The sequence below is a fragment of the Lagopus leucura genome, unplaced genomic scaffold (assembly GCF_019238085.1).
Source record: "Lagopus leucura isolate 7727_CA_CO unplaced genomic scaffold, USGS_WTPT01 Super-Scaffold_100002, whole genome shotgun sequence".
NCBI classification, from domain to species: Eukaryota; Metazoa; Chordata; class Aves; order Galliformes; family Phasianidae; genus Lagopus; species Lagopus leucura.
The window spans coordinates 1,193,204-1,337,382 of record NW_024962263.1 but is presented as its reverse complement, the minus strand read 5'-3'; the positions used below and the strand labels follow the sequence as shown (position 1 = coordinate 1,337,382).

At 40.3% G+C, this 144,179-nt stretch overlaps 3 protein-coding genes and 2 long non-coding RNA genes across 7 annotated transcripts; 3 read left to right on the top strand and 2 right to left on the bottom strand.

Annotated features, from left to right (window-relative positions):
• Positions 1 to 3,211: 3,211 nt before the first annotated feature.
• ADNP2 (ADNP homeobox 2) lies at positions 3,212 to 20,949 on the top strand. Its single transcript, XM_042869590.1, has 5 exons — positions 3,212 to 3,272; positions 7,633 to 7,789; positions 10,092 to 10,211; positions 13,834 to 13,923; positions 17,553 to 20,949. The coding sequence occupies exons 3-5, from the start codon at positions 10,104 to 10,106 to the stop codon at positions 20,520 to 20,522; spliced, it is 3,168 nt and encodes a 1,055-aa protein (XP_042725524.1). The 5' UTR covers positions 3,212 to 3,272; positions 7,633 to 7,789; positions 10,092 to 10,103; the 3' UTR covers positions 20,523 to 20,949.
• Positions 20,950 to 24,191: 3,242 nt separating this feature from the next.
• Positions 24,192 to 42,231, top strand: LOC122178995. Its single transcript, XR_006178506.1, has 2 exons — positions 24,192 to 24,724; positions 41,308 to 42,231. It is a non-coding gene; the product is annotated as an uncharacterized LOC122178995 (long non-coding RNA).
• RECK (reversion inducing cysteine rich protein with kazal motifs) lies at positions 31,957 to 96,343 on the bottom strand. The gene is made up of 22 exons (XM_042869592.1): positions 96,262 to 96,343; positions 90,993 to 91,051; positions 81,370 to 81,444; positions 77,838 to 77,874; positions 69,562 to 69,647; positions 65,988 to 66,035; positions 64,958 to 64,999; positions 56,983 to 57,016; positions 55,864 to 56,061; positions 53,096 to 53,363; positions 51,711 to 51,890; positions 50,579 to 50,791; positions 49,730 to 49,866; positions 48,875 to 49,015; positions 46,831 to 47,019; positions 45,100 to 45,222; positions 44,417 to 44,588; positions 42,258 to 42,450; positions 40,564 to 40,774; positions 39,238 to 39,311; positions 36,433 to 36,588; positions 31,957 to 33,110 (listed from the first exon to the last, which is right to left on the bottom strand). Exons 1-22 carry the CDS (start codon positions 96,341 to 96,343, stop codon positions 32,895 to 32,897), a joined length of 2,934 nt encoding a protein of 977 aa, XP_042725526.1. The 3' UTR covers positions 31,957 to 32,894.
• Positions 96,344 to 96,508: 165 nt separating this feature from the next.
• Positions 96,509 to 103,861, top strand: LOC122178573. Of its 2 annotated transcripts, XR_006178383.1 has the most exons (4): positions 96,509 to 96,749; positions 97,584 to 97,709; positions 102,235 to 102,333; positions 103,707 to 103,861. It is a non-coding gene; the product is annotated as an uncharacterized LOC122178573 (long non-coding RNA). The 2 variants fall into 2 exon arrangements; XR_006178382.1 differs by lacking the exon at positions 103,707 to 103,861 and having other exon boundaries at positions 102,235 to 102,668.
• A 293-nt stretch (positions 103,862 to 104,154) lies between these two features.
• TGFBR1 (transforming growth factor beta receptor 1) lies at positions 104,155 to 136,939 on the bottom strand. 2 transcript variants are annotated; one of them, XM_042868803.1, is made up of 9 exons: positions 136,848 to 136,939; positions 131,268 to 131,519; positions 130,450 to 130,692; positions 123,925 to 124,155; positions 117,329 to 117,496; positions 116,169 to 116,325; positions 111,061 to 111,185; positions 110,316 to 110,446; positions 104,155 to 107,849 (listed from the first exon to the last, which is right to left on the bottom strand). In XM_042868803.1, exons 1-9 carry the CDS (start codon positions 136,924 to 136,926, stop codon positions 107,724 to 107,726), a joined length of 1,512 nt encoding a protein of 503 aa, XP_042724737.1. In that variant the 5' UTR covers positions 136,927 to 136,939; the 3' UTR covers positions 104,155 to 107,723. The 2 variants fall into 2 exon arrangements, with proteins under 2 accessions (XP_042724737.1, XP_042724738.1); XM_042868804.1 differs by lacking the exon at positions 136,848 to 136,939 and adding an exon at positions 136,316 to 136,401.
• Between the last annotated feature and the right edge of the window lie 7,240 nt (positions 136,940 to 144,179).

Below are 144,179 nucleotides of genomic sequence, written 5' to 3'. Positions count from 1 at the left end.
GCTGCACAACTGCAGACATGTGCTCTGCTCCTGCTGTTCTGAGTAGAACTAATGAGAAAGAGCCAAAGTCGTGAATGTTCATTGCAAGGCACTCACTGCTGTTTTCACTTCCTCCAGACCTAACTGTCCCACAGTACAGCAAAAATGTTACTTAACATGTTAGTGTTAAATGTTAGTTAAAGTGCTTCTTCAAGATGAACTGAACAAATTTTTAACTCCGGTATGAGAGCAAAGATACTTGTAGACAAAATGAAATCTCCCAAACTCTAGATGTCCAAAGACAATGCATTGAAGAACTTCTTGTCTTAAAATGCTTTTCCAGTGTAAATGTCTAATCCCATTGAGTTGACTTGGTCAAAGCTATTATTTTATCCTAAACAACTAATCTTTTTTACTTTTTACTCTTGACTACATAGTGTATTTCTGAATTCTCTTTCTTCTCTTCACTCTGCTGTTGTCCTCAGAACCACTTAATGACGTTGTTACTTTACGGGAAAAATACAAACATTGCTCCTCCTTTTTATCCCTATCCATTTTGATTCTTCCATGTCCTTTTCCTAATTTAGTTTTGCATGTTGCTATCCTATTTATTTTCTTCAACTGGAGAAATCTGAACTCTGTTCACAGGTTTCACTTTAGAAAGCCTTTATCTCATAGCTGAAGGTAATGGGACTATTTTTGATGTGTATGGTTAAGTTCTGGACGTGCAATGTGAGAATGTAACCTCTTTTCTCAAGTAAATGAGCAATAACTTCAATTAACTCAAATAGGAGCTGAGTTTGTTGAACACTGCAGGATTTGACTGCTGAAGATAAGCAGATAACCGATTTACAGCTCAAGCTCCTACATAGGTAGATTAATTAACGCAGTTTGTGAAGTACTTCCCATTTTTACCACAGCTAGAAACTTGCAGAAATTGTCTGTACATCAACCTTGGCTATCTTCTCTGGGTGCCCCTGCTTGAGCGGGAAGATAGACCAGATGACCTTCAAAGGTCCCTTCCAAGACCAAACCTTCTTTGATTCTTTAATATGAAAGAGATATACTTCTTTTTTTTTCAATTTGAGTTAATCTTTTTAACACATGCATTGAAGGGTGAAGGGTGTAGAGACCAAGTCTTACGTGGAGTGGCTGAAAGAACTGGGGTTATCTAGCCTAGAGAAAAAGGGGCTTAGGGGAGACCTTATTGCTCTCTGCAATTACATCAAAGGAGGTTGCAGCAAGGTGGAGGTTGGTCTCTTCTCCCAAGCAACAATTGACAGCACAAGAGGGAACGGCCTGAAGTTGCATCAGGGGAGATTTAGTTGGGGTATAAGGAAAAAATTATTCTCTGAAACAGTTGTGCAGCTTTGGAGCAGACTGCCCAGGAAGCAGTTGAGTCACTATCCCTACAGGTATTGAGAAAACACATGGATGTGGTGATCTGGGACATGGCTTAGTCGTAGACTTGGTAGTGCCAGAGAAATGATTGGAGTTGGTAATTCAGAGGTTTTTTTGTTTTGTTTTGTTTTGTTTTCCCAAACTAAATGATTCTAAGATTGTTCAAAATGCTGTATAATTATTTGGTGATACTTTGTTGTAAAAGAAATTTAATGTTTTTGATTATGCCTGACACAACGGGCATTTTCATTCTTACAGTGCCATATTTCATTATTTATTAATTAATAGATAGCAGCTAATAACTTTGTTAAATATATATATATATATTTTAACTAGGACATATTGTAACTCCTGGCACTGAATAATAACTTTTTATAATATTGTGGTCATGTGTCTACAATACATAATTTATCTCTCAAAGATGGTTGCCATTTTTTTGCATTAAACTTGCCAAGTCTTCACTTACTTACACCATTATTGACTATATGTAAAAAAAAAAGAAATAGATCACATTGATTTTCAACACCAGAAGGGTATCATACAAAACATTTCACAAGTAACTATGTTTCAATACACTTATTAGTGTTGATTGCAAACAATTTTTGTGGTCGCTACTGTAAAAAAAACAAAACAAAACAACAGGGTAATTGTCTTAGATGTCAACTTTATTAGTGTCACTTTTTGAGATAATCTCAGTCTGTGTAACTTTCATAGGCTTTGATGAGTGTTGGCCAAAATGTTGACCTGCATAAGATCTACACATAGACATGCGGTGAAATTTATGGCTAACAAGGCCAAAAGCAAAATTTCCATTTGCTTCCACGAGGTGAGAATTTACTTCACACAGTGAACACTTAACAGAGCTTTGTTTGAAGTAGGTACTTGGTGAATCCTTCGGAGATGAGATTAAGAGGATAAGTGGAGCCAGAACAACCATGTAGGGAAGAGGAGGACCTGACAAGTCGCCTCAGGAAGGCAGCAGAGGTGGGGAAGTATGTCCTGGTGTGCCCACAACAGGGTCAGCACAGCGCCATGCTATCAGAGGGCTTCCCTGGGCTTCTCCACCTGAAACTCCAGCTCAGCTTCAGTGCTAGGATGGCCACCAGCTTGCAGAAGTGCTAGGGTTGTAGGTGGAACCACCATGGAGGTGCCAGGTGAGGCCTCCTCCAACAGGAAGGTTGGTTGCAGGGCTCCACTGGCTGCTGGAGGGGGGCGGGGCCTCCAGCCCCTACCAAAGGCCAATGAAGCACCTCTCATCATTGCATGCAAAGCAGGAGAAGGTTCTGGGTGAGCACGGGGTGCCTCATCCGGACTGCTGGATGACGTCACAACTCCAGGCTACGTCAGAGCCCCCAGCAGCGAACTGCACGAGGTCAGGTTACAAAGGCCCAGGTGAGCCCCTCGAGCCTGAGACCCGTCCCCCAGCCCCGCCCATTTCTTCTGGGCGGCCAATGGGAGCCTCGACCAAAGTCTCTTCTGATTGGCTGGCTGCATGGCATGCAAATAAGCCCTAACGTCACTTCCTGGGGTAAATCGGGCGCCATTTTCTCTTTCTGGCTGTGGATGAGGAGTGGGCGCAGGCTGGGCGGTGGGTGCCTGGCGCTGCATTTAGAGGCTGAGCTGCACGCGGCCCCAGCGATGCCGGTGTCGCCGCCGCCTTCGCGGTGCACGGAGTGAGCGCGGCAGCCAGTAGGAGGAGGGAGTGGTGGTGTCGGTGGCGGTCGTGCTGGTGGTGCTGGTACCGGTCGCGGAGGAGGAGGAGCCGCGAGGCGCCGGGTACGGCGCGGCTGCGGCGACTGTAGTGCGGTCCCGCCAACCGCAGCGTGGGGCTCCGGGCCGGCGGGAGCGGCGGCGAGGCGGCGGGGAGGCGGGCTCCCCCTGCAGGCCGGAGGGTAAGTGCAGCGGGGCTGAGGCGGCGGCGCGCGTACGGCACCGTGAGGCGCGGGGCGGCCGAGCGGACGCGGCGGTGCCCGGCTGCGAGGGGGAGGCGGTGCGGAACGAAGCGGCCTCGTTCTCTCGTCCGCTCGCGCTGCTGGAGCCCCGTTCCCTCCTCGTCGCGGGGTAACGGACAGCGGGGATGTAACGGGGCGAAGGTCTTGCGATCGTAGAACGGTTTGAGGGTTTGGGGAGCTCCGTCTCGGTGCGGCTGCTGGGACTGAGGGAAGGCTCCGGCGGCGGTTTGTGAAACTGAAGAGCGATGATGTCGAGCCGCTGCTCGTGTCACGAGCATCTCCCTGTGCCCTGCTTGCAGTGGGGATGACCGCAGGAGGGGCTTCCGGGTTTGTCTGCTATCTGCAGCTAGAAATCACTGCTTTCCACTGCGGTTCTAATGCCGTGTGTTTGGCGTTTCCTACACTGTTGTTTGGGACTTTGTTTTGTTCTAACTTCTGTCTGCCCAGGTGATCGTGTATGTAAGGAGCTGATTTGTTGTGCTGCAAGATCTCTGGGTGATAACTCTTACTAACAGGCAATATGGGTATCTGAAATAGTGTTATTGCCACGGAGCTGTGATGTCCATGTTAATAGCATGCGTGCAAAATGAGAAGCAGAGCACTATAAGCGTTTGACTCCTGCTGCAGCAGCTCAGTTTTGTACTAGAAAAGTTACATACAACTCTCCACCAGCTGTGATATGTAATGTTGTGTTGGAGGTTGATTTCTTTGAATGTCTTCTGTAATCAAAGATGCACTCAACTCCTTAAAGTTTTAAATAACTATAATAAAATATTTGTACAGGGTGACTCTTGGGATCTCCAATCTATATTCTGAAAATCTTAATACTCTTTTCAATAAATCTTCTGTTTGATTTTGAACAAGAAGAGCAGATTTCTAGTGGTGTTCAGACAAATTGTGTGTAGTAAATAACCAGTGTTCTTACTTATGACTTTGTTATCTGTAAGAAGAACCGTAACAATAGCAGGTGACTTAATGGAAGTTTTATTAAAGCAAAGCAAAACCACAGCACTCCTTTCTCCATAAGGTTAAAGCCATCTCAGATTTTGAGGAAACACAGAATGGCTTGGATTGGAGTGCACCTTGAAGATTGTCTATTTAGAAACCTCCTGCTATGGGCAGAGTTGCCACCCAGTAGATCAGGCTGTCCTGGATTGCATCCAGCCTGACCTTGTATGCCTTCAAATATGAGGCATCTGCATCCTGTTCCAGTGGTTCATGAGCACCTGAACAAAAAATTGCTTCCTAACATGGAACCTAATTTTCTTCTCTTTTAGTTTAAAACTGTTCCCGTGTCACTATCACACTATGTAAGAAGTCAGTCCCCCTTCCTGCTTGTAAGCTTTCTTGAAGTTCTGCAAGGCTACAGTAAAGAAGCCTTCTCTTCTCCAAGCTAAATAAGCCCAACTCCCTCAACCTTTCCTCATCGAGGAGGTGCTCCAGCCCTCTGATCATCTTAGTGGCTCTCCTCTGGGCCTGCTTTAACAGCTCCACATCCCTCCTGTACTGTGGGCCTCAAGCTTGGACATATACAGTAGGTGAAGCCACTTAAGGGCAGAGTAGAGGGGACAGTCACCTTCCTGCTGGTGACCCCTCTTTTGATGCAGCTTAGGATACTGTTGGCCTTCTAGGTTGTAAGAGTATGCTGCTGGCTCGTGTCAAACCTTTACCTATCAGGACACCTGAGTCCTTTGCTGGGTCGCTCTCGATGAATTCTTTGTCTCTGCTTGTATCTGGGATTGCCATAAATATCTTCTATTTCAGGAGGCAATGGATAAATGTCCAGGGAATGGAGCCATCTGCCCAACATGTGAGATGTTAGAGCAGATAAATGATTTCTCTGAGGGCTTGTATACCTCCTAGAGTGGTACGTGGCTGAAGCAAAATTGATGGAAGTAAAACCATGCCCAGGCTGCTCTCAAATTCCTCTAGGCAGTTTCTTGGTGTGCTTGTCTTCCTAGCTGCGTTTTTATGTTTGTTCTTCAGATTTTGAGCATTAGTTGTTATTGCTTATTGCCGTTTAATTTTTGGGAAGTTATTTTATTGTTTTCTTAATGAAATTGACTTACCAACTTTAAATGAATTTATTCAAATGAAAGTTAAGAATTCTGTATTACTATTTGTCAACTCTGAAAATCACTGAAATACAAGTTGGCAAATAAACCTTTTAAAATACTTGCAACCCAAATACCCTCAAACAGTCTTCATTTACAAAACAACAAAAAACCTTCAAAATTTTCTCCCAGAGTTGCTCATTAAGCAGCTTATTAGATGAGGAAGTACAAATACTAAAGTTGATTGAATTTCCAACGCAGATATTATAAAAAGTTCTGCAGGTGTGTCGAAATCCTGCTGTTGTAAGCAGTCCTTCAGACTACTGAGTGCCAGTGTCCTGACAACAGGTTTGTGTATCAGTTTCTGTGCAGATCCTGGTGTCTGAAAAGGGCCATACTGCAACCTTTTCCTCTCTGGATTTTCTAACAGGGTTTCTATCTGTCCTCATTAGTTTTCTAGTAACTTCTCATGTTTCAGATTGTCACAATGTTTCACATTGTGGTGGGGATGCATGCATATGGAAGGTTGTTGCTCCAGCTCTATTCCAACTCCGTATTTGATTGGATTGCAGTTGTCTTGCTTCCACATGAATACAAGCTAAAATGGTACTGAATGATAGAAGGGGAAAAACTTGCTGTGTTAATTGGCACAGGTTTCCCAGAGATGTTAAATCTGTCCATGCAGGTTTTGAAGACATGAATAGGCAAGGCGCTGGATACCCTGGCTCTGATTTGTCCAGAGGTCTCTGCCACTGAGAGTGAGAATTGTTCTAAGAAATAGGTGTAAAAGGAAGGCAAGTGGGAGCTTCCGTTTTTTGTGGTGACTTACCACTTCAAAGAGTTGAAATGCAGACATTTCCACTTCTTTTTAATGCGAAACAAGCAAAATTACTTCGTGAATGACCAGATAAGACTGCTGTCCGCACAGTTACTTTGTTAGTATTAAAATACTTGGTGCTGCTGGAAGGGGAAGAGCTGCAGTAGTGATCTCTGTTGGAAGGCTGAATGTAGTTCTATCTTATTTGTGAGTATAAGAAATACAGAACTGAAGGGAACCGTGAGTGTTGTGTAACACTTCCAATTGTGTGCATCGTAATGGAGTTGTACCTATTTGTACACTGGATGTCGGAATACACTGGTGGATGAAATGCCTGAGCAGTGTCTGAATGGCCTGTTTAGAACTGTTTGTATGAAATGAGTTGGGATCGGGACATCAGCTGCCGCAAGGATTCCTTTATCATGCTGTTAACTTCTTGGGGGTTTCCCTTGTGCAGTGTGCTCTGTGTAAACTTGGTGTGTTACCAAGCTTATAGAAACCTCAATTGAAAGTTATTAGAAATAAACTTACTTTCAGTAACATGGTTGATCAAAAGTAGCTCGGATTTAATTTTACTGCTTTCGTGTTGAATTTTGTCCACTAGGAACGGCATGCAAACCAATGAAAAGTTGACTGCGATGTGCATAGAAACTGTGTGCATGCTAAGGTTTGAAGAATGTTCAGATCACAAAAGAAATGAGTATAAAACGAGTATGGATAATAAACTATATAGTAATCTGGGTATTAAAAGGTTTGAGCTCAGGAAGTTGAAATTTCATGGCCATCATGCTAGTGTGTTGGTGTGTTTCGTGGATAACTTAAACTCTTATTGCTAAGCAGTGTGTATAAAGACCAGCTGAATAACCTTGTACGTGGTACAGAGGCTTCTGTCTCACTGGATTGAATATCAACTACTTGAAAACTGGAAAATAAGTCCTCTATACCCAAAATTCATTGTTGTTACTTTGTCTTTCTTCTAGATGATGACTTCTATTTCAGACAGTTTGCTGGTCTTCAAAAGAGAGAAAAAAAAAAAAAAAGAACAAAAAGCTGAGATAGATGTGTGTAATGTACTGTGTATTACTTTTCTGTACTAAGGCTTGTGTCAGAAAATGTCTGCTTCACCTTCAACAGTAGTAAGTTAAAGGACTGAGATGAAGGAGCTGTTTCCAGAAGCTTACAGTATGGAGCCACAGCTCCCTCTGACTGAGCTGAGCTGGCGTCCCGTCAGCTCTGTTGTCTGAAGTGGATCTTGAGGTTGGTGCTATGACCTGCCCTCAGGGAGAAACTGGCAATAAAGCGTTAACTGGAGATGGCAAATCCAAGTTGGCTTTGGTTTAAGAAGAGGACTTTAAGTCTTTATTTTACTTCCTGGATTTTGATGGTAGAATGCCTGACTAGATAATGTGGTTTATTTCTTTCTTTGTAGGTTCTGACCCACGCCACTGGTGGTATCACAATGTCTTCCAAACTTCTTGTCAATAAAAAAGATTAGAAAACAAGACTAGCATCTGTCCAATGGGGCTCCCTCTCCATTTTTCTTTACACACCTTTCCTTTGTGGGGAGAAGAAGAGGAGAATAGCATGTGAGTTCTTTGACTTTTGTTTATAATAATTTCAATTATTACTTTTAATTATATAAATATAAACTTTTAATTATATGAATTGTATATTTTGAACGTAAATTATCATTCAAGGAAAAAAAATATTGGCATAAATTGGGAAATTTGATTTTTTTTTTTTTTTTTTTTTTGCTGTTGCTAAGACTTCAGCCTTCTGTGGGAGGCTTTTATTTTTATAATCTATTTAAAGAGTAAAGATATCCTTTTAACAGTGAACATAATGAATATCTTTCTACTTGTTGAGAAGTAACTTTTCAGGATGCTCAGGACCACCGAGACTCAAGTACTGGTTTGGATATTTTTGCCTATGACCCTGTGTCCTGGGTGGTTGAATTGTTTGGAAATGGAACTCTGCTGTTTCTTAAACGTGTCTTCAGGGAACTGTTAAAGAAGAAATAGCTCTGAGGCTTTCATTAACCTTTTTCAGCGTGGGGTTGTTTCATAACACTTTGTGCCTATTGAAGTTTTGCAGATTTTAGACATTTGAGAATAAACTGCGTTTCCCTGTGACCCAAGGAGGTGATAAATACAGCTACTTCTAGAGCAGTCTGTAAAGGTGGCCTGTGTTTGTAGCAGGAGCTGGAGTTATACAACTGGTGGCCTCTTAACACAGCTGCCTGGGTAGAGACAGCAGCCCAGCTGCTGGGGATGCAGTGGACCCTTGGTGCTGGCATGTTCTAGAACATGGCTGTCCAAACTTTCAGCTTGCCTGGGCTGCACTGACGGAAGAGGAATTGTTTGGGCCATGCATCAAACAGCGTAGTTAACGCGACAAACTTTTTGTACTTGAATATTTTTATTACAGTATTTTTACAAAGAACAGCAGAAGCATAGAGCTAGTGGGATATTCGACCTTGTCTGTGTGAAACTAATGCATCAGTGGTTGATTTGGTGGAAGTGATTGCAATTGTTAGTGAGTTCTCAAGGTGTTTGTCAGATTTTTGATGAAATGCACTGTTGTTGTACTTCACACATGAGAATAGTTGCTCACAAATGCACACAGGGTCAAAAAGGAGTGACATGAATAGGGTGTGGCTGTGAAGCATGGGATATTTTTCTTTGGTAAGATAGGGCTCGTAAAAGTCTAGTCAAGAGACGGTCAGATTTCTTAGGGAGTTGAATGTCTGATCACAGCTCTGTACGTTCCGTTTGAAGTCTTGCAGGTACTTGTTGACTGAGAATGGAGTTGGAAATACACCAAAAATTATTTTTCCAGCAATCTCAAAACCTATTCTAAAATTCCTCTATCAAATTGGAAAGCTGTTCACGTGCTTAGCCAGTGTATCAAGATGCATACAATTATTCACCATAATTGAAGTTATACTCTGCACTGTGCCCTGTGGCAGAATTAATATCACACTGAAGTTTGGTTGTTGCTGAGTAATGGATGTGTGCCCAGGGCTGGGCTGGGCCACAAAGAGCTGCTGTCATGATCGTGCAGGGCAGGAGGTGGCTGCACTGCTGACTGTAGGTTGGCCGTGCCAGTTCTAGACAGACAGGCACATTGTGCATCGACCCTTAAATGGGTGACCACCAGCAGATATTCTGTCTTGTGATCTGATCTGAATGAGGTGTTTCATCTGTTCATCTCCAGCTAGCTTTTAGGAGGGAGTGGAATAGGGTGTAAATTCAAATTCTTGTCTAGTTCAGGGTGATAAAGAAACTTGGACTTCAGAAGAGGACACCAAAAAATATACATGTTTCAAATACTTGTCCCTTTCCAGCAAATTTAGCAATCGGTGTCATACAGCTGTGGTTGTTAATTACTCTAGAAGCCTACTTTGTGCTTTATGGAAGCAGCTGTCCATCCACGGGGGGAGGGGGAAGAGAAACCTGGGTTTAACTAGCAGTTGTATTTAAAGCATACACATGAGATGCCTCTCTTTATAATTTGGTTTATTGTTTCACCTTGGCACTGTGATGTTCAAGGCAAAAGGTGCTGATAATCCCCTTTCCTAAAAGAGTGAAATTCTTATATTCACTTTCACCTGCAAAACCACCAAGTTTTGTACACCATAGCTGCCATCTAAACATGCAGAGAGATGACAACAGAGACTTGTTTGTTTAGATAGAAGAAACCAAGGGGCTCCACCCAACTTTGTTCCTTAGGAGGAAGGAAGTGATCTACTGACTGATCATACAAGTAATTGGTTTAAGGCTTTTGCTGTTATTTATCCAGTGTATTTTTGACATTTTATTTTTTAATACTGTTAAACGTGAAGTGCCTGCATTCAATTATGACACCATTTTTTAACTTCCTTTTCAGGAAAAGTGCAAAATGTTTCAAATTCCTGTTCAAAATCTTGATAATATCAGGAAGGCTCGCAAAAGGGTGAAAGGCATTCTTGTGGAACTTGGGCTCGACAGCTGCAGGGAATTGTTGAAGGTAAAGTATTTCGAGTAACGTAAAGCGGGCTGGAAGAAAACCTTTAAAAAATACTTTGTTTATTGTATATGTGATGTTCTTCTGGCCTAGGTCTTTATGATGAGGTAAAGAGGAGAAAGTGGCTTCTTTAGTTGAAGGATCACTGAAGTCGGAGTGCCTAAATGCTAGAAGTGGAACCTAGATTTTTGGTACATGATGTTGAAAGAAGCTTTGTTTCCCAACAAAATATGTTACAGGTGGTGCTGTGTGTTCTCTGCTTGTAATAACTGCACCAATAAGAAATGGTACAACTTCAGTAAAATGCTCCTTTAGTCAGCTGCTCGTATATTATGTATGTGCTAATGTATTATACATAACATACATATGTACAACATACAGTATGTATATATGATGTGTGTTGTGTATTTGTATATGAAACGCTGTTTGTATGTTACATAGTAATTTTGTTCTTTTGAAATTACAAACAGTGGAAGACTTGATATAATGGAGCTCAATTGCTTTGAGTAGGTTCAAGAGGAAACCTCTGAAGGATATACAAATAAATGTAATTTCTAAAAATTATATCCAAATCTTTTGCAGGCTTTTAAAACTTGTCTCCAGGAAAAAATATCAAACTTGACTTGCTGAATTGTGGTTCAGTTCTGTATTTTTAAAAGCATATGCAAGTATGCTGAGGCAAAGTGAGCGTAGTACTGTTGTTACCACTTATTGGAGAAAGTACTGTACGGTGAGCCAGGGACACTCAAACATCATTTGGCAGATGGAAGTGAGGCTTTTTTTTTAAATACTTTTTCCCCCAGCAGTGGGAAAAAGGATAAAGGTAGCAACTTGGTTACAGAGCACAAGCTTTTCTGGCTCTGGCCTGTTCATGACTTGACACTGACTGTAGCCAAGGGCTGGGGTTAATTCTGTGTGATGGTACTGCAATCACTCATTCTAGGGGTGTTGTTGTCTCTTGGGGTGTTCTTGGAGCATGTGTAAGTAAATGGTTTGAAGAAGCACTTAAGGCCTGCGTGCATATCTAAATCTGGAACATTCTTGGTTGTTGCAGTTGAGCAGTGCTACGTGTAAGTGAACGTAAGAGCTCAGAAAGTATATTTGCCTGGTGTTTTTATTTCTTTTTATTGTGCTGTATTTTGTAAATAACCCTTCAAAAACTCATCTGTCTTGATGCTTTGACACAAAACAGTTGTGTGCAAGTTTACATTCTGGAAAACACTGAAATATGGGCCCAAAAATATCAAGTAGTTCTCCTTCAGCCATGTTCATAACTTAAAATCTATTTTTTCCAGACAATCTAGGGCTGTTTATTTGGTGTGACTCTTTTTTCTTACAGAAGGGATGTTTGTCTTAATAGAGAAGTAGCTTAAGGTGTTTTTTTCTCCTTTGAATATTAAGGTGGATTTCTGGACTTTGTGCTTTTGAGAAGAGAGAACAATTGAGGAAATGGTATGAAGTGACATGATACAGGCTTGGCTTCTTGTCTGTCTTAAAATTTGGTCTTAAACGCTCTGAGTAAGACATGATAATGGATGATAGCTTGAGGAAAATGAAGGAATGTTCATGTACAACATGGTAACTCTTGGTAGATTGACCAGAGAGAAGGATTATTTGTTGGCTAAAAGTTCTTAATTGTTCTTCACTAGGAAGCAAACATCTGCCTTCTGTGTTAAACTATGTTTGAATGTCAAAGTAACTTAAACTGCAGTGTCAGAGGATTTCCTTCGGGTAAATCTTTCTAGCTTTAGCATACTGTGTGGCCTCCTGTATAAGCCTTCATTTAAACTCTGGGCACTTTGATCTGTTCTGGAAAAGTTATGATAGGGGGAAGAAAGCAATTCTCAGGTTTGAAATGTTTTTCTCTTCAAAAATGTTTTTTTATTCACCTTGAGGTACTTGATTAATCACGCTTCTCAGTTTAGTTTTACTCCCTTGTTTATCCTTTTCCCCTCTTGAAATAAATCTGGAAAGAGTGTAACGTGTTGCTTCTGGGATGTCAAGCCTATTCCAGTGTAAGAATTTCTCTGTACGAGATGGACATTCCAGCAAAAAGGCCTAGGCCGACTTGCACGTGCATTGGGGTTGTATGAGTCTGGCATTCAATCCTAGGAGCCTTTCTTAATGGAGAACGCTCAAACCAAAAGTAAAACATGTTTCAGCTTTCCTGTCCACTCTATGAAATGCATTCCAGTGTTTTCAACTGAATGCTTTGTGAAGTTGTCTCTTTATTTTCTGTAGCAAGCACTTACAAGAAAAACACTGTGTCCTATAAGGCTGTGGAATTGCAAAGAGCAGTTACCCCCAGAGTAAGAGAAAAGTTGTGTGCTTCTCGGAGCGTTTGTGTAAGGATGAGTAGAGGGACTTGTGCAGCAGTAAGTGGCAGGGCTTTGTTCATTGCTGCCTTGAGAACTGCAGAATTTTCCCTGTGGAGACGTGCAGGCTGCAGAAGCTAGAAAGCTTACTGTACATTTGAATGCGCTTCCTAAACTTAATGTTGTTGATATATTACCACTAGCATGCTTCCTTCTCTGTTGCGTAGATAATGGTGCTCACGTGAGTGCAGTGCAGGCAGGAGCCTAGCACACACAGCCTGCATCAAGTAGCCTTGTTGACCTGCTTCTGAGTCTCCTTTCTTCTCTTCTTGTTGGCCATGTGTTCTGTTTTGCTTGTAAATGCTACATTTTTTTTTTTTAACTTCAGACTATGAAGATGTATAAATTCAGCATCTCTTGAAGGTGAGCTAACCATAAATAGCCTTTATTACCTGCTCCTGTTGCTCCAGTGGGTTTTGGTGTGTGTTTGAAAACATAATGCTCTTTCTAAGCATCTTAGTAAGTGTGAACTGGAAGGGAAGGTGAGGTGAGAAATACGTTAATTTTCTGTAGGTTAAGCCTGGATTTGTGGTCTGCGTTCTAAGACACTGGTGTACTGCTGAAGCTGACCTAGGGTCTTGGGAAAGGCATAGCAATCAGCAGTTTTCTTTATTTCCTTGCCATGAAAACGGAGGGGAACTCTTCACTGCACTCAGGTTGTTGTGATAGAGTTGATTAGAGGAATGCTCTAAGGAGAGCTTACTCTGATGTGGTTGTTGCAGGCGCAGTGGTGATGCTGTAATGCTGCTTTTAAACTTCAGAAAATACTGCTACTCTTTTGAAATAGGTCTCTCAAATGTCTTTGCAAGTTAAAAGCGTAATAATAGCATGAATTAACACTGAAATACCTGCTACAAAGTAAGCAATTATGGTAAGTAAATACATGGAAATAGATGCTGAAATACTACAGATTAAGGAGGAGGAAGGTAGAAGCAGAAAAGATCTGTGTTCGCTGTGAACTTGGCTAGAAGCAACGGAAATAAAGTGTAAACACTTCAATTTCCTTGTTTTGAGTAACAGTAGAGTGTTCAGAATGCCTGTGTTACATGAGGCAGTTATCAGCTAGTAAATGAGGTAAAATAAATCAAACAGGAGTCAGCAATAATTTCTTTGAAATGAGTTTTGAAACCTCTATATTAGTGCTGCATGAACTTCCATTCATCTTGTTTTCTTGTTCCTTGTTTTTGAATTGAGACCAAGTTGTACCTACCAAAGCAGGTTATTTCTTGTGTGCTTTATTTTGATTTTAGAATCTTAAAAGTTTCGACCCAGGTGAAAAATACTTCTGCAACACTTCGTGGAGTGATGTCTCTCCTTGGGAGTCTGTGGGCAAGAGGAAGGTATGTGCCTTTGAAATTGAGTGGATGTGCATGTGGAATTGCTGAACATTACTGATTGCAGAAGACCTGCTAAAACTAAAATATATCAGCTCTAGTATTTATTCTCTAAGTAGTGTTTAAGGAATCATCTTCCATTGCCTGTTTTTTCTGTAATGCTGCAGGTTGTAAGGACAATTCTATATGCTGTTTGGAGTGTTTAAGTCCTGAACATCAGTATTTCATGTGTCATGCCAGTTTTCTACAACGGTAGCCTCACATTATATGAAGTTGCGACATGCTTTTTTATATAATATACTTTTTTAAAAACAGAATAATGAAAATGTGACTGGACAGATAAATGTAGGTTTAGTTGAGATTTTCATTAGCTGTGTGTCTAATTTTCATTAGACAGTGTGTTTTACTTTATGTATAGGTGGACTTTGTGTGGATCGAGAATCTGCATAAAAGACAGGGCTGAGATGGTCAAAACAAAGTATCTCAGAAACTTGCTGGAATATGAAATATTAGAAAGCAGTAAGTAAAGCACAGGAGTATACCCACAAAAATAAAGGTAGTCTTTTCTGAGTCTTGCTGAAGTCTCAAGGTTCCTGGCTGTTTGTATGAGGAAGGCCCTCAGCAGCTTGTAAATAGCAGTAGACATCCTCTTTTCATCCTGGTAAATAGTGACTTAGAATAGTTTTGTGGTGGCTTGACTGAAGTTCATCTGCATCAACCGTTTTTAAAACTGGAATGGAGGCCACAGGTACAGAGTTGCAATTATTAACAAAGCCCTCAACATACAGGCTGACCAAATGCCATTCAGACTTACCCAGGCCCATTTGGTAGAAGGTGATCTCTCCAGCACTTAGGATTGTCTTCTAGTTTTTCTTTCCTAAACTTGGATCTGTAGGTTTAAGATTTGATGTTGATCCCATTTGCCAAGCTGTGTCTTCTGTTTACAGAACTTGTACCTGTCTTTTCTTCGTACAACTTTGTTTCTTTGGTCTGCATTATTCACTTCATGCTGCCTACACATGAGAGAAAAGAAGTTGATCCTTTAAGGTGTTTTATTCCAAAGTTGCTTCAATAAGGGAAAAAAAGTTGAGCTGCATCAAAAAATTCAGGAGTCTGGAGAAGCTACCCAGATAAATTAGTCTGTGGTGTCTACCAGTGGGATTATTCTTACAGAGATTTTAGTAATTCCAGAAGAACTTGGCTTTTAGAGGCTGTTGTGTCTCTAGGTTGTGGAGAATGTTGAGACTCTAAAACAAAGTGTTATATTTTATTCTGGAGTATGTTTGGAATGGAATCAGTCACATTTTCCTAGATGCTTTTGGTAAGATTTTTTAACTTCTGTTTGTACAGCTCAGTGTTGTGTTGGTCGAACTTCTGGATGTGCCAGGTTTCTGAAGTAGTCTAGAATTTCTATTCTCAAAAACTTGCTTACAACTGAGATGTTATTCTTTAAGAAGGAGAAGGCTTTAGAAGCACTTCCAAAAACTGAAGGCAGCTGAGACTTGTGTGTGTAGAGAACGTGCTGGCCCCGTCATCTCCTTAGGTGTCTGCGTGGAAGAACTCTGTTTTCACAGACACTTAAAAACAAAACAACAAGAAAAAAAAAAACAACCAAATATCAACAAAAAGCCCCACCAAACTTTCACATTTGTCCTGCTGCAGCAGTTTTTTATTTTGAGCTGAGTAATGGGACTTCAGGTTTCTTCCTTCTTCAACAGAACATGAAATATGAAGCTTATTTTTCTTCACCTCAAGTCTCGTAATTTTGACCTCCCTTTAAAAAAAAAAAAAAAAAAGGCTTGAGAAAGGCTTGAAACATAGTTTACCCCAGACCTTGTCTGCAGGTGCTGGGGCAGGTTCTTAGTGGTATACTGCAGTGCTTGTTTGTATAAAAAAGTAAAAACATCTTTACTGCAGAGTAGCAAATTCAGCACTTGGACCACTTAGTTGTGAAGTAGTATTCTCACTGGCCCTAACTAGAAGTGCATGTACTTCCATATTATCCATATTTGACAGCAAGGAAACTTTGTTTATAGAAAGTAATTCTATTTACAAGGAAATAAGTTGAGAGGGAGAGATACAGATGAAAAGTGGTGGTGATGGGGTGCATTGGTCCAATTTTTTTAAAGGCATATAAGCTTTTCTAAGTCATTAACAGCTAGTTAAAACAGGCAGTAACATCAGTTTGTCACCTGATGTCTTCAGAAGAGGAGGGGTGCTTTTAATAGTGCTCCATGCTTCATTAGCTCTCTAGTGTTGGTGGCTTTTTTCCTACCCAGCGTACTCCCAAAGACAAGTTTGATGCTTATTCTGACTTGATGCGGTGCAGTTTACCAGCAGCTGAGAACAGACGCCTGACGAATGTAAGAGCAGAAAATTACTTGCTGATACTTCTCCAGCATATGCTTCAACAGCCTTAGGCAAGCAGTGTCTTTATCTTTTGAGTTTGGAGGTTAGATTTTCTTGGTTGTGCTTTATCAACTGCATAGATTCTCAGTGTTGCTAGTAGGTGATACCTTCATGGCTATGTGAAATGGCAAAACAAATAACTGCATAGATTCTCGATTCTTAAGTGTACTGGGCATGTATGTGGGTAATAGAGCTAGACTGGATACTTCAGTAGTGGAACAGCTTGTTGCTTTTAGATGTGATTTTGTAAGTGACAGTGGTCAGTAAGGTGAAATGACACTTCATAAACGTGTTCCACAAGATCTTGGAGTGCAGGCTTGCTGCTTAGATGTTGCTGTGACTGGCTGTGTAATTACTAGAAGTCAGGGGTAACTTCCTAGGAAGTGTGGATAGCTAGAAATGGCTGACAGTATACACTTGTAGGAAGAGCAATTGATATTCATGAATATATGAAAACTAATGCTGTTGAGGGAGTATATCATTGTTAAGTGCTTATTACAGGCTTATTATGGCAGTAATTCTGGGAAGGGTCTGTAATAAGCATGCCAGATGAAATTTCTTACAGGCGTTAGTGTAATAGGATGTCCAGTGTGTTGAGATTATGAGGTGATTGCTATTTTACGATTAAAGGGATTCTTCCTGCTTTCTCTTTCTGTTAGTGATCTGACTCTCCAATAACATAATAGTTTAGTATTTTAGGACTTTGCTGGGGGAAGTACTTTTCAGCCAGTGGTAGGATGTTGAAATACATAGAAAAACAAAATTAAAAAGTTCCTTACTTCTCACTTCTCCTTTCTCGTCAAATAAATATGAGATGACCATGTTGACTAAGCAAAGCTTTAATAGTTTTGCATTAAGAGGACTGCTGTTCCTACCTGTTTCGACTTTATCTCCTGGGTATAGTGGAGTACAACTTCTTCTCATCCTGTTCTGCGATTCCCATCTTTAAATGGCTTCATAATTGGGATTTTGTGAATTGGAATAGAAATTAACCTGCGTAAGGCTTTTTGATAAAATACAGGGGAGCAAAACAGTCACAAATGTTTCTCCTTTATGTCATCTTCAAGTCCTCTACTCAGCGATAAGCAGGTCTCTGTGGAATGGTGAGGATACATGCTATACATCCCGTGAAGTTATTGCTGACAGATGATAGAGTAGACTTCAAACAGAAATCCAAGTTTCAGGAACTGGAAGTTTCTAAGTGGATTTTCTTGTTTTGTTTGCAGAGATACAGAACAAAGCCGTACTGCTGTAGTTTATGCAAGTTCTCATCAAAATTACTTACTTCATTGAGGAGTCATTTGCACCGTTACCATGAAGATGAAATGGATCAAGAGCTTGTAGTACCTTGCCCAAAATGTGTGTTTGCTTCTGAGCCAAAAGTAGTGGGGAAACATATCCGAATGTTTCATTCGTCTAACAAGAGAATACAGAACTATACAGTTAGCATCTTGGATGGCATGAAACAATTCAGGAGTGACATCATTAACTTTACATGTCTAAAATGTAACTTCACCGACACGTTATATTATAACATGAAGAAGCACGTGCTGATGAACCATTTTCAAAACTTAATAAGTACGTATTTTGGCCAGAGACCTGATGAAAGTAAAGAGAATTCTATTGAGAACTACTGTAAAAAATGCAATGTTTCTGCAAACAGCCAAGATTCTTTAATGTATCACATCTTGACAGCTGAAACACACAGAGACCTAGAGAACAAGCTTCGGTCGGTAATTTCAGAGCATATTAAGAAACCAGGACTTGTGAAACAAATGCAGATTGCTCCAAAGCTTCCCCAAAGTGTACCTGTAGCCGCTCCATCTTTAGGTCCTCCTGTGGCCCCAGCAGGTTCCATCTCAGCTCCAGCTTGTATCCAACTTGCGTTCCCACAGAATAATCAAAACCAGACAGTGGTGCAGCCAATAGGTCAGAATACAGTCGCATCACTGACTGTTCCAAGTGCCTCTTGTAGCGTTCCACATCCAAATTCTGCTCCAGTTGTTACCCCGTCACATGTTACCCTGGTATCCAGTCACCTTCCTGTAGGTCAGAATAACGTTGCTATTCAGCCGTCTCCTTCTCAGCCTCTCATTGTTTCTCACAGGCTTCCTCTTAATCAGCCTGTCACAGCTGGGGCTGTTCCTCTGAACCATTCTGCTGGGACCCTAAATAGAACTGTGGCCCCTGCAGTTCTTCCTGTTAATCAACCAGTCAGGCCTGGACTCTTTCCTGTTAATCAGTCTGTTGGTACTGTAAATAGTCCAGTTGCAGCTGCAGCATTACCTGTTCCTCAGCCTGTCAGCCCTGTCAATCAGCCAGTTGCACCAGGAGTTCTCTCCGTTAACCATTCGGCTGAGAGTGTGAGCAGACCCGTCGGTCCCACAGTCCTTCCCGTGGCTCAGACAGTTGCTTCAGGAGTTCTACAGCTTAATCAGTCTGCTGTGTCTGGAGTTGTTCCTGTCAGACCGCCTGTCAGGCCTGGCTTTCTTCAGCTTAATCAACCTGTTGCCCCAGCCGTTATCCCAGTAAATCAGTCGGTTAGATCTGCAGTTTCTCAAAACACGACTTTTTTGGCTGCAGGTTCTATACTTAGGCAGTTGATTCCAACTGGGAAGCAGTTCAATGGAATACCTACCTACACACTTGCTCCAGTTTCAGTTACTTTGCCTGTACCTCTTGGTGGTGGAGTGACCGTGGGAACTCCACCACAAGTGCCTATCCAGCTGATGCAGTCTGGGACAGTAACTCAGTTATCTCAGTCACCAGCTAGTGCCCCGTCTCCTCCAATGGTTTTAACAACTCAGAGTATATCATTACAAGCTTCCCCACCTGATTCTGAAACAAGTGAGACCCTTGGAAAGGCGAAGCAGTGGAAGATTTGCCCTGTTTGCAATGAGCTCTTTCCATCGAACGTCTATGAGGTGCATATGGAGGTGGCCCACAAACATGGTGAAGTAAAAGTAGAGGAAGCCCAGGAACCTGACAAACTTGCAGCTTGTGCACCCTTTCTGAGGTGGATGACAGAGAAGACGGTCCGATGTTTCCCTTGTAAATGCTTTCTCTGTGAGGAAGAGCTCATGAAACACCTCCTGATGCACGGTTTAGCTTGCTTGTTTTGCACAGTTACTTTCCACGACTTAAAAAGCCTTGCGGAACACAATAAATCTACACACAGTGGCAGGAAGCAGTTACATGCAGATTACAGCAACAGAGGATTTCAGCTAGGTAATGAGGCTCAGGGTGACCTGGTGTTTCCCCACTTTGATTTCAGTACAGTGTTACCAGAAGAAGACATTGGTGAAAGAGAAGTACACTTGGCAGTGCTCGCTGGAGTAAATTCAAGGACGCTCGTCCCCATTTACATCAAAGTGAAACCTCAGGCAGCAGAATTGAACAATGGATGCAACAAAGTGTTCACCTGTCCATTTTGTTTCAGTTTGTTTATTAGCCAGGAAACCTATGAAATGCATTTGAAAGAGAGGCATCACGTTATGCCAACTGTACATACAATTTTAAAGTCTCCAGCTTTCAAGTGCATCCACTGTTGTGGCGTGTACACTGGAAGTATGACTCTAACAGCTATTGCTGTGCATTTGCTCCGTTGTAGAAGTGCTCCCAAAAACAGCAACCCAAGCGTGAAGATGCAGCTTGAGCGTACTGAGAAGAAAGAGCTGCTGTTAGTGAATGGTGAAAAGCATGATTCTGTCGTTAAGAGAAAGCAGTCTGATACATGCTTTGTTACAGAAGACCAAAAGAATAAGGACCAGCAGCCACTAAGCTTGAGTACGGGACTAGCTCTGTATCCAGAAGATGACTTGTATTCAGGGCTGGTGCCTTTCAAACGACAGAAGGTTGGTATTAGGACTGAGATAAAGAAAATCTCGAGTGAGGATCTTCGTGTTCTAGCAGTAGATCCCAGACAGTATGATCACAGCTCGTATGAAACTCAAAAACAGTTTTTGACGGACTATTTTCATGTGAGGCCATATCCTTCAAAAAAAGAGATGCAGTTATTGTCCACACTGCTGTATGCTTGGAAAATTGATGTTGCATCATTCTTTGGAAAAAGGAGAAATGTATGCTTAAAGGCAATAAATAGTCACAAACCATCTGTGCTGCTGGGTTTCAGTATGTCAGAACTAAAAAACATTAAGCACAAATTGAATATAAAAGATGAACTGTTAGATGTTTAAAAAAAGCTTTTTAGAACATCTAAAAGCAGTCAGTAATTGCATACTTATGAATTTTGCAATTTATTATGATTGAGTTTATCTTGCAGACTGGCCTGTTGGAGGACTGGTAATATAAAAACTTTCAGTTGTGACTGTTATTGTGAAAGGTACACAGTTGTGTATTTGAAACAGCTAAAACTTTGTGATTTACACTTCTGGAATTTGTTTTAGCTTTTTACTTTTTCTAGAGTAGTAATTTTTTTGTTGGTTTTGTTCCCCTTTCCCCCTCCTCCAGGCTCCCAATAGACTTTTTATACCATTATGTAAAATGTTTGTGCTGTTAAATACAAATTTTATTTTATTTTTCTGCAATGTCATCATGTTTTCTAAACAATAAAATGTATAATGTTGTTTAAAATACTGAGGTAAACTAGACATATTTCATCTATTTGGTGGTGTTTTTCAATCCTTATAATTTAAAAAAAAATTTTTTTGGTTGTTTTTCTCTACACTGGAGTCTTTACATCCATTGCCCCTACAAATTCTGAATGCACTGGTAACATTAAAGTACCTGATAGGTATTTTTTTTTCCTCCCATCAGTCCTATTACCTGGGCCAGTTAATTCTGGTGACTGGTAATGTGTAACTGCTGCTAATGTGGTGGGGAACTGAAGGGCTGAGAAGGGGTCCTACTGAGGTGCTACTAAATTGAAATGGTTGTTTATCAGCTGTGAACTAGATCTTGCTAACTGGAAGCATTTACTCTCTTTGCTGGTGTTGAAAGCTGTTTAACTGTCTCTCGTTCAAAGCTTGGTAACAGCATTTGGTTTCTTTCCTTTCTCAAAAAGCCAAATCGATTTGGTGTGTCACGTTGCTCTGGTAATGTGGAATGTCCAACTTCTGTAAGCATAGCTGATCTATAGAAGCTCTGTTCAAGTATCACTGGAGTTTGGTGAAAAGCTTTTATTTTAAATTGGTCTTGTATTTGGTAATGGAGCAGTGCCTCCTTCTCAGCAAATTAGATGTGTCTTTAAGTCCTTGGAGTTAAAAACAGTATGAACAGATTGGGTGAGCTGGAGGCATCAAGATCCTAAACTTCGTTACTTGAACAGTGATCATTTCTCATTACAGGCAGCATCAGTGTGGTGTAAAATAGAGAGAGATGATTGTGCTCAGTATGAACTGGCTTCTCTGCTGCAGAAAAGCCTGTGAGAACAAACTGCATAGCGAGTTACTGGTGACTGTATGGAGGCCTTTGGTTCTGTTCCTTCTCTCTGCGTGTGCCTGGTTTCTCTTGACTCATGAAACTGTTTCCAAAATTAAATAATAGCTAGTTTTGTAACAATCCATATTATTTATTGTTCTTCTTTCCCCTTGTATTTCACTGAACAGCAAAGGGGAGGCTGCCTGCTGGTACCTTGTGCTGGTAAGGAGAAGGTAATGTCTCCAAGCAGTTTTTTAAAATTAGTCAGCATCTGGTCGTGCTGTGCAGTAGTTTTTAAAGCAGATACAAAATCATTTTGGTGATTTTTCTAAAAGCACCTGACATCTTAATAGAACCGGTGTCTGTCCACCTGAAGTTCTGTGAGGTAGGTAAAGTTCTGTTTTGGATACAGTCTTCATGTTTACATGTTGACACCTTCAGCAAATTTTAATGTGATGTGTGGTTACCTAAATGTAGAGGGTCTGCATTTGGAAAAACTTAGTAATTTGCTACTGAATGGACTTAGTTCAACAAACAGAATCACTATTTATGGGGTTGCCTGCACCTCCTCTCCTGACCTGTAGGACAATAAGTAGCAGTGCAGTTGTGTAGCTTCATAATAGCTCATGGAAAAGTCAGTGTGCAGTTGAGATTTGGGCACAGCATAGTTTGTAAACCAGTTTGAAGGGCTCTTAATGAGAAAGAGGGAAGCTCTGTAAAGTCCCGAAGTCTTAGGCAGTCATTTTCAGTCTTCAGAACTTGGTATTTTGAGCTGCATCATCTTTGAGGAAGTTCTGCTGCTGTCAGTAGCTCTCCAGCAGGAAGGCATTGTCAGTGTGCATCTGGGGAAGTGATAAATGGCTCAAGATTGCTCTGTCCAGAGATGAGCGTTGGTTGGAGTTGAGAGCTGGGGAGCTGTATCAGAGTTCACCCATGTGTGGTGCCACAAGGGAGCAGTCCAGTCTTACCAGGGTTAACCTACTTGGCATCCATTGGTGATATTAAGGATTTCATATATTGCACTTGGGTTTCAAGTCTTCAAAAAAAAAAAACACAACAAAACAACTTTCTGACTTTCTCATAGGTGTGTGTGCAAATAATTGGCATGCTCCTTTACTTTGTTTTTCAGTGTTCAGGGAACTTGATATAACATTCTTTTCATTGTTAAAAGACACAAAAGCACAGTGGACCTGCATCATCTAGATGCTTTAGGCAGACTTTAAAATCAAATAGCACAGTGTAGTAACATTGTTTATTAACCACTGACACCTGCTTATTTTCCAAGAAATTGAAGTTCTGGTACTAATTTGCTTTTGCTAAATGCTCCTATCCTTGTTCACCGAGGACCACAGAAACAAAGAACAAACAGATGAATTTTGAAATCTGGAGTGACAGAGAAACCAAAGCACCTCTATCAGTATGGTTATGATTCTCAGAAAAGCCAAGGAACCTGGAGAAAACCCTTCCAAATGCATCTCTTTAACCTAACTTTGCTATAGGTTTCTCAAGCGTGAAGTCCTTTGGTGAGAAGTTGCTACTTTGGGAGGATACTGCTGCCCCTGCCTGGAAGTGCACGTGGGTGGTGTGGTGTACGGTAAGTTCTTCTCTGGCGTTTTGTAGGGAGGAGCCTGATGCTACTGGTATGTGCTGCTGGGGAAGGCAGGTCAACCAAAGGGGCTGCTCTCCCTGCAGCAGACTTTCTGAATGCAAGTCCTTCAAGCACGTGAGTAAAACTGTGGTCCACTGTGAAAGGCATCCGTGTGGGAAGAACACCTGATTGAGTCACAGGAAGACTGGAACGTTCGTTCTTCATGGGAATAAACACAAGAACAGAATCACACAGAATCACACAATCACCCGGGTTGGAAGGGACCTCAAGGATCATGTAGTTCCAACCCCCCTGCCTAGCAGGGCCACCAAACATACACATTCAGATCAGGTTGCCCAGGACCCCGTCCAACCTGGCCTTGAACACGTCCAAGGACGGGGCATCCACAACCTCCCTGGGCAGCCCGTTCCAGGGCCTAACCACTCTCCTAGTAAAGAACTTCCCCATAACATCCAACCTAAATCTTCCCTCCTTCAACTTAAAACCATTTCCCCTAGTCCTGCTGTTATCAGCCCTTTTGAAGAGTTTACTCCCCTCCTGGGTGTAGGTTCCCTTCAGGTATTGATAGGCTGCAATGAGGTCACCCCGCAGCCTTCTCTTCTCCAGGCTGAACAAGCCCAACTCCCTCAGCCTGTCCTCATAGGGGAGGTGCTCCAGCCCCCTGATCATCTTAGTCGCCCTCCTCTGGACCCTTTCCAAAATCTCAGTGTCTTTCTTGTACTGAGGGCTCCACACCTGGACACAGGACTCCAGATGGGGCCTCACAAGAGCCGAGTAGAGAGGGACAATCACCTCCCTGTTCCTGCTGGCCACCCCTCTCCTGATGGAGCCCAGGATCCCATTTGCCTTTCGAGCTGCCAGAGCGCACTGCTGGCTCATATTCAGTCTCTCGTCCATCAGGACCCCCAGGTCCTTCTCTGCCGAGCTGCTCTCAAGGACCACTGCTCCCACAAACACCCTGCTCTCCCAAGAGCACCTGTATTTATTCTGCTTCCGAAATGTATTGGTTAAAAGAAGCGTTTGAGAAACAACTTGTGGGCTCTTGAGTTTTTGGGCAGAAAGTGGCATTTGTGAAAGATGGCTTATTATTTGAATGTGTAATATGAGGGATGATGATTATTATAATGGGATGTGGTCATGCTTGCCCTGTTCACGTTTGTCTGCTAGGAATTAAGGTATTGTTTGGTAAACTCTCTTTTTGGGAGAGGACAAAACTGAGGGAGCCTTGCAGTTCTGATTCAGTCTTGTAGTTCTTGTGTAGTGAGCCCGTTTTATCCTATGCTGTTTTTAAATTGTTCAGCTAAGCTTAGGGTTGTACTGAAGTAGGAGTAATAAATAACTTTGGATGCACAGTTCTCAACAGGTACATCTGTGAAACTTGAATTCTGCTGCAGTTGGCAGAAGAGGAAGGTACGTAGCTGGTTTTAAGTTCATACGAATTATTACTCTTTTCTTTGCAAAATATATATGAAAAGCACATATTAATGAATGAGGCAGGAATTGGTGGTGCTGCATGTGAAGTCTAGGCTATCACCTTGTTTTACTGCCTGCATGTCTCATTGTTCCTGCTTTGGACTCGAGGGGCAAGTTGCACCTGTAACCACGTGTGTCTCTTTTTACTTATTTAGTAGATCCCCAGATGTGTATGTTGTGTTTTGTTTGTTTCTTTGGATGTGTTCAGTGTTCTGAGTTACACTTTGCATATGCAGTGTGAGCTTAGTACTCTTCTGCATGTTTGAGAAGAATGTGGTTCTGCAAATACCAGGAATATGAATGCGCACTGGATGCCTGTCTTCTCATTTTCTGTGGACTGTATTTATTAATCCGGTATTCTACTTAGTGGTGTGCTAAAACAAGCAAAAAAACCCCAAACAAAAACAAAAACCCACCTCATTCCAAAATCAAGGGAAGCAGAGGCTTTGAAAGTCTACAGAAGTGCTGTTGTTTTATTTTGGCTGTCTGCCTGTTAAAGAAGCAGCAGTGCTTGCTGCTGTAGCATACGAAGTCTTAAAGGCTGAGATTGGTAGCTATTTTGTCTGGCAGCCTGCACCAAGAAAGCAAAGAACTCAACAAGTAGCAGTGCATGTATTTGTCATGGGATGTGGGTGGTTCTACAAAAAGCGCTGATTAGTTTGCAGTTTCAGAATCGCTGTGTTGTTTTGCCAGCAGTTCATATGGAAGTGAAAGATACTCAATTTTAAATAAAACGAGAAGTCTATGAAGCAGCATTGCTATGCATGGTATATGACAGGCTTGCTAAGTAGAAAATGTGTTGTTTCTTGTCTGGCATTATCTAGATTGGGAGATTGAGTGTCAGACAGAAAAAAATCAGGACAGCAACTCAAGAACAGTCGCAATAAATGATAGTAGAAGAGAGATGATAAAGCAAGGACTGCAGACATATTGTTTGCAGAAGGAACGGTGAAAAGGGTGAGAAGTCAATCTGGTAGATAGCAGACTCCAATGAGAAATGTGGAAGTCTGTCCCCTTGAGCAAAGTGTGTTGCTGTACTGTCAAGCACAGGGTTTGGCAGCAGGGTCTTTTTAGAAAAGGTGGTGCAGAAGACTGGTGCTGAACGTGTAACGATGCATGGGATCAAGTTTTGTCAGATTAATGTCACAGTGGCAGCACTTAATCCTCTGGTCATCACCAGAGCCAGAAGTAAGGTGATCTGCAATGATCCTACGGGTGGGAGGGTTGTGTGTGGGCAGAGATGGGAGCCAGAGCATAGAGCTGGTGGGCAGTGCAGCTGAATCTGCTGTGTTCTGGCTTCTTATTCTGGAATAGAATTCCTTGTAAGATGGCTTTTAGGACAGGTTTTAGTAATGTTACGATGTGGAAAATGCAAGTGGTGTAACTAGATTTATTAACTTGTTACACTTGGAAGTAAAGCCTTGAGCATCTTTAAATACATGAGTGCTGGAGTAATTACAACATCGTGTTTAGGGAATTGTCTCTAATGACTAGCTGAGTTATCCTGCAGTCATTATGACATAGCTGTGACAATGTTGTGTGCTCCCAGGCATTGGAAGGAGATTGTTGCTGGAAGCAGAGATGATGCTTCATCTGAAACATGACTTCTGGTCCAACAGTCATTCCACCTCTGGTCATCTGTGCTAGGAGAAGTTAGTTCAGTCTAATAGGGATGCAGTAAGGGCTACAAATGTTACCAAGCAAATAAATGTTTTCCCTTTCTTAAACTCAGTGATGTGATTTGCAATCGCATGTACATAGAGGTTGGGGTTCATGTTCTTTACTGCTGTTTTTCATGGCAAATAATAACAAAATGGCACAAACACAGGTTAAAACCTGACCCTGTTTGGTGTGGATTCATGTAGTAACAGCACTTAGGGCAGTGAGACTCAGAAGAATCTGAGTGCAGTTTAGGAAGAAAGCCTGTTTTTGAGAAGGATGTGTGACTTCTCAGTTTTGAAGAGAGACGTGTGGCATGGCTGTGTGCAGTAGGAAGGAGGAGCTCGTGCTGGTTTAGGGGCTTGCTGCTTATATTGCTGTGAGCGATTCCAGCAGCACAACTTGCAGGGACGTGAGCACTCTGTAGGGAAATGCAAGGGCCTCTCCCAGAGATTGATCTGCTCAAGAGACTTGCAGTGTGGCCACCCGAGTGGAGCAGCGGAACCTTTTGCCACCAGACCTTCAAAGGCATCTCTTAGTGTGCTGGTGTCCAACTTGGGGAACTTGCAGAGAACGCTTGAGCCCTGGTGTTGGAAATGAAGGACACGCGCTGGTAGCAGGCTGCTCAGCAGTCTCAGGAGAAACAGTTACCCACCATCTCCCACAAAATTAGCTGTTGTCACCTATTGTCACCTGACTGGTGATGACCTCTGCTAAGGAAGTTGTTTAGGCTGCGTGCAGCCACAGCATGCTGGGAACTGTGAGATGCAGCAGTGGCTCCACAGGGCTCCTGTGATTTACTGGTCTGAGCGTGGCCCACCATGGCCCTGAACAGCTCACCCTGCAACGCCCCTGTGCTGTGACACTGTGGCAGCCCTGCCCTGGGCATGCACCCATTGCTCAGAAACGACTAAACTGGTGTGCAGTCAATGATTTGGGCTGAGACGAGAACTTGAGTTAGCACTGCACTGCGCCCTCTCAAGTGATGGCAAACAGTTATATGTATTTTCATTCACTGGCTAAACGGTCTTGTGAATAGTAAAAAATAAGCAGCTTTGCTTTCAGTTTTGATAAAGGAATTTGGGACTAGATTTCAAGATTTCTGGAAAAAATCATCAATTTTTGCTGTATTTGTGGCTGTTTTCAGTCAGTTACATTACCTGCAGATTTTCAAGTGGAATGTGTAGACCTGCAGTCAGACATTCAACTCAATGAAAAATTTTACCATATTTTTTACTAGGTTTTTATAAGCCCTGTCCTAGAGGAGAAAGATACTCCTTGCTTCACAGTCGCACCTTACTCATGCTGTCACTTTTTGGCAGTGTGTGCAATTGTGAACAACTATTTTTGAGGGTTAGGCACAGGAAGATGAGATTTTCATCAAAAATCTACAACAGGCACCGTGAGAACTCACTGAGAATGGCAGCCACTTCCACTGAACCAGACTGATGCATTAGTTTCACAAAAACAAGGTCAAATATCCCACTAGTTTTATGGGTTTGTTGCTTTCTACTTCTGTATCTTTGAAATATTTTTAAATAAAACATCAAAGGTTTGTTAGTTATGTACAATAACTGCATTATATATTCCATGTGTGGCCCGAGACAATTATTCTTCAGTCAGTGCAACCCAGGCAAGCCAGGCTGATCAACTTTGCATTAATTTGTGCTGGTAGGTGGTGCTGTACAGAGAGAGCTTGGAGTGCTGGAGGCCTCCATCTCTATTAGGAACTACAGAGGTTCTTTTGTAAGCATGACCTCTGCCTGAGAATCGAGAGTCTGAAGATCTCCTCATGAATCTGTAGATTCTCCTGCTGTTGTTCCTCTTCTTTTTCAGGATGTTGGGAAACCTGGGCAAGAGACCTCCTAATTAAAAAAAAATTCCAAAGTTTTCTCCACACGAGAAAAATGTAAAATACAACATGTATAACAAAACACTGAAGTATTCTAACAAAAAGTTCTAAAAATTGCACTTACAATTCTTTGTGCTTTAGTTTGGGGATGACCCAGAACAACAACAAACTTTGTAATTTAAGGCTACTGGGTGAACTGAACTTATATTTTCTTCTCAAAGCAGATATTCTAGGTACTTGCTACTGTTTCTGTTGTCCTCAGCTATATGCACAGCTGACAAAATGAAACACCTGAATAGAAATACCTGCAAATGTTGGAAGTACAGATTTCAGTTTGGGGAGTTTTTCATTATAGTGAAGTTACTGTTTGAAGGTCCTTGCCCTGTTCCTTTTCAACAGGTGGAATGAGGTGGACCTTGAAGGAAATCAGAGGGGAAAAGATCGACATGAGAGGTTTTTGACAGAGAAATCGATAGAGTGTGTGTGGACTCAGCCAAGATAGGAAAGGTGAGCTGTGCTGGAAGTGTGCTAGTGACAAATTTTGGCAATAAACCCCGGAAGAATTATTGTTGTTGTTCATGTTACTAAATAAAAGCATACAATCTGTTCTTGTGTGAGGAGTCCGTTTCCCGTCACCAGCCCGTATCTGAGGAATCACAGCGGCAGGTGGTAACACTGGAGCTGTGCAGTCTGGGGCCTCCAGAAGTTGAGCCAGAGGTACCTGTGGCCAGCAGAGACCTCTGGAGAGCGGAGCTGAGAGGAGGTTGGAGCAACGCAGGCTGCTGCTTTAATTCAGCACACGTGCAGCTGTGGGGTTTTTGGAGCCACTGCAACAGACAGTGATATACAAGGGCTGCTCTGAAAGTAATGCCTCCTATTTCATTATGTTGGCCCACACCGTTGGGAGCGGATGGTGATATAGCAGTAGAGGTTGAACCTTCCTGCCAATATTCCACTATGTTTTGTTGCCGTACGACTGGTGGCAGTGGAGGGGCGTTCTGTCAGAACGGCATCTTACATGGAAGTGCATATGAAGCAGAGGTTTGTAATTGAATTCCTCCATGCAGAAAACTTTGCACCTCTTGACATTCATCAGCACTTTCTGAACATTCCTGAAGCCCAGAGAGTGGGTGTGAGCACAGTGAGTCAGTGGGTGCTGCGTTCAGCAGTGGTGGCAGTGGGTCACCTCTGCAGGTGCGGCTTTTTCTGAGTGAGGAATGCAGGCTGTTGCTCTTCACTGGTGAAAGTGCTCACTGAATGGTGACGACTATGTTGGGAAATAGTGTTTCGTAGCTGAGAGCCTGTTCTGTGAAATAATATTAATATGCTCTTTGTCTCTGCTGTAGTTTCCATGGAAATAAATTGGAGGCATTACTTTCCATAGTATTCAGTTTACTTTGAATTTAACAGTAGTTGCTAGGCATCACCTGTTGGTGAGATACAATGCAAGTTATTCCTTAAGCTGTGAAATGACAAATAAGGATTCAGTAGACTTTCTGTGTTAACCGCCCTTCAAAAAATTCCACGCATCCAAGGTCTTTGCTTTATTTAATTTCATCAAATGACCGGCGCTTTGTTTATCACACGCACTTAATTTTGTCAAGTGCTTATGAAAGCTATAATTCCAAATTCCTAGTAGAGGCTCCTCTCCTGGTAATTAATCTGATGGTGCTTTGGCAGCCTAGACCTGGACACAGTACTCCAGATGTGGCCTCACCAGGCAGAGTAGAGGGGGAGGATCGCTTCCTTCTACCTGCTGTCCACGCTCTTCTTGATGCACCCCTGGCCAGTTAACATGCGAAAAGAAAATATGACATGGGTGAGAGTTTCAAATTCTAGAGACAGCCAGAGTTTTAAAGTGCATAATAAGTGAGGAGACCAGCAAATTGTTAAGCATGTATAAAACTACCTTTCTGGCTATTCAGATCTTCATTGCAAAATCACAAATTGATGAGCTGGAAGGAGACTTCTCCGAATTATTTAATCAAGCCTGCTCACGCAAGGATGTCTGGAGCAGGTTGCAGAGAACTGTGTGTCCAATCATGTTTTGAATGTTTTGAAGGAGGGAGATTGCATAGTCTCTATGGGAAACCAGTACCTGTGTTTGATCACTCACAGTAAAACCATTCTTTTTCTATTCAGCTGGTATTTTTATTCTTTATTATGCCCATTATGTCTTGTCCTATCAGCAGACAATACAGAAGAGGGTCTGACTTACGCGCCCCTATTACTTTCCGTCACATATGTGTACAAATTGACAACATCCCCTAAGCCTTCTCATCTGTGGGCTGAACATTCCAAACTCTCAGTCTTTCCTTGAACAAGGGCTGCTCCTGGAGTGATGCCTCCTATTTTGTCTCCTATCTATTGGCCCGTGGCATCAGAGGTGGATGTTGGTGGTATGGCAGTAGAGGATGAATCTTCTCACCAATATTCCCTTACATTTCGTTGCTGTGCAAAAGAGGGCAGCAGAGGGGCAGTGTGACAAAATGGTGTCTGACTTGGAAGCGTGCATGAAGCAAAGGCATGTAACTGAATTCCTTTGTGCGGAAAGAATGGCACCCAGTGACATTCATCAACTTACAAATGGTTCTGGAGACCAAACAATGGATGTGAGCACAGTGAGGTGGGGGGTGGTGAGTTCCAGCAGTGACACGAAAGCCAGTCCATGTTCTGAATGGCCATGCAGATTGTTATGAGTGTGGCATACAAAGCTCTTGTTCACCACTGGCAGCAGTACACAGCTGATGGTGGTGACTGTGTTGAAAAACAGTGTTTTGTAGATACTCACTAACGATCTGACAAAAAAAAAATGCAGTTTCAGAGATCATTTAAAACTATTTCAGCTTTTAAAAAAAAGAGGAAAGAAAAGCTTTTCAGATGCATTCATTACACTCGTGTTGGAGTTTCTAAGGAATATGCAAAAAGAAACCATAGAGATGTTCAACTGTTTCCTTCTATCAAGGCTTTGATTATGCGCATCAGTCTTCCTGTAGATACTTTGTAGAACATTTTCCAAGGTGAGCTGCGTTTGTACTCATCTGCCCTCACTGCTCAGAAACAGTAAATTAGCACTTAAAATATAAAACTGCTCTTCATTCATTAATGGGCCACAATGGCAAGAGATTCACTTTGAATCCTTTTCTAAGAACATCACTGTGTGGGCTTGCAAGAATACACAGCTAAAGACTTGGATTGCCTTGGAAGACCCTGAGCCTTAAATTTTGGGTACAAATAAGGTATTGAATCTGTCCTTAATGTTTGTGCGGATTTACTACTGCGCAGAATGACCAAATCAAAACTATGGGTGACCATAACCTTATGATGATGGTCCCAAAAAATATCCTTCCTCTGTGGTTCATCAAGTCTGACACAGACTGAAAGTGTGCATAGGTATTACACAGAATTGTGGCAAAGAAAAAAGTAAAACCCAGGCACTTGAAATTCACTTTCTTTGGAAAATTTAAGCTAAAAGTCACTTATGTATGTAATAGTTGTAATTAGTTCTATGTATTGATTTGAGAAAGAAAGAAGAAATTACTGTTGTGCAGAATTCTGTAACGTGCTTTCCTGTATAAGGACAAATAACAGCTTTATTAAGATAAAAAAGCTTTAATACTTTTAAATTTAAAAGATTTAGCATAAAATATTTGCTACAGACATGCTACAATAACATACATGTTCAAAAAGTTTTCAGTGCTTTCAAAGTTCAGCATTTTGGCAAAACAAATCTGTAAATGCTTCAAAAGTTGGTTATCATAATACTGATACAAAATACTTCATGCAGAGTAAGGTCAGGTGCATAGAATACAATAAGAAATAAAACACTGTGTAAACATTTAAACATATTTAAAGTATAATTTTCATTAGATAACATGCAAATACTGCAATATTTTATATGGCACTTAAATAGAGATACTGAGATTCTTTATAAATTTGCATCTAATACGAGATTCTGAAATATACAAAACTATAAAAAGAAAACATTTCTTCATTTCTTCAGGTACTTCAGGTATAGAGCTTGATTGTCATTTCAGAAGCACTGAGCCCAACGTCCCATGAATCTTCACTGGTCCAAGTAAAGATGTCCATTGAAATAGGCTCAGGCCTGGTTAGTTTCCTTCATAATAAAATACGAAAGTGTATTTACATGAGAATAAACTCATATTTTTGGTAAGGTAATGAAGTAGCAGCACTTTGTTTCTTCAAAAAATGATGCTTAGAACAGGCACGTACATTTTGCAGTCACTGATATTTGTCTGAATAACACAAAGTTACCATTTTTCAATAAACTCACAACGCTTTGTTCACTGCTGAAATGAACACTGAGAACCTTCTCACAAATAGAAATCCATGAAGTCAGAACCTTCCAATGTACATCTGTGGAAAATGATCTAACTGTGCTGAAACAAACACTTTGGTAGTGAGGAATAAAAGAATCATCTTTCAGCTTATTCCAAATACTCCTCCTTCTTCGGTGAGAAATGTCAGTACGTCGAGCCTTCTACAGTTTGTGTTTTCCGCTTCGGTGATCAACAATTCCCAATGTTCTCCACAACGTAAAATACCTTTGATAGTTGTGTGTTTGCTTTGTAGCTATATGTAATGCATTAATTTTAGCAAGGTAAACGAGAAACTGATGAACAGGCAGTGCAGCACAGGCCCCACTTTAACAGAAGGAGAAGAAATGCTAAACGAAACTTGTACTTGAGATGCAATTAGGGCTGACAGAGGTACGTGTGACGCTAATGTTGGACTGTCTGAATTGATCAGCGACTCTATCTTTTCTGCTTCTTTATTGCAGGCTTCAATCTAGGAAGAAAAAAGTTATTGTTTCTCTTGTCACGTAACGTGCAATGCAATGCAAACAACTCACTGGTGGCAGAAAAACTCAGAAAGAAAAGTCTAATTATTGCAATCAGCATGTAAGAGTTGTAACAGTGATTCAGTGCAGCCGCTAAGAAAGATGTGGTGGAGCTCTCATCATGGGCTTTGCTACTGGGAAACTACTGCGGAAGCAGCAACAGAGGAAGAAGGAAGCTCTGTGCAAATTATCGAGGGTGACACGTTTTGAATGTTGGCACCAAAAAGCTCACAGTAAATTAGAACTAGAAGTGCCCGAGAAGTTCCACACTGAGCAGGACAGTGCCTTGAAATCTGCAACTGGGAAATCAGGATTTTATACTTAATGGGCTTTTTTTCCTCCAGTCAGCAAAAGCTGATTTCTTTTATGGGAAAGGAAGAAAAAAAGAAAAGAAAATAAAAGCAAAGCCTGAGGGAACTGAGATGTAAAGTCGTTTGCTTTTAATTCCCCCATTGACGAAATAACGAAGTCATTTTAGAATTGCTTTTTCCATCTTACCTTCTACCGCATCCCAGGAATAAATTCAGAATTAATGATCTGTAGCAGCCTCGAGAGCTGCTTCCTGTAAGTTTGTACTTTCACAAACTTCGTGCCTGGAGGCCCAAAGCTCTGAATGTTGAGGCACGGCCCTGACGTGCTGGTTTCACAAAGACAGGATCAAGCAGCCTGCTGGTTCTGCGGTCTCTTCCTCTCTTTTTTAACGTTTTAAGAAAATATTTTAAAATGAAATGCTTTCATTAATGATGCTGTATCCAAAAGTAATGCCTCCTGTTTTGTTATGTTGGCCCAAAGCATCGGAGGCATATGGTGGTGGTGTGGCAATAGAGGCTGAACCTTCCTGCCAGTGTCCCCTCACATTTTGTTGCCATTTCAGAGACAGCAGCAGTGGGGCAGTCTAACAAAATGGAGCCTGCCATGGCAATGCCTGTGAAGCAAAGGCGTGCCACTGAATTCCTCCATGCAGAAAATGTGCCCACTGATATTTACTGAAAGTTTCTAGAGACCAAGCAGTGGATGTGAGCACAGTGAGGTGGTGCGTTTCAGCAGTGGTGAAGTGGGTCATCTCCACTGGTGTAGACTTTTATGAGTGAAGCATGCAGATTCTTTTTCATCGCTGGTGAAAATGCACAGCTAATGGTGATGACTGCATTGGAAAATAGTGTTTTAGAGATGAGAATTTGCTCTGTCAAATAGTGTGATTGTGATCTTTGTTGTAGTTTCCACGGAAATAAATAGGAGGTATTAATTTCCGAGCAACTTCTGTATATGCAGCCCAAGGCAATTCCTCTTCACTCAGTGTGAAGAGATGGACAAAGGCCCAAGACCTCATGTTCTAAGTACTGGTAACATTCTGAGCTGTTTCTGTTACAGGAGATAACAGCTGTTTGCTCCAGTAGCAAAATACCTACAGTGTTTCTGTCTGAGAAACAAATGGCCTGTTTGATACTGCAGCTTGCAGAATTTATGACAGTCATTTTATACACTGATAACTTCAGACCAACCTGTAAGCAATTCTGACCATGCAGAATTAGATTGCAGAAATGAAAAGGAAACAGGAAGCACATATGAATATAAAATAGCAAAAAAAAAATCCCCAAATAGCAAAAACAACAAAAAACCACCACAACAAAAGCAACCTGCCTAAATTGTTTGAATAGTAAAAGATGAGAGACTATGGACAGATTTCCTTTTTTCCCCCTTCCTTTTGAAAGCTGAATTCTCACTTTTCAAGTAGTGCACGTTGATACGTAAGGTGACAGAAGGAACCACCAGAGCATCTGCCGTGGTTTCAACTGAGATAATTTTCTTCAGTCACCAGTGTTGTGCTGTTTTGTTGTCTTGAGAGAAAAAAAATGTTGGTAACACACAAAAGTTTTAGCTGTTGCAGAGCAATGCTGTACGCAGCCAAGGTCATTTCAGTTTCTTGGCTTCTTGTACTGCCCTGCCAGCAGGGAGGCTGGGGAGCACAAGGAGCTGGGAAGAAACAGAACCAGGACAGCAGAACTAAACTGGCCAAAGGGATGTTAGTCACCATATGGTGTCGTGTAGAACTATGAAACTAGGAGGGATTGGCTGCAGGGGGCAGCTGCGACATGGCGTCTGGCTGGGCATTGGTTAGTGGGTGTGAGCAACTGTGTTGTGCATCACTTATTTGGTAAACATACATGTTTCATGTATTATCATTATTACTATTTCCTTTTTTCATCTTAGAAAATAGTCTTTATCTCAACTTGTGAGTTACGCTTTGTTCCCCCAATTCTCTTCCCCCATCCCACTGGGGGCAAGGGAGTGAGCAAATGCTGTGTGGTGCTTTGCTGCCTGCTGGCTGAAACCACAAAAGCATCCCCACGGCACTTCATTGTAACATGCTGTCAGCAGGGCAAAACAAGACTATTAGGAACAACTATGAAATGGCAAGGAGTTTTGTTCCTTTGAATAGGAAGAAGATATCCTCATTGGTCTTGCACAGGTTAACAAATTAAAAGTGAAGCAACAGCTCCACGATAATAAAAGTGCAATTCACTGCCACAGTCTTGCTGCTGCTCTAAAGCATTCCTAAGAAAAGACTACAAGAATTTTGACCTGCATTTGCTGGTTTACACTTAGAGGTTAGTACTGTGAGCTTTTGGCTCTTATTTGCTAGCATGAATGACACAGCATGCTGGGCAGCTTATTTAATTGCATTATTTCATTTTTAAGGATACAACAGCGTTTTGGGATGTCCTTGCACATCTCAGAATATAGTGTCCATAAATCCTCTTTGGTAAGAGCTACTGCTTTACATCAAGATAGCACAACATATTACTGTGATACCAGTACACAGGTGTGCTTCAGTCTAATATTACTTGTACACCCACCTACTTTTAACCCTGACACCAGACACAGAGGAGTGCCATTTCATGCAAAAATCCACTTATTACACAATATTAATTGAAGATGTCCTTCACTAGTAAGTATATTTTCTGCTGTGTTAGCCATACAAAGTTGAAAGTTCTGCACTTATTCACTGTAAAAGAAAAACTGTGTTATTGGATCATTGGCCTTCCTTTGCCTCACCTGTTCAGTTATCCACACTCAAAAGCCTCTTACCAGGACAGCAGGATTCTCAAGGCATGTTTTACCATTTGCAGTCAAGTCACTAGAGAGATCCCCATGTATTCAGCACACAGGAAAACAATTTTAAAACTGCTATATTGAAAATAATGAAGTACATACATACTAAAATGATGTAAATCCAAGCTGGGTAAATGAAATAAGAATATAACCTACCTGCAATGGTTTGGGTTTCTGATCCACAGGAATGATGAGAATCACAATTTCAGATTCTATGCTTAAATATCCAAACACATCACACTGTGGCACGGAAACATGCAGGCGGAGTTTTTCAAGTATGTCAAGTACAGTTATAGGCTTTTTATTGGTTACCTGGAAAAAAGCAAAGCACTTCATGGGTGATTTAATGCAAAATAGTATTATCATTTCTCTCATACAGGTTCTATGGGCATTTGCTCCCTAGGCAAGTAGAGAACTTAATTTGGTTCTCATTAGTTTGGCTCCCTGCTGCCTCTCTCTTACTGGAGTAAGAGAGCTTTTCACTTCCCATGCTTAGCTTTTCATGCTTTGCACCATTCTCCTGCTCCATCTATTTTTCTTTCCTGTGTTCTTATAATAGCTAATTAGAGAAACAGAATCATAGGTGTTGGCAGGGACCTCTAGAGATCATTTAGCCCAGAACTGGACACAGTACTCCAGATGTGGCCTCACCACAGCAGAGGGGAATGATAACCTCCCTCAACCTGCTGGCCACACTCTTTTTAATGCAGCCTGGAATATCACTGGCATTCTGGGCCACAAGAACACCTTGGCTCATGGCCAGCCTGTTGTCCATAAGGAAACCCAGGACCTTGTCTGCAGAGCTCCTTTCCGGCAGGTCAGCCCATAACCTGTACTGATGCATGCTGTTTTTCCTCCCCAGAAATAGGAATTGGCCTTGAATCTTGTAAGGTTCCTCTCTGCCAAACTCAGCGTTGGGCACAGCAAACCTGCCTGCATGCTCAGGTCTACCTGGAAATTATTAATTATCTCTACTTCTGAGTGTCTAAATAGGTTAGTGGACTTGTGAAATGTTTTGAGCAAATTCTTTCTTTTTGATTTTTTAAATGAAGATCACATGCAGATACAAATATACTTCAATAAGCAGCACATTTTGTTGTGATGTGGTGCCAAAAATCAGTTAAAGCCTTTGACACTGCCCCCCACAGCATCCTCATGGAGAAGCTGGCTGCCCACGGTTTGGGTGGCCATGTGCTCTGCTGGGTGAAACACTGCCTAGATGGCTGGGCCCAAAGCGCTGTGGTCAATGGAATTAAATCCAGTTGGTGGCCGGTAACAAGCGGTGTCCCCCAAGGCTTGGTACTGGGGCTGCTTCTATTTAACATCTTCATTAATGATCTTGATGAGGGGATTGAGTGCACCCTCAGTAAGTTTGCAGACGACACCAAGTTGGGAGGGAGTGTTGATCTGCCTGAGGGCAGAAAAGCACTACAGAGGGACCTGGATAGACTGAATTGATGGGCCAATGTAAACTGTATGAGTGTCAACAGGGCCAAGTGTCAGGTCCTGCATTTTAGTCACAACACCCCCAGGCAACCCTACAGGCCTGGGGAGGAGTGGCTGGAAAGCTGCCTGATGGAAAGGGACCTTGGTGTGCTGATGGACAGTGGGCTGAATACGAGCCAGCAGCGTGCCCAGGTGGCCAAAAAGGCCAATGGCATCCTGGCTTGGATCAGGAATGGTGTGGTGAGCAGCACCAGGGAAGTCATCCTGCCCCTGGACTCGGCACTGGTGAGGCCTCAGCTCAAATACTGTGTTCAGTTTTGGGCACCTCAGTACAGAAAGGACACTGAGGTGCTGGAACAGGTCCAAAGAAGGGCAACAAGGCTGGTGAAGGGCTTGGAGAATAGGGCTTGGAGCCTGTGAGGAGAGACTGAGGAGGGCTGTTTAGTTTAGGGAAGAGGAGGCTGAGGGGAGACCTTACTGCTCTCTTCCAATATCTGAAAGGTGCTTACAGCGAGAGTGGGGCTGGTCTCTTCTCTCTTGACAGGTGACAGAACAAGAGGAAATGGCTTCAAGTTACACCTCACAAGGGTACTTACCTTACAAGGGTAAGTTTAGGTTGGATATCGTGACAAAGACCTTTACAGAAAGGGTTGTTAAGCACTGGAATGGGCTCCCAAGGGAGGTGATTGAGTCGCCATCCCTGGATGTGTTTAAAAACCATTTGGATGTGGTGCTCAGGGACGTGACTTAGCGGAGGGTTGTTAGAGTGAGGGTAGGATGGTTAGGCCGTGGTTGGACTTGATGATCTTTAAGGTCTTTTCCAACCTGAGCAATTCTGTGATTCTGTGACTCTAAGTGTTATACTGTGTTCCATATACTGAAGCATGAAAGCAGGGGCCAAAAGAGAAATGCAGTTCTTTTACACATCATATGGTGAGGCTGGACCTAGAATGTTGTGTTCAGTGATGGCCAGTCAGCATAAGATCCATTTTAAACTAGAGGTTTTCAAAGAACTGCAATGAAGAATGCAAGCATCTAACTTATAGATATGTTAAAAAAAGAACATTTACAAAGACATTTTAGCTGAAGAGCAAAACAAATCATCAATAACCATCTAGATAAACATGAAGAGTGTAAAACTATCCAAAGGCAACGTCAGAACTAAGTTACCCACATTAGAAAATAGTTAAGTCAGCAGAATAATCTTATTATAAGTGCCATAAATAACAAACACAAACTGTGTTGGTGCCATGAGATAGCTAAACAGAGTTTTCTTAGCATGCCTTTATGTTAAAAGTCATTTAAACTGCAACTTAATGTGCTTGTTGTTGTCTATGCCTATTCGGTTTTGTTTTGCACTGTCGTTCAATTTCTAGATCCAAATGTTAAGAAATAATGGGAAGTATTAAAAAACCTGAAAAATAACTGATTTTATAATATTTAACTTTTCAGAAGGGTATAAAATAGTTTGACTTTTCCATCTACCCTTTAACACAAGGAATGACTGAACTTTACCCTTGCAAAGTTGTCCAGCTTATCTTTGTCATATAATATTCTCAGCATTCCAGCGCACAGTGGGCAGCAAGCTCCTGTGGGATTAAGTGAAAAAAAAACAATAAAATCTCTGAAAGAAAAACAAACACTTTTCACTTTAGGTAAAGCCCAATATTCAGAATGAAAATTATCAAAATACCAAAGCAAAGTAAATCTTTCACTTTGATAGCAGAAGTGCACAACCTTTTTTTTTCAAATGTTGAAAATCCTCACAGTGCATAAGTAGTCACATATTTACAACTACAAAGTGAAGCAACAAGACAAAAAATTGTTTCAATATAACATTATTGAAGCTAAAAGGCATAGGTACTGCAAGACAAGATACTGTATGAAGTCATAGGCAACTACAGAAGTTATGAATTTCAGAAGCTGAAATAGTGATGATATAACAGATGCATAACTGCACATGGCAAACATTTCCTTATGAGTTGCACGTTAGAATCTTTATACAGCTAGAGCAGGAAAACCCATAGATCTGTTCTAACACAGAAGCATGTGCTTCCCCTGTACTTTCCCTCACTATCTTGGAAACAAAAGGGCTGATATTTCAACCTTCTGCCTACCCACTGTTGTATGTTCATATCAGTTCATGCCCCTGACTAAGTAATTCACATTCTAAGAATGACTGTTACTACATTAGATATAACAGTAAAGCACATAAGCCATTTTTAAAGTACTGAATGAGAAAAACCACATGAAGCTTTCTGAAAATTGACCTTTGTGAATAATTTATTACTGCTTCCTTGAGGAAGTACTTGTGAAAAGAATGAAAATACAAAATAGCAGGACTATTCCTACTTCCTTCTTCACAGTGTTGTAAATACAACAGATATCTTACTCTGTCTTCTAAATTAAATATAATCTTTGTTATTCTGGGAACTGTATTTTGAGAATAGTTTGGCATTCCCAAGGTGCATCTGTGCTGTCAGTTCTGAAAAATTACTCATCTGGTTCCTACTGGATTGTGCTGACATTGTACCCTATACACCACAGACCTCATTCATTTCTCCCTGACTGGTCCTGTGGGCACAGCTGCAAGTTTCTAAATAGTGAAGGAACGTGGTTCCTAAAAGCCAAAGGCCCTTCCACTTTGAAATCACTCAGCTGAGTCCCAGCACTGCCTTGTTCCAGCCTTAACTAAAGATCTCCACTTCATTCTTCCTCTTGGATGTCTCAAAGACGTAACAGAATTCAGTATTTTAAGCCATGAGTTTAATTCTGAGTACACATTTATTAATGCAGATGGCCTGGAGACGTGCAGTAAACTTCAACATTGAGTTAACTTACCTGGTGCAACGACTGGTTTGCAGCCAGCAGCAGAAAGCTGGGGACATTTAACAAAGGCACACTCTGTGTGAAAGCCATAGTCTGAGAGCACACCTACAGCCTGGCAGGGCCCATAATAGTCAATGGCCACGCGGTCAGAATAGGCAGCACACACACTGCTGTAGGTTTCCCCATTATGTCCACATACAGGTTCTACTGATTTGCAGAATGGCTGAAACACACAGAAATGCTTTGAAGATCAATTTATTCATGCTACCAGCAAAAAGCATTGTTAACATCAAAATACATGGGTAAATCAAAATACACGGGTATTTGTGGCCAATACATTCAGATAAAAACAAACAAATCTAGAGTGAGGAGTATCTGCCAGTTTAGGAACAGGTAATAAGCACAAAAAATAATTGAAGAAAAATACTGGAAGGTGAGAGAAGAATCTAAGTTAGAATCTGAGAAATGTGCAGTAAGACACTTCTGGGGAAGAAGAATTTTAGTTCTGTGCTAATAATGACTGTAATTTCATTTAATTTATTAAATGTATTTATTTCTATGACTTACTCATCTCCATGTGGTTTTTTTATGTTCTTAGAATGTAGTATTTCTAACAACATTATTTGAAAAGCTACATGTCTACATTTATTTCAAGGGAATAAAGTCTATTACTACACACCTCTGGGGAAAAATACATATGATTGAGACCTTTGTAAAAAAATAAATGTATTTATTGTCTCCATTTTTTCCTCACAGAAGCACATGCAGCATCACTTGATTCAAATACGCCTCAAAATAACAGAAAATTGTAACATTCCCTCCATCTCGCCTTCGCAGATACGTTTGTTCAGCATTTTCAGGAAGGCAAAAGCCAACAGACTTAACCTTCTGAATACAGGCAAAAGCAAATGGAATCAGTGACTCTTCACAGACTCATTTCAGATTCATCTCCATTGTTTGAGAAAAATCTAGAGATAACCAGCCTACAAATGGTAAAGCCAGCAACTCTGGAAAGAGGAGCTCCTAGCCTGTCTGCAGAGCAATAGAAACAGCCCATCTGCCAACACTGCAGGGAATGGTGGGGCTGAAGATCTCATTAATTCTGTTCCTTAAGAGGGATTAATGTGAAGAACGATCAAATACAGACTGTCTAAAGAAAATAGTACCAAATCAAACAAAAGGCTAATGACTTCCCACAGAAAGCCTTTTACTGCCAAGATGGGAGTGACCCTGAGTCTCAAACTCCCAATATCAGCATAGTGAAAATTAACACGCGAGTGAAATTGTTTCAAAATATTCTGAAAAAAATAGATCTACTACAAAGGAGACACGATGAAGCAATAATTTTCACTTAGAAAAAGTTCAACTTGGTGTTATTTGGGATTCCTACCAAGGAACTGCTTTAATTAAAGCTTGCGTTGGAGTGTGTTTGCAGCAGAAGACTTACTAAGAAGACTTAATACAAGCATCAGAGGATTTCCCCTAAGAAAGGAGAAGCAAAGCTTTTGGTTGGTTTTGAGATGTCTGTCTCAAACACCTCCACACTTAAAATCCCAGATATCATTTGGTGCATTCTTATACTAGTCAAAATTAGTTTTAAAGGATCACTATCGACGTGAACATTTTCTAAATGACAAAAGCAGGATCCTGTACGATCGAAATAAAAGAACAGAGGTTTAACATTCGTTTCTTTACGTATTCCTTACCTGGCATGGTCCTCGATAGGCCAGATTTTTTCCTTTTTGGTACAGAGTGCACACATTACTGTATTCCACGCCGTCCGTGTCACAAACAGGATCCTGTGTCTGGTCACAGTTTAATTGCCTTGGCACACATTCATGTTGGCTACATTCAAACTTTCCAAAACTAGTCAAGCAAACTTGTTTCTTTGGAATGCATCTAAAGAAAGTTACAGTCACAAGTTTATCAAAATGTTTCCAAGTACTCGGTGGAAACATTGTCAATAAGGACTTCTCCAGTGCTTTAGAGCTAACTGTGGTTAAGCAAGACTACAGGAAATGCATGTGACAAAACATCCTGAATAACCAGTTACAAACTTGGTACACACCTGAAAACGATCCACAAAACATTTAGTCAATGTATGTGCACACAGCTATAGTTTCTGTAAAATTTTATCTTCCATCAAATATTTTTCAATGGATTTTTGAAAAAGTCTTCAAAAAACTTCTTCTTACTCCCAAACCTCACTTTGTAAAGGTGTATTGAAGGAAAACTGGATCAAACACCAAAACAGTAAACTGCAAGGGAAAATGATTCTATTGCAGAGGTCTAACCTATGCTGAGAGAACAGTGACAACAAAAGATGACAGGGGGCCAATTGCAAGCATACAATTTGATTCCAGCTTTGTAGGCTTGGTATGCTACATCACTTCCAATCCTGGGGATGACTAAAAATAAACAAAAAATCAGTACTAACAATCTCCTTTTTAGCCTATCATCCCTGTCAAGGTTCACAGACAAGTCAAGAGCAGTAAACACCAGAAGTGCTTTTCCTGTTGTATTAAATGCATACCTTCCATGGTCTCATCTCTGAAACATTTGTCATGTCTGGCAAGATATCCTCTACTAGATACAAGACAACCAAGGGGATTTGAAAAATAGACCAGTGGAAGTCCAAATTGCTTTTCCAACAATCTCCTTTCTCTACAAATTACAGTGATCACATACAGTGCTCCCTTACTCTTCCTCAGCGTTGCTGTCTTAAGCATTATTTATAAAAGGAAAGACTCAGAAATTCTGAGATTCAAATGCTTTAAAAATACTAATGGAACATAAAGTTTTAAATACATTCTAAGCACTTGAGAAATGTTTTAAAATGAAGTTTCACATGCTCAGTTATGTTATCAGACATACCCAGAATAACCTGTTGTGTACAGTCTTAAATAAGTTGAAGTTCTAAGTGTAATGATTATTCTGTAAATCTGAAAAGAAGCCAACTCAATACTTTCCAGATTAAAAATATGTAAGTTAAAGAATGCATGCCAACAATGCAGCTTTAAAATTTGTAGTCTCAATACCTCAACTTCTATTGCAGCTGCAAAACAATACTGTTTTGTCTGCAGTTTTCTGCTTTTAAATATATAGGGAAAAAAACGTTTTCATCATTTGTCATGAAAGCAAAGTATTACACAACCTCTTATGGTAGTTTTCTTTCCAAATAGAAAATTTACCATTCCAAATGCACAAGACTGAGAAAATGAAGAACTCTGTCTGAAGACAGAGACCAAAAGTAAAAGCCATGGACTTTGATCTCTTGAAGAATGTTCAGACTTTGTCCTGCCACTGGCGTCAGTTTTTGTTATATTTCTCTATGCAGATTTTTCTCTTACATGAAAAAAAAAATCCAGAGAGTGTACAGAGATGGTTTTCACAAGCCAACAATGAAATTCTGTCAGAGAAACTTAAAACCTTCCAGTGTTACGGATATTTTCAAAGTTCAGAAATTAAAAACACAGATTATTAACTGAATAAGCAGCAATGAATTAAAATTTTCAACTCAGGCTAATTTTCTTTGGTGTTAGAAGAAATTATGAATCGGAGTACTAAAATGTCCAACAAACTTTTTTCTCCCTTTTTTTAAAACTACACATGAATACTGTCTTGTGTCTAGAACTGAGATGTGAGTAAGAAATATAAATGATACAGCACTGTATGCAGAGAACCAAGAATTGGCAGGTATTACAGTCCATTGCTACGCTAAGTGAATAAATTAATATGTAAAAAGAGACTACTGTTATCAAACTATTCCAGAGCAAACCATTGCTACACAGTAGACGTTCACCAAAGAAAAAGGTCTGTTTGCCTTTTAAGCAGATGTCAAAGCGTAAGAATATCTTGGTTTTACCTTTGATTTTTACTACAAGGGTTAGGGTTACAAGGATCCTTGGAAATACACGATCCAAATTCAAACTGATTGTCTTGGAGGCCAACACATCGAGCGATACATGCACTTGGGTACGTGCGCCCGTTCTGACCACACACTGGTACAAACTGATCTACACAGTTACATGGCAAACCTGCAAAAGCAACACACAGAGCAAGGGTATGGTTCACACTTATTTTCTCAGATGAAAGATATACTCGAGGTCACTAAGCCATCCTAACATCCAGGAAACGTGAAGACGTACTGTTCTCTTCAACCTCACGGCTGATAGCTGTTAGCAATTAATTAAGCAATGCTGTGGCACATACACAGTTACGTGTGGTAGGAAAGGAAGTCTGTGTTCCACCCACTTCCTCATTCTACTCAACTTTCTTTATCGTTTCCACAAACTCCTTCTCTGTCACTCCCAGTGGCATTGTCCTGTCTGCCTATTTCCACAGACTACCTGAGGTTTAATTTCCCTGTACTGATTTAAAAACTAAAATATTTTTTTTAAGAAAGCGTTTTCTTCCAGAAGTGCAGGTTGGACATTAAAAAATAAACAGTTGAAAGAATATCTTTATACTGAATCATTCCATAGAAAGAATTTAGAAGCTAATCCTTACTCTAAGAACAAAGAACTTACAGTTTCTGTTGTTTATTACCTGTAAACTTCCGACGTTCATCTTCTGAACTGTGCTCAGTTAAGCACTGACGTGTGGAACATATCAAGTTCCCAGCAAAACATGAACAGACATTGCAGTCTATATTAAAAGATGTCCCATGGCCTTAATAATAAAAATAATTAAGTAAATGTATCCGATTAATACAAGTATACCAGAACACAGTAAGCACAGATAAATGTTTTAATTATTGTTACCTTAATTTCAGTTTCTTTCAGAACTGCAATTTCTGTCTCGTTTGTGTGCTTCTATCCTTAGTGCGTTACTTTTTGTCAAGAGGCAAAAAGCATGAAAGTAACCATGCCCCACGAAAACCAGGCAATTTTCTCTAATCCCTTTTCAGAGGGTTCAGTTTAAAGATTACAATTCTTGAAAAATAATGATCTAGCACAAGTAAAATCCTCAGCACTTGAGCAATTTGGAATACTCCAAGGCAAATGACAGCTGACCAACAGAGAGTGGAAGAAGAAAGCACCTGTAGCATAAGAAGCTCTTTAAAACACAGAACTAGACAAGAAAGAAGGATTTTTTGCAGCAGTTTCCAAGAAAAGTTTCCAAGATTTGGAGCATACACTAAACAGAATATTTTCTTACGTGATTCTATAGAATTAAAAAAGTAACTGACTTTCAATCTGTTTGAAAGCTTTCAGAGACTGTTAGCTTCCATGATCAAAGACAGAACTCAGTAGATAACAGGCTGGACTATTTGATAGACTGACTGGATTTGTGAATTGGTGAGAGGGGGAAATGTCTTTAAATAAAAAGAGGGGAGATACAGATGTTATGTGGAATTTTTTCACTCAGAGGATGGTGAGGTGCTGGTCCAGGCTGCCCAGAGAAGCTGTGGATGCCCCATCCCTGGGGGAGTTCAAAGGCAGGCTGGATCCCTGGGCAGCCTCATCAAGTGAATGGCAACTCTGCCCATGGCAGAGGAGTAGGAACTAGGTGATCTGTAGGGGCCAGTCCAACCTGAGTCATTGTATGATTCTGTGGTTATATGATGTCACATTGTGGAGGTTAAAATACCTTATTGACTGAGAGCTCTGTGAGAAATATACCAGGGAAAGCAAGCTATTCAGTTGCTATGGTAACATGAGTGATTAAGTGCAAACATAGAAGGAAAAAAAGTAAAGTCTGACAAAACAAAGATTTAACAACTGCTTTCAGCACATGACAGTTCAAAGTCCCTGAATATTTTACAGCAGATTTACACAAAGTATCACTAGTTTTGTATCTGCAGAGCGATGCATACTGGTTTAAACCTCAGCACCAAGCGTGTTTAAAGCAAAGAAATTTGTTCTACTGTGTTTGCTTCATCCCTGCTGCCTACTGACTCTCCTCAGATCATTTCCTTGACAAAGCTCTCATGAGCAAGTTCTGCTATCAGAAAAGAAGCCAGGTGCTATGGAGTACTATAAAATACAGGGCATGTGAAGGAAGTCAGTGACCTTTTGGTTGAAAAATGGCACACTAAGAACAACTTACAAAGAACTTTCATTACTTTAGTCAGACTTTATTCAGTACTGACTTAAATAATGCAACTCCAGCATATAAAAGTATTAAACAAGTGTTACATATGAGGAAGCAGGTATTAATCGCTGTATCTTCTGACAAACTTTGCATTCTATTCCTCTGATCTTCATATGCAACTCAAATTTCATTACTTAAGGAAAAGGTGCTCTGTAAAGATATAATTACCATTCTGATACTTACTTTTTTTTTGTCCTCCAACAATGCATGATTTTTGGAGGTCAACACAATGCATTTCTACACAATTTTCTAGCAATCCAGTGTGTCCACAGGTGCAAATCTTGTAACAACCAACATCACCAGCTGAGGATGGAACCTGAATAAGTGTACCTTGACGGACAATAAAATCCGAGGCTTCTCCCAGTTTGCAGCCTGTATACAAAGACAAATTTAACCAAAAATAGATTTAAAATTTGAACTGGAGTGCCACTACAAAAACCACTACTGTTTGATTTGTTTAAAAGAAAAAGAAAAAAAAGCCAAAGCAGTTTTTCTCTACCCTTCCCTCATTACGGCAACAAGTAGGAGAAATGGAAGATAACTGAGGCAGTGTCATGAAGTACTTGCAGAAACACCACTTAAGATAAAAAGACTCATAGTTTCAACATCTGTCAAGTAACCCTTATGTTCCACAGTTGTTTAGAAGATATACGTGATGTGGTAAATCCCACATTCTCTGTCACTTCCTCTAGTAAAAGTGCTGCTGCTGCAAGCAATTCAGGTTACATATCAGTGCTTCTCACTCTCCCTCACTCAAACCACGCTTTTAAGCAGTTACCAAATGCCAGCTTTCCTCTTTGCTTCAAGATCCACAGGTGATGCCTCATATCGCTCAGTGATACCTTCTGATTGAAAGGGGGCAAAAGAATTTCAGCAAGCACTGTTGATGTCTAAGGTAGAACAAAGAAGGGGCCATAGAATCTGGACACAGTATGATCTCCTACCTCTTTCTGCAGATTCAAACCTTATCACCATCACATATCATCACCATCGAAGCCTACTATTCCGAAGTCAGATAACAAGCTCATTCTACTTGAGGCATTCTCTCAAAATCAGTTCAAGTTAAAGCTCAGTACAGAAGTTAGACAACTCCTATGTTCAAAAAAGTAGCTGCCAAATGGCCACGAATTCCTTTCTAGTAAGATGCTGCTACGTTATCACTCATCCAAACAGCAGCAAAAATGCAGTCAGTCATGTACTTTTGCATCTCCAGTCTTCATCTTTAATAAGAAGTACCATTGGCCTTATGTGGAAGGACAAAACAGCAATACAATATTCATTACTCGTGTCTTTGTTGTTTCCCAAACTCAGTGTCACTTTCCTCAAAAGTACAAGCCTACGGATTTTGTAGAGACATGGAGTTCATTTGCCTTGGAGTTTTGATACTTGGAGTTTTCCCGACTCAATAAGCTTATAGGGCAAAGATGCTTCATCACTGCTGCTAGCTTGAACAGTAGAGAGAAAGAAGGACAGGCAAATAAATTGCATCCATGCCACTTTCTTCTCAAGTCCTGGAACTCTGAACCTTGTGAAGTAGAAGACTGTAGAAACAAGGAAGCTCTTATGCAAAAGTATTCACTTGGGCTGAACTACTCGCCTTTGAGCCACTAGAGAGAGATCAAGATGTTGTTCTGGTCAGTGGTGGATTTGGGACAACTCCACATAAGATACCATCTTGAACTTCAATGTAATATCAGAATTGCTGTGCCAGGGCAAGTGCACATCCTTCATCCTCCTGCATTTGATCAGATTCTCAGAGCTCTCAGAATGTTGTTCCAAGGCTGACAGCCAAATTTTCATTAATTTCAAGGCAAGAGACAATGTGCACTTATTTGACCAATGAGGAAAATTATATGGATATGGCTAACAAATACAGGGTAATACGCTATTGTGTTTGGAGCTGCAGTGAACTGAAGTGTATTTTTCAGTACTGTATGCTTGTAATTTTAAATAGCAGGCAGGATGGCTAGAGATCATGTATGGATATTTATTTCTTCTGAAGAAAAAGTAATTAACAGTATTTTTAAATTAAATGTTACATTTTAGTCAAGAATAACAATACAAAAATAAGAACCAAGAAGATCTGCAAAGCGTGCTACAGGTTTTGAACAGATAATTGTGATAATAGTTCTTGTGGGATATCAGCAATTCATTTTAAAGCTTTCATAAATTTTTCAGTAAAATTTTTACCACCAAAATTTAGGCAAACAGAAGTTCAAACCCTTACCTGGTACGCACAGATATGGAAGGCACAATTCTCCTGACTGACATCCTTTTCTATTTACTTCACACAACTGATTAGCTGCACATGGATTTGGATTACATGGATGAGTAACATCTTCCACAATGTTTCCTAAAGAACTTGGACCTGAAAGCAAAGTATACAGCATCTACAATGATTTAAATGAGGTTAATTTATCTACAGGAAAACATGGCATTTGTTACAGACAGTAAAACCTTATTTTTGAACACTATTAGATCTTTTTTATATATAACTTTTAATTATACTTGTAAAACCCTGACATGACGACGTGGTTTGTCAAGTTTAGTACTCAATCATGGAAGTACTGACCCAAATGATTCTTCACAAGCAAAATACAATTCCTTATCTTGTTTCTCTAAGATTTTCCTCTAAATGACAAAAGGACAAACTGACAATGACTGCTAGTTCAATCAAGAAAATTCTTATGGTCAATAATTAAGAAATTAATGGTTTGAAGTAGACTTTATGTTGTACCAAGTCTGGTATCACTGATAAAGTTTTATTCTTTATTTATTTATTCATATTCTTCAGAATCAAATTCACTAGTAATACTCTCCAATTCTCCTATTACAAGAAAGGGAAGAAAACAAAGCAACTAAATGGAAAGAACCACCCAAAGCTTTAATACACCATCTCTCTGGAATCAGTTTATAAGTTTAGCAATACTTTCAGCTGTAGCTTTAACCAAAATTTTACAAAGCTCCAATTTTGTACAAGAATTCTTTTTATTTGAAAGAAATAACACATGATTAAAAGTAGTGATAAGCACTCAAAGCACGTTGGTTTTCTAATTTGTTGTTTACATATGTCAGTACTTACTCAGGTATGTATCCAAAGGAATGCAGTTCTCCAAGTCATCTGTTGGAGACAAGAGCTCACAAATACTTTCAGCTGAGTGGCCTTCAGGGAATTTATTATGATCTCCACATTTCTTTAGTATTTCCACACAATCTGATCTGCAGGTGAATAAACAAAAAGAACTTCATGAACACCACTTAAAAAAGAAAGGGTCTTGTATTACTATTCTTCTCTTCCTCTAATTCCTGCTGCCTCACAGCAGAGGAATGGATATACTTCACATACATACACACACACACCACACACACACACACACCACACACACACACACACGCATGCTCTTTTGGGCTTGGTGAGCTTTGTTTGTTTTCTATGACTTCATTTGCAAGTATCTTTCAAGATCCAGCATTTCCTTGGGTTCAACTTATGGGTTGAAATCACATCTCACTACTGGTACATATTAACTGGTTTCTCTTCTACCTGGTCATGTATTTCAAATTTTTGTTTTTCCTTTAAAACATGTGTTTTCCAGAGTTGTCTGTCATTTGAAAATAGATCCACAAATGAAAAAAAAAGGAGAGAGTTTCATAGATAAGAGTTAAAAAACCAAACACACACAAAAAACAACAAACAATCAATTTTCAACACCTATCCATTTCATTTGGAGGCAAGCATCTTCAATTTGCAGTGATGGAACACTGCAAAGAAAAACTTTACAGGGATGAAGCAACTATGAAAGCTTATACTCCCTCTGTGTTTGCTCTGCCATGTTTTCCTAACAGCAGTCATACACAATTCTATGGTAATTTTTCAGTTCTCATTAAAATCCTTAGCAAAACCTCTGTTTTTTTTTTTTTTCTTGGTACTTACTTGCAGATAATACTTCCTCTAGATTTGCTGTGGCAAGGTTTAATCTGCAGTGAGCAGGCGATTGCCTTCCACATTTCTGGTTGGCATTTATTAATATCAAGAACAGGAATATTTATAAATGGCATCTTAATACTCCCTTTTTCCCAAAGCTTCATGTCATTCATGGCTCCTTGGTCTGACTGCGAATTGCAGCTTCTGAAAAGTTCTGTTGGTCTTAAAAAAAAAAATTAAGAAATTGCAGGTATACAAGAGAAAGAAAACACCACACATTTTACCTTTCACTATATGAATTCTACTAGCTTTGAAATGGCTTGCCTTTCGTAGCATAAAATACAGGAATCCTTTCCACAGTTAAGCATGACCAAAACCAGTTTAATTTCTGTCTTTGAGAAAAATAGTCTCTTGAAGGCTCAAGGCCAAAATGCCTTCTTCACTTCCCTCTCAGATCACGCATCATTCATATTTTTCTTACCTGAAGAAAACTGACATATTGAGCAAACATTTAAATGCACTGAAAATCTGCTGGAACGTTTTGTGGCAAATCACTAATGCAAGTTGATTTAATTTTTGCCCGGGCTGCATTTATCACATTTACTATTCAGTATATAGTGGCTGTATGACCACAGAGTGGCACGGTCATGTATTTCAAAGAGAAGCCAGAAATCCCTGCCAGCTAAATGATAAAATGTCAAAAGTACTTTTGAAACTCAAACATGACTTAACGAGTAACCTCGCAATGACTAATTCAGGCAGCACTTAAAATTATACATTTAGTCCTATAGAGAATAAAACCACACAAATAGCTCTAAAAGAAAAGGAATTTTGAAAGAAAATTAACACTCTCAGGAAAATGTTATTAAGTAACATATAAACTTGAGAATTCTTTAACTTATTTATAATGCATAATATTATAATATTGCAGCAAATATGGTTTATTTGCCTATATATTAAGACAGAGGAATATACTGCTAATATATGATGGCATTTTACAAACTCGTGAGTTTATTCTAATGTTCTAAACAATAACTAATTTTACAATATCTGAAAGCTAAATATAATCAAGCCTGAAAAACATATTTTTTAATCAAAGCACAAAAATTATTTTTTAAAATATCCAGTGTCTCTCTCCTACCTGTTATTAAAATTAGTGCAGTAAGAAAGATTTCTACAGCCCAGCTGACAAGGTTCTCGTACATCTGCTAAACAGGTCAACATGGAAACTTCAACTGCATTATACTCACAAAAGCGATCAAATTCTTGCCAACTCTGTGAACTGCCCCAGCTCGTGCTATAAAGCTTAGTGCAGAGCTCCCTGGGAGGGAAAGAAAAGTAAAATCAAGTGAAAAGAACAGCAGTTGTTCAGCTATAGCAGAGCCTGTAGTCTCCTTGCTGATTACAACAGCCTGCACTGACTAGAAATTTGTGGTAGTGCCAATACGTTCTGCAGGAGTATCCAAATGTGTTCTAAGCAAATAGCCACCTCCCAATGGGTTCAGTTTTGCTTAAGAATGTTAGCAAACCATTATACCATTAAGACTGAAAGACTTCAGAATATAAAACATTCAACATAAATGTAATACCTGGAGTCTGAACTTTGATAGATAATAAATCTAGTCAACACACCAATAAACAATTTCTAATCCCACCCTTTATCTTCAGATCACACCTATTCGTGTTACAGAAAAGACTAGCAAGCAAAATGCATTTCTTCCTTTGCCATGATATTTGAAACAAGTGCAAGTGTTTGAGATTTGTCTAGTGTTAACAACACTCAGGGCCCCTTTGTTCACAGCAATATCCCATAAACTATGACTGTCCCCACCAAATGAAGGTACGGTACTTTGTTATAATGTTAAAGTCTATTGCACATTGAAAACATTAAGAAAGGATCAATTTTAAAGAAATGATTATTACAGCAAGCAACTAAAAGTTACTGTATTAACTGCCCTGTGCTACAGCATTCTACATAATAACGTAATTCTAGGGCTACACTACAAAACAGACCATAAAGCAGGAGGTCTGCTGCTCTGCTAATGAAAACTTACGCATAAAAGAAAGCAACAGCTCAGAATTAAATTTCACATTGTCAAACTGATGAATTTAAAATGTAGCAATTATCTTTTCAAAGTGGATGGACAATCACTCTGAACTAAAAAGGGCCCAATAGCAATTATTTGCAAGAATGCTGTTCATTGTCATCAGCATCTTGATAAAATCTCTTCAGCTTACTTCAATTCTAGTATTACCACAAGTAAGGTATAGCTTTCATTAATTTCAGTGTGTCTGCTACATTCTGCCAGTGCTAAAAATGAGAAGTTTGATTTTTCCAATGGAACAGTTTTTGTTTTTGTTCTTAAGTAAACATGACACTCATGAGACTACCTAAACCTATTTTGCTTCCACGAATTCACAGAACTCATTATTCAGATGTACACAGTTAGATTTGGGCAAAGGCCTGACATAAAACAACTTCTGAAGCCTTTCCACAGTTGGAGAGGAAGGTAGAGAGATACCGACCTACATGTGGAAGAGTTTGCTTTAGAACAGCAATGAAGTTTTGCTCCATCGAGGCCTGTTGAAGGTGGAGGGTGCACAGTGACTCCTGGGTGAACAGACCTTGAACTCTCAAGAAAACATTGCCAAAGTGGATCCTGAGGAAGAGGCATCGTTTTGCAGCCTTCTATAAGTCCATCAACAATTTCAAGCTCTGTTTTCATTGACATTAGAATTCTTTTACAAGCAGTCTGACATGCATAGTCTTCTGCTCTATCACAACAATACAAACCTGTTTAAGAAATAACAGTTAATTCTCAAGCATACAGCAACAACCAAGAAACATGACATAAAAGCCCTCACAGAAAAAGTGTTATAGGGCACTTTTCTTTCCTTCTAAAAAAATTAGTTAGTTAGTTAGTTGGGAGGTGAAATGAGAAAAATAGCAGCATCGTTACCCCAGCTTTTAAGAGAGCAGACATCAAACTTAGTTAGCTGAGTGCCCTTGGAATTTGCTTTTGAAGACTTCGTAGTCCCATGAGAGACAGTCACTTTTCAAGAACTCCCTTTACAAAACATGGGAGCAGGCAATCTCACTGTGTGACAAGCCAAGCAAACAGGGCGTTAGACTAACTTAGCTGAACAGGGAACTCCTCCTAGAACTCAAGCTCAAGAAAGTCTATCATCTCCCTAAACAAGGTCAGGCCATACAGGAAAATGACAGAAGTGCAGTTTGCATTTTCAGGAAGAAAACGTAGACAGTCAAAGCTCAATCAGAATTAAAGCTAGCCAGTGATTTTTCAGATAGCAACAAAGGGGATTTGAGTATGCCAATAGCAAGAAGACGTCTATGGAAAATATTGGACCATTACTAGATGAAACCAATCACTTGATAAATAGGAATTACAGAATGCAGAAACATTCAGTGTCCTTTTTGCTTCTGTCTATAATATTAATGATGGGCTCCTGAGTTCCCCAAGTCCATTGAGCTAGACGACCTAACTGGGGGAGAAGCAACTTTCTCTCCATTTGTGGATGCCAGAAGTGTAAGGAACCACTTAGGTCAGCTCAACATTTGTAAGTCCACTGGGCCTTATGAAATTTAACCTGGGTTACGGAGTATGCTATCAGATGTTCTAGATGGATAAATCAGCTCAACAGCAGGGCTCGAAGTGTTGTAATAAGTGGGGCTGGCAGCCAGTCACTAGTGCAGTTCCTTAGAGCTCAACCTTGGGGCCAGTTCTGTTCAACACATTTTACAGATCGCCTGTGGATGCAGGAGTTGAACACATCCTTAGTAAATTAGATGATGCTACTAAACTGGGAGGTGCTTGTGACTCAAGATTGAGGAGGAAGAGGCTTTGCAAAGGAATCTAGAAAGACTGGTGCAATACTGGGAAATTTAAGAAGAACAAATATCAGACTGTGCTTGGGACAGAGTAATGCTAGATGCAGGTACAGACTGGGAATTAAGTGCATTAAACACAGCACAGTCACCCAGTCAAAACAGGTGATTACCCCACTGTGTTCAGCACTGATACAATCTCACCTTGAGCACTGTGCAGTTCTGGACTCTACAATATAAAAAGGATACTAAGATACTTGATTGCATCCTGAGGAAGGCAACAGAAAGGGTGAAGTACCTGCAAGGCATGCCCTATGAAGAGAGGTTGAGGGTACTGAGCTTCTTAAGCTTGGAGAGTAGAAGGCTGAGGGCTGACCTCATTGCCCTCTTGTGGAGGAGGAAGAAGAGAAAGGTGCTTGACTTTTCTCCCTGGTATCTAGTAACAAGATACATGGGAATGGCTAAACTTGTGTGAGAACAGATTCAGAGTTGACATTAGGAAAAACTTATTTAAAAACAGAGTAATTAGATGCTGGAACAGTCTTTCTAGATAACTGGTTGATGTCTTGTGCCTGTACATGTTAAAAAGACATTTGAATAATGCTCTTAATGATAAACTTTAACTTTGAGTCAGCCCTGCAGCAGTATGATGATTTTTGTAGGTCCCTTCCAACTAAAGCTATTTTCTATTGCATTTCTATTCTACTTCTATTCTATTTCAGATAACATTGCTTCTTGGAAATGCAAACAAGAAAAACAGGAATCAGTACGGAGAATAAAATAATAATAATAATAATAATAATAATAATAATAATAACAACCAAGTGCACCTATAAATAAAATATTGTATAAATTAATATAATTACATATTACTAACAAGTGTGTTCTTATAGTTTATAGAATAAACAATATTCAATAATATGATGACTGCTCCAAAAGTAATACCTCCAATGCTATTATTTTGGCCCACGGTCAGAGGTTTACGTTGGTGGTATGGCAGTAGAGGTTGAACCCTTCCACCGATGTTCTACTACTTTTTGTTGCTGTGCAACAGATGGCAGAGAGGGCCAGTCTGACAAAATGCTGTCTGACAAGGAAGCGTGTACCATGCAAAGTGTGGAACAGAATAGGTGCGGGGAAAAAAAAGGCACCCGTTGATGTTCATCAGTGCTTGCTGAACATTTCTGGAGACCAAAGAGTGAGGTGAGCCCAGTGAGGTGGTGAGTGGTATGTTTCAGCAGTGACAACAACAGTAGTTCGCCTCCATGGATGCACATTTTTACAAGCTTGGCATGAAGGCTCCTGTTCACTGCTGGTGAAAATGCACACCTCATGGTGGTGACTATGTTGTAAACAGTGGTTTGAAATAAATTGCAGGTATTGCTTTCAGAGCACCTTACACACATTTTTAGAGGAAAAACGTTCATAAAAGAATTTTTATACTTACTATCTGTAGGATTTCTCATTGGATAGGATTGCGTGTAGTTGTTCACACAGTGTATCAGCTGAGGGCTAATTGATGCACAGTAATTTTCAACTGCTTTTATTTGTGAAGGACCAGGAGAGGAGTCTGTCCGAAAAATTGCTTGACAATATTCTCGACAGTTCGTATGATGACCTGCATAACTGCAACAGATTGACCCCACTGGGGAAAAAGAAAGACAAAGAAAAATCCATGGTTTCCTACACAGGGGAACAAAGATGTGACCATGTCTGTACCCCACATAATGATGCACAAGATACTACTTGAAAAAAAAAACCAACACAGAAAAAGCAACACAGAAGACCAAATTATCTTCAGCAAAATAATCTGTCTACAGAATGCATGGGAATATCTGTAATTAGTCAAAGCACATTTTCTGGTTCCCACCTATCTTGAATTCACATTTAAATCATTAATAAGCCAGCTGAATTATATCCTCAGATATTTTGCTCCTATTTAATGTAACTAATCTTTCTCTATAACTGAATTATTAGACAGATACAAATGGTATACAAATAAATATGAAACCAGTATCTAAAACTCATTTAAACCAAATAAGAGAGAGCTTGAATCATTGCGATTCACACATTTTTGCCATGTTATTAAACTTGAGAAGCAGAATCACAGAATCGCTGGGGTTCAAAGGGACCTTATAGACAAACTATTTCCTGTGCCCCGGCTGTGGGCAGGATTGCCAACCACTAAATACTATTATTGGAATTAATTCTGAGACACCGAGTTCTCTGTGCCCAGCTATTTCATTTTCTATAGACAGAAATCAGACAACATAGCACTTGCGTGGCACAAGACTTCAAACATATCTGCTTTATTTTGTTAAAAAAAAGCCCAAACATATACAGATACATAAATTAAAAATTGATAGCAATTATGCAAACAGCCCAATCTTCTTACCACTTGAGCAAAAAAAATTATACATTTGCCTAGCCCTTCTGTGGAACCAAATCCATGTGATTTGCGTACATGTTCGCCTACAGAATTTCTTGCATTTCAGAGGAAGAGTTGTTAGCTTATAAAGGAAAACTAAAAACAAAAAAAGCAAAAAACTATTCATTACATACTTACTTTCATTTCTGTTAATACAACTAAAGAGAGCATTCTGAAATCAAAACAAAAATAGCATTACAAGCCTGAAAACTTCCAAATAAACATTTAGGTGTCCGCTCATTTCCAATGTTTTTGTTCAACTAGTTCAGTTTAACTGGAACAAATAAGAATGCTAAACAAAAGCCCTGAATGAAAGAAATGGAAAGATCAAGTATCACCTAAGTACTGTGAACAATATTAGTGAAGTGCATTCAAGCAAAAGGATGATTTTTCTAGATTTCTAGACTACCTTCGAAAGAACATGTCAGAATAGGATATACCAACACGTTTTTGCATGACAATTTTAAAGGATATCTGTGGAAGGAAAACAAAACAAAACAAAACAAAACTTTGCATATGCACATGTGCAAACAGAAAATTTCAAGAATCTCAGCAATATACCTTAAAATCTAACACATGCTATCAATGCCATTGAATTACAGTCACCAAATAGTACACCTGGGGGATACTCAACATGTTAAACTGCAGAAGAAAGAGGCAAACACACACATCCAATTGTTTGGTTTCAGAGGGCTCTATAATGCACAGGACGACTGACTGACAGACTGCATAGTGAACTCCTGCCCAAAATAACCACTGTCTTCCCCACATTTCTTCATCAAGCACTGCATATAAGCTTTCTGGAACTCAATGGAAAGGTGAAGTTCTGAGGCTGAAGTTCTAAAATACAGTTGCCAGTTATAAAAGATGAAAATTACACGATTCTGAAAAAGAAATGTGAAGCCTTTCTACACTTGCAAGGTTATCAGAAGTGACCAAGACCATTAACATAAAGACAATATAATCCACATCTTCATAAACTTCCTGATCTCCTCCATTTCTCCTATCACCATCTAACAGGATTTCTGTTAGGAGAAATCGAAATTCCCTCAGTAGCATTTAAAATTTGTTTACTCAGAAGACTTCACGATCCTTTCCTCAGCTGGATTTTCTACAGCTGAATCTTCTGATTGTGGGAACCCCCCCTGCACTGCAAAACAAAGCACAAAGATGCCAAGTGGGCTCCAAGTCAAAAAGCAGCATGCTGAGGTCTTCCATTATCAACCGGCCAGAGGGCAGCAGCTGTCACTTTCTCTTTGGCAAACAGTAAATAAGTATATAAAATTTTCTTGAGATTCTTCCTCTACATTATTTCCTCATATTTACCACATTGCAGAGAAGTGGGTATCCCCAATAATGGTTTTTTTTTTGTTGTTTTGTTTTTTCAAAAATCTGTACTGCTATAAATGGATCAAAATGTTACATTTTCTTCACTTAATTATATTTAAACATTCTATTAGAAATCACCCCGATTTTTCTTTTTCTCTCAGAGATTGTTTACAGTGCAGGACTTTGTTTTTCCAATTCAAATTCTCTTTCTGCTTTGTTCCCAGAGATCATTTGAGTCAATCTGATTTGGCATTATATCCTTACTTACTCCCCTGAATCCTGGTCTGGGAAGTACTACAGAACAAAGTAAAGTCAATATCAAAGTAACCAGTCCTCCCCTGTGGCTAACTCATAAAAACACAAATAACTGCAACTTCTGAATGCTGATGATTTCCTTTCAAGCAGCGTGCTCACGTTTGGTTGTGCTTAACAGGGTAAGGTAAATGTAGAACGTATTTCCTCCCACAAGAGCAGAACAAACAGGCAGTCTCACATTTACTGGACAGATTCAGCGTAGGCAAGTATACAACCTACAACTTCTGTACCCTCTTCCTTATCTACTCACCTTCAGAGACACCTTAACTCCTGATACTGAAACCTTAAGCCCTAATCTCTTGTTTTGTTGGTATGTTACTCATTATTCACATTTATTTCACTAAAAAACACTGCAGAATTCTACAAACCTACTTTCCCCTTTTTAAACTTTTTTTCCTAATTAAAGCTTTGTATGTACCCAAGTAAAAAGGATTTTCTTTAATGTTGTTCTTTACTTTCATAGCTATCTACATAGCTATCTTCTGTTGTTCACTTAAAAGCAAGAACTCTCAGTACACAGATTGGCTCTCTACACATGAACTAGCATTCCCAAGTAGACAGTTCTGATGAAAATCTGAAAAGCCACAAGAAACATTTACAGTACCAAATGATGGATGACTGATGTTTTAACATAGATTTGAAAAGCCTCAAGTCTTAAAGTTTCAGTTTGTATCATGTCATTGATGATTTGATTTTATTCAAATTGAAGTCACGAGCACCAACTCATCAGCTAATCTTTATGTTGTGTCAAACATAGTCCTATAATAATCCTGTTTTCTACAGCGTCATAAGGAAATAATCTTTTGGATAATTTATTCTTGGCTGGTGAATTAAGTTGACAGTCAAATGTAGGATTTTAAAGAAAATACCTCCAATACTGCAGTGAGCAGAGTGGCTTTCTTCTATTAACAGTCAGGAATTTATTTACTGGGTAAACCATGGTAGACAGAACACTGATACAATGTAAGAGAATAAAAAATGCTAACTTTAAAATATAAGTTAGATTTATCTATAAACTTTACTATTTATCATTTTATTGATCATGAATAGAAGCACAGATAAAGGAATTCATAAGCCTGCTCTACATAAAATAATACACAGAACCTCACTAAGTCAAATTCTAGAATCCTGTTTCAAATTTTAGATCCTTACTGACAAGAACACTGCAGAAGTTCTCTAAGAGTACGAACAACTTCACAGCAAAACTACTCATCCCAGCAGCAGGTTTTCATCAGATTCAGTTCAGAAACTATTTGCAAAGCAACTTCTGTCATCCATTCATATGTAACAGGGATGACAGACACAAGAACTAATGGAAGCAACATGCAGACAGAACAACCATCCTGTATCTGTAAAGAACAGGTTTATACTGTTACATAAAGGAGCATGTCATTTATATAGCACCATACTTTCTGGCTTGGGACCTCTGGTGTATCACAGAACAATCAGAAACGATCTGCTGTCGCACACAACATCAGTCTGATCCAAAACTGACTAATTTCAGATGCTGCTGAGGATGGACTCCTACACACACAGCCGTATGAAGCACTGCAACATGGAGTACACAGCAGCAAAGTAGGAAGCAACACTGCCCTAGAATCACAGAATAGTTTGACTTGGAAGGGACCTTACAGATCACCTAGTTCCTACTCCCCTGCCATGGGCAGAGTTGCCATCCCCTTGATGATGCCGCTCAGGGATCCAACCTGGCTTTGAACTCCCCCAGGGATGGGGCATCCACAGCTTCTCTGGGCAGCCTGGACCAGCACCTCACCATCCTCTGAGTGAAAAAATTCCACATAACATCTTTTTACTTTAAGACATTTCCTCTTGTCCTTTCACTATCTGTCCATGTAAAAAGTCAATCTCCCTGCTGTTCATACGCTCCCTTCAAGCACTGGAAGGCTGCAGTGAGGTCTCGCCAGAGCCTTCTCCAAGCTGAACAAGCCCATCTCCCTCAACCTTTCTTCATAGGAGAGGTGCTCCAGCCCTCTGATCACCTCTGTGGTATTCCTCTGGACCTGGCTCAACGTCTGCATGTTTTTCTAATGCTGGGGTCCCAGGCTTGGAAACAGCACTCCAGATGAGGCCTCATGAGGGCAAAGTAAAGGGGAACAATAGTACTAAGATGGTAAAGGGTTCTGAAAAGCCTGAGGTCTGTTTGCCATCGTTATGTCTAAGTACTGATCATACTTTCAGACAGCATAACCAATATTTAGAGTGATCAGAAACTCAGGTAAAATTTATCAAGTTGAATATTATATCCTCTTGTAACTATTTTATACATCTTCCCCCCAGCCCCCCCAAGACAGGCAGGATCTTCTAACCAGGTAATCTGTCTTCACTCCGTAAATCAAAACTGGAGTTCTGCAGATGGCTGAATCACTGTAATAACACTCATATTACTGTTGAAAGAGTTCGGTCTTCCTTCCCTTTCCTATGTTGTTTTCAACTCTTCTTTCCCTGCTCCTGATTGTATAGTCTCCTGTATGCCTTCACATCAGCTCTGACTCCAATAATCTTTTAATGACCTCATTTTTCTCAGTAGCCCTGAAGAATATTTTCCTCTTGTGCTAGGAATTTACAAAATCTTTTAGAAGATTATGCTCCATCCCTGGAGACAGCCAGGGTCAGGCTGGATGGGGCTCTGAGCACCTGATGGAGCTGTGGGCATCCCTGCTCACTGCAGGGGGGTTGGACCAGAAGGCCTTTAAGGGTTCCTTCCAACTCAGATGATACTACGATTCTAGAAGGACCTGCTAGATGCCAGCTCCAGAATAAAGTAGGCAAAAAAGATTTGGCATGGCTAGCAGAGGGAGAGAGCATGTGGAAAAAAGGCAGCTTCAGCAGAGAACAGAAGGAACTTCAGCTGCACTGAGTTGTTAAAGCAACTCAACCTCATGAAACTGTAGCCTGTAATATCACTGTATTCTGTGGTAGCTAAGTATTCTGTGCTGACTTTGCTCTTTGTGTAGGTCTGGAAAACTATTCACTGTCTCAGAAAATAAATCTATACATCTTGGAAGCACAACTATACACACATGAGAAAATCTCAGAAAAGATAATGCCACCTGTTTGTAAGTAAAGCTGATTACAGCTTTAAACAGTCATAGTCTGACTTCAGTTAGTGACCCTAACTTCATTACAGAACACAGAGCTAAGCCCTATCTACACTATTAAGTAGCAGTCATATTTAAGTCTCATCAGCCCATTCAAACTTCTTCCTGAATCTGCCATCAAAATCTCCTGAAATAGTGAACTGTGAGAAAAGAGAGATAAAACAAAAGAAAAGATAAAACAGATATATGTAAAGCAAAACAAACAGCTCCCTCCCATGCACAAAAACCAGTATCAGCAGAAAAGGGTGTTTGCCTTAAAAGAAAAAACTAACTCACCAAGACCTGTGAAAATGAAGATTAAAAAATATAAAAAAATTTTAAAAATTGAACTCCCTATTTCAACTAATGAATAAAATATTAAGAGAACAAAGATGGCCATATTGAGCTTCAAAGGACAAACGTAAAATTACTTGCTCTACTTATTGATTAACCTCAGCTTTCAGACTCCTCCTTTAAAAAAAACCGTAACAACAAGCACTGCTGAAACTGGTCACTAATTGAGATTACAAGTAGGAGAAATGGAAAGCAGCAGACAGACACAGCTAAAACAGGTGTGTATGCATTAAGAAAACAGTCTCAAAGACCTTCTGCCGTGACGGAAATTGAAAAAGGTAACTCAAGCTTGTCTAGCAGAAAAGATTTTCCAGTCTTCCTCAACAGAAGCTCCCTGAAGAAAGATTTCAGCCAGTACTGCAGGACCTAACTGGTTTCGCTCTTTTTGGAGCTCATCAGCTGCAGGTAACGGCTCAAAACCCAAAGCACATGCACATCGACAGTGCAGAACAAACTGCTAAAGGGAAAGTCTTTCGCATTGCAAGGCATGCTTTTGCATCTTTTTCTAAACAGTTTCTTCTTGTACCTTGAATGAAAAATGGCAGTGAAGCTGCTCATTTGCACAAGAAAACAGAGGATTTTTTAAAAAATATTACTTCTCTTCCTGAAAATTACAGCTGTACACATATTCTATCAACCTGTGAATAAATAAGTTTAGTACTATTGTCTTCCGCATACTAACCATGTGAAAAAAAGCATTTTAAGTTCTGTTAGCCTTTCCTCAACTTAATTTAATCTTAGAATATAATCAACAGGATTTAAAGTCAGAAGGTAACATACTGAGGCTTAGTGGAGTAGAAATTTCAGATTATGGTGCACAATTGTTTAGACTTTTAAAAAACTTTCACCAAGTAACACTCAAGGCCAAGGTTTTCCTGAATTGTGTTAAACAATTAAAAAAGAAAGAAAGGAAAAAGAGAAAACCTTGCAGAGTAAGGTAGAACATGATCACTGGAATTTAAGTTTTGGCAAGAATTCTGAGTCTTGCATCGACTTCCTTTCAACTGTGAAGAACAGTAACAAGAAGCACCCCAAGATCACATTATTACTAACTACAATGTGTGGTAGATAGAGGTCGAGTCTGCTGCAAATTCTTAAGTGATGTTGTGTTTCCAGAGGCCACACACAGCTGCATTCTTTAGGAGTTCATTAAAACCATTTTGTAATCTTTTCTATGTCCTTAGCATCTTAAATATGGTAATAAACTCTTCACAACTTACTTCAACCATTATATATTACTTTGCTACTTTTTCAAGCATCATTCCATGTAGCCTTTTCAAAAAATGAATTTTCATACAAAACTTTTAAAAATAGGAAAAATTAGAAAACCCTACACACAACCCAAGCAGCCCACTTCCTTCTTCGTCCTTTGATTATCACCTACCTTCTTTTTAGATAAAGATGAACGAGATAGTAGAAAGCTGGTAGTAGTGAAAGATAAAAGATAAGAGGTGCACAGAGCTAAAGAGAAAAGAGGACAAAAAATGAGTGTCTGAGAAGCAGAAGATGGGAAAAAGGAATTCCACAATAACATCTTTCAAAAGAAGCCAAATAATGCACACTCAAGTAACATTCAAAACTCTTCAGGGATACTATGCATTTTTTTAAAATAAAATTTCTGCATGCAGTCCTTCTTGCACATAGAACACGCTTCGTAGGGTATGCTTTAAAACTTTCAATGCACCAATCAAGAATTAACAGCTTATTACGCCACAAATCATTTCTAAAAAGTACAATCTCTGAATCACAAGAATCACAAACTTTACTAACAGTAACGGCAACCCAATAAAAGCATTTTCAGTTAATCTTATGACAAGTTGGCACGTCAGTGCTAAAGTGATTCACTTATTGCACAACTTTGGACTCCGCTTAGCAACTTCTCACTTTCTAACATCTTCCATTTGGAGATTATTTTTTTCTCCTGCTTTCATTGCTCTGATCCCTACGCCTTACTCTTGAACACTTCTCTCATTCTCTGTGCTCACTAACTTAGTGGGAAGCTGAAGGTAAGCTAATGAAGTTGCTTTCCTACTCTCAAAATACTACTGAAAAGTACTACGCAAAGTTTGGTTTACTGGTGTAAGACCCTTGTGCAAACTCTCCGAAATCCCTGTGTGAGTGTATGAGATTAACCAGTTGATAAGCTAGGAGAGTGTTTACAAGATAAACTTTTATATTGTTAATTCAGCTCGTTCTTATCTACATGTTGTCTTTATCATATTCAGCATCTCCGTAGCTAGTTCTCAATAAACTATTTCTCAAATTGGATCCTTACTTTTAGTGAGTCATGGCTTCTTAAACAAAAAGGCAAACACAATACATAAAACATTGCATTTATGTGATTCAGAGGCTGCTTCTGATCTTGTCATCTAGTGTTTTAATTAGCCACTCACCTCCCAGTCATTCAGTTTTTCCCCAATAACTCAACTGAATACAAAGTATGGTACTAGCCAAAGACATGGAAGCTACTCAGAAGACTACAATGAGCATGCAACATCCACCATGGAAACTACTAAAAATAAACAAACAGAAAGGAGGGAAAAAGGGAAGGCACGTTCCCTCCAGAAGCAGCTTCTCAAATCTCACACCTTAGACAAAACTGCCTTAAATTTCATGCATGCAATAGACCTCTTGAAAGCATAGCAAATACTACTTTTCATGACTATCCATAAAGTCTAAGATACACAGGAAAATCTATTTTCATACAAAAAAATGTAATAAGTGAGGATCTACCGTATCAGATAATTTCATTTGTATCCCTAACATAATATCTGTGCCTACCAATCCCAGTGCTCATTAAAAAAGTTCTTTTCTTCTTCATCAACCAGAAGACTTGATTTCTCCTTCTGTCTCTCCTAGTCTTTTAAAGTACTGCACAGATAAAAAGAGTTAAGGTTTTCTGTGCAATAACAGCAACATCCCACTTCCTAAAATTCCAGACAAAAACTGGAGAAAGAGACTAAGAAAAGTAAGTAAGATGACTATCACTATTTTGTAGGTGTTCTTTATTCTCTTACCTTTCCTCTCCCGTTCTCCTTCAACACATATTGGCCAACCTCCTACAGCAATGCAGAAATGCAGAAAAAAAGAAGGAAACAGACCAGCATAATAGAGGAGAAGCTTACAGATGTTGACAGTATAGCATATTATAGCATCAGAAAAGACAGAACTACTTAAAATGAAAAATAATCTTAAAGACAATAAACTATAGTAACTTCAATGGAGAGGAATCTAGGAAAATATTCTGTAGATTGACTATATAGAAAGACCAAAGGAAAATCAAACAAACAAGGAATTTAATGTTTTCTGGAATATGAGAAACCTGCTATATTTCTTCCCAAATCAAAAAGAATTGTGTGACACCATTCAATACGGGCAGAACTTACACAGGACTGTCTAATTCAGGACAGCAGGCAGGATGAAAGGGGATGAAAGGGTGGGAGAAGGAGAATTCTGTTTTTTAAATGAAGAAACATTGAAAGGGAAGAAGTCCTAGCAAACTAACATTTCTACAGAATCCTACAAAAAGAACACAGATCTTCATTTACACATTTCTGAAAACATTCTAATGATTAATTTTAAAAGTAGAACAGTATAACTAAGTGCTGGCATGCACACTTTCACTGATGTTAGCAAAAATTATTCATCTTGAATGAGGATAGGCTACATAAAGGCTTATTCTTTCCTGTATTTATTTCCTTAGTTTTTTAGTCACTGTTGAGCTACATATGCCATTCTAGAAGTCAATACATTGCTGACAATGAATGTTCACAATAAATGCCTACTTTTATCAGAACTCTTATCAAACAGTTTTACAATCCGAATCTCTATGTTGAAAGCTGTATCTTTTTCATTCAAATTCAGATATATGCAAGGGAAGCCCCTTTCTTACAGAAAGCAATTGTACTTTTACAGTAATTGCAGACAGCTAATTTGCAGTTGGATGGAAGTATCCAGACATGCTACTATAAGATGATTGGACTTTCCCTTATTATTTATATAACAAATGACTTAATAAGATATATGTGCATATAAATACATACGTACCTCATATTCCTTTCTACAGACTTTTAAAATATCATTCTTTGAAGAAGCCTGAAAACAGAAAATGCCCCAATTTGAAGTAGAAAACAATAAAAACATGTTGCAAAATAAAAATGATTCTAACTTTGTTACCTAAGATAACCACGGATACAAGATCGATTTTAATATTCTGTTTTAGGAACCTGAAGAATCCACTTAAAGCTTTAAGGAAAAAAAAAAGTAGAAGCTACAACTTTGTCTCCATTACATTTGATTAAAACCCCCAAACACTTATTTCTGCATCAAGTTAGTCGATACTGGAAGCACAGACAAAGCAACTTAGTTTTCATCAGAGGTTTTCCAGACAGAGCAGAATACTGGAAAAACCAAGGAAATGGAAGAGCCTGTTCATCCCTTTTCTTCATTTTGTATGTTCAATGATGTTAATCTGTTTTATTCCTTTCTTCTCCCTCTAGAATATGAAATTCTGCAATTACTATTGTAAAAGCAATTTGCAGAAAACCCCCTTTTGCAGTGTAGATAAGTTTTTTTTTTTTTTTTTTTTGTAGATTAACTCTTGCTCCTTTTTCATGTCAGATATTAAATATCATGGTCGTTACTTACATTAGATATTTCTCCCTCCAGCAATTTAAAATAACCAAGGTAAGATATGACCTATAGTATCACCTTCAAAATGCCTGCAAAACCCCCTCAAGTTTTAAGAATCAATATTAACATCCTGTTATTCACCGTTATCCTTAATGGTGAATATCCTTAAAATCCCAAGTCATGTCTGTTTTAGTTTAAATGAAAATCATGTGAATCATATCAACCAGAGTCAGTACGAGACACAGCCAAGATACATAGACAGCAGTCTTCAATCAAGCAACACAGCATTTGATACTGAGAACAAAGAGAAATGACACAGCAATCATAAGATTAAATTAAGTTTCACAGAACACAACCATAAATGAAAGATCTGGAAAAGAAACATTAGGATAAATCTGAAAACTTTGCTAAGATATGCATTTGGGTATAGACACATATTCTTTTCAGAAGAACAAAAACACTTTTTGAACTACAGTTACGTTTGTCTACTGTTTCTCTTTTCCTCACTGTGCCATGAAGCTTCACATACAATGGCCACCTCACATGCTGCCTTCCAGTCTGCCCTACTGCAGAGTAAAAACTTTCATTCAGAGATTGCAAAAAATAGAAAAAAAATAATCAAGAAATTATGTTTATCGTAATGAAAGTAAAGAGAGTTCTGGAATCTCTGCAGATGTAGTAAATACTGCTATGAAACAACAAAACAGAGCACATCAGCAGCAATCACATACCTCCAGTTTGCAATGAAAAACTAAACTTGTTATCTCAATTTGCAAAGTTACATGGTGCAACCACCCAGCACTCAGACTGGAGCCTCTGTAGTGGTAAGATGGCTGCTGAATCTTATAGTTATTAACAATTATATCTTCATTACACACGGCTTTAAAACACAGACAAAAAGGCACAGCACCACTCTCAGACATGTTTTCTGTTTTGATGTTGGAGAATTTTGGGACGCAAGTTCGCAGTGCTGCAGGTGCAGTTTAAGACAGATCAAACAAGGTTTTTTTACTAGGGTGATGGCAAGATCTTCCTCTCTGCTTCCCCTGCTCTCTGCCTCATGTTGCCAGAGGCCCATCTCATATGCTGTATCAAAGAAGAGGTGAGGAAAAATCATTGCAGTATTAACAAAGAAACACCTCATGCTTGCAGTGGATAACTCCCTGTTAAAAGGCACTGAGGCTTCTCTCTGCTGCCTGACAGGGTGCCTGGAGTCATCTGCTGCTTCCTGGGAGCCAAGATCCGGGACACTGCCTAGAGAATGCCACAGCTTGTCAACAGAACAGACTGCTATCCACTACTGCTCTTTCATGCCGCACAAATGACAATGGAATCCAAAACAGGGGCAGAATCAAAGAAAACGTGGCTTGCACCAGAAGCAGTGTTGCCAGCAGGAGCAACCTAGATAGGACAAGCTCTCCAGACTCTCTGGGTACTAGAAGAATGGTGAGTTCTCCAGCATGTACTGGAGTATTTTCAGGGAGGCCCTCCAATTCCCTGCCCGGGTGGGTTTCCATGACAGCGAACTGGGTACTACACGACATTACTTAAGGGCACTGCCTACCTGCACGTCGTGACTGAGAGATCTCATAGAGCAGGGCTGAGACAGTTTTGTTTGGAAACCATTATCCACGGGGAGCTGTATGCTACCAGCGCAATACCCGGGGTCGGTTCCACTCTTGGCTGTATGACTTCCTGAGCCTTACAGAACTAAATAAAATATATTTGTTTGATTCTTCTTCTTCTTCTTTTTTTTTTTAATAGTGATACCAGCACTTAATTACATGACTGAATGTTATTCTTTTAACTCAGGTAACTGAGTAAAAAGCTATGAGAAGTGATAACTCCTTAAAACAATTTGGTGAAACCACCACTTAGCAATTTGTCACTACAAGAACTATTGTCTAGAACTGCCTCCCTGTCTTGATTTGCCACTAAAAAAAGTAAAAATGCCAAAAAAACCCAAGTAACTACCTAACAGCTGCAGGCTAGCATGTCATAGCACTAAACACTTTTATGCAGAAGATGACAACAGTTGACATACACCAAAATTCAGCTTCTTACTGAATCCCAATGCAATTCTGGCACAAAACTGTTACAATTAATTATTAATGGTACTTTTCCTAAGTGTTGGCAATCTTAATGATCGCGCTCAGGTCAAAACGTACTGGTAGGCACTAAACATTAATTTGTTACCACCTACACCACCAAAAGGAAAGATGTTAATTGTTACCTATTTCCTTCCTCTAATAATTTCTAGATTATATGTAAAAAATAACAAAGCCTTCAAATTTATAAATATCAGGTCTCAGTATGAGAAAAAACATGGTTTACGTCATGGATCTAAACACTTTCTGATCCATCTGATTACAATGAATTGAATCAAAATCAAATGATTGCCTTCCACCACCTCCCCAGCGCTAAGAGATGGCCATGAATACCGAGTATGTCAGACAACAAATAACAGGCCTTGTAAACTAGAAACCTCTCCTGGAGTGTAGCTGCATACTTTCTTACACATGTACATGCAACACAATACTCATGAGAACAGCAAATTCTCTCTGTGGAAATGCTAACAAGAAAGGTCTTCAAACTTCAGGGTCATGAAGTCTTGGCAAGCACCCAGAAGCTCAGTCCTCCAGAGTGGCTGAAAACACACACAAAAACTCCACAAAACCACCACCACCCATAACAAAAAGAAAGAAAGAAACTGCATTTTAACTAGGTTTTCCTCTCGTCAGAATTTAAATGTTACTTTTTTTTGTTGAAAACTCTAAGAATGTAAATTCCCTGTTTTAATTCTTGAAATTTGGTTGGTGACGTTTTATCACCCTAGCATATATTCTAATTTGTAAGAAATCTGTGCGATAGTTTAAGTTTCATATTAAAAATTCATTAAGCCTGTAAATCACAAACAGTAACACGAGTGAATTCAATGCTGAGTCATTTGACATTAATAATGGACCAAAAAATAGCAAGAAAGTCTTACCTGTTTACATGCTTGCCGACATTCCACAGCAATAGCTAGCTCACAGCAACCTAAACCAACCCAACCATCAGACTTCTTCAGAACTCCTTTAAAAATAAAATTACAGTACATATTACAGTAGCAAGAGAACCTGTGCTATTTTTCCTTTCCTCACCGTAAGTAAGTTACTTTCCAAGTATGACAGTCCTGTTTTTGCTCAAGAAGTCTGCCTATAGATTATATTTTAGTTAGAATTTAAGTGATTCCAAACTAACTTTAAGCAAGAAAAGAAAAGCAAATCTATGTACTTAATAAATTTAGAATTTGTCAAATAGGTAAGTTCTACACACTGACTTTACAGGTCTTTTATCCAAACCATTTTATGTATTTACTGGAAATAGCACTATGTTCTTATCTAATATGAAGTATAAGCCAACAGAAACCAAAAGAAAAAAAATGTTAGAAAAGAAGCAAAACTGCATGTTCTGATACATCCTCTTACTGGCTTCAACAGCACTACACTTTTCTATAATTCTCCACTTCTTAACACAGAATATCATTCTTACTTTTTCTTCAAGCTTTGTCTGTAGTTTCTCTACCTTAATAACATACTTTAATATTCACAAATGCCTTCAACATTTTCTGTCTTCTATCTTTTTCTATTTAATTTGCTACTCTCATTTTCTACACTTTTCAGGGAATTACACAGTAAAGAGAATCCTGCAATAAGTAAATTTATAAAGAAAAATCAAAATCTTTAGCTAAATAAATATTTTCCAGATTTTTTTTTTTCATGCAAATTACAACATCAACACTTGGCATAAGCACGGTAGCAGAACTGTGTATCTGAGTGGAAAGGAACAGGAGGCAAAGGTGAAGAACAGCCTGACTGCAGTCAGCTTGAAGAGGCACTACATCTGTCTGTGCCAGCCCCTGTCGATGCACAGCAGACCAGTGCCTTGATCATCATTTTGAAGACTGATTTCTTTTCTCTTTACCTCTGCTCAGTGTTTTAGCTCAACTGTCCAATTCAGCTGAGCTGAAAGCAGAAGCAAAGGCCACAAATAACAGCAGAATCAGGTCACCCCACTCTCCCACAAATGGGGTGAAGATTTGATTTTTCAGAGACTGAGAATCATTCTGAAATGTGTTGAGGAGATTACTGGTGTGGTACACATCAACAGTTTGGAAACAGCATTCAGAAATTCTGAGTTGATGCATTGTTTTAAACTAATCCCAAAAGCAACTGCGTGTCTACACTTAAGTAATGCACATACATTTAACAACACATCTGTTAATTACTCTCTACATTCCACTTCAGGCATATAAATAACTAGACTGGACTAGATGATCTTAGTGGTCTTTTCCAACCTTAATGACTCTATGATAACATAGCAGCTAGTTGTTTCAGCTCTTTTTTACGTGGAGCTATCATACACAGATTCCCTTTGATCAGAACAATAATTCAGGAGGATTTATACTCCAAGGTTCTTTTAAGGTAAAATAAATAGATAAATAAATAAAATCTAAAAAAAAAATAAATATAATGTGCAGTATAAAAACAAGTTTTCCAGAAAAAAACTTGCAGTAACCACCCCCATGCTGGAGAAGTATGATAAATTAATCTGTACAGCTTTAGTGGCAATGTCACCACTGAATAAATCAACCAGTGAATAATTGCAGCTGAGAAACAAAACAAACCAAAAGACAGAAATAAAAGACCCCACAAGCATTCCTATCTTGTGCAAGACAGAGCCTGTGTGTTTTAGAAACACGTTTCAATGAACTCTGCTAGAAGAATGAAGCAAACTTGCATGCCAAATTAGGAATGCTGGTAAGCTTCAGCCATGGTTACATTTTTCTTCGGAAGTGGCCCTCTACTCATGATATTTCAGCCTATCAAACAAGCTTGTGGAAAAGAAGCTATGGTACTTGTCCATAACATACCGCATTGCAATTTTAAAATAGCAACTTTAGCATTTAAACATTAATTTCGTAATCAAGATAATTGAAGTACAAGCATTTCTTAACAAAAAATGCACCTTCAGTGCACAATTAACTGACTTAAGATCATATTTCTTAAGGGTGTCCAACATTCTGGCTACATTCAGTGAAATGCAATTGCCTTGGGCTGTGTATACGTAGGTCACTCCAAAAGTGATTTCTCCTATTTATTTTCATGGAAACTACAACAGCTAAAACAAGCACAATAATTCTGCTTGATAGAGCATATCCTCAACTGCAAAACACTGTTTTTCAACAGTCACCACCCTCAGCTGTGCATGTTTTCCAAGAGGCTGTATGCCATGCCCATAAAAGTCTGCACCAATGGAGCTGACCCACTGTTACTGATGCCACTGCTGAAATGCACAACTGCCTCACTGTGCTCGCATCCACTCTCTGATCTCCAAAAATGTTCACTAAACACTGATGAAGTCAACGGATGCCATTTTTTTTCTGCACAGAGGAATTCTGTTCCACACCTACGCATCGTACACACTTTCATGTCAGATGTCACTTTGCAGACTGACTCTCCGCTGCTATCTGTCGCACGGCAACAGCAGGTGATTGAATACTGACAGGAAGGTTCAACCTCCAGTGCCATACCATGGACGTACGCCTCTGAGAAACACCATGGGCCAAAATAATAAAACAGGAGGCATTACTTTTAGAGCTGCCCTCATATAAATATAAGTAACATTTTAATTACTAATATCTTTACTAAAACATTTTTTAAAAGCAGCAAAACCATGGAACAAGTAAGACAGCAGACCCTGTTTTTGCGAAACCAAAGCACCAGGCCAGTTTGATGGAAGGGCCTGCAGTTCTTCGGGCATTCTCAAGGTGCTCATCTGAGTTTTCTGAAGAAATTTTACTCTTTTTGCACTTCATCCTTGACAACAGTAGTTCATAAATGTGTGTACTGCCAAAAAGCGATTACGCGAATAAGGCATGATTGGGAAGCAAGGGATACTTTTCTCTGCTAAGAGAATTCTTACTAAAGTCTAGTAAAAAGACGTGATCAAATTTTTCAGCTGAATGTCCGACTGCAACTCCGTACATTCCATTTGAAAACTCACAGGTCATGTATTTATGTTGACTGAAAATGGAGTTGCAAGCCAACCGATAATTTTTTCTTTTTTTGCAATCTTGAAACTCCATTCTCAAATTCTTTTATGAAAATGGAAAGCAAGGCTGCATATTTTTCACTATTCCCAGGACTGCATTTAGCCAGTGTATCAAAATCCACACAACTACATGCTGTACAGTGCATGCTCTTGTCAAAGATCTCCTTTCAAAGAAGTTTCCAGGAGCCACACTACATTACTGAGATGAATAAAAAGACAAACATTTTTCTTCCTTATTAAAAATGTTCTATTATAGCATCCACAAGAGCATTCAAGTCAGAATCAAAGATAGAATATTGCTCAAATGTGAAGACTTAGAATATGGTTTCTGATGTATGTATTTTATGATGAAAGCAACCATGTACACATTGAAAATTTAAAAGAAACTTGATCACAGTGGTTCACAGGAAACAAAAGGAAAGAATAAAAAGGAAGATGGAAAAAGGAGAAACTGAAAAACAACTAGGCTCATCATAGTTTTCATGCGGAATAACAAAGATCAAGTCAGCATTTTGCTGTCTCTGGAGAAGTCTTCTACAGTCTGCTTACAGAAAATGAGAAAGTTTAAAACCAGAGCATAGTTACCATCTAGAATTATAGGTTGCTGACCCACCCCCATTGCCCTCCCACTTGCAAGTAGTTCCTTCAATAGTATAATGCATGCAGAATAAGAAAGAAATTTTAATTTCCTATTGAGATGCCAAGTAATTCACATACTGTAGGCCTATTATTTTTCATAAACAAACATCAACAGACTCACAGTTTTTAAAAAATCCTCCATTAAAATGCTAATTAGTATTCACCTTCAGAACGTATATTTTTCTTAAACTTCTTTTCTTAAACATCTGCTTCTAAACATTTTGAAACTGTTTTGATTCTAACATTCTAAACTGTTTTGAAGCTAATAATACTGCATTGGCAAGGACAATAACATACAACAGAGTTTTGTTTTTTGAGGATGAGCCATAAAAGAAAGTGAATAGAACACGGTTGTGGTTTAATCTGGCAGGTGGCTGAGCACCACACAGTTGCTCCCTTCTCTCCTTCCTACTGGGATGGGGGAGAGAATCAAAAAAACAAACAAACAAACAAAAAAACCCCACAGAACTCCTGGGTTGAGATAAAACTGTTTACTAAGATAGAGAAAAGGAAAAGGATAATAATTATTACTATGCATATAGTATTCATATACATTTGAATGCATATAAGAAGTGAGGCTCAAGAATTGCTCACCATCCCCTGACCGAAGCCCAGTTAGCCCCCCAGGCAGTGGAAGAAAGGAAAATGAAATCCCACCCTCTTCAAAATTCCATTTGTATGATGTCATATGGTATGGAATATCCCTCTGGCTAGCTTCAGACAGCTATCCTAATTCTCTCCCCCCCCAGCTCCTGCTTTGCACAAACTATAAACATCAGTGTGTTACTGACACTGTTTTTCTCCTAGAACTAAAACGTAAGCATTATAACAGAAACTCTGAAGAAAAAATGCATCCCAGCTGAAACTAAGACAATGTCCACTCCTTATACCATACCACTTACACCATACCCACAGTTTGTACACATCCTAACTAATTACCACGACCTATCTTCCTTTTTGATATGTATACACTCACATAGTATTGCAGTCTATGGGCCATTCATGTGCAATGGTTCTCAGTACTCATTCCATTCATAACTTCAAGTTCCACCTGTCAAAACAGTCCTTCAGTGCAGGAGGGCTGATTCATAGTTTTGGGTTACTGCATGCAGAAGTTAGTTCTGGTTCCATTTGAGGTCATTCTTTTTTAATCGGGATAGCTCTCACTGTGCTACTCTTACCCGGGCATATAATAACCATAATGATGATGACATACAGTAATACACAGCCATTTAGCATCATACAATTTACGTTATTGGCTGTTCTCTCCCAAAATCAAATCACCTTGAGGTACACAACAGACATCCCTATCTTTCCGCGTTACCCGCTAAGAGCACCCAGGCCCTTGAGCAAAAGCAGTCCCATGATTAGGATATAAATAGGATTGCCTTTGCCCAAGGCAAGAATAAACCTATATTTTTATGCGATATGTTTCCAGCCACGTGACAGCTGCTTCCACCAATTGTAAGCATCCAGCATTTCCCATGGTGAGTTTGTGGGAATGTGATATAATCCACATCCCAAGCCTCTCCATATCTGTATCTCAACCACTGTCCCCCACAGAAAGAGGTTTTATCCATTTAGTTCGGTTAACTACAGCATGTTTCACATTCACGGATAATCTGTGCAATAGCATCCTTCGATCTCAAGCCCATCTATACGTTGCATCTCTTCCCTGATAACCTGCAGTATCATAGGCCCACTGACAGAAATACTTCACCCTTACATTGCCAGTCCATATCTACCTCGCCCACTTCAATCCCAGCAGCTCAATCCACCTACTGGTTGTTTTGATATGGCTCTTTGGTACGTGGTCGCCTACGTGACCTACCTATACAACTACGTTCTCTACCAGGGCAGCAGCACCTTTCCTCAGGGCAGCAGCCCATATGCATTTGCCTCTGTGCTGACAGTTGTTCTGCTTTCATTGCTATAGGGAATTTGCCACCTCTCAGGAGTCCATGCAGAGATAGAGCACTGGCCACTTATCTCCTTCAGCAATGCCTAAAGCCAGCTGGATGGCCTCCACTTCTGTAAATTGGTTCAATTCATTTTTTCCTTCAGAAGCTTCTGCAACTGGTCATGTAGGACACTATACAGCAGCCTTCCACTTCCAAAGCTTTTCCACAATGCAACAGAACCCATCACTGAACAGGGCCTATTTCTTCTCATTTTCTGGCAGTTTACTGTGTAGCAGAGCCTCTTCAGCACGTCACCTCATTTTCTGACAATACTCCAAATTCTTTGCCTTTGAGCCAGTCTATAATCAATTCTAAAATGCTGGGATGACTGGGATTCTCAATCCAAGCCCTCTGTGTGATTCATCTACTCCATGTAGCATCAGCTGCATAACGTGTGGAGGGGAATGTCCAGCCCAGCACAGGCAGCGGGGGTGCCAAAAGGAGTTGTGCTTCAGTGCCAACCATTCCCAAAGCTGTTTGGACAACTTCATATGTTGCCAACATCTCTTTTTCAGTTGCAGTATAACAGGCCTCAGATCCTCTTTATCCTTGACTCCAAAACCCTAGGAGTAAACCCTGAGTCTGCCAGAGGCTCCAAGTGTGACCATTCTCCCTGTCTGCAATGTACAGCACCTTTTTTATACCTTGTGCTGTCTAGCCCAAGGACTACTGCATGAGCTATCTCAAGTTTAATTTGTTCAAAGGCTTGGTGTTCCTCAGGACCCTCTGTTAAAGCGGTTTTCTTCTGCGTCACTTGGTGGTCAGGGTTTATAATCAGACTGTAACCCAGCATATGCATTCTCCAGAAGCCCACAACACCTCAGAAAGATTCTGTTTTCTTTTTGTAAGCTGGTGGAGACATAGCAGTTATTTTATTGATCACATCCACTGTAATTTGACAACATCCATCTTGCCATGTTATTCCTAGGAACTAAATCGATCTCCTGTGAAGGTCCCTTGACCTTACTTTGCTTTATGCAAAACTAGCTTTTAGAAGGATTTGAATTATTTTCTTCCCATTCTCAAAAAAGCTGCCCAACATGAGGACATCATCAATGTAGAGATCAACTATCTGATCTATCAACACTCCTTCCCATTTTCTATCATCTGTAAACATGCTGAGGGTGCACGCTGTATCATCATTAATGAAAATGTTTAACAGGACTAGAACTAGTACTGACCCCTCGGTTACTGGCCTCCAGATAGACTTTGTACCACTGATAATAAACCTCTGAGCCAGTTTTCTATCCATCTTCACTCCACTTATCTAATCCATGCTTTACCAGTTTGTCTACGAAGATGTTATAAAAAAAAGAGAACAGGGTACATCACTACTGAGGAAGGAGCTTCTCCCTATAAATCCTACCATATAGAAGCTGAAGAGGCCTCACATCAGTCCAGGCAGACCAGAAAGACAATTAGCAAGTGGTTCATAAAAAAAAACCACAACAAAATGTTTTTTTTTCTTGCTTACACAAACCTAAATTTCAAACTAAAATGTACACTGCTTACATAGAATAAAACCATTACTACTCATTTGTATGTAGCTCTTAAGCTACAATGATGTTTAGACTCACAGAATATCCTGCATTGGAAAGGATCCACAAGGATTGTGTCCAACTCATTGCTCCACACAAGACAACCCATACTTCAAACTGTATTTCTGAGAACATTTTCTACATCCTTCTTTAACTCTGGCAGGCTTAGGACTGTGATCACTGCCCTGGGGATCTTGTTCCAATGTGCTCAGCCACCCCTCGGTGAAGAACTTTTCCTTGACCCACTGTGACCCTCCCCTCATGCATCTTCCATGCCATTCCCTTGGGCTCTGTTACTGTCACCAGAGAACAGATCGGTGCCTGCCCCTCTTCTTCCCTTGTGACTGAGACACAGGTAGTCACAAGGTCTCCCCCTGGTCTCTTTTTCTCTGAACTGAACAAACTGAGTGACTTCAGCTGCTCCTCATATGCCCTGCCATCTAGATGCTTCATCATCTTCATAACGGTCCTCTGCATGCTCTCTAATAGTTCTATGTTCTCCTTATCTTGTGTCCCCCAAATTACTGACAGTACTCAAGGTGAGGCCACACCAGTAGCAACCAAAAAGTTAAAAGTTTTTAGGTGAGAGAAAACTACTACAGCTCCTTAAGAAACTACATATTTTACCACTTTCACTTATAGTAAGGCAGCAAATCTCTCTGCATGTGGCTTAGGTTTGCCTCTAAAACAGTGGCAGAAATCTGTATAGATCTAAAACTGAAGGTATATTCAAACTAAAAATAATTGAAAGCCTTTAAAGGAAAGGAATTCTCTGATATTTCCTGGATGGGTCACAGAAAATCACAAAAACTTATTCAATATTTCCTAACTAGGAAAAGAAAAGAAGCGTTTTAAGAAGATGCTCAGGTAACCCAGTGTAGACTGAAAGAAACTAGAATGAAAGCGTAGTTTGTAATACAAGCCTAATGAAACTTAATCATGAAACCTACAGATGCAAGTAGCAGTCAGAACACTGAAATGCACATTTAGGGAAAAGCATCACAACAGAATAATAAACTAGTATTTCTTACCTGGCAAAGAAGAATTTATACAACCCCAAACTTCTCCCTGAAAATTAAAATGTAAAAAAGCAATAAACAATCTACAGAATAAAAGTGTTTTTAACATACACAAAACAGTATTTTCAGTCATTTTGCTTTGTATTCTAAAAGAGTTATTCCAATGGAATATTTGTCTACACTGTCTTCTAAGAAGTTACATGAGCTGTGCACCACTCACTTGCTTTGAAAAGAAGGTTGTCATCTCCAGAGAATCTAATCAACAGCAGCATATTTGTAGGAGAACATACCGTTATTATCTCACCCATGCTAGACAGTCAGCTTTTCCCACCAGTATTTAGAGAACAAAATAGTTATTGTTTTAAAAGAGAAAAGTTTATCTAGGACCAAGACCTGTTGAGAAGCTTGTTACCCTAGCACTCCTTTCCACTACATTTTTTTCTTTTTTTTTTTCCCTCTAAACAACAACAAAACCAAACCTCACTAAAAAAAAACCCCAACAAATAATCAAAGAGGTTTTAAGATACCCCAGATACAGGCAGCTTCACGGAAAAACAGATGTATGGAAGAGAGTTGTAAAAGTTAAGCTTACTAACAGGAAAGGTTAAAATACAGATCTGCTGGGTTTCCCCACAACCAAAGGGAAAAAAAAAGATACAGATTTCTTTGTCCTCATCTCCCTCGTTACTAGTATTAGCAAGACTACTGGCTGAAATGATCATGGGGAACTTTTTACTGTAGGGCTTGTATAAGAGAACTCTCAGGTAAGATGCCGTCTTACCACAGGTAGTCAGTACAGAAAGGATTCAACCTAAGGTAAGAATTTAAGTACTCAGCACTGGTGAGGCTGCACCTCGAGTACTGTGTTCAGTTTTGGGCCCCTCACTACAAGAAAGACAGTGAGGCCCTGGAGCATGTCCAAAGAAGGGCAATGAAGATGGTGAAGTGCCTGGAGCACAGGTCTTACAGGAACAGCTGAGGGAACTGGGATTGTTTAGTCTGGAGAAGAGGAGGCTCAGGGGAAACCTTATCACTCTCTACAGAAAGGAGGTTGTAGCAAGATGGGTGTAGGCTTCTTCTCCCAGGTAACAGTGATAGAATGAGAGGCAATGGTCTTATGTTGTGCTAGGGGAGGTTCAGGTCAGATATTAGGAAAACTTCCCTGGAAGAGTGCTCAAGCATTGGAACAGGCGTCCAGGGACGTGGTGGAGTCACTGTCGCCGGAAGTTTTCAAGAAAAGACAAGATGTGGCACTGAGGGACATCATTTAGTGGGCCTGGTGTTGACAGGCTGACAGTTGGACTAGATGATCCTAGAGGTCTTTTTCAACTTTAATGATTCTGTGGTGATTTCCACTGTCAGAAGGAAGTACATTACAGTGGGTGTGCTGTATTAAAACGCTGAAGAGATAAAAGGTATGGAATTTTCCATATACTATATGTACGATGGTTAATGTCCAACAACTGAAATCTTACCTTACTTAGACAATATGATTTTATTGCATTCTAATTAAAAATGACACAAATCCATACACTCTTCAAAGGTTACGATACACACTCAAGTTTAATTTGTTCAAAGGCTTGGTGTTTCTCAGGACACCAATTTACAAATTTGTAAATTTACAAATGTCCTGGGATAACAAGGTTTAGGCAGTAGAGGAAGGATTCAATCTAAGGTAAGAACTCAAGTATTCAGCACTGCTGAGGCTGCACCTCAAATACTATGTTCAGTTCTGGGCATGTATTTTAGTGCAATCTAACTGAATTTAAACTTTTTTGAACAAGCACTGGGAAAAGCCTAATAGGTGAAATCAGAGGAAAATTCTGCAGCATTCGAAGGCAAATTAAAAGTCTTAAAGGGGCTTTAAATGACATAATGTTAAATATTCCTGAGGAGAAAAGTTCAATTCAATCACACAAGCAACCTGTACTGTCACGTCATGACTTTGTCATCACAGAAATACTGTCCAAAGATACTGTCAATCTGTATCTAATGTTCAAAAAATATCTCCTCTGTCTGTGGAGAAGACACACACACAAAGAAGAGGACACACATCAGAGAAGAGGAAAGTCAGCTCAAAAGAAAAACATTAGAGCTGCTGCTTCCTAGTTCTGCTCCTTTGGTTCAACTGATCTCCCTTATTTCATGAAAGAATAGTGGCATCTCATTTTGGTAATTAATGTATCACTTTATATCAGGCAAAGTTCTTATATCACATGAAAGAGCAGAGATAACAATGTTTGTAATCAGTATGCCAGAAAATGGACCAACTGATTACCTTTACAACCTATTTACTCTTCTGTGGAGTGTCACTAGAACACCTTCCCAACAAAGCGGAGCGGTATCTGAACACAGCAAAAACGGCACTAAGATGAACTGTCAACTACTTTATAAATAGAAGTCTTTTAAAATATTACTAGTGTGGCAACATTAATTTAAGCACACACTAGATAGCAAAGCTACCAGTTATAAAGACGGCAATCAGGAGTTTAACAAAAAACACTGCATCACTCACTTTCCTCTTTCCTAATCTCTGTGGTACTGTCTTCTAAAAATCTACTGCCTACAGATAAATCACATTCCTCCCATCGGGGCACAAATAATGACGAGAAATAGTACCAAAGCAAATGCTACGTACCACTTGGATATGTTTTCCTACCACGATTTTACTCATGCCATCAGATGTCTACAGTTTCCCAAGGTTTTAGAGCTGGGGATCCACAGAAACCAAACCTTGAGAAACATATTTTTGAGGCACAGGAAGAAGGGATCTATAAGCAAACACATTATGGGAAGAAGCCTGCAAAATGATAGACTCAGATTTACCACTCCTACTGGATGAAAACAGGATCGATACCATTTAGAACAAAAATTACAAGAAAGAAATCAAACCTTTTTAAAAACAAACAAATTGAGATATTTTAAGTTGTTCTAGAGTCTTCTCTCTTGGCAATGTCAATGCTAGCACTCACCTCTTCATCCATAATATCATTTCCTCCATAGAGATAGGGAACACACACACACATACACACACACACTTAAAATACTGCAGAACTTTTAGGAAACCGTGATCCAACAAAAGCACTTTTTCAGGTTGTCAGAAATGCCTACAGGCCATTCAGAGCAGCTATATGGATGTCCATGCCTTTGTATAACCAAGACCTGACAGCTTTGCCCCATACAAACTGGATCATGCGTTCTTGCTTGTAAATCACTGCTATTAATTTCTAAACGACAATCACACAGTGCAAATTTTCATAATATCAGATAGTTTTTCATTCCATTTCATAGCTTACATGAACACCAAGTAACACAACAGGTGAGTTTTAAAAAGGAATCCTACTCCTGAGGATCAAATCTCAATTTAAGTACCTTTTTAGCCTTCAAAACAAAGAAAACTCTTGAAAACATAAACCAGCTCAAAACTCAGAAAGAAAATTACTCTGCAAGCTAATTTGAAATTTTGCTTTTGTAAGCAAAACTTTGTTAACATAAGATTAGTGGTTTTTGTTGTTGTTTTAAATTAAAATGTAGCAAGCCTTACCATTGATTCTGGACAGTATTCAGGTGCTCGTTGCAGTAAATGTTTTAAACGGGAATCACTCTTAGAAGACAAAATCTGTAAGGAGCAAAACACACAGAAAATGTAACCACACACTGAATATCAATTGATGTCTTCCTCTTTTAGTTTCACTACCGCCCATCTTTTGAAAACTTCTGCTAACAGTCAGCATGTAAAGAATGCACATTTAAGATTTTCTTTTATATATTTATAGTCCCCCAGATACTTTTATGAAGGAGGGATTTTTACTTTTAGAATTTTCTCCTAAAACTCTTAGATCTGGAAGTTTCTACAGAATAGGCAGTGTGAAAAACATGAAGAAATTCTGCTTAACATATCATACAACTCTGTTCACTTAACTGATCTTCTTGCATGACCTCAGGCAACTAACTCCTTCCAGAAGGAAAAAAGAAAAAGCAACTGTTATGGAATAAATGTGAACAAAAGGTAAAGATACTGTCAAAATAAACAAAGGGAATGAACAGTGGAGCAAGATCAAGCATCATCTAATCAAACAGATCATCCAGAAGTTTATGGGACGTGAAAAGCTGGCTACTATCATTGCAAGGCAGCTTACTATCACTTTTGAACAATCATGGCAATTGGACAAGGTTCCTAACGACTGGAAAAAAGAAAAGGTAAACTTCATATCCATAAGAAAGGCAACAAAGATAATCTGTGGAAATACAGGCTGCTCACCACACAAAGATTGTGGAGTAAATCCTCCTGGCAGCCACATCAGGAAGCCACCTGAAGTACAAGAAAGGTGACCAGCAACAATCCCAACGCTCAGCACAGGCACACACCAACAGCAAATTAAGCCTGACTGCTTCCACACCAGAAAGACTAATTCAGTAAAGAAGTGAAAAAACAATGTGTTACTTACCCTGACATTAAAAAGGGTTTTGCATGGTCTTTTCCAGTATTTTACAGGAAATTAGTGAAATGTGGATGAGATGCAAGGACTGTGAGGTAGATGACAAACTGCCTGGACGGTCGGCCTCAAAAATTAGTTGCCAGCAGTTCAATTATCTAGGTGCTGGCCACTTAGAAGAGGTGTACAACAGCAGTTACACCAATACCACTTAATCGCTTTACAGAAATAATCCTCAGACAGTACAAAGATGGTCCTAAACTGAGAGCTGTCGTTGACATACCAGAGAGTGGAGCTGCAACACAGGTTGGTTTCAATGAGTAATGAGCTCAATCAACGAAGCAATGAGCTGAAAGGAAACTCAGAAGGTTCCAAAGCAAATACAGAATCTTACAGCTGGAACAGAAAAATCCTATGCAGGCTGGGTGCTCACTAGCTAAAGAGCTTTGCAAAGAAGGGTGTTGAGGTCCTGGTTGATGGCAAGCTGAACATGGCTTAGCAGTGCACCAATGCAGCACTGAAAGATACACCATAGTATTCCTCATTAGCAACAGCATCATCAGTAGGTCATAGACAACCACTCCCTTTCATAAAGGCACTGATGAAGCCATATCTGGACCAATGTAACACCACATCCAGTCTTCTGCCACCTCTGTACAACAAACACACTGATGAACTTCAGAGAGTTAAGCAAGAAGTCACAAAGATGCTGGAGTTTATGACATAAAAAGACAAGCTGTTTGCTGATTAGGAGGGGATAAGGTGTATGTATCTGAACTCCTGTCTTCAACTACCTGAAGCTGGATTATAGAAAAGACAGAGCCAGACTGTTCTCAAGAGTTGCACAGTGGAAGGATGAGCTGCAAAAGTAATGATTTTGCAATAAGTTAAACTTTGAAGGGATGCAAAGGAAGAAAAAAATATTCTTCACCACGAGAGCAGTTAAGCACTAGAACAGGTTCCCCAAAGAGGCTGTGGAAAGCACATCCTTGAGGGCATTCAGAACTTCACTAACAAAGTCCAGAGAAACTTGATTTAATTTTGACACTAGCACACTCTGAGCAGCAGGTCAGACAAAATGGCCACCAGCAGTATCTTACAAGTAAAAATATCTGAACAGCCAAACTTGGAAAGAAATCTTATCTTACCTTATTAGTAATTCTCAACCATGTACATTTCTGTTTTTTTCCCCCAAATTTCTTTCACACTACTTTGTACTGTTGCTTCTCCCATTTCCTATATCTCATAAATTTTTTCTTAGAAAACAAACAAAAAAAAACATGGATGTGTTAAATTGCGTTCTCAGCATATTTGAAATTGCTTTGAGTTCCCATGGTGATCATACCTTCAGTTATTATTCCTTGTAACACTCCAATCAAGTAAAACACTTCTAAATTAAAATAAGAAGCCAGCCAACAAATGAAATGGAAACATCTATTCATGTGGGAAGAAAACTGGAAGATACAGAAATAACTGACACATGGATGCATTTCAGATCTTTAGGAAGAAGAAATACATTGCAGTTCTATTCTACATTAACAGCTTGGTAACCCACATCAAGGAAACCAAGATAACCAAGATAAATGGGTCTGACCACTTGGGAAGAATATAGAAATGTTGTCAGGCAGGGATGCAACGAGGAAGGCTAAAGCCTGCCTGGAATTGAATCTGGCAAAGGATAATAAAAAAGGCTTTTTAAAGTACATTAACAGTAAAAGGAAGACTAGGGAGAATGTGGCTCCCCTACTAAGTGAGGGGGGTGCTCTGGTAACGGGGGATGCTGAGAAGGCAGAGATACTGAATGCCTTCTTTGCTTCTGTCTTCAGTGAAAAAGCTCCCCCTTGGGAATCTGAGACCCTGGAGGTCAGTGAGAGGGTCTGGGGAATGGCAGACTTCCCTTTAGTCAGGGAAGAGGCGATCTGAGAGCACCTAGGCAACACCAGTGTTCACAAATCCATGGGACCCGATGGGATGCATCCACGGGTGCTGAGGGAGCTGGCAGAAGTGACTGCTGAACTGCTCTCTGTCATCTCTGAGAGGTCTTGGAGGACAGGGGAGGTGCCTGAAGACTGGAGGATAGCCAATGTCACTCCGGTCTTGAAAAAGGGCAAGAAGGAAGATCCAGGAGATTACAGGCCAGTCAGCCTCACCTCTGTCCCTGGAAAGGTGATGGAACAGCTTGTGCTGGATGCCATCTCCAGACAACTGGAAGAAGAGGAGGTTATCAGGAGTAGTCAGCACGGGTTCACAAGGGGGAGGTCGTGCTTGACCAACCTGGTAGCCTTCTATGATGATGTCACTGGCTGGGTGGATGGGGGGAGAGCAGTGGATGTGGTCTACCTTGATTTCAGCAAGGCATTTGATACTGTTTCCCACGACATCCTTATAACAAAGCTGAGGAAGTGTGGGATAGATGAGTGGACAGTGAGGTGGGTTGAGAACTGGCTGACTGGCAGAGCACAGAGGGTCGTCGTTGGTGGTGCAGAGTCCGGTTGGAGGCCTGTAAGCAGCGGTGTTCCTCAGGGGTCCGGTCTTGTTCAACATCTTCATCGATGACCTTGATGAGGGGATAGTGGCCACCCTCAGCAAGTTTGCTGATGACACGAAGTTGGGAGGATTGGCTGACATGCCTGAAGGCCGTGCTGCCATTCAGCGAGACCTGGGTAGTAAGAAACCAGCTGAGGTTCAACAAAAGCAAGTGTAGAGTCTTGCATCTGGGGAGGAATAATTCCATGCACCAGTACAGGTTGGGGGATGAGCTGCTGGAGAGGAGCTCTGCGGAGAGGGACCTGGGTGTCCTGGTGGACGACAGGTCAGCCATGAGCCAGCAGTGTGCTCTTGTGGCCAAGAGGGCCAATGGCATCCTGGGGTGCATTAAGAAGAGCGTGGCCAGCAGGTCGAGGGAGGTGATCCTCCCCCTCTACTCTGCCCTGGTAAGGCCTCATCTGGAGCACTGCGTCCAGTTCTGGGCTCCCCAGTACAAAAAGGACAGGGATCTCTTGGAAAGAGTCCAGCGGAGGGGCACAAAGATGGTGAGGGGCCTGGAGCATCTCCCTATGGAGAAAGGCTGAGTGAACTGGGTCTGTTCAGCCTTGAGAAAAGGAGACTGAGAAGGGACCTGATCCAGGTCTATCAGTATCTAAGGTGTGGGGGGCAGAACGGCGAGGCCAGACTCTTCTCAGCAATGTGTGGAGATGGGACAAGGGGAAACGGCCAGAAACTGCAGCATAGGAAGTTCTGCACAAATGTGCGCAAGAACTTCTTTAGGTGAGGTGACGGAGCGCTGGAACAGGCTGCCCAGGGAGGCTGTGGATTCTCCTTCTCTGGAGATGTTCAAGACCTGCCTGGATGCTGACCTGTGCGACCTGCTGTAGGGAACCTGCTTTGGCAGGGGGTTGGACTCGATCTCTGGAGGTCCCTTCCAACCTCTACAATTCTGTGATAACAACAGTTGCTGGTTTCAGAAAAGACAGCAAGGAAAGAACTGCAGTAGCGTTTGGGGTCTTTCAGGGTCATAGATGAATAAAATAGTTCAGATGTGAAGGGATTTCAGAAAATAATTTACTCCCACCTTCAGCTCAGAGCAGGGTTACCTCTGATGTCAGACCATGTTGCTCAGTCAGATCTTGAAAACACACAAGGGCAAAGAATGCACAGACATTCTTCTGTCCTTACAGTGGAGAAGTTTTACTTCATAACCAGTTCTTCTTTGCTTTCAATCTATGCCTGTTCTCTCAGCCTCCCACTAGGGACTACTGTGAAGAGCCTGGCTCTACATCCTGAACCATGTTTTACAGGTATCAAAAGGCTGCTGATGTACTCCTTCCTCCCCTGCTAAAACCAGTTACCTCAGCTTCCCCACACATGGCATCTGCTCCCTGATCATCTCAGTGCACCTTTCTCCAGTTAACTCATGTCTTCCTTATAACAGCGCGGCCCAAAACTGGACACTGTATTCCAGATATGGTGTAACAAATTCTGGAAACAATCATTTCTCTAGAAATGCTGACTGTGCTCCTGTTAAAATATCCCAGGCTATCCTCTTTTCTGCCAAGGCACAGTGGCTCTCATTCAGCTTGCTGTCAGTATACTAACACCGCTGGATCCTTTCCAACAAACCTGCTCTCCAGTAAATCAACCTCCAACCTGTATTGCTGTAAGTAATTATTTCCAGGTGCAGGACTTTGCATTTGTCCTTGCTGAGCTTCATAGGCTTCTTGTTGGCCAATTCCTTCCAACAGTCCAGACTGCTCTGGATGGTAGTTTTCCCTTTGAGATCATCAACTTTTCTTGCCAGTTAGGTATCAACTGAGAACTCAACAAGAGTGAATCAACTGCCTCCTCCATGTCATTAATAAATATGATAAACAGGACAGGTCCCAGTACAGATCCCTTTGGTATTCCACTTCTTACTGCCCTGCAGATAAAGTATGACCTATTAACTTCTCTTCTCTGAACCCAATTATTCAAACAATTTTTCAGTCATCTACCTGTCCATCCATCAAAGCCATAATATGCTAAAATGGACACAAAAATATTCAGTGTTGAAACCCTTACAGTCAATGCAAATGACATCCACTTCTTTACCCTCACCCAGAAATCCAGCTTTTTTATTATCAACAGCAATGAAGTCTGTCAGGCACGACTTTACCCTTCACATGATCAGAAATGTGTTCCAGGACTCCCTCTATAATCTCTCCAGAGATTTAAGGAAAGATGGATGGTTTTCTGGTTCGGAAAGACTAGTTCAGCTTTTTTTTTTTTTTTGCTCCCGATATTTTTTTTTTTTCCTTCTTCCTGGAGTGCAGTAATGGAGGAGGAAAAGACAGGTAAACAATGTAGCCTTCTCCAGTTACTAGGGACATCTCCTGAATTCCACCTTTCAAAGATGATAGCCTGCATCTGAGAGAGCTGGATGGTGTCACTGCAAGGTTACATATGCTATCTGGACTACTACCTACAGCAGGTAGGACTTTCTGCTGCCCTGACACCTTTTGCAAGTCTCAGTTGCAGCTGAGATCTTGTCTTTTCTATTATAGCCCCGACGTGCCTCTGCAAAACTTCTTGATTCTTCCTCCATAACCTTCCTCTGCTTTAACATTCTCTATACTTCGTACTGCCTTTCTGCACTGTAGCTAATTTGACTTTTTTTTTTTTTTAATTAAGCTAGGCTCCTGAAACATCTACTTGTCTTCCTGAGGACTGAGATGGACTGCTCTTATCCTGCAAGGGGGACAGAAACCTCTGAACTGATACAGAGATGAATACAGTCAGGAAAAGCATCACTGCAAAACTTCCCATTCATAAGCTTAGGAAGAAAGGTTAGCTAAAGAAAGGCAAGCCCACATTTCTTTCTACACTATCTAGCAGACAGAATCAAATAATCACTAAAAGGAGAAAATATTGTAATGAAGCTTTTAATAGCGCTTACTAAGAATTAAAAAAAAAAATAAATAGATGTTGAGATGTTGATGTTAGTTAGTAGGAAAAAACAAAAAAAAAAAATCAAACTAACCTGTAACCTGAGTTTTCCTTCTTTAGTGGTGAGTGCAGCCATAAAGGCGATGTGGGTATAATGGGAAAAAAGCTTATGGAAAATCTGCTAAAACATTGGCAGAAGAACATGTCTGCCACTCTGGGAACAAGGCCTGTGAACTCAGAGCATCCACAAGAAACTCAGGTGACATCTTTGAAGTGCAGAACCACAGACACCCTGAATATACATACCACCAGGAAAGACAAAAACAAGCAACTGTAACAGCAGCCTATTAGCTGGAAAGGAGAGAAACAGCATCCAGAACTAGGGAAACATTCTCATAAAGTAGGGATCAGCTACTGGCTGTTCTAGCTGAAAGAAAAGATAAAATAGTCTGAGAAAAGTAAAATTTTGTCTGAGAGAAGAAAGTGGCATAATCTATTGTCTGTCTCTGAAAAAAACAGAAATTAGCAGCATCTGCTGGCTACTTCTAAGTGGTGTCACACTATGTCCTCTTAAGTCCCTGACACCAAAGACTTAAACAACTTAGTTAGCATTCAAAGAACAGACCTCCTGGCGTCACAGATTATGCTTTGTGTACCTCAGCATCAGTACCACACCTGGGCAAACAGAAAGACACCATGCAAGAATCCCTTGACTGACAAATGCAGGTGCCAGGTTTAATACGTATGAAATTCTAGGAATAAACAGGAACTTCATGGAAATTTTATGAATATTCACATTAGATGTATAAAAGGAGGATAATTTAGCTGCAGGGTGTGCATGCTTTGTGAAGAGATCCTCATGCACTGTAATAAACTAGTGCTGACTTCCTAAACTATCATTTGGCTTGGAGAATTTTCCTGGTTACTGTTTTTGCTAACATCCTTGTTAAATTCTCACTTCTGAACAAAAGTGGAACTTCTGCCTCTGAGAACGTTCTGCAGAGGAATTTTTCCTACCCAATTTCCCAGACAGGCTGTAACCTTGCTGGGGACACCTGGCTGACTCCAAACCGAGTGACACACATCATCTCCAGTGTGAAATCTCAAAGAATCACCAAATGACTGAGTTGGAAAGGACTTTGAAGATCATTTAGTTCCATCCCTCCCCATGATGAAAACTTTGATTTCAGTTGGCCCCACTTCTGGGACTGGTCTGATAAATGATTGGTTCCAGTCACATAACACAAATTACTAAAAAAATGAGCATAAAATATGCATAATTAAATGTACATAATTAAACATACATCTACTACTCTACTAGTGATAAGCTTGTAGTAGCTTGCAATATGGAAATATATTTGTAGCTGCTACTGATTGTTGCTGTTAACAGTCCTGTAATAACTTGGTATATCATAACTTTATTAATCATAAGTGTACTTGCTACTGGGGATTCGTAGCAATCTGTAACAAAATAAAGACATTTAGGAAGTAGTCTACACGTGCTTGTGTACTTCAGAATCTCGTGAGCCCACTGCTGTGATCACCATACATTCACAGGCTGCGTAACCCATTTAATCTGTGACACTCACAAGGAAGTTGAATTAGTAGTTACCAGGATTCTTTAATCATACCCAAGCCTTTCCTTCTGTAGCTGTCCTTATCCATGTGAGGTTTTTCTCAGTAGGAGCACGGGTGTCAAAGCAGATCAGCACATGAACATAAATAGTCCAAGACCAAACAAAGCTGGAAATTTCTGCAATATCCTAAGTCCCAGAAAACAAACCTGATGAGGGAGCAAGTCTAGTCAGGAGATGATTCCCTCCATCCCATACAGAAGGAAGTCCCTGTTCTGGTGGTCCTGTTATCAATCCATGAGTTAAGTACATATGGCTCCTTGACAGAGCCTGTTCTTCCTCACCCATTACAAGGCCACAGATCTATTATTTAAGTGCATATCCAAAGACAGATAAATTTCTTTCTACTGTCAGAAGGCGTGAAATTTAATATTCAATAACCAAATAATCTGGCAATCTTTCCTTCCATGAGTAGACAGATATCATCCAGATGAGGCAAAATCATAAAAAAACCAACACACAACTAGAACAAACCAACCAAGTAAACAGCACAAAAAAAACACCCCACCTGCTAATTAGAAATCGTGTAGCAGAAATGAGATGAAATTTGACAATGAAAAGTTGAAGACCTTTTATGAAGAACTAATAGGAAGAGCTAATAGGAACTTCAAGTCGGTGAAATAAAAGAAAAAATTGAACAGAGTATTCCAAATGCTATCTCAATACAGTGGCCAAATTTGGTAACTGTTTCTTACCATAAAGTTTTACCAGTTCTTCAACTCATTGTTACACTTTTGTTTATAGTAGCGTGTACAGTTTTGTTTACCTGTATTCAAAGAGAGGAAATGAAGCTGCAAGGGCTAAAAGCACGTCTGTAGGATCTTAAGACCTCTTAAGACAATAGGAAAGCTGAAAGGGGATTTGGTACTCTGTATCAAAAAGGCAGAAGAGCGATTTAAACAAAACTTTCAGTAATAAAATTGCAAGTAAAGATGACCTTAACCATAACCAGGTTCAGTGTTGATAGGTTCAAAACAGGCAATCAAAAAAAGGCGGCTGTGATGCAAGGGCACAAATTTAATATTGAATTTGTGCATTTGTTTGTGTATAGTTTATTAATACAAAAGCTCCAGGTACATACATTTACATAAATATATACACATGCACACTAAGATGTACAATGTATTCTCCAAAGCTAAAAAAACTAAACATAAGTTCTGGAAAATATTTTCCAAGTTTGGGTTCAACGCAACCAGCTCTACTATTACTGTATGAACAGAGTAAGAACATTTCTGCTGGATTCACAAATCTATACATCATAATGAATATCCCACTGTTAGTTAAGAAGCAACAACTAGGAGAAAAGAAGAACAGTACCAACACTCTGCTCTTCATTTCAAATTGTCAAGAAGACACGTGATCCAGAAATGCAGTAAAATACCCTCATCCCTCACATTTCCCAACGTGCTCATCACTTCTTGGCAAAATCCTGAATTCGAATTTTAACTCAGACTTCTGAACTTCAGTAGAACCTGATGAAGAATCCACTTTGAAAAGAAAGAGGGCTACACCTCAAACCTTTATGTTCTCATTTAGATAACAATATTACGTTTCATGATTCACAAGCAGTGCTTACATGTAGATAATTACTTACACCACTATTTTTGCTAAGTCACCGTCTAAAAGCATGATTTTAACTCTGGGAGATAAAAGAAAGTAAAGTAAAGTAAGCTTACCTGTTCACAAACATCCCGGCACATTAGATTGTCCTTTGCGTGGTAACAACAAGACAGGCCTATGGAAAAGCAAGGAAGGGAAGATGGTGTTTAAAAGACCTGAAGTACTTTACCATCTCCTCTGAAGAGAATTACTCAGCTGATGGTTGACCTATCAGAACCATCTGAGTACTGTGAGAAATTTTCCCTCCCAGAAAACAAAACAACAAAACACAAAAACCAAAAATCCAAGAAATTTTTGTTCCAAAGCTGCCACTGACTCAGTTTGCCCAGCCTCACACCGAACATTTGCTGCCAGCACAGGAGCAGCACCGTGTGCTTTATGCTTCCAGCCATGTTTCTGCTCTTCCATTTGCATGAGCCTAGCACCTGCCAAATGCCTTCAGGAGGCAACGTGATAGAAAAGCGATGCTGTATGTATAAAAGCTGTATTTGGCAATACGCAGTTACGAAAATCAGTTTGATTTTCATGGGAGCAATATGAGGGGTCTTAGGCATGAACTCTGATATGTTCACAGCTTACAACACTTCTCATCCGAAAACTTGTAGTTGTTAGAAGAAAACAGCCATCAACAAACCCAAAATTCTTCAACACTGAGAGAATGTTAAAAAAAAAAAAAAAAAAAAGAAGAATTCAGCTTGAAAATGTCAAGGAACTGGAAAAAAAACTCAATTATAACACCAATCAAAAAGCTGCCACAATCTAAAATAGCTACTACATTTTTGAACTATGTTTTAACGCTGAAATCTATAATTCATGAAGAGAAGATGAACTGCAATTTAACTCATAAGTTCTGAATGTTTTCATTAATAAATAGAAACAGTGCAGCAAAACACCTGTAATTAACGCAGAAAGCAGAAGCCCTGCTTATGATATGGGGAGATGAAAGAACATAATGATCTACAAATGCAGAAAAAGGATATAACCCCGACTGCTCAAAAATTTTTCAAATTTGAAGGCAAAAAGTGGCACACCTTGCAGGATTGTTCCCCTTGCTCTCATGGGAGACTTCAACTTCCCAGACATATAATATTATAATATTATAATATTATAATACAGCAGAAAGAGAACAATTCTGGAGGTTCCTGGAGTGTGGGAGGTAACTTCCTGACACAGCTGGTGAAGGAGCCAACAAGGGGAAGCAAGACCCTGGACTTGCTGTTTGTTAACAGAGAAGGTCTTGTGGGGGGTGTAAAGCTTGGAGGCTGTCTGGAGCGTAGTGATCATGAGATGTCAGATCTCTCAGTCCTTGTGGAATCATGGAAGGGAGTCAGCAGAGCTGGGCAGACTTCAGCCTCTGTAGGACCATGGATGAATGGCTCCCTTGGGAGGTAAGTTTTGGAGGGCATGGGAGCCTAGGAAGGCTGGGAATACTTTAAGAAGTTGTTTTAAAGGTGCAGGAACTGACCATCCCCAAGTCATGGAAGATGAGCCGATGGGCAGGGAGGCCGAACTGGCTGAACAGAGACCTTTGGCTGGAACTCAGGAACAGAAGGCAAGTTTACGATTTTTGCAAGAGGGAGCAAGCTGCTTATGAGGTTCAAAATACACAGAGAAGCAGTGCAGGGAGAAAATTAAAAAGGCCAAAGTCCAGCTAGAACTGAACTTGCTCACTAAGGTGAATGACAATAAATATTTCTATAAATACATCAAAAGTAAGAGGAGGGCTAGGGAGAATCTCCATCCATTGCTAGAACACAGTGACCAAGGATCAGGATAAGGCTGAGGTGTTTAATGCCTTCTTTGCCTCAGTCTTTAATAGAAGACTAGTTACTCCCTGGGCACACAGCCCCTTGCACTGGTAGATAGGGATGGGGCACAGAGTAGGCCCTGCATAACCCATGAGGAGATGGCTTTGGACCTGCTCAAAGCTGTACACTCACAAGTCCATGGGGCCGGATGGATTGCACCCTAGAGTGCTGAGGGAGTTGGCAGACGTGGTTGCCAAGCCACTCTCCATCACCCTTCGGCAGTCCTGGCTAACCAGGGATGTCCTGGGGACTGGAGACTGGCAAATGTGACACCCGTCTTCAAAAAGGCCAGAAAGATGATCCTGGAAGCTACAGACCTGTCAGTCTCACCTCGGTGCCAGGGGAAGTCATGGAATGGATAATCTTGGGAGACGTTATATGGATCAATTAAAAGTCAACCAGGAGATCAGGCCCAGTCAGCATGGGTTCATGAATGGTAGATCCTGTTTGACAAACCTGATTTCACTCTATGACAAGGTGACCATCTTATTGGATGAAGATAAGGCTGTCAATGTGGTTTGTCTACCTGGACTTCTGTAAAGCCTTTGACACTGTCCCCCACAGCATCCTCATGGAGAAGCTGGCTGCCCACGGTTTGGGTGGCCATGTGCTCTGCTGGGTGAAACACTGCCTAGATGGCTGGGCCCAAAGAGCTGTGGTCAATGGAATTAAATCCAGTTGGTGGCCGGTAACAAGCGGTGTCCCCCAAGGCTTGGTACTGGGGCTGCTTCTATTTAACATCTTTATTAATGATCTTGATGAGGGGATTGAGTGCATCCTCAGTAAGTTTGCAGACGACACCAAGTTGGGAGGGAGTGTTGATCTGCCAGAGGGGAAAAAAGCACTACAGAGGGACCTGGATAGACTGGATCAATGGGCCAAGGCAAACTGGATGAGTGTCAACAGGGCCAAGTGTCAGGTCCTGCATTTTGGTCACAACACCCCCAGGCAACCCTACAGGCCTGGGGAGGAGTGGCTGGAAAGCTGCCTGATGGAAAGGGACCTTGGTGTGCTGATGGACAGTGGGCTGAATACGAGCCAGCAGTGTGCCCAGGTGGCCAAGAAGGCCAATGGCATCCTGGCTTGGATCAGGAATGGTGTGGTGAGCAGCACCAGGGAAGTCATCCTGCCCCTGGACTCTGCACTGGTGAGGCCTCAGCTCAAATACTGTGTTCAGTTTTGGGCACCTCAGTACAGAAAGGACACTGAGGTGCTGGAACAGGTCCAAAGAAGGGCAACAAGGCTGGTGAAGGGCTTGGAGAATATGGCCTATGAGGAGAGACTGAAGGAACTGGGGCTGTTTAGTTTAGGGATGAGGAGGCTGAGGGGAGACCTTATTGCTCTCTTCTAATATCTGAAAGATGCTTACAGCGAGAGTGGGGTTGGTCTCTTCTCTCTTGACAGGTGACAGGATGAGGGGAAATCATTTAGATTGGCTATCAGGTCAAACTTCTTTACAGAAAGCACTGGAACAGGCTCCCCAGGGAGGTGGTTGAGTCACCATCCCTGGATGCGTTTAAAAACCATTTGGATGTGGTGCTCAGGGACGTGATTTAATGATGGGTTGTTAGAGTGAGGGTAGTATGGTTAGGCTGAGGTTGGACTTGATGATCTTCAGGGTCTTTTACAACCTGAGCAATTCTATGATTCTATGATTCCCTGCACACTGTTCCTCAGGACAATCTGACCAGCATCATCATCTCTCCCCAAGTTTCATCATTAATTAGCGTTCCACTAATTGTAATTGGTAATGCCATCAGATTGAATACGTATTAACATAACGATGGGGAAAGGATTCATAATGAAAAAATATTCACCAAATTAATAGTAAAAATAAACAACAACCCCCCCCTCCCCAATCAGATGTACTTAAAGGTATGCTTTACTGAAAACCAGAAATAGTGGTTACTCAGTCAACCTTCTCATTGTTTTGTTTCACCGTCTCAGACATTTTTCATCACATAAATTTCCCCTCAGAGTAACCCTTACACTTGAGAGACCCAAGAATTTAGAGCTTCCAGCCTATGGAGAGAATTTTTTGTTGGCTACTAAGACAACACATATGTTTAAGAGCGCATGTCACTTCATGAATATCCTAGATAACATTCAGTTATTTAATGCTCTCTGGCCTTTTATCCATCAGTTCCAAGTGGCTCACATCCCTTCTACAAGGAACTAACAGATACCCAGGCTTGCTCTTCTCAGTCACTTCTATCACTGGGTTTCAAGTCTTAGCAATTATATCAAAGGTATCTCAGGATGAAATACTAATATGCCAAATCTTACAGTCACTTAATTCCTTTTATATGATGCCGCTCTTAAGGTAATGCATTCTATTTTATTATGTTGGCTCACCATCAAGGCTGAAGCTTCCCACAAATATTGCTACGTTTTGTTGCCACACTAGGGAAAGCAACAGAGGGGCAGTCTGACAAAATGGCACCTGACACAGAAGTCTGTCTGGAGCAAAAGTGTGTCACTGAATACCTTTATGGGGAAGCAATTGCATCCACTGACATTCATCTGTGCTCGCTGAGCATTTCTGGAGACCAAGCAGTGGATGCACAATGTAAGCACAATGAGGAGGCCGGTGGAGCGTTTCAGCAGTGGTGACAGTGGGTCATCTCCACCGGTGGGGATTTTTATGACCATGGCACGCGGGCTTTTGTTCATCACCGGTGAAAATGCACAGCCAATGGTGGTGAGCCTGAAGAATTGTATTCTGCAGCCGAGAATTTGGCCTATCAAACAGGGCGACTGTGCTCTCTGTACGTTGTAGTTGCCACGGAAATAAATAGGAGGCACTACTTTCAGAGTAAAAAATAAATTCTGATCAAGTAACGGTACCGGGAATGAGGAGCAACGCACCGGGCACAGTGCTGCAGTCAGAAGGCTGGGCTGTGCACAGCATTCATCGCAAACACGGTTTCAGAGCGCTGCCTCTCTTCCGAAACGCCCCATGACTTCTCCTCCAGCCTCTTTCGCACCCAGCCGCCTCTTGTTTTAAGAAAAGCTCCAGATTTCACTTCAGAACTTACATCCGACCACGGCAAAGCCCTCGCACTCCGTGCTTCGGCTGAGGTCTGCTATCCCGTCACACCGTCAGCCTAATCACAGAGCTGCAATACACTACGCCACGTCCCAATTCGCCGGTTTTTCACTAAAAGCGGACTTTCTTCCTACAAGTGGAAATCAGAACCGCGGTTCAACCACGCCGTGCCCTCAAAAGCCTCCGATATCGAGGTTTTCTACTTCACGGCGTTACATTTTTCACCGTTCCCACTCGCGCTGCCGGCGCGACGCGCTTAATAAAAGCTCTCTGCCACCATCTACACCCGCGCCGCCTTCTTTCGTCGCGAAGAGCCGCAACGGACGGCACGACCTCAGTACAACAAACGAGCGGCCCCGGCCCCTCACCGAGGCTCCGACACCCCCGGCCTCGCCCCGCGCCATGTTGCGGAGCGGGGTCCCGCCTTCCCGCCTTCCCGCCTTCCCGCCACGCTCCCCCGTTACTCACCGGCCGCTCCCGGGGAGAGCGGCGGCGGCACCGCCGCCAGGCACAGCAGAGCCCAAGGCCACGCAGCTACGGCCGCCACCATGGCCGGTCGCGAACCCTCAGCCAGCCAAGAGAGGGCCGGACGGGCCGACGGGCGGGCTGTGACGCCGCCGGTCCCCATTGGCTGCAGTTCCCCCGCCGGGCCCCGCCCCGCCGCCTGGACGGCCGCGGACATTCCGACGAGCGGCCGGGGTTCGCGCGGTCTGTCGCGAAGCGACCTGGCGGGCTGGAGCTACTGCGGAGCGTGGGCTCGGCCCTAGCGGGAGCCAAGCACCGGCCGCAGCTCTCTGTGGGCTGCAATTCTAGCAAACAGCCGGAAGCGCCCTGCTGGTTGCTGCTGCTTTTGCTCTTCCGTCCTTCAGGCTCTTCACGAGCATCCCTCCCTGCGCTCCAGCTCCCGGCCGCGGCGGATGGAAGATAACCCGTGGAGATTCAGCCCATGGAGACAAGTAAGGAAAGACTGCAGCTGTATGTTTTTTTTTTTTTTTTTTTTTTTTTTTTTTTCCTGTGACGATCAAGCTTCATATATATGTAGAAAACATGAGAAATTAAATCGAAGTTATCCAAAGCAGATTTGAGTTACTGCTCAGTTCGTAACTGTTAACTACTTTGTCTCAGAGAATCCCGACTGTTTCAAAGTTGAGTAGGCAGACTTTGGATGGTTGTTGGCTAAGCGCCATGGCCATTCTGAGTCAGACTCAGGCAATAGCAAAACAGGAGTCTTAAAAACATGGTTTGCAAGATGCTGTTTGTTCTGCTTTTACCCTGTCCCCAGCCTGTCATCCCAATGGACTTCTTCCTCCAAAGACAATCTGAAAAACCACCAAGCTTATCATGACTCCATGATTTTTACAGCCTCGAGAATCTGTAGCAGCTGAATACTCTTTAGCTCCAGTATCAAATTCATAAAAGGTCCCAAAAAAGAAAGCAGCGAGGCAATACCGAAAAACACTGCAGTGAAATGTAAGTTTTACATCCTGGCCATCACCTATAGAGTAATTAAATCGTATTACGTCTTTATGGAGCAAAGCCAAAAGAAGTAACACTACACTTAGTTACAATTTAATTTGAAGTCAAATTAAAGTTGTTGCTCTAAATGTGAATTCATGAAAAGCAGCCAGTATAGTCTGACCATAGAAAAAATTGTCCTTTTTTTTTTCTCTTTCATTCTTTTGCTGCCAATATATAACTGTGCTTGCATGCAAGTTGAACAGCTGGGCTCTTCCCCCTAAACCCAAGGTTAACTTCTGCTACTTCTTATATACGTCCTTATAATTCACCAGGGGTCCACTAGATAGCAGCAGATCCAAAAGCAGCATCAGCCAAAAAGCCGAATTTTTTACTCTGCTTCAGTTTCACTGAAATACAAGGAGGCCTGAATGAATTTGATACGCTTTGCCCTAGTTATGGTAAGTGGTTTAATTTGTCTCAGTTCAACATGTGGGTGAATGCTGTTTGCTGTGCAGACTATTTTCCCTGAATGCTTTTTAAGTGCAAAATTATTTTGCAAATATGCAAAATGATAATTAACTATTCCACAAGCAAAAAGGCAGAAGAAAGATGCTGGTACTTCTGGTAAGCTAATGGCTCTGGGTATTCATACCAAGACACTCTACCAGGTCCAGAAGAAATAAACGAAACCGCTGAAAGTAATTCCTTCACTTCTGAGGAAGCAAACTCATCTTGGAAATTATACAAACCTTTTACAATTTGATCTTCAGTAGTAACAGCTCAAGTTCTTAAAATAAGTTATTGTTTAACCTGCTTGGTTCTAGAGACCAAGTACTTTTTCCCTTAGACTTTGTATGTTTATCTGCATGCTACTGTTTTCCAGTTAAACCATCCAAGTAGACCTTATAAAAACAGAACCCACTTCAAATCAATTCCTACCCAGGGCTCAACAGTGAGAAGTGGAATCCTGGGGTTTGAACTAATCAAATGCTGTGGTGTAAAACAGATTGTTGTCAGAAGGTAACCTGTCAGTATACTAAGTCTAGTGATAAAACAGAAAACTTTCTGCAACAATATCTTTCTTTTTGCTGTTCCTCTTAACGGTGAAGAGAAAATGAATATTTTATTCTATATGCTATATCCTTGTTTCTTAGAACATAAAAAATCCTGGTCATTCAGCTACTTTGTTTTCTGGAGTAGCTTGGTTAGTTCACTGTATTTTGTTACATGTGGTATTTAATCCAGCTTCCTTAGCTTAAAAAAAAAAGATGAAAAATTAAGAAGATTGAACTTTAGATTTTATGTTGAAGCCTTCTTCAGCACTAAGTGAAGATTCTTGGGTAGTCCTTTTGTATTACTGGTCAAAACATACATTTTTACTGTAAGATATTTGACCTGACCAGGATCAGGGTAAAGCGATTCCTGGGGAGGAATTCAGCGACACACCTTTGGCTTCATATGGACTTCCATGCCAGATGCCTTTTTGTCAGACTGCCCCTCTGGTGCCCTCCCTGGTACAGCAGTAAAATGTGAGATATTTGCAGGAAGTTTCGCCTCTACTGCCAACATCTGCCTCTGACATGGTGGGCCAACATAACAGAATAGGATGCGTTACTTCAGAACAGCCCTCATACGTCAGCTACAATACATGCTTTATATGTGGCCCAAAATAATTCCTCTTCACTCAGTGCAGCCCAGGAAGCCAAAAGGTTGAACAGTCATGGCTCAAACCATTATGAGATTCCTGTTTTGCACCTTTTAAGCCAAGCTTACAAAGTGATCAAGAGAAAAAATTGTTTTGGTTATAATGTTCTCTCTGACATCTGTGACCAACACCACTGTTACTGTGGTGCAGTCTGGAAACAGCAATGCTCAAATCTTCCAGACTGCAGTCACTGTCCAACATACAGATACGGTCTTCACATCTGCATCTTCTGATATGCTACTTTGCTTCAAATGTGCTGTGTAATTGCACTATATGTATTAATAATGATCATATTCTGAGTAACTGAATGAAATTGCAGTGGGAGACTAACACATGGACTGCAATTACCAACAGGAAGTTACAACTTGCTACAAGATAAAGCTGTCAGTTGCTTTTTTGTGAAAGCAAGGAATCAGCCTCATGATAGACTAGCAAGTCAAAGCTTGCTATTTTTTCTGGCTTCCATAAGCAACACGACTTTTGCAGCATGGAATAATCAGAAATAATTTCTCTGCTACTTTACAATAAAAACATACTTCATCACATCAGTATTTTTCAGTTTGCTTTATGTCCATTATAGTAGAGATGGCTGATGTATGAAAAGAATCATTTTCCTTCTACCTACGAAGCATGTTTTCCTTGAGTGATTGCAATTTCACTCTTTTCTTTAATGAAGATCTGTGTTTTCTCCCTGTCTTGATGTTCTAGCTGCTCAGATTACAATGATCCATGTCTTAGGGTCACTTTTTCTTTTTCTTTTTTTTTCCCAAAAGCCACGTGAAAACAAAGTAATTCTGTTTTGATTTTCTATATGAAAGAAAAATAAGAGTACTGACAATGCTTGCATTATCTTCAACATTGCCTTTGAAATAGGATACATCAGCAAATTTCTGTCTAGCACCTCTTCATGTGCACAGATGGCATGAGAACTGTTATAGTTTTGCTTCTTTCTTTCTGCCTTGATTTTTCCTCCTTGATTTCACTGTCTGGGTACAAAGCCATCAGCCTATATCACGTTGTGCTTAAGCAACACCTAATGACAGCCAGCTTTTCCACATTCTTATTCTCTCTGTGATCATCTCTGACTTCAAATACCCTCTCTTTGCTTTTAGTAGGCCTGGCATGAACAACTTTGCTTGAGGATCAGCTTCCATTAATTCTTCAAGTTTCACTAAGTTTTCTTTGTGAAAACTTGTCAAGTCAATGTCACTTCTGCCCAGGTACTGCATGTCAGGCCCACAATCACAATCACGTTGCTAGGACTTGTAGCTCATACTTCCTGAATGTCAGGATTCATCCAGGGAGACTCCTCAAAAGATCATCTAGTCCAACCCCCTGCTGGAGCAGGAACACCTAGGTTAGGTCACACAAGAATGAGTCCAGGTGGGTTTTGAATGCCTCCAGAGAAGATGACCCCACAACTTCCCTCGGCCACCTGTTCCAGTATTCAGTTACCCTCATCATGAATTTTTTTTCCTCATAATTTTTTCCTCATATTTTGGAACCTGCTGTGTTCCAGCTTGCACCCACTGCCCCTTGTCCCATCACTGGATGTCACTGAGCCTGGCTCCATCCTCCTGACACTCACCTTTACATACTTATAAACATTAACGAGGACACCCTTCATTCTCCTCCAAACTAGAGACCCAGCTCCCTCAGCCTCTCCTCATAAGGGAGCTGCTCCACACCCTTAATCGTCTTTGTGGCTCTGTGCTGGGCTCTCTCCAGCAGTTCCCTGTCCTTGAACTGACACGGTACTCCAGATATGCTCTCACCAGGGCGCAGCAGAGGGGAGGAGGACCTCTCTGGACCTACTAACCACACCCCTTCTAATACACCCCGGTGCCGTTGGCCTTCTTGGCCACAAGGGCACAGTGCTGGCTCGTGGTCATCCTGCTGTCCACAGGACCCCCAGGTCCCTTTCCCCTGTGCTGCATCCAGCAGGTCAGTCCCCAACCTGTACTGGTGCCTGGACTTGTTCTTGCCCAGATGGAAGACCGCACACATGCATCTGGTTGCATCACCTCCTCGGGGTGATGTGTTGATGCCTTGATGTCAGATTCTTAGTAAGTTATTTTTTTTAAAACCCATGCTAGCTTTGCTAGGATTTGATCTTAGATTCATTATCACTCGTCACCCTCTGTTTAGCAAACAGTCAAAGATATTTTGAATCAAGCTGCTTGAGAAAGGATGCCATTACAAATTACTGAAGACTGACATCTTTCCTACCATTCTTGCTGAACTTGTGCTTTGAGTGAGAACTGCCTGCATCCTTTCTCTAGCAGCAACAAACCACCAGTCATTAAAAGCCAACAGTATCCTTAGAAACAAACAGGTTAATACTTCAATTGAAGAAGCTCAGATCTACCAAGCAAGCTAGAATAAAATTTTTGTCCTCAATAAACATTAGATGATCTTCTTTTCCCACTGCTCTCATTCCAGTGTATTTTTTTATTTTTGAACTTACAATGAACTCCATACACATCCTTCTTTGTCCTGTCCCCTCCAGTGCTTCGTTTCCCCATTTTGCAGGCCCTGTTTGCTCTTTTCTGCCTAATCCTCTCAGCACTCCAGAACCTTCCAAGATGAGCGTGCAACCCTCTAAAGTTTCAGGTGACTATTTATTTTCCAGTGGTTTGGACCAGTCAGTATTTGGTTAACTAATACCACATTAAATAATACATAACTACATTAGCAAGCAGTGATCCAGTTATTACCCATCAACATTTTGGCTGGTCACATGCTGCATTCCAATGCATAGAAGATAATAAAATAAGGCAGAGGTGTTTATGTTGTTGTTGGCTTTTTTTGTCAAGGAAAAATTGTCCTCAACTTGGCTTGGTCATTACAAATTTTAGAAGTTATCATATTCAAATAGAAAGCGTACATTTACCTTGGGTTCTACATGTTTTTTTTACTTAGGGGATTTTTTCCACTATTCTAAGACCACATACAGAACTTTGAAGGGAGATGAGTTTACTCAATCTTCCAAAGAAGTCTGAGAAATCACAACCACCACCATTAGGTTTGTACAGTGTTTTGTGCTAAATTATTTCAAACATGGTGGTGTTCTTCTTCTTTAGAGATAGCACTAAGTCTTGTAAATAAGCCTTTATTATGTTTTGTTTCTTTTTAGTTACAAGATCTTTACACTCACTCACCATCCACAGTGACTGAAATAACAACTTGTGTTCAGCCTACCTTAAGCAAGAACACTTCCTATACTGGGCTCAATTTTTAAATGTAGGGAACTTATCTATGGTTCTTTCTTTTTTTAGGACAGTGACAAAAAAAGAGGAAGAGACACCTGATCTGCAGCATGACTAGAACTGGACATTTGGGGGGCCTCTCAGTGCATAGATCTGTAATAGAACAGTGTAAGAATTAGTGGCACACACATTCATCATCCTACCTCATCACACTAGTAGGTTTTGATTTCTAAAGCAGAAAATGCCCTCAAGTTTTCTCAAGACATTTTTTCCACCTTCAACTTCGATAGCAAACCCCAACTCTGCTGAATGACTTGTGTAAGATAGAATGCAGAACTCATGCATTCAGCAGCTCCTCTTAAATTATCTTAAAACAGCCTCACAGATGTTTCCTGATCACAGATTATCAGCTTACAGGTGTTGTTTTCTTTTTTTTTTTTAAACTATGCATAAACCAAAGCGCAGACCCAGAAAGACCATGTACGTTTTGTCAAGTCCTTGCAGCAATGTAAAAAAAAAAAAAAATATATATATATATAAATGATCATACAAGTCTGTATTTCACTCAGGATTAAAAATCATCTGCCAGAAGAACAACTGCTCGCTATCAAGTGTATTTTTATAACATGATTTCAACTTTAAGATAAGATTTAGAAGTCCATATTTGATAAAATTAAGCTTGGTAGATGGTAACACCATTATACTATTTAGAAGCCATATCTTTCCTCCACCAGCAGATTTATGAGTGGGACCTTGAATTTTACTGCATTTTAGTAGTTTGTAGTGCTAGGCCTTCCTTTGGCAGCTTACAGCATAGAGGCATGTTTTCAGCCAAATATATATATGCATTTTTAATCTCCTGTGACAGTTTTTAAAGAACACATTTTGATGTGGCTTTTGACTTTCTCTGGACACCTTACGGATTCCTATTTTGGAGAGATTTTACTGGAAGCTGTGCTGATGCCCTGGCAGCCAAGAGGGCAAAACCACAGTTTGGTGTGCATTAAATCCAACATAGCCAGCTAGTCAAATGAGGCAATTATACCACTGTTCACAGTGCAAGGGGACAGCCCAAAGCTGTGGAAGGAGAGGACTGAGAATTAGAAGTGTTTATTTTCTGCAAGCATGGTCAAACACTGGAACAGGCTTACGAGCAAGGTGTTGATGCCTCACGCCTGTCCATGTTCAAGAGCTATGAGAATAACGGCCCTAGAGAGGTCAGGCAGGTGGACATGGCCTTTGTAGGCCCTTTTCCAACTGAGCAGTTCTAATAAAAATAGGCACACATAGCACTGTAGAACTGCAAGGTATCTTAATTTTTGTTGTGGTATCAGTTAAATTCAACACACGCTGACTTTACTGGCTATTCTGCAGTGCACTGAGGTTAGCTGCTCCAGTCTTAAAATCCTCTTAAACATACATGTAAATGCTAGCTTATTTCCACGTAAACATAAAAAAGCAGCAAAATTTACAGCCAGTCACGTTGTTTTAGCTAAGACATCAGAGACACCAACACTGTATTTATCCAAAACGTATTACAGGATACAAGGAAGACTGGGCACATTATCATCATCTGTATGGCATACATGGGATGGACTGCTTCAGCATCAGCAAATCCTTTCTCATCATTTTCATGGCAGCAGAAATTTCTTCAGAGAAAAGGAATTCACAGGTACCTCACTGTAAATCCACTCTTTGCCAGTTCAGAACATACCTGTAATGTCTTCCCCTAAAAGACAATTCAAACATTTTGAGGGGAAAAAAATGAAAAAAAAAAATAATATATATATATATATATATATACTCATTTTCACTCCTTTAATCTCTCTGTTGTAGTTGTAGTGTTAGCACCTAATATATGCATCCACTCTTCTACTGTCATCCTATTTACAATCCACTGAAATGTATACTCTAAAAATACAATACAGTTTCAGAAATGTAAGGGGAAATGCACAATTTTCTAAGGTTTAAAAAAGTGACAGCCATCTGTACAGGATCATCAAATTTATCATCCAAGAAGTAAAATTTACAAGGCAGTATCCATCCACACAGCTACATGAAGGGGTAGGTGCTACACTCAGAGCAGCAGACTTGCTAATACAACAAAATATGGAATATGAAAGTGTTTTGGGGCACGGGAAAATACATTTAGTACCACTGAAGCTAAAAATTTAGGATTAGCCATATTCTAAAAACATATAACTGCAAACCTGGAAAACGTTCTGAAAATATTAAGCATTATATACACGAGGTAAATGTACCTTGGCCTTTTAAGAGGTAATTAGAGTTTAAAGCAACTGATAGTGATTTTTTTTTTTTTATAAACATGAAATGATTAACGCCATACAATCGTTTCAATGGAACAGTATAAACAAGAAACTAACTAAAAGCTGGAATTCATGACAATCACACGCAGAACCATGACTGAAAATATAATATAGCCTCTTATTTGTTTGACACCTTCATGTTCCCATACAGTCAGTGTTTTTATATACAAAGTCTTTCTCAGGATTACAAGTGAGACCACAGGAGGGTGACAGCAGATCATCACGCCTGGAAAATCAGCTTGATAAACATCTCAGAATTCCAGCTTTCAACATTAGAAGGTCCCTGAAGAACTCCAGCATTCCAAAAGCATTATTTTGGGCTTTTCAGCATCAGAAAATTCTCCCCACTCTTTATTCTACATGTCAGTATGCATCCAACTGATCGCCGAGGCTTCCAATGCTACTAAAATATCAAATTGATTGAATCCATAAAACTTAAGTGAACATATAAGGTACGTATATTTACAATAAACATTTGCATCAGTATTCAAACTGTTTTGGTATATACTTGAAATGATATAAAATTAGTATTCTGAATGCTAAAATATTTTGGTCCCCCTGGATTTCCAAGAGCAGATCCGGTGATAATAAAATCTTAATTTAAAAAATACTTATGTGTACCTGTGTCCATACATATAAGATATGATCTTGCACAGGTAACACTTAAAGTTACATAATATATACAGACACAGCCTTTGTAAAAGGTGTTCAGTTTTTATAATGTAAAAGAACACAGCATGAAGTCGTGGTATCCGAACTGAGGATACATACATATCCATTCAGAATTTTCCTGTACTGCATTCCAATATGAACAACATAGTTGTTCTAAAATAATATTTGTAATGTCACACAGTATTGACTGTCCTTCCCATGGCATGATGTTTCTAAATTATGAACGATACCATTTGTATCTATGATAAGGAATCAGGTAAAGCTACGACAAACGTCAGAATTTAACATTATTTAGATAATAAGTCTCTAAAATTAGTATGGAGCAAATAGTAAGTCTTCCTCTGATGCTGACTTGTTTTCTGTAAGTATTTTTCTGCATCTACAGGATGCGTTAAAGGGGCATGTCAAATAAGTAGAATGAAGAGTCTGGTTACATTTGGTCATTTGCATAAAGGTAGTTTAAAATCCCTACGTGAAGTCATTTTGATTTAACTTTGACTGACAGCGTCCTGAAAGCAGTGTGCCAAAAAGAGACACAACACACAGGTGGGACAGTTGTACGAACATTGCAACCCAACTGTTTTCTACTGAGAACTTCTCTGTCATTGTGTTCTGTTCTCTAAACTCATCCACTGTGGTGGCTGAAGAAAGAATTGCGTTCCACGCAGCTCAAACTCTGACAGTCTGTAATTCCACATCATTTAATCCCATCTCCAAGCAAGCATTAAGAGTTTGGCACTGCTCAAGACTTACCTAACGCTAAGCCTTGGCCAAGACTTTTGCCACCTACACGGCCTTTTCACTAGGCTCTCTGCCCATCTTACTGCTGTTACCAATTGTGCATCACAGACGAAGGGGCACAATCTCAGCTATGCTACCATTAGCAAATCACCTTGCCATCCCTACTAGCTCTGTGAAAAGCCTTCGAGGAGCTATATGCTGAAAAACAAAAAGAAAGCAGAATTAAGGTTGCTGTGTGTTGCTCACCAGGAATACTCCTGGAGAGTGAAAGGTTAATTGTTAGTTTATATACTAATTACCAGCCAAAGATCAACCACACTCTTCCTACCACTGCAAGTAAAACATATCCTGGCAAGAAAAAATCTTAACAAGTTTCCCTACCCTCGTTCAGAAGTTGGGCAGGAAGGAATTCAATTTCTAAACAAGTCTGCGAAGATACTGTGATGTCCCTACAGCTTCAGGCAAGGTCTGACTAAAGCCAGGCATGCTTTTATGTATCCTTACGACAACACAAACCATCATAAGCTTTGTTCTTCTGAAGAACATTGATGGAGTCTTCTGGTATTTGTATCTAAAGACCTTCAGCTCACTGGTTTCTATAGCTCATCCCTTTCTTTGTATGTGGCACACAAAAAATATGCACATAAGATTTACAGGCAGCTTCTAGCTTTCTTGTACAAAAGCCTAAATAAGTCTCCCTAGTTACAAGTACACTTCGCGCTCATTTAATTGCGAATATTAGCTTTTAAGCCTAAAGACTCCACAGAACTGCACAGAACATATGCTTCTATTATTAAATTTGAAGGGGGAAAATCTTCCTTGAGATCATCTTAATTTTCACGCTATTTTTCTGAAGTAGGTTGGTCTTCAAGATTTCAGAATTACCACATAAAATAAAGCTTAAATTACGACTCATGACTTGGCAATTACAAAGTGTGACAATGAATTAACCAGTTTACATGTTTTGAGACTTTAAACAATAGTTTAAAGAGTTAGATTTTGGTAAAATTCAAGGTCTTCCACAAATTACACACTCGCTTGCTGAAATGAGTGCGAGTTAAATCTTACCTAGGGAAAGGAACAGTTCATTCTTGGAAATCAAAAGTACCATGGGCTCTGTACACTTGCTGGTATGCATGAAAAGACTCAAAAGCAGCACTTACTGATATAATACAATCTATTTTAAAGGCAATGTAGTGTTCTGGAAATATGGAAAAAAAACAAACAGTAATCATGTAGATAGTTGCATAATTTATGTTCCCCACTACTGAATGAGGTCAAATTTGCAAATTAAGGTAAGCATTCCAAAGACATACAACCTTAATGGGCAGCAAAGCATACTCCAACAGTACATTCAAAATCTGAATCAAAGAACTGTAACAGCGGTTCAGAATACTCAATGTACCAGGCAGGAATAACGTCGCTGAAGCAGCCTTCAATGCACTCTAGAACAATACAGTGAACCGTTGCCATTTTAAAAGCAATCTTGTTTTCAGTACAGTTTACTAGAAGTTAAGACCAGCTATGAACTTTCCAAATAAAAAAATCATAGGTCAATAAAAGCAAAACTAGTCTACACGATGTTTTGTAAGTAACCTCAGAACAAGGTTCATAGTGCACAGAAAGGACCCAAAGCAACTGCTCAGCACATCCACAGAAATCCTAACAAGTGACGTTCCTATGCAGTATTAAAAGGCAGCAATATCCTTCTGTTCCCCCAGTGAGGTAGAACAATTAACCTTCTTAACACGCCACTCTGGTGCAGGTATGGATTTTTACAGTTTTTTTTTGTGTTTGTTTTTGGTAGCAAATCCAGGATCACATCTTTATCCCCTCCTGTTGACTAAGCTGTGATAGTGTTTTCTTAATACGCAACGCTGTTAGCCTAGCAGCTCCGTTGGCATACCAGCATTCCCGCATGATCTTTGCCATTACTCGTAATGCCTGCAAAAGAAACAAATTATTACATGCATTTCTGTTCATACAAAACCTCTGTACTGCCTTAGCCTCTTATAGTACATATTTCTGGAGTCTATTACTAGGACTACATTGGCATGTTGTATAAGAACACTCAAATCTTGATTTTTTTTCCTGTAAGTAAGAGATCTGGTATTATTCAGCATGTGCAAAAATACTGTAACAAAATTTAATAGCTTGTCTAACTGTTTTCCAACCTAAAGTTCTGAATTAGAAAAAACACACTAATTGTGCTTTAAATCCAGGTAAAAAGCAATAGTAAAGAACCAGAAGGCACTAAATATTAGCATGGAAGTGCTGTGTAGCTGAGCATGTACCCAAACACTTTCTCAATCATTAAGTGCTTTTCAAAGAGTTAGTTAAATATACAGCAATTCAGCACTTTTTGTTAATCAGGTACTTCCATTGAATTTGAACTTTATAACATTCTGAAAACTTGGAGCCTTTTTATCCCTCAAAAACCTATTTTTTGAAATTTGTAAACGCTACTATCAAGTCACAATGGAAAGAACAAAAATTGATGAAATAAAGGATAGATACACAGATTTTACGCTCAGAGCTGTATGATAAGAAATTGCTTAGTTGATTTGCAAGATTTGAATGGAAGCATTAAAAAAAAAAAACAACTTTTGTAGCAGTAGGTGTGTACTGCCTTTCTCTCCAAGCTGCACTGTGTTGCCAAATCTTTTTTCTCAGGCCTTCATGTGTGTATTAACTTCACACATTCCACAACCCAGTTACCTCTTCCATCTAATGGACATCACATCAACCTACTCCTCTTCTAGCTTCCTGCAGCTATTCTCCTATGCTCTGGCAAGCAGTAGCTACCAGCGTAACAAACTCGTTCCAGAGTCAGTCTAAATTCTGCAAGATATGCCTCTGTCAAACGAGAGGGAAAAGGCACCAGACTTAGTGCCCGGCTGGTTCACATCAGGCAGGACAGCACTGTTGAAGACGAGCAGTACTGTTGTCCTGGCAGAATGCTGAGTTGAAACTATGCCTGCTTTTCAAAAAATGTACTAGCCAGCCTAGGTATAAACCAACTGGCACAGACCTAATGAGAAGCTGTACATTTTTCCTGATTAAAACAACAAAAAAAAAGCTTTTACTGCCTCAGCTGTGTGTTAATCCTGACAAGCAACTGACTCCCAATCCACAGAGCTGCCTGTTCACTCACCATGGAGTGGAGAAAGAAAATCAGAAGGGCAAAAGCGGGAAAACACGAGCTGAGGTGAAGACAGTTTAATAATGAGGAACAAAAAAAAAAAAAAAAAAATCCAACAAAAACAAACAATTTAGAAGCCATTGCTCACCATCAGCTGAACAATACCTGGTCAGCCACCGAGCAACAACAGCAGCCTGACCAGAATTAAGCTGCTGAGCATGACACTGAGTGTTATGGTATATCCCACTGATTAATTTGAATTTTTGTCCCGTGTTTCCTTCCAGCCTCTTGTCCGCTACCAAATTACAAGCCATGGGGGCACAGCTGAGTTATCAGTGTGCTCAGGCAGCTAGAAGGGCCAACTGTATCCCAGGGTACATGAACCACGGCACTGCTAGCTGGTCAGCCTCATCTTCAGTACTGTGTGCAGTTTCTGGTGCCATGGTACAAAAAGGACATAAAACTATCAGTGTCCAAAGGAGGGCTAGGAATATGATGAAGGGTCCAGAGGGGAGACCCTATCAGGAACACCTGAAGTACTTTGGTTTGTTCAGTCCAGAGAAGAGGAGACCTCATTGTGACCTACAGCTTCTCCATTAGAGGAGCAGAGAGGCAGGTGCTGATCTCTCTGTTGAACAAAACCCGAGAGAACACCATGAAGCTGTAACAGGTTCATGTTGGGTGTCAAGAAAAGGTTCTTCACCACAAGGGTGGCTGAGTACTGGAATGGCTCCCCAGGGAAGCGGTCACGGCACCGAGCCTGCTAGAGTCAAGAAGTGCCTGGACAATGCTCTCAGTCATACTGTCTGATTTTTGGATGGTGCCATGTGGGGCCAGGAGTTGGACTCAATGATCCTTACAGATCCCTTCCAACTCGGGATAAGATGTAATTCTATGATTCTAGGAAGATTAACTGTATCCTAGCCAGATGCTGTACAGCCTCCTATTAAGCCATTTATTCACAATGACACTTCCCAGACAACGTAATTGATACTAGCTTTAACTTATATTAGCTTCCCTTATGCTTCACAGGAAGGAATGCTAGAATTCTTTGTGGAACATAAGCTATTCGCTTTTGTAGGACTTCATTAAATATTTAGGCATAATCAAAGTTCAAGAGTATTCAATAAAGCCACGATGATTAGAAAGAAAGAAAGTTTTCCCAGAGGCAACCCTTCTCCCTTCCACCACAAGCACAACTTTCAAGCTGCTGAAATCAATAAAAGCTCCAGCGTTCATAAAACAGCTTTATAGAGGTTAGCCAATACCTCACAGCTCTGCCATCTGTTTGGGATATTGGGCCTTAACTTCTGCTCACAAACAACTTTTTTCATTTCTTCAACAGAAGGATCTGAAGGAACTAGGTCATAATATGGCAACTGGTAATCTTCATGGATTCCTGTAATTGGTTGAAAAAAATCTTTTATTTTTACCTAACACTGAAACATGCACTCTAATTTTACTTACGGTCCTTATTGGCGCCATTTTATTTTTCTACTTTTATTTCTATAAAAAACATCACATTGTGATCTACAATAACATTTTGAAAAAACATCCTTACACATACCTTTACATTACCTTTGAACAAATTTTGAAACGTATATATTTGGAAGAGATGAAAGCTATGCCAAATCTTTCATAGGCTAATCCAAAGAAGTCCTTTTTGGAAACATGCCATTTTGAATAAACTGTACACATCTAAACACATGATGTCTAGGTCTTAATTGCAGTGTTGATCTCAAGGGCATTTAACTCTACTCTTTTATTCTCTTTACATCAACAGTTTTAGAGAGAAAAAAACAATACAGGCAGGACTATTTCCCATATTCCTCACCTGCTATGGTTCATTATTTTACACAGAGGTGGAATCAACTAGACATCATTTACAGGATTAGCAATTAGAGAGTCTGAAACATACTGCAGTGTTTTTCAAGAAAATTTCTTAAGCTTCTGCTCACAAGGATCTGTAAATTACAAAACTTGACAGAATTTTAAGTAAAGATTGCTACATACCACCGATTGAACATCGACGAGCAATTTCCCAAAATACTAATCCCATTGCATAGATGTCTGCTCGTTTGAATGATTCAAAATGTTTCATATTTATGGAATCATCTAAAACTTCAGGTGCCATGTACCTATTTGCAATAAAAGAACAGAAAACGTGTGATTTCATAAGTATCTCCTGTAGAAGAAACTCGGTGTTACTGTTCAGCTCAAACACATTTATGTGGAAAAGGAGAGAGAGAGAAATAATGCACTTTACATTAAGATGTTCAAAGTTTCCCTGCTTTTGGCATATACGTTTACAAAAAAAAAAATAAAAAAAAAATCAAAGCATTGAAATAAACAGCTGTAAGATTTAATGTAAATTAAATAGAATTTATGAGGGATATTTAGATTTGATTACTAACAGAAAATATACTTCACAATTTAGAATACAGAAAGATAACTGAGTGCCAATTTGAAGAGCAAGTGAATGGAGAGCAGAGAGCCTGAATCGTGGAACAGCTTGGGTTGGAAGAGATCTCAAGAACCCCTTCCAGGGTTGGAAGGGATCTCAAGAACCATCAAGCGTCAATGCCCCACCACAGGCAGGGAAACAAGCTGCTAGATCAAGTATTAGATCAGATTACCCAGGGCCCCATCCAGCCTGGCCTTTACCACCTCCGAGGATGGGGCATCCGCAATTTCTCTGGGCAGTCTGTTCCAGCACCTCACCATTTTCTCAGAAAATACACTTTCCCCTGACATCTGATTTAAATCTTGTTTCCCTTAGTTTTAAACTTCTCCTCCCTACCCCTGTTTACCTGTGTGATTTCCCTCATGTTTATTAACTCCTTTAAATATTGGAAGGCTGTAAAGAGGTCTCCCTGCAGCCCTCCCTTTTCCAGGCTGAACAAGCCCAGCTCCTTCAGCCTACCAGCCCACCAATCATCTTCATGGCCCTTCTCTGAACCCTCTCCAATAAGCTCCACATCTTTCCTCCGTTGGGGGCCCCAGATTTGGACGCAGTACTCCAACTGGGGCCTTGTGAGGGCAGAATAGAGAGGGACAATCACCTCCCTTGCCCTGCTTGCCACCTGATGGAATCTAGAACACCACTGATCTTCTGGACTGCAAGTACATGCTGCTGGCTCACGTTCAGTTTTTCATCCACCACAACCCCTAGGTCCCTCTCAGCAGGGCTACAAGGCTGAAAAGTCTTAAGTTTTCACAAAAGACAGAGTCAAAGAATTCCCACATAAAAATACACGGACAGCAGTTTACAGGAACGCTTGTTGTTCTTTATGCAGAAGAGAGTACATCTGCAAAAGTAGGATTTTCTGAGAATGCTGCTGAGGCACAGGGGAAAAGACTTGTGGGAGATTATACTAAAAGGTTGTAAGGTGTACGGGAACTGCTGAATCACAGCCTGAACCTCTGACTGAGCACCTGAGGCGAGCCATGAGTCAGCCCTGGGAGCACAGGTGAAGGCAAAGCTCTTGTGCTACTGGAAGGAGTGGAGCCTGGCTGCACCTCTCCTAGACCCCATTGAAGAGCTGAGTATGATGAGGGCAGGATCTTTTTTGGAGATCGCTCCTCTTGGAGCCTTCTCAGCGAGCCCAGGACAAGGGTAAGCTTTCTGCCTGTTCTTTGGTGTGATAACCTGCTTAGCCTAACTTCCCTGTATATTTTTCAGTTATAACATCCATATATCCACTGATTATAGGTAAGGTTATATGGAAGAGCACCTGCTTCATTAAGGTTATCCAACCAAAGACCTTTCATTGTAAAGCAGACAAACAGAAAGCAATAAGCAAAAAAAAAAAAGGGGGAATAAGTAAAATGTGAAGAGATAAACAAAAAGAGCCATAAACTTGGTAGATGTAACAGAAACAGTAATGATGACCAAAAGCCTCCAGTCACTGACTGATGGGCTATTAAGAAACTCCAGGCATAGTTTAGGAGAAGGCCAGTCTCGATTTTTTAATTGCTAATAAGCGTGAAAACAAGAGAAATGCAAGGAGTGTGGATATTCATACTGTACTGTGGGACAACATGAAACTTATCAAGCAATATTTAGGAGAAGGGAACCTAAAAGGAGCCAAACTGAAGGAATACACAAAATGACCTGACAAAGGGGCCAGGTGCATGTAGACAGACCATCTGTTTTTCCGATCAAGGCCCATCTCTGTCTGCTCATTGCTGTCTTTTTAAATCTTTTTTAAAAACTATCATTCTATATAATCTCATCATTTGCCCTCCCACACTGCACATGTGCTCTAAGGTCTACAGGCCACAACTGGAAATAGGTGTGATTCAGAGCCAGTAACTGGAATCAGACCAGGGATGAAGGTGCCACTGGGCCTCGAGTGCCATAAGCTACAGAGGAAGAATGTTTCAGCAACTGGAAATGGAACTGCACGTCCTAGAAGTCTTTGGAGCATACATATGGAGTGACAGCTCTTGTGGGGGAAACAGTACGAGCGAATTCTGGGCCAGCAACTGCAGTCAAACAGTGGGTGAAGACATCCCTGGGACTGGGTTGCCAGCAATAGGAGCAAGTCATTGTCTCACTGCCAGTGAGAATGAAGAAGCAAATGAAGGTCAGTGCTTCAGACACTGGAATGGGACCATGGGTAACAGGGCCCACAGTTCCAGCTGACAGGTACCAGTTTCTGCAGGACTGGGATCAGAGAAGCAGAGTAAGGGCTCTCTGTCAAAGAGAGAAGATAGGATTGCGGCAGCAGCCCCTACAGATTAAGTATTAAATGCATGAGGTCTCAGATAATTAACATGTATAGATTACTGCAATGTCAGCCAATAGTTCTACTTCTGGAACAGTCACAGAAGCTTATACACAACTATATCCAATCAGCAATAGCACTGCAGAGACTTAAATATACTAGGACTCCCATTTTCTTAGCACCAGAGGTAGCATGTAAAATACAAGACTGGAAGTGACATACAAAGAAGGAAGGGCTATCAATAAGAATGCAAAAATATGCATAGTCCAATAAGGGTTGTTGAAGACAAGGTTCTCCTGAGCAAAGTATAGGCATATAAATCCCTCACATGATAACAGCACAAGCAGAGAACAACTGTCTGAACAGAAACATGAGGCTTACCTTGACTGCATTTACCAAGTGAATGTGGTTATAAACTTGTATGTCAGTCTTTTACAAGTCTCAAATGATTCTAGGATATCTACATTGAAAACTTAAATCAAGAAAAATGCAGGATTATAGTGAGCGTTTCCTGATTTCAACAAGGACTTTGCACACATACTGGATTATAATCTTATGTTACTTCATGTCCTTAACAGTATAATGCTCAGCTTCTGGTCCAAAGGAAATATTTAATCTATCTCAAGATCATGTGGGGACAGTGGGGACAAGAATATTGAAGGAGTTTGAAGGATAGGGGAAAAAAAGCACAAACCAAAATACCCCAAACATGATGCTGGTCTGTTAGGCAAAATCCCTTAAGCAAGTACTAGTGAAGGCTGTCCCATTTCTTTAAGTCATCCTAGGGACAAGAATTTTAACAGAAAAACTCAGAGGCCCATGGTTGAATTCATGCCCTCAAGGAAGAACAGAAAAACAAGGATATTCTCACCCCTGAAACTTATAAGAGGAAGCTTGGCTTGCTCCCTAGACCGTAAGTTTTACTGTAGATAATTACTGCAAAAAAAATATTAACTTAGTCTAGTCTCTCTAAATTTGCATAGAGAGCTTCCATGCAAAGAAGAGAAACCAGAAGAGATACTGGTATTCAGCAACTGAAGTACAGTTGTTATTGAATAGGTGCAAGCTGAGCTTTACTATGGAAAAATAAGTGAAGATGCAGAGTTACTTACCTAAGAATTCACAAAAGGGAGGAAGAAGGGACCAAGCCTTTCTATGAAAATGAACAGTTGTCAAAGAAGTGACTAAAGTCTAAAGCGGGCAGTGGACTTAGTCCTAATGCTGCCCATTGCAGAAAGAGAGCTGTTACATCTTGAACCTTGTGAAGAAGCATGAGGCAATGATTAGTGAGGATTTTGGAGGAGTAATTCCCAGTATTTTGTAATCTAGCAGAAATTCAGGAAGTAAATCATCTGGCCACTTGTGTAGCATTTTTAATTTGGTAAGGGAGCAAGAATAGCAGGGCTTTAGAATGAAGTAATCTCAACAATGTAATTGTCAGTAAAACAACTTGCATTTAAAATTCTAAAAGCTTTGTTCACACATGCACACATAGCATCACTCACTGAAGAGAAAAAAATCATTTTTGATTTAACAATCAGATCAGGCAACATCAGTACAGAATATCCTCCAAGGCAGCTAGAGCATATGGCTGAATTTAATACTGCACAGCCCTATATGACAGGGTTTCCATACATTTCTCAGTGACAGACTTTGGTACAAGCAGCATCACTGATCTAACACTGAAGCACTTAATTATTTGCACTTAGAAGTGCAATTATGCATGTCTCAAGTTACTTTGAGAATGAGAAAAATCTACATATCCAAATTCAGAGGTAGACTTTTTTTTTTTTTTTTTTTTTTTTTAGAAAAAAAGAGAGCAATATTGATCCATCCACTGGTAATTCTGTTTATGCAACAGATGACTGCCTTGAGATATTTTTTTTCTCTTAAAAATATAACTCCATGGAAGTCTATACTCAAGACTCTGCACACTGTTCTACCATGTGGGATTCAAATTTGAAACAAATAAAATACTGCCCCCAAAAAACAAGGAAAATTGACAAGTAAAAAGAAAAGCACATGCTTTACTTTCAACATCCCAACTTACATGCACCCAGATGGCAACAAGGCATAAAATACAAAGACAGAGCAAGTGAAATCTCTATAGGTATTTCTGAGGTCTTCTAATCGTTTAATGTATACTTGTGCAAAATGTAGCAGGACACGTTTTCAAGCATTTTATATACATGCTAGCAGTAGAAGCCAAAAGTACCACTGCGTGCTTTAAATACAGTCTAATGCACCAGCTGAACTGCCTGCAACAGAAATCTACTTGGTACTGTTTATATTTATTTTTTAAGTTTGTAGCTAAAAAACAAATCTAAACAGGAGAAAAAGCAAAGCATTTTATTAAGAAGACATCTGATACATCACACTAATAGTTTTTACCTTTTTGTTCCTACTCTGTGGTTGGGGGCAATGTCAATTGTGTCTGTAGCTGAATCGTGTCGAACTGCCAGCCCCAGGTCTGCAATGCAGCATGTTCCATTCTTTTTTACCAATATGTTTTTTGATTTCAAATCTCTGTGGGCAATCGCTGGTTTGCCTGTAAAGAGAAAACAAAAATAACACATATGTAAAACAACTGCTAATATTCTAGACCTGGTGCAGATTTTGTTTCAAATTACGGAATTCTTTCCAGATCTGCTACTTTGAGCTCATCCTCAAGATAATCCCTGAAATCATTCTTTGTGGACTAGCTAGCTGACCAGAAAAGTGCACTAAATGCTTATGGTATTACCCTAGTCTATGCTGCTTCCCTCCCTCATCCTACGTACATACAAGCAGTGCATAAGTACTACTTGCTGTCAAAAGACTTCTATCTCATGAAACAGCTCCTTAATGCTGCCACAAATCAAAAGTAGGCACTGCATGTGTGTAGTGTATGAAAGATAATTACATAATCACAAGAACTGGATACATCATAGAAGGGAAGGTTAAAAAAGACCCAAGCCCCCAGAATGCCTCAAAATATCAGCAGTTAGAAAAATCATAAAGTGCATCAGTTAAACTAGAAACTTTACATACGTCTTAACAGTAAGGAAGTTTCTGACAGTTTATTCTCTTTGTAAGCTTTTGAAGGAAAACAAAATGATTTTGCTGTAGTAGTACAAGAGCAGCCATTTTAGCACGTAAAGGAATGTAGCTGGTGGGTGACAGTTGAGAGAAAGCCTGTTATCATCAATGAAGAAGAGATAAGCATACTTTTACAACTAATAGACTTCCAGAAGTTCACCCTTTTTTTTTTATTAGGTAGTAGAAGAAAAATTTCCAATTTCATCTTGTTCTCAGTAGAAACATATACTGAAACACGCTGTCTACATCAAATTAAGATCCTATTTTAGTTCAGAAATTATTATAGGTCCTAAACAAACATTTCTCAATTAACTCGGCTCCTCAAAAGATTACAAAAGCAAGCAGTTGCAAAAAAGCTAGTCTGAGAAAGTTCAGTGTTCTAATTAAGACAAAGTACAAAGAGCTAAGTGTCACTAAAATAAAACCGTAAATCTATTTTAGCCACGTAACAGACTGAATAATTTAAAGATTACCTTGTGTGCCTACAATTTCCATGTGAAGATGAGCAAGGCCACTGGCAGTAGACAAGGCTAATTTTATCATTCCTTCCACGGTTACTGTATACCTGTTCAGGTAATCAAAGAGCGACCCATGTTCGTGATAATCTGACACCAACCACAGCTGTGTCCACGTACCATTGTCTGCAAAACAACACCAGCATGAATGTCACACACACAAAACTGCACCCACAGACCCCACTCTTATACAGTGCTTAGGGATTGCAAACTATGTTTTGTAACCTCCACCAGGTAGACTTCAAGTCTTTACTTCTATCCTAGTAACATTTAAATGCCTCTGTAAAGGTCTTACAATGCAAAAACATTATGAACAGCTTAGGGAATATTCATTAACTTAAATTAAAAGGCAAACTGCAGAAAGCCTACGTTGCTATTGTTCCTGCCTAGGGAACAGTATGAATGCATGATGCAAAGCTAATGACACCAGTACCAGTCCAAAGTCATCCAGACTACAGGTAGAAAAAAATACCTGTCTAAAAACTCCTGCAAGTTTATTACGAGTTTATAGCTTAACTTGCTTCACTTATTACTCTATTTTTGCTTTACCAGGCTAATTACTTCAGGTAGTAAGTGTTAAAAAAAAAAAAAAAACAACCAATTATCTCCTGCCCTCAATCATACTTCTGTGCAACTATGTGCCTGTGCAAATCAAGTATTGCCTCATAACTCTTTCAGTCTCTCCCCATACTTATCCAGCCTCAGTCTGTGACACACTGCCCACAGTTATGAGCAGATGTTGGATTTTCCTCCTGGAGTGGGAGCTTGCAAGCAGCAGCCTGATGTTTTATTTCAAGAACTAAACCAAATCCCACCACCAGTGACCTCAAAGTTGCTGGCCAGAACTGTGGTTTCCAAAGAGAACAAGGGATAAAGAGAATGAAAAACACCAGTTACGAGAAAACCAGTTTGCTGTATGATTTTCCACTGAACTATGAGACAGACAGACAGACAGGCTGCAATACACAAATACCTCAAGATAGAAAAGTGACAGGCAAGAATCCAGTTGCTCAAACTACAAGAACACTGGACACAATGTCTTGAAGTTTATCTACAGAAAGAAGACTAACAAGTCAAATCATGGGGAAGAAAGGCTTTCTGACCTAGGAAGCTGAAAGTACATCCACAGAACAGTCCTGCCGCTATGTAGGTTTTCTAATTATTTCTTTATTAATTTAAAGCTCTCAAGACAGATCTCAGAAGTATTTTATAGCTACTTTTGTGGCTGTATTTTATAATTACAATTATAAAATTGTAGTTCAGGACCTCTATCCCAATCTACACAGCCATTATTCCTAATAACAGGTGACAACACAAGCTAAACATATGAAGAACAGGAAGAAACGAATGCAGAAGTTAGTTCCTATCATAAGTATCCTGCTAATCAAACTGACAGTTCTGCAGCTTCTTACATTTCTTTTTTCTTCCTCCAATTCCTCAAAAACACGCTGGGCTCAGAAAAGTCAGAAGCACAACATGCCAGATCTGCAGATCATAGACTATATATTTAAGCACTGTTGAGTGGGTGAGAAAACTTTAAAGAAACACTTCTACATGTGTGGTTCAAGAGAGGTCAGAGTTACCATTAAAGGAGAAACTACATCAGTAACAATGCATTTTTAAAAATAATCTAAACATTTCAGAGCAGGAACATAAAAGTCTAAATTACATTAAAACAATTCTTATACTAGAAAAAGAATTCTAGCTCCCTACATTCACAGCTTACTTTCAAACGTAACTTCACTGAACCAGTTTCACAGAACCATTAGATAAGCATTTACAGGCACATAAAATGATGCTCTTTCCAATGCACATATTCAATAAGCTCAAAAAAGCTGTAGGAGTTCAAAATGAAATAACCTAGTCACAAGTCAGAACATTTTCTTACTTTCATTTTACTGCTTCATCAGTTACATCCCCACACTGACTGAAACAATACCTGGCCATTAGCACCATACACAGTCACGCAGTCACTGACTCATCCTCTGTGTTTCTTATGGATGGGATTTCTGTGTGTTTAAGCTACACAACAGTAAGTACAGAATTCAGCAGATATCCAGGAGCAATTAAATTTAAGCTATCTACTAGGTCTACTGCATTGAAACAGATCTTCCAAAGACACTAGATTGTTCATGAAAAACCACCACTGTGCTGAGTCAAGACTGTATTGCCTACACATAAAGTCTTTTCCTCTGAACTCCAGATGCTTACCTAAGAAGAGAACACATTTCTAATTACAGATCCTTCTGTTTTCTTTTGTACAATTCTACTACCTGAAAGGTGCAAAAATAAACAAATAAATAAATAAATCACAGAATATCCCAATTTGGACTCGATGATCCTTGTGGGTCCCTTCCAACTCCTGGTTGCACACATCACCACCCACAATTTAAACCATGTTTCTGAGAGCACCATATCCAAACACTCCTTGAACAACACCAGCAGGCTTATGTCATGACATGGGGTGTTACAGTGCCCAACAACCCTCTGGTGAAGGGTGCAACCCTCTCCTGACACAGCTCTATGCCATTCCCCTGGGTCCTGTCACTGCCATCAGAGAGTAGATATTGGCACCAGCCTCTCTGCTCCCTCCATAAGGAGGCTGGAGGCCATAGGGCCTCCCCTCAGCCTCTTGTCTGGGCTGAACAAACCATGGGAATTCATCCACTCCTCACAAGTTTTGCTACAGGCCCATCACCATCTAATAGTTTCATGTCCTCCTTACACTGTGGTGCCCAATACTTCACATGCTGCTCAAGGTTGAGGACTCACCAGTTTAGAGCACAGTGTGACAATCTCTCCTCTTAACCATCTGGCAGTGCCAGGTCTGATGTACCCCAGGATACAGCTGGCCCTTTTGACCATCAGGGCATGCTGCTGACTCAGATTCAGCTTGCCATCAGCCAAAACTCCCAGATCCCTTTCTGTGGAGCCCCCTTTCCAACCTCTCATTCCACAGTCTGTACACTTATTCAGGGTTATCCTGTCCCAGGTATAAAAATCCAGTGCTTACTTTCCTTCATCTTCACGTGGTTGGTAGTCACTTCACCCTTCCAATTTGTCAGGATCTCTCTGCAAGACCTCTGTGCCCTCTCCTGGGAGTCAGCAGTCCCTCCCAAATTAGTATCACCTGCAAGCTTACTTAGTATACCTTCCAGTTTTGTATTCAAGTCATTAAAGTGAACTGACCCTAAAACAAAGCCTTGCAGAACCCCACTAATGACTGACCACCAGCCATTTACTGTAACCCTCTGGGCTTGACCATCAGTCAACTGCTCCCTCATCCCATTATGTTTTTGTCTAGCTGCACGCTGACTGTTCTGTTCAGAAGGATACTGAGAGAAGCAGTTTTGAAAACTTGACTAAAATCCAAAAATATTACATCAACTGGTTTTGTCTGGTCAGCTAGGCAGGTAACCTTATCATACAAAGCGATTCGGTTCGTTAACAGGATCTTCCCCCCACAAACCCTTGCTGACTGGGGCCAATGACTGCACTGCCTTTCAGATGTTTTTCAATAACCCACAGAATATTCTCCATAATTTTGCCAGGCACCGAAGTGAGACTGACAGGCTTGTAATTACTAGTTTTCTTTCTTGATCTTCTTGAAAATCGAGTCAACGTTTGTCTGCTTCTACTTAATTGGCACTTCTCCAGATTCCCAAGACAGTGAAAAATAACTGAAGGCTGATGTTATTTTTTGATACCCATCCCTATAAGAACCTCGGATGAATTAGATCTCATAGATTTATGTGCATCCAGCTGAAGCAGCAAATCCAACAAGGTCAGAACTGACTGGGAGTTTACTGTTAAGACAGTCATAGTGCTTTAATTCAGGGCTCCAGGGGTTCCAGATGTTCACCGATGCTCAAGACAGCAGCAAAGAAGGCTTTAAACATCCCTGCTTTATCTGCATCCCTACTTCTAAGGTATCCATCCTCATCAAATGAAATGAAGTTATCTATGCTCCTCCTTTTGCTGCTGACACATTTTAAAAAGCCCTTTTGGTTGTTCCCCATAGTACTGACCAGTGTCAACTCATACTGAGCTTTTGACACACAAATTTTCTTTCTACAATGGCAAACAGCATCTCTGCATTCCTATCCCTTCTGGAGACAGAAAAATTTCCCACTGTGACACACCAGTCACAGGTGTCTTCCAAGCAGGTTTCACTTATTTGTGATCAAAGCTCTGGGACAGAGCCAAGACTTCTAGCTCCTCCTGCTTTACTCCTCATGTTGCATACACTGCTGCAGAAACATTTTGATCCAGTGTGCCTAGCACCTTGTGGAGCAGACTGAAGGTTATCATTAGCATGCAGCCTCTCAAATGCTGCTATGCCATTCCACAGTTTATCACTGGTTTTTCCCTTTTCTCTCTCTGCATCTACTTTAAAGCTTTACAGATCAGTCCTGCTCACTCCAGCAGATAAAAATTCTTTTCAAACCCTGTAAGAAAGGTGCTTCCCTTCAGGTGCCAGCAGGCCTGATGTTGTACAGGAAACCCCACAATCAAGAGCCACAAAATTCTGCTGGTGACTCCAGCCTTGGAGCCATGTATTGATCAGCTGGGTCTGCCTGTTCCTTCAGATACTGCTCCCTGCTCATTGAAGGACAGAGGAAAACACCATCTGATCCTTCAACTAATTCCCCCTAATGCCCTTTTTGATTGCTCCTGGACTTCTTTTTGCTACTTCATTCATCTTAATATTTAGTGTTTTTATCTACTTTCCAAAGGAAAAAGAATAAAATCTTGGCATATTACCCTTTCTGAAAGAAGCCTTTTTTTGAATTATGTATGTTTGTGGCCCTTCTATTAGATTCTAAACAAGCCATGGTCTTACATACAAGCTTACATGAATATTATTAGATACAGACCAGTTGAAATGCAGCAGTAAGAACACTGGAGTTCAGCTGGCACCACTACTACATCTTCACTTTATCTGACAAGCTATGCATTTATCTTTCTTTAGTGGTATTGGCAGAACACAAATTATTATGAATTTATTAAGTCTCATGCTGTTGACAGTATGGTTAATTATTACTTGGTGACCCTGAATATTCTGGTTGCAGAGTAAACAACATCTGCCACAAAGTTCCCAATTATACGACTCACATTATCAAGCATGAAAAAGTAGTTACACTCGGTCACAATTACATAGAGTAGCACAACTTTCCATGACAAAGTAACCTAATTTATCTACGACAACGTGATCAGGAACCTCAAGCAGTATCAGAATGGTAAAAAAAATAATGCAAGAATCTAGGTATCTTGGAAACCTATTTAAAAGTTTAATAATTCCACCCATCTGCAAGAAACTTTCTGAAAACGTTTTAAGATCAAAACAACTCAGAAGCAAAAAGTTTATTTTGTAAGATTAATAACATTTGAAGTTCTAAATCAAGAATCTTTCAGATTTGTTTTTAGGACACTGATTATAGAACATGAATTCCAAGTAATCTTCATTTTAGACAGTCTCCTTCAGAAGAATATATTAGATTACCTGCGCCTCATCTAACCTATGCAACCAAATTCCAACTACAATTAAATGCATGTTTGTCCATAAGACAAATGCTAAGTTTTAAAGTTTGAGTACTGCTGGGTAATTAGAATTCTAACCCCAGATTTATGCTCCAAGTCAAATGTTTAAAAAGAAGCTATGAAAACTACCTTATTACTTATGTTCTCTAGTATCTTACAGTAAAATGTATCCCACTGAACTTTGAAGAACTACTTTTTCAAACTGAAACTTCTCCTCCTTGAAGTGAAACAGCTTGACTATCACACTAAAGATAATCATCTGATAAACTAATTAATGACATGTAATTTCGGTAAATTAGGAAGACCATCCAGTCAAATGCCTTCTTCCCTGCTGACATCACAGCTTCAAACAGAATGGCAAAAGCATTTCTCAAGAGCAAGGTAATTGTACTCATTCCTCTGCAGTACATTGCCTAACATTCCTAGAAACACACTTAGCACGTAAGATAGGCTGATTGAATAAAGCTAACCTTTACCTACAGAGGTACAGCTTTTAATTAAGATGAAGGAACAGAAGTTGAAATATTTTAATGCATAAGTTTACCTAGAAGCATGCAGCATAACTTCAACTTACTAACAGTACGAATACAATTATTTCTATAGAATCTAAACCCATGGAATTCATGAGTAGTGGGAACAGAAGTTCCTGCCCGTGCCTGCAGACTACAGCAGATACTGAACACACTGTAAAATCAAACAAAACAAGTAAAGAAGTCACCAAAACCCCAAACTACATGCTTAGCTTGTTCAAAACAAGGCAACACATGGCCCCAGCAGCTTGTGGAAATTATACTTCTATAGGGAATCTTTTTTATTTTTTTAATTTGTAAGATGTAAAGATGTTTTCCAGAAAAAAAAAAAAAAAGCAGGTTTTGATTATTAAACATGTCAAATTAAGTGTTCAAGTAACATTTTTTTTTTTTAAGTCTTAACTGCCTATTTGTAAAATAGTTTTTGTAATTATCACTCTGAGAATCAAACAATCAGCAAAAGTAATTAGTAACATCTCTAACCTTTATTGTCCGCAGCTATGAATCCAAGAATGTTTTCATGTCGTAGCATAACTGTTTGATAAATTTCTGCCTCTCGAAACCACGAGCGCTCTTCTCTTGAAGAGAAGATCTTCACAGCAACTTCTTCTCCTCTCCATTTCCCCCTCCATACTTCTCCAAAGCGACCCTTACCAATGCTTTCTTGGAGTACTATAGTTCGTGCAATTGTTCTTTGCACAAGTAAAGGTAAACCTAAAAAGAAGATTTAACATTAACATTTAGCATTGAATTTAAATATCAAAATAAGCACTTAGCTTATAAGAATAGTAGTACATGTATTCCATTTTTCTCTTAAAATGCACAAACTTTCTCAAGATTTTGACAGCTTGCTGGGAACTTCTAACAAGCATGTAGTAAGTTGTTGCCTGCAATCATAAATGCCAACAATACAAAAGGTGATATTATGCTACAAGCTGCCTCTACAGTCATTCAAAGGTAGGCATAGACTTTCTGTTTAGGAATCTGGGACACAGAGATGAACAACAGACAGTGACATGACATGAAACACAATCAAACGAAATACAGAACATGAAACAGTAAGGGTGGTTTTTCTTTGTTAAGGATCTGCCCATCAGTCTCTTGGCAAAGCCACTGAGGAGCATGTCTGCCACCAGTCCACTTGCTTGACTTCTTGCTAGACAAGACTCGATCCATTTCTAAGCTGAAGTCAAAACATGCTTATCAGCAACACTGTCAAACATTCATGCTGATGCCCAAGTACACTAGCAGCCTGTTAGTACTCTCAAACACCTCTAACACCAGAAAATCTTTGCAACATTTTCCCCATTTCAGAGGTCACTCTTGTGCACTTCACTAGCATTATATTGAGAAAAACGCTTACATTCATGCAGGTTTTACAGCTTCAGAACATCTACATGCTTTCAACTCACAGCACCTCATAACATGCTGCCATAAACTTACACAATAAACAAGAAGGTATTCCCCAGGCAGGGCAGGTTTTAAGTCTCTTGTAACTAAAAGGCTTGTTGTAGAATTCTGCATTGACACTACATTACAGGATGAATCCATCAGCAGTTATCTGCTCACAATAAGGTCTTTTGACACTGGGTCATTTCACTTATATCAAACACCTGGATCTATTACTCCATAATCACTGTTCCAGTAGCTGACAGAAGAAGATACATTTTCAATTTCCTTAAACTACTGAAAATAAATCACAACTAAAAGACTGAATAACTACTTTCCCTTTATTTCTGACATTCTTTTGTAAATAACAGCACTAGAAGACCAGATGATCTGGTCAACAACATTACCATGCTTGTGCCTCAGTCTTTGAGAAACGCAAATTAAAACATTTCAGAGAGTTTAGAGGAGTCCCTTGAGAGTTTCAGATATAAAGGTATTTCCTGCATGAGCTGTGCTGATAATGTGTGTATCTCTACACAAAGATAAAAGGGGAAAAATGCAGATACCAGAGATCTAAACATTTCAGGCATGACAATATTATTTGCAGAGGAAAAAAAAAAGTCAAACTTCTGCTGTGAAACAGCTATCCTCAGATCAACTGTATTGTCTGCTCAAACGGCAAGGGCTTATCTATAAAGCCTAATTTGCCTTCTTTATGGACATATTTTTGAACTGCAGAAAAGGCCAGATAATGACAGGACCAAACTCATTCCTGAAAATGCAAAATTTAACTCTGCCAGCAAGAAGTTTCTTTCTTAACACTTACATATTACAATGACAAAATACTTATTCAGACTTGGACTACAAGCTGATTTTTTGTACTTGGAAATGGTGATGCGTGTAATATTTTCTTCTACCACAGCTGTTTCCAAGAACTGTACATCTTCAGTTTCAGATGTACTGCTTTCCTTGTGCTGTACTGTTATGAATATTGCTTGTATAAAAGAAGATAGCGCATCCAAGAATATCAGCTAACCTTGAAATTGATACTAAGCTTTACATCTTCTAAAAGAGACATCAGTTTTGTTTTACAAACCCTCAGATGACCACGTTAAGACAATCGCAGAATCATTTAGGTTGGAAAAGACCTCTAAGACCATCAAGCTCAACTATTAAAATAGCACTGCCAACTCTGCCATGACCCTGAAGACCACATCTACACGTTTTCATTGTCTGCAGTGATGGTGACTCCACTGCTCAGCAGCCTGCTCCAAAGCTTCACAACCCATTCAGTGCAAAAAAGTTTACTGATATTCAAGCCAAACCTCCTTTGGCACAACTTGAAGCCATTTCCTCTTGTCCCAGGCAACAACTGACAGGACATTTACCCTCACCTTGCTGCAACCTCCTCTGAAGCAGCTGTAGAAAGCAAGAAGTCTCACTTAAGTCCCCTTTTCTCTAGGCTAAATAACTTTTGTTCCCTCAGTTGCTCCTCTTAAGACTTGTTCTCTACACCCTTCACCAGCTTAACAGCCCTTATTTTGGATGTGCTCCAGTACCTCAATGTCTTTCTTGTAGTGAGAGGCCCAAAACTGAACACAGTATTCCAAATGCAGCCTGGTCCCACCACAGCTGAGAACAGGGGACACCTCCTTCCTAGCCCTGCTGGCTGTGCTGTTTCTGATACAAGCCAGGACGCCGTTGGTCTTCTTGGCCACCTAAGCATGCTACTGGCTCACCTTCAGCTGGTTGTCAGTCATCATGCCTAGGGCCTTTTCTGCAGGGCAGCTTTTCTGCCACTCCGTACCACCGCACAGGGTTACCACTGAGCCTTCCTGAACCTCACACAGTTTGCCTTGACCCTTCCCATCCAATCTATCCAAGCCCCTCTTACAAGCCTTCCTCCTCTCACCCTCATGCAACACTCCTATCTTTGTGTCACCTGCATACTTACTGAGGGTGCCCTCAAACCCCTTGTTATTAAGGTGCTATAGTACAACTCTATGGTTTTTTACATTTATTTAAAGATTCATTTACTTCTATTTGTTGCAATTATTCATTCTTTCTCTATTCTGATTGCCAATAGGAATTCCTATTTATCTTAAGTCCATAAGAATTGATCACCACATAACACTGTTTTTCAACTGAGCACTTCCCACGTTTTGGTTTACATGAAAGAGCCAGTATCACCTCATACCAACCAGTATCACCTCACACCAACCAGTATCACCAGTAACTTGAGCAACTATATTAATGTACACCAGACTGCCTGAAAAGCAGCTGCTGGAGAGGGAGAAACATTTTCCCCTAGAGCAGGTTGTCCAAAGTCCCAAGAAACCTGGCCTTGAACACTTGCAGGGATGGGGTATTCATAGTTTCTCTAGGCAATTTGTTCCAGAGCCTTGCCATCCTCATAGTGAAAAATTTCTTTGGGATATGTGACCTTAGCTTACCCTCTTTTACTTCAAAGCCATTACCTCACATCTTGTCACTATGTCCCCTAATAAAAATTCCCTTCCCATCTCCCCTGCAGGCCTCCTTCAGGTACTGGAAGCCTTCTCTTCCCAAGACTCAACAACACCAACTCTCTCAGCCTGCCTTCAAGTACAGGTGCTCCAGATCTCTGACCATCTTCACGGCTCTCCTCTAGACTCACTCCATCACATTTTTGTTCATACTCTCAAACATTTTAACACAATGCTGAATTTACCTTGTAAGATTCTGTCCTAGAAGACCTTTCCTAAAACCCCCACAAACTGGTGAAGTCTCATTCTCTTCAATCCTCTATGAAACGTTACTAAGTTGAAGCAGCTTTACACCAAGTTCAACTAACTCAGGTTGACAATGACTTTGTGATATTCTGTTTTCTAAATGCTTCAGGTTCCTGTTTGAACTCACCTACTAGTAACAGAAGCTTCTCTATGGTTTTATATGATTCTGCTTCCTTGCGTGCAAGTTGCCTTGGACACTTCTAAGTTGGAGAGTAACAGCTGCACATTCCAACCTACGTAACACGTCATTATTTCAGAGATTTACATCATGATCTACAAATCACTCACAGCTCCAAAAGACCTCAAAATTCTTCACCGAGATCCTTCTGTTGAAGTCTTAGCTCCTACTTTGAACGTTTTATGAATTTCTTTCATCAATCCTCTAATCATTTTAGGTTTAGCACTACTGCCTTTAATAACAGTTTTGTGTCACCACCACAGACAATAAATCCTAATTCCCTTCATATCTGAGCTCACTTTCAGAGCTTTGATATGCTTCTTATCAGAGAATACCGTAATACAAAATTGAGGGAATCCTTTTTACTTGACTACCAGTGCTTTCGGTCCATTTGCAGGATCACTTTCTTGGCCGTGCTCTGCACTGATTAACTAGTGCTTTTATGCCCAAACTACTTTCATTAGGAGCTCTGACTTTTCCTTCTTCAGCACCTCCATTCCCACTCCCAGTTTATTTCAAAAGTGAAAATTTATAACCGTGCTGAATGAAAACCTAGATTAAAGTCGTTGCAGGCATTTCAGGACACTGAAATTATCATTTAAGTAGTGGAGCACAAAAGGATGATAATTTAGAAAGTCTTTAGAAAGACTGACAAATATGGGGACAAAAGGGTATGTCATGGAAAATACACATACTACTAACAGCAGAGGAAAAAAAACCACTTCCCATTGTACTCCCATAGCAAAAGAAGTATAGAACTTAAGTACAACAGAACACTATAGAACAACAATGCTAATGCTTGAACAGCTTGAATAACAGCTGGATATACTGGATATACATCCATATATATATGGATATATGGATATACATCCATATATGGATATGAATAAACATGGATTTCACTGTGGTCAAGTTGGACTGCGTATGAAAGTTAAGAAACACTCTCCTTGTTTTACAAGAATATGATTTTGTCTTTCAGACACAGAACAAATTAGTTTTCCTTAGCAGTAACTCAAACTCAACCTTAATTTGCTGTTTTTCTTCCTCTGATGCAGCCAACAGAGGCAATGCTCAAAAACAACAGTAGGTCAGGATGTTCTGGGACTCCAGACCAGGCACGACTGTTCTGAAAACTATGCAATTCCCCTGGCTTGATGTTTTTAACACTCCCACTATTTCCACTCCTCACCCCCCTGCCCCTCAAAAAAACACAAAAGAAACCCAACCCCCTACTCTTCCTGTAAGTCTCAGATTCTCATTCTTTATTAAAACTCCTCTGTACACCCCTACAAGAAAGAACGTAACTGGAAGACCATGTTCAGAAACTGCATTTATCATACTGTACCTCAATATACAAGTTTTATTAATCAGTTTCATTACCTGAATTTAATATTTTTGTTAATGAATGAGACAACTGATATACACCTGAACTGCTGCAGCTCCAGCTCTGCTGAAATCAATTTACTCTGTCATGACCAAGTCATATTTGAACACTCAAAAAACTCTCAACTGAAACTTAATTGTTTACACTTAGTATAACCTCAATGAAAATGTAACCAAAAGACTACTTACTTTAATCTACATTCTGAACACGTGCAGCAAATTACATTGATTTTATATTGATTTGACAGAGCAGTGGACTCTGAATAGTTTTCACCAGCTACTGTCATCAGTAAAGAACTACAGGCTAGGTTTTTAGTTTGTTTCTGTTATGTTTCTTTTCCTACTTCTGTGGGACTGAAGGATTCAGAAACAAATAATCAAATACAAACATTCACTGGAAGAAAACAGCACCATGAAAGCGCACACACATTTCAGCACATACATCTATTAGTAGAAGGATCAATTTTCATTTCCACATAGTAAAAAGCTGATGAGAAATTGACGTGATACCTCACTCCCACAGGATATAAGTAACTTAACATGGATCAGAGAATTAATCTGTGCTATGACTTGTGTGATGTACCATCCCGTATCGATGCTTACTAAGCCATATTTATATGACAAACCAATATAATGCCATCGGAAACTATGTCAGAACTATAGCAAAAACTACATGCAGTAAACAAGACTTCTACCTCATCCTCCCAGAGGAATACCTATTGAAGTCAGAATTTAAAAAAAAAAAAAATAAGAAAGAATTATGAAGTCAAGGGATAGAAGTTCTTTGGACACAGTATGCAGTTATTTATATATGCAGACATCTTCTCCGAGGGGAGAATGGGTTAAAATATTAATTTGTACTTACAACTCAGAATATTCATCATATACCTATAGCTATATACATTTTTTAGTGGAAAGCTAAAAGAAACAATTCCAGAAATTACTTCAGAAATGCAAGAGATTGGAATTTAATCATGTTGTGCAGAACAAAACATATACAACTGGACCCTTATTAATAGTAGAAACAACAACTGAATGCACAACATTCCTGCTCCATATCAGATTGAAGAGAATTAGTATCAGCAACTCAGCATGATTTTACTTCACTTATTTCTCAGTACTGGAATCAGTTCTGATACCAAATGAATCTATATGAACGCAGCATATTTTCTAATACCTTTTCCAGTTTCTTAGTTAAAGTACATTTGACTTTTTTTTTTTTTTTAAATAAAGATCACAAAGCTCTTAGAAAGCTTTTTAACAGGTTATCACATAGTATGACATTACCTGACCCAGAGCCTGAAGTTGTCATATCATAAATTAAATCCTTTAAAGTAGTTCCTTCAGATATAAAGGGACGATCCAATGAAGGATCTTCTTCACTTGGCACACGGTGATGAATTACAGTACGGTTATGACAAAGATACAGAATCAGCATCAATGAAATGCAGACAAAGCAGACAGGTCCAGCAATAACAGCTGCCAGTTCCACAGGTCCCAGACTAGAAGCTGGTCTTCCTGGAGTAGGACCTGGTGGTAAACAAATAAGGCAGTTTCACCATTTCCTTCTATGTAACATCATGAAATACATCCAGTTTATTTACTTAATGATATTTGAATTACATTTCCTAAGAACTATCCTTCACAAAGTTACTGCACACACACACACAGAATTACAATGGACAAAAGTAACTACTTTAAAGAACACCCAGAGTTGGAAGGGATCTACAAGGATCTTCAAACCCAACTCATGGCTCCTACATATGACCACCCAAAATTCGAACACTACACGTGAGAGCATTATCCAAACACTTTGTGAACTCCAGCATGCTCTCTGTCAAGATTACTGTGCTGTGAGTGAGCCTGTTCCAGTGTCTGATCATCCTGCAAATTCAGTTTATATTTAACTTGCATGGAAGCCTTTGAAACTGGCCCCACTGTTCCTATCCAGAATAGGAAGGTCTTATTCCAGAACCCTTGAAGTTTTACTTACAGAATCTAGGGTATACCTCAGACCTTCAAGTTCATCAGCAACTTCAAAACTAGAACTCTTTCTAAATTCTCCATTGCTAAAAATAAATAGCAAACACATCAAAAACTATTACCTGGTGTTGGAATTGGAAGTTCTATTTTATTGCAGTGGTCTTTGTCACAGCAATGAGGCAAAGTAGTAACTCCATCTCTGGAGGATGGTGCACAAACAAACGGTCTGTCCCGGGGAATCAGATCGATTTCTGCTATACACATGCTGTTGTGAATGACCCTATCTGCAATCCGCGTTACTGAGGTAAAACAAAGCCCATCTGTCACACAGGTGAAGTTGTCTTTTGTGCATAGATGGCAGTAACACTGTAATGCTGTATTGAGGAAAAAAACAAATGTTAGTCTTGGCACCCATTTGGAATCACAAAGCAACCACAACTACGGAAGAAACTTAATCCTGAAGAAAAATGCTGTGAGGTTTTTTAGTGGGACAACAGAACCAGGAAATACACATGTGAAAGAATGTCAAACACAGTCATCTCTCCTTATGCAACTATGGAGGTAGTCTGCCATGCAAGATGCTTCTCCAGGTAGAGGAATCCCGTTATTTCCCACTCTAAAGTCAGGTATATTTTATAACACTACCTTCTAAAGATAACTGCATGACAAGTGCTCTTTTTCAAGAGCAATACAAACAGTGCCTTTTGTTTTTGTTCTAACAGCCAACAGAGCAGTTTCAGTAACTAAAAAACAGGATGCTGCTGGCTACCTAAGTAGATTAGTACTTTACATTTCACATTATAGCTTTATTTTTCTGATGAGGAAAGAACATATAAATGCTTAACCCTCATTAAAGCAAACAACAAAACCCAAATCCTAAACAACCCCCAAACTACCTAAGAACATATCATTTCACACAAGCAGCATATGACAGATTTTTTTTATGAAAATGCAAGAAAACAATGCATTACCATACTGAAGTTTACTACAGCTATCAAGTGAGCTAGAAATGTGAGGGCAGGGACAATACAGCAGATTAATCACAAGATGTGAAGATCCGGTTTCATTTTTTAAATTGAAAAAATTCCTGGGAAATCTCTTACTACAAACTTCTTTCTCCACTCCTTTCCATATATACAGTGCCAAAGCCAGAAAACAGTGCCATAGAAGTAAAGGTACCAATACACTGACTCTGCTTGTTCATGTGAGTGCAGGAAAAGCTGCATGATGGTCTTGAAACAGAAGTGAGAATATGCTGTTGCAGAAGTGAACAAACACTAGACTGAGGAGGAAAGGAATCACCTGTGCACGCATGCACTGAGCTGTGCTTACTTCTCAACTACAGCTAGCACAGAAACAGCGAGCGCACATGAAGGCCAAAATGCAGGGACTTACACAAATGCCATATCACCAGAGACCACCTCAAAAAATGCATAAACCATAAGCAATTCTCCTTAAAGGGTACAAAAATCTCACATTGAATGGATATTAAAGCGAGTAGAGCAGAAGATGCCCTAAAACACAGTACTTGTTTTTTCACTGCAACTCTGGTTACTTCACTGAGTTTAAGATAACCACTGCCTGAACCGTCTTGGATTTTCCATCTTTCTCTATTCTTGCATAACACTGACTGGACAAAAGAATGTGAAAAGACAATCTGATCTCAAATTCTTGACTCTAAGTCGTACCCCTTCTCTGACATCTTCTGACTGCATGATTTTCAACCAAACCAAGATGCAATATTTTCCATTCTCAAAGAAGCATGGAAATTCTTACTGTTCAGAGTTGAACTATGAAACATTTACCAAAGGCACATCAACAGGAAAATAACTTGATTACACCTCAACAAATTATTTTTTAATCCACTGATTTCTACAACATTCACAAATTAGTATTTCTTTTTTTCCCCATGAGGTTTTCAGAACATAGCTTTATTTAACAACACACAAAGAACCAAAAACTTGCAGGCCTTTATCTGACGTGCTTCATTCAATACTTTCCCTAATTAAACCATCTTCCTGCCTCATCAGAACTGCAGATGCATCTGAATGCCTACAGTAACAGACCTGCAGTGATTTGAGTATTTACACTAGGTCATGGTACAAAGGATAAGTTACACAAAGTGAGAAAACAGACATAATGTTTACCTATCTCCCCGATCAACACAACTTTAAAGATACACTAATCCCACTCACACTGAAGCATTTATTAAGTGGCTCACCCACCTCTGCTTTGTTACAGCTCCCAATGTGATTTTATTCTACAGTTTATACTTTTGTTCCAGATTGACACCATTATCTTTTAGTCTGTTATCAAGACAAGCACACTGTTCACAAAAAGCCATATGGCTTCCTACACAAGCACCATCCACCGCCTCACTGTGCTCACATCCATTTTCTGGTCTCCATGAACATTCAGTAACGTCCATGAATGTCAAAGGGTGCAATGTTTTTCAGCATGGAGGAATTCAATTACCTTTGCTTCATCTGCACCTCCATATCAGTTGCATTTAGTCAGACTGCCCCTCTACTGCTCTCTGTTGCACAGCAACAAAACGCAATGCAATTCTGGTGGAAAGATTCCACCTCAACTGCCATACATTTGCCAGTTGTTTGCAATGCATAATTTTACTATGTAAAAGTTACTTACAACAGTGTGTGCATGCAACAATTAGCACAAAGCCCACAGTGCACATGAGTTGGGAACGTAAATAAGATAGAAACTACACAGCTTGTCAAGAAGAGCTCCATTATTTATATTATGTACAAAACCTGACCAGAAGATAATTAAATATAGCCTGTTTGCTTCAGTTTGAAGAGATTTTTCAAGTATTTGTTGTATTCTTGAAAGTGACAAAATCACATTAAATCTTTACTTTGAAATTACATAAAAGCCTATGAATCACTGTATATTATCTGTTCATGTCCTGCAAAACTATTTCATCCACACAGTTCAGCACAGATCACCTTCAAGCAAAGAACTTCTGCTGAAATTCACATGCTCTTTCAAACCATGCTAACAAAGTATTAAAAAGTAGATAAAGCTTGTGCCTTCACTTTTTAGAGCACATCACATCTCAATGCCAGTTTCATAGTATCCATAGTTTTCTCAAACACCTTTTAGTAATTTCAAAAAGTCAAATCAGTAGACACGAGACTTCAGGCCCCACGAGGAGCATTATACCGAATAAGAAACTCCAGATCCTTCCCGTCACTGTATCATCTCTTCTTCCATAGAAAATACAAGTGACATCTTGTAAAACCACCACCACCCCAACGCAAGTGCTGAGAAGAAAAACTGTACCACCAGAAGAAAAAGAAATCAGCACTCTGGTTCCGTAAGTTGTAACGGCTGTATGGAGAAAGGAGCAAGGCTAAGGTATATCAGAGACAGCAAAAGATCTTGGGGGAGACAACCAAGCGAGCAGCAGCATTTGCTGTTAGCTTCTTCCCCTCTCCAATAAATTCTGCCTGTCAAAAGCAAAAATGTAACTCAGACAAGCGATGCCAGATTCCTATACTCCTATTCATACACTTCCCTCAAACAGTACACTTGACTTATCTCTGAACTCTTTCACGCTGAGCATACGAAACTGTTTAGGTACGATATCTGAAATACAGCTACATTTTTCAACCATGATGCTTCTGGTTGACTGCAAAGCTATTATTCTCACAAAGGCACTAATCAGGTTAAATGCTGTAAGGTGACGGCACTGGTTATCAAGTTATCAGGACAGCTTTTACATGCATGTAAGCAAAGTTTTCAAAGAAAACAACAGTTCTTGGCAACCAGTGATGCACTCAAGCAAGCAGACAAACTACTTCACTGAGGCACCACCTATAACCTGCAGGTAACAATAAAGCCTTACAAAAAATCCTAGCTTCAACGAAGCAGCATTCTGCTCTCTGATGCAGGGAAAGAACAGTAATAGCTGTTAAACAACTCATCCACTCATCCCTCTTACAGCAAAATATATAAAAAGAGTTTAGGCTACCTTCCATAGAAAAGCATGGTTTAGAAAAATCAAAGGCAGTTTAAATTAAAACCTTTATTTACCTTTTAGTTTTACTATATGAAAGAAAGGAAAGCTTTCATTTGTACTGTTAAATATACTTCAGCATACAAATCAGATTTCTGTTCTTATTTAAGGACTAACTGCGTGAATACAAGTTTGCAGCAGGACTGCCGCAGAACTTCTGAAAGATTAAAGACAATTTCGGCTCACTCAGTTGATTCATGTTTTCACAGGCTGCAGATTAGTCATGTTTTCACAGATCAGAACTATCTGAACAGTAGTTCAGCTGGCCATTGTGATTCATGACGTGTCTGATCTTCATCTAAACAACAGGAAAGTATTCACCTGCACAATAACACCAGCGCACTGCAAAACAAAAGCATCACCAAACGCTTAACTTTCGTCAAAGTAGGTCATACGATTTGCCCACTGTTACTTAGCATTCTTATATCATCTTCTTTGCTAACTTAGACCATGGTGAGTGAGCAAATTCATCCCTTCAGCAGCAGGAGAAGGCTTGTGTATGAGCTACGGATAAAGAGCCCTGGAGCTCCTGTTGCCTTGAATAGGACTCGCATCTCTTCCCCCTACCCCTTCCTTTTTTTAAAGCAACAGAACCAAAACAAAGAGAACAAACACTGCCACCTCCAACCTTCGGGTTTTGTATGGAAACTTATTACCTTATTTTCACACGGTCAATGGGAATTCTTGACAGATTAGAAGCATCAAAAGGGAAAAGAATGGTTCAGAACTCAAATCAAGTTAAAATGTCCTTCATCTAGACTGGATGTTACACACAAAAGTTATCAATTATTAAAGCCTGCTGCACCTTTCCTAATACACAAGAAAATAAAACAACGGGTAACTTAAGCTTACTTCACTGTTCCTATATCAAAGGTGCTCCACCTTCTGCAGTACGAATGGTAACAATGCAGCATTTAGTTTAGCAAATTGCTTTGCTTTAAGAAACACTTCCTCTCCTCTATAAGCACCACCTTAAAGCGAGCTGCAGAAACCCCAGACGCCTTAAAGCTTGAATAAAGTTGCGGTGCATCACCCCTTCCTCTGCAAAACCCAACGCAAAACACAATTCATGAGAGGACTCGTTAGAATTCAGGAACTGACTGCAAACAGCAGCTTTTGTACGCGTGTTACCGTCGTCTAATCACGGATTGAAGCGCAGCTCCACAGCGGTGCTCGCAGCCCGCCCCAGCCCGCCACGCCGCCCGCCAGCACCCTCGGGACGCCCGCAGGACTCGCAGGTCGCCCGGTCCGACGACGGCGGCACCCGCGGCAGTAGGCGAGTTTTCCGACAGAGCTCCTCCGCGGTTCTTCCGACACGAGGATCGCTCCGCCGCGCCGAACCCCGGAGTCGCGCCGGGCCGGGCAGAACGGCGGCGGGCGCCTCGCGACAGCGCGGCCACCCCTCCCTCGGATCCGAGGCGCCGCGTTCGGTCGACAAAGGGACGAGCGGGGCGCGGGCCCCGCGGGGCTCGGACGCCGGGGGAGGCGGCGACTCCGCCCTAGCCAGCCCCTCCGCCATGTTGTTGAAAGGAACCGACGTGGACCCGCGGGCCGCCGCCTCCGCCGCCGCTCTCCTCCCCCCGCCCCGGGCGCCGATCGCTCGCTTTCCCCTCCCCCCCACTCCCCCGCTCGCCCGTAGGCACGCGCGCACGCACTCGCTTACCGGCCGCCCCGGGCAGCAGGAGCGCGGCTACCAGCAGGCGCAGCGCGGCCCATGCCCACCGAGCGCCCCGTCCGGCCATGCTCCGTTCCTCAACCCGCACACCCGGCGCGCGCGCTCCCGCGCGACAAATCCGCCCCGCGCCCCCTGCGCCGCACCTCCCCCCTCCCGCCGGAGAGAGAAACATCGACGCGCTCGCGCCTCCCCTCGCGCCGCCGGCGTAACCGCTGCGGGGGCGCTCCCTGATTGGCCGCCCCGCCCCGCTCCGCCCTCGCGGCGGCCGGGGGGCGCCCCGACGACGACGGGAGGCTGCAAAGCGCTGCCTGAGGCCGGTGGCCGGGCGGGGTTACTCGTCGTGGGGCCGGAGCGGGGAACCGCAGTCGCTCCCTCTCTCTCTCTCGGCCGGAGAGAACTCCCGGCGGGAAGCGAGCTTCCCGCACATGCGGAGCCTCGAGCAGCTCCCTTTGCGGGAATCGTCGCCTTTGTGAGAAGGAGCGGCTGGAAGCCACCAAGGCGAGCGACAGAGGCGCCTTCCCGGCTCGGACAGGGCTCCCGAGGGGCCGCGATTAACTCCGTCGGAAGGAGATGCGCGCAGGAGTTGAGCGGCTCGCGGGTTCTTTTAAGAGAGCGGGGAAAAAAAAACAACAACGACGCGTGAGGGATTCCTCTGTGCAGGGTGCGGGTGGGACGCGAAGTGGGAGAGGCTTCATTGCCGTGATGCTTTTCCCGAGCGGCGTCGTGGAGCCGGGAGCAGCTGTAGCACTCAGCGTTCGCTGGTCCGCTCACCTGGCGGACCTACGAGACGGCTTCGCGTTTGTTTGTGCTACTAGTTCTGCGGCCTGTTAGCAGTTCAGAAGGAAAGCGTGGGTCTCCCTGAAGGACGGAGTCTTAGAGTAGAGCCCGCACACATGGTTTCTTTGTGGAAATAAAGCAGTGCTGGTGGCTGTGTGCAGCTCCATTGCTATTTCGCAGTCTGTTTGCTCACCCCGTGTAAGTGCAGGAATTATTTGGGAGTCAGAAGCAAACCTGCGTGGTCCAACAAACTGTCCGAAATTCTGGTTAAAAGCTGTGGCAGCTAGGATGTGCCTGGAGTTGTTGCTTTTATCCCCAGCTTTACTAGCTGGGGATATTTATTATGTGATGGGAAAAGAGACAGACCCACTTCGTCCCTTCTTCTGATCACATAACCACTGTCTCGGTGGTTGCCTGCTCCCTCTGGAAGTTTACCTTCTCCTGCCTCCTTGGTGCCCTGGCTCCTGCACCCAGCTTTGTGTTCAGATCCCGAATCATTGCAAGGTCTTACAATTCAATAGAAGTTTTTATACTACCTTTTGTTGCTAGGCTCTCTTGCTGTGTAACATAGGACGAGCCAACACAGGTCACAGGTGCTTTTTTACTTGCTTCCTGTAGTCACTGTTTTTGACAAATTTTTGCAAGCTTTATGTACTGTCTCTGCCAGGTGATGGCTTGCCAGGTCAGTGTTCTGGACAAAAACTTACACACTCTTCAGAATCACACTCAATTCCACATCACAGCAATCTGCTTTCTCCTTCCTATTTGCAGTTCTGCCAACAGATCCATTGTAAAAAGTCTTATTTCTCCTGCAGTACAGTTCACCTGGATAAAAATCCTGATAATGTAATGGTTCAAAGTGAACTAATTGTTAATTCAGTCTTTTTCCCTTTCTCTTCCAGCAATGATCACTGTTACATACAAACAGAACCTACTTGATTTTTCTCTCTCAAATACAGTTTCAGTGACAGTATGTTAGACTGAACATCTGGATTCAATACAAACACATGCTGTAAGGAGTTACTGAAGTTGACATCACCACGCAAGCATGTTCTTAGTTATCCATATATAGAAATGTGCAAGGGATTAATCCTAGTAATATGCTAGCAGCAGTAAGAAATACTGAGGCATCTTTTAAAATCATAAAACACTAAAACTATAGCTTAAGGAAGTTATGTTATACTTGGAAAAGCACCCACTATTGGCTTTGTTACCACAGGCCATCTGAATTACGTGTGGACCACAAAAAATCTTTCTGAAGGAAAACAGAACAGGAAACAATGAGTAAGTGAAGGATCTCTTTCAGGTCTTCCAGTTCAGTCTTAGGGAAAACAGTGAGTTGGCATCCTGAGCAGTGTTTGGCTAGGTCAGTAGCTTGCATTTGACAGCTCACCAAGATGGTTTCACGTCACTTTCAAGTGATGATCACTCCCAGCACAAATTATTTTCAACAGGCCTTACTGTTCTTTCATAACACACACTATGTAAAGACCTATACCCATGAAATATCTGCAGTCAAGTCACACTCTGTCCTGATTCTTAGCTAACCAGCTGTAACCTTGGGTACCGTGTCAGACTGAAGAGCCAAAGTAAGCCCAGTGCAGAAGCAGCAACTATGAAGCTACCTAAGTTCAATTTGTGGATATAGAAAAATAGTAATAGCTCCTTTTCCTGCCAAGGGCCTCTTGACCTTAAAAGAGTTCTGGTAGAGGATCAGATCTTGTTCGTGTGGGAAGGTCACTGACCATGAAGATCAGTCCCTCTTTTTCTTGTTAGATTGATCCCTGTGTTCTTCTGTCATCTTTCTTCTACTACTACTTCTGTACACAGCTAGCCTTTTATATTATTTGTGTTCTGATTCCTTTGTATGAGCATCACTGCCTCTAGCGCAGTGAAGGTGGTCTAGGTAGGACCTTTTTGCTGTACAAGATTGGAGCAGTTAGGAAAAGAAAAAAAAGCAAAATACAAATGAAAGCTTGAGAAATTTAAACGATCAGGATGGCTCCATTGGGATTGATCTGTTCAGGTCATCCAAAGTTGTTAAACCTATTTTTAAGACTTGCTTACTGAATTGAGTAAATCAAGTAGTTATACAGGGAATATCTGCAAATTAAACACAGGATTATTTTTTGCCTCTACTAGTATGTGGTATTTAGACACGTTATGCAAAATAAACAGCACCCACAGGGAGATAGTACTAGTTTCATTTCTGTCAAGAATTATTAAGGTGGAAAGTGAAATAGTTGAGATTATATGAAAGGTGCTGTAATGCAAAAAAAAAAACAAACACCCCAAAACACTAAGGATCTACGTAGAACATTAAAATATAACTAGTTTTTAAAAGGGACAAATAATAGAAAATAGTACAAAAATTGTTCTATGAAGTGATCTGTGATTAAACCCACCGTGCACATGCATTAACATGCTACCTGATCCAGCAGGAGCTGGAATAAAGGATGTGGGTAAATATGTTGCATTGTTTGTTAGTCTTGTACACCTTGGTAGTAGTTATCAGTTGTATCTCCATAACAGGACCCTTTATTTCTCACAGGTCTGAAACTTACATAAACAGGTATTGCTGTTTGTCCCATGAATATCAGATAAGTATGTTCACTGCAGGCTTTTTGTTGAGTGAAAACTCCAGTTAGCCCTGAAGCCAGACAAAATGGTTAAGTACCTGTTAGTGTAATTAAACCTTTGTGTTCCCAGAGTAGTGATTGGAACATATTGTCCCCAGCTACATACCGCAAATCCAGTGACATGAGCCAGAACCATGCCAGGGAGTAATTCAGCAATCAGCAATGCCATTTGTGCTAATGCTTGTACCCTGGCTCTGATAATTTTCTAGTATGAATGTAGCCTCAGAGACTGAATTAGCTTCGGTTAAGACCTTGTGGCCTGAAAAGTTAAAATACAATACTAAAGCAGAGCTAAACATCAATGAACTGTTTTTCTGAGGTTTACATGATTAACATGTTAGGGATCCTTGTGAATGTTTAGAGACAAGGCTGAACAAAACTACTGAGGGGTGGTAGCAGTACCAACCAGTGGAGAAACAGTTGTATACAGGTGTTTCTGCCGTTCTTATGAACACACTTGTTGTTCTGCAGAGCAGGATGTAAAACACCTTTTCTGAAGAAGCATTATTGTCATCAGCTTGGCTTGAATTGAACTTGCTTGTGATCTTGTCCTTCCTCTAAGGTCAGGCAGGGCTATCGCACTCTTTTCTGTGAAACCATCACTAGTTCTGGTACTGAGACCAGCTCAAGAGAACAGATTATAATATTACTCCTGATCAGTGCTAAGGCATGATGATGAACTCACTTCTCACATAGAAATTCCCACAGCTTGTGTTGTCTATTATGTGCACTGAGCTTGAAAGTGATACAGTACTTTGCAAGAGCATACAGGAATTCATACATTCATTTCTTTGTAAGGGGAACAGAAGGAGTTGTTCCTTGTTGGACCTCTCTAAACTCCTTATCAAGCTACTTCTGCACACCCAGCAAAATGCATACAAATTGAAGTTGGTCTTCAGGGGGGTGCTGTGTAAAATAGGATGCAGCAGATGTAACGTGAAAGGTAGAACCTTTGTGTGCAGCATGCTGTACCATTGCAGCTGACAGCTCTGAAAGGTGTTGAGCTTTTCTGTGGAAGAACAACAGCAGCTTTAGATAAAAATAAATGGTAGGAGAAGAATTGAAGAAAGAAGTCAATCACAAGATGGGATAAAGGACAAAAAGTCTCATTCAATTTCTCTCCTGCCCATAGAGGATGAAGATGTGTTCTGACTTAAGTTTTCTCTCCCCCTGGCAAAGACTAGTACAGCCAGAGCTGAGCCATCCACTTTGGGCGCACTTTCAAGTTAGGCTGTGTACACATGACCATGACCATTACTTATGAGTAGAACAGGTTTTCTGTTTTGTTTTTAGTTACAAATAAAACGGAAGAGGATCTGGCAAGTAAAAGGTCGGAACCACTGGTAATAGTGGAATCTGCACTAAGTTACAAAATAGACCTTTTAAGTGAACAAGTATTGACCCTCAGGCAGGTTAACAAAGGGAGGGCTAAATTCAGATGAAAGCTGAGTTGGAAAATGATTGCTCATCTGGAAATATATCTGTCTCTAGCCAATTGCTGCAGAAGCATTATGGACAGGCAGCAGAGAGGAACTGTTATAACATAGGCTCTAACTAGATATCTGACCATCAAATAACAGCCAAACCCTAAACTGATGTGGGTTTTTTTGTTGTTGTTGTTTGTTTGTTTTGTTTTTAATAAGATATGTGCTTACCATTAACTGTGATATTTGAACTCCAAAGTGAAATTGAAATTCTGTCATCCAATTCCTTTAAAATCTAGAAGACAGGTTCTCTTCTCTGGGCAGACGAGAGAAAAAAGCAAAACTTGGAAGACTACCTAAACCGAGGTACAGAAGCAGAATATCTGCAGTATCCTTGAAGAACAGCACACTGCAACACATTCTTTTTTTTTTTCCCCAGTTGAATACATAGCTCAAAAACAAAACCACATGCTCTTGGACTGCATCTAGGCTAATTCTGTTAGATGTCAATCCTTTGAAATGTGTGTGTTGCACTTCAAAAACTCACAGCTTTGGCTTGCATATTGTAGCAATCGAAGGAGAAACTGCTCATCTCACTGTAGTTCATCCAGGCAAAGCAGTGCTCTACTGATCAGAGATGACATGTCATGTTTTGTGACATTCTATAGAAAAGGTCCTTAAACTCAATAGGTCATAAGGTCTCCTGATACCTCCTCTAACAAAGTGGGCCAGAACAGGACTATGGAATGTCAGCAGCAAGTGAGCTAAGGAAGAAAACTAATTTACTAAATATGACAGAGGAATGCAAGATAACACAATATAATACAACATAATTGGAATTGAAACTAATAAATCAAATAAATGACAGAGAAAGCATCTAAAACTGAAGGCCTTACTCTAATGCTGTAGGTGAGATGGCTAGGAAGCACACACTGCAGAGACGAGCAGAAAAAGAGCAGTCTCATGACTCCCAGTTAGTTTTATCTTTTCCTGCTGAATGGAAAACAGAAACGGAACAATGAAGTCTTCTGGAAGCTGTAGTTTGTTCTTTCTCTTCCAAGACCAGAGCTGCAGCACTGACTCTTTAACTCCCAGTGCACTGCTTAATGTTATGGTGTGGGATGCCAATAGCAACAAAGCCATTACACCTTTCAGTAGGGCTCTGGTGCTAGTCTTGATGATATATTCATTTGCTTTAAACACAGTTGCTTACCAGAATTAGCAAATCTTCCTCAAGTGTTCTTCACCTTTGTGTTGAACTTCAAGGGTATGCAGTTTTAATAGAAACTAATTTATTTTTAAGTACTGGGTCAAATTTGTCTGTCATACACTTGAGAAACATTACTATTTCTCTGTGGTTATACCAGGAAGCATAAACAACCTCATTGGCTCTGATTGCAGTGACAGAGACAGATTTTTTGAAGAGAAACCTCAGCTTCCTAACAGGTCTCTCCTATTGATTCCAGCTAGCTGCCTAGCAGGCATTTAAACACAGTGAGTGTACTTGGCATTGGGACAGCATGGGTAATACACAGTTCATGCATTAAGTTCATGTATTAAGTTGAAGAATGTACAATAGATTCTTATAGCCTGTCAATTAATGTTAGAGGGGGGAAGCAACTGTTAAGGCTTCCCTAGCACCTCACTGATGGTGTCTGACTATCTCAGTTCCCTGCTAAGCTCTATTAGCTATCCGGGATACAGAGAGAAATTAGTTCCATGAATGACTGATGGAAGCAGAATTCAGCATGTATTTATTCTGGGGACCTCCTCCTTTAGGCACTTCTCTGTGATTTCACCTCTCACCTTCCCCCCCCCCCCCGCCATACACCTCCCACATACACACACCATTACAATTCTAGGCAAGGAATACCCAACTCCCTATGACTGTTGGCTCAAGTTGAGTGGAAGCATAAGAACTGACTTGAACTATCGGGGGTAGGGTTAGAGTTAGGGCTTGGGTTAGGGTAATTATTAATTAGTAATAATTACTGGCTGCAATCATAAATACTCACTATCCTGACTTGGAGAAGCTGAGATCTGCTTGGAAAGCAATTTATTTTCCTCCTTGACTCAGAATCAAACCCTTCTGTACATCTTCCAAGTTTTCAAACTGAAGGAATTTTCCATTTCTCAAGAATGCTCAGCATTTTAGGGGAAGAGATAGACTATAAATGAATGAAATTAGTTGTTATGCATACATTTAAGGTGTAATATAAACTTTTTTTGTCTCATTAACATGTAATAATGAAAATATTGTCTTTTCAAAGAAAAAAGAAGATATGATTCGGCTGATTTTATATGCTTTTATAGTAAATTAAAGAAATAAGGCTGGATTTCACATTTTTCTGTTACATAATAATTAGATCAGTTTAGTATAGTAAATATGATTTGGCTTCTCTTGTCTTTTGAAAGTAGCTGTCTAATAATTTAGTAGTCTACTTGTCAGCAATTTGGTGTTTCCATCCTAATCTCCCGGT

Coding starts and splice junctions, on each gene's coding strand:
- ADNP2 (XM_042869590.1), top strand. CDS start 10,104: ATGTTTCAAATTCCTGTTCAAAATCTTGATAATATCAGGAAGGCTCGC. Junction 10,212..13,833: donor GCTGCAGGGAATTGTTGAAG/GTAAAGTATTTC, acceptor TTTTGATTTTAG/AATCTTAAAAGTTTCGACCC. Junction 13,924..17,552: donor AGTCTGTGGGCAAGAGGAAG/GTATGTGCCTTT, acceptor TTTTGTTTGCAG/AGATACAGAACAAAGCCGTA.
- RECK (XM_042869592.1), bottom strand. CDS start 96,343: ATGGTGGCGGCCGTAGCTGCGTGGCCTTGGGCTCTGCTGTGCCTGGCG. Junction 49,016..49,729: donor TCCTTTGGATACATACCTGA/GTAAGTACTGAC, acceptor CTTTGCTTTCAG/GTCCAAGTTCTTTAGGAAAC. Junction 39,312..40,563: donor CAAACCAGTCGTTGCACCAG/GTAAGTTAACTC, acceptor TTAATCCCACAG/GAGCTTGCTGCCCACTGTGC.
- TGFBR1 (XM_042868803.1), bottom strand. CDS start 136,926: ATGGCCGGACGGGGCGCTCGGTGGGCATGGGCCGCGCTGCGCCTGCTG. Junction 130,693..131,267: donor ACTTCCAATTCCAACACCAG/GTAATAGTTTTT, acceptor GTTTACCACCAG/GTCCTACTCCAGGAAGACCA. Junction 116,326..117,328: donor GGAAATTGTAGGCACACAAG/GTAATCTTTAAA, acceptor TTCTCTTTACAG/GCAAACCAGCGATTGCCCAC.